Source organism: Dasypus novemcinctus, chromosome 17 (genome assembly GCF_030445035.2).
Source record: "Dasypus novemcinctus isolate mDasNov1 chromosome 17, mDasNov1.1.hap2, whole genome shotgun sequence".
NCBI lineage: Eukaryota > Metazoa > Chordata > Mammalia > Cingulata > Dasypodidae > Dasypus > Dasypus novemcinctus.
Genome location: NC_080689.1, coordinates 13,800,921 through 13,945,099, shown reverse-complemented (window position 1 = coordinate 13,945,099; position 144,179 = coordinate 13,800,921). Strand labels below are relative to the sequence as shown.

General features: G+C 38.3%; 1 protein-coding gene and 1 long non-coding RNA gene across 3 annotated transcripts; both read right to left on the bottom strand.

Annotated features, from left to right (window-relative positions):
* Nucleotides 1-65,715: 65,715 nt before the first annotated feature.
* Nucleotides 65,716-103,583, bottom strand: LOC101434890 (sulfotransferase 1C3-like). Of its 2 annotated transcripts, none has more exons than XM_004478410.5 (8): nucleotides 103,362-103,583; nucleotides 96,774-96,973; nucleotides 86,417-86,545; nucleotides 85,723-85,820; nucleotides 73,318-73,444; nucleotides 70,458-70,552; nucleotides 70,076-70,256; nucleotides 65,716-68,559 (listed from the first exon to the last, which is right to left on the bottom strand). In XM_004478410.5, exons 2-8 carry the CDS (start codon nucleotides 96,943-96,945, stop codon nucleotides 68,447-68,449), a joined length of 915 nt encoding a protein of 304 aa, XP_004478467.1. In that variant the 5' UTR covers nucleotides 96,946-96,973; nucleotides 103,362-103,583; the 3' UTR covers nucleotides 65,716-68,446. The 2 variants fall into 2 exon arrangements, with proteins under 2 accessions (XP_004478467.1, XP_004478468.1); XM_004478411.5 differs by lacking the exon at nucleotides 103,362-103,583 and adding an exon at nucleotides 102,317-103,355.
* Nucleotides 103,584-115,228: 11,645 nt separating this feature from the next.
* On the bottom strand, nucleotides 115,229-117,491 carry LOC131273853 (uncharacterized). Its single transcript, XR_009181020.2, has 2 exons — nucleotides 117,091-117,491; nucleotides 115,229-116,678 (listed from the first exon to the last, which is right to left on the bottom strand). It is a non-coding gene; the product is annotated as an uncharacterized lncRNA (long non-coding RNA).
* Nucleotides 117,492-144,179: the final 26,688 nt, after the last annotated feature.

Here is a 144,179-nt window from a genome sequence, read left to right as displayed (position 1 = left end):
TCCAAACTCCTCTTTGGCACTGTCTCCTTTTTCTGGAAGTACTCGTCATCAGGACTTTACTTGTTGTCTAGTTCTAGTCCTATTAAAGCTTCTACTCTTTCCTGGTCCAGTACGCTCATTTCCAAGCTATACCCCACTGATCTAACAAAGGATGAAGTTATGATAGTATTAAAATAATTCTTTTATTTATTTATTTATTTATTTATTTATTTTTTTAATTGATTTTGTAAAAATATTACATTAAAAAATATATATATGAGGTCCTATTCAACCCCACCACCCCCACCCCACCACTCCCCCCCCAGCAACATTCACTCCCATCATCATGACACATTCATTGCATTTGGTAAGTACATCTCTGGGCATCTCTGCACCTCATGGTCAATGGTCCACATCATGGCCCATACTCTCCCCCATTCCATCCCGTGGGCCCTGGGAGGATTTACAATGTCTGGTGATTGCCCCTGAAGCACGATCCAGGGCAAGTACAAGTCCCGAAGGTGCCTCCACATCTCATCTCTTCCTGCCATTCCCCATACCCATCAGCCACCATGTCCACTTTTCCCACTCCAATGCCACCTTTTCTCTGTGGACCTTGGATTGGTTGTGTCCGTTGCACCTTTCTGTCAAGAGGAGGCCCAGATTCCACATGGATACTGGATGCAATCCTCCTGCTTTCAGTTGTAGGCACTCTAGGCTCCATGGTGTGGTGGTTGTCCTTCTTCAACTCCATCTCAGCTGAGTGAGGTGAGTCCAATAAATCCGATTGTAGGAGCTGGAGTCTGTTGAGGCTCAGGGCCTGGCTATCATATTGTCAGTCCAGAGATTCAAATCCCCTAATTATATCTTAAACCCCAACACCAACTACAATTCCAGTAAAGTACCATGAAAGTCTGATGAAAAGAGATCCCATCTGAGTCCAGTTTCATCACGCAGAAACACCAGCTCCAAAGAAGGGCCATCTGACATGGCAGTGAACCCCATCTGCCATGACCACAGAACCCGTGGGTCTCTTTAGCCCTCCATGGAACCAATACCTGGGGATTGTATCTACTTTATCTGTCTCTTAGACTCTGCTCAGTTGTGCATAAGAGCAATCCTTCTGACAGCCTCCAGACTCTTTTTTAGAGACTCGTAGCCATATAAATTCATTTCTCCTTTCCTTTTCCCCCTTACATTAGGTCAAACAGCATTTTAAAGTCATGTTATTTTATGTAGACAGGGATATTCTGCTGCTCCACATTGCACCTTCAATTCAAGGTCATTTTCCAGTTGCATCATCAGTTGGTAGTTGCTGGTGATCCCTTGGTGCCAGGGAGGCTCAAACCCGGGTGTCATGTCCCATGCTGGGGGGAAGGCATTGCATTTACATGCTGAGTTTGGCTTCGAGACTGGCCACATTTGAGTAACATGAAGGCTGTCAGGAGGAAATTCCCAGGCACAGTGCTGCTTTAGGCCTTGTTCTTATTTCAGGCATATAGGCTCACAAGCATAGTCATTATGCCCTGTATAGCTCCTTGTCAGCCATATATCAAAAGTCTGTGTTCCTCAGACTGGAGTTTGGCTACCTAATGCTGGGTATTTGAAGCCATAAGATAAATATATTTCATCTTCATGAAATGCCAAGTTTAGTTTTTTGGTAAGTAATCTTTTTTAAACTCCATTTTTATATATTTATATAAATATACACATATTTATAGAATAGATATCTTTGTATTTTTCATTATGTATTTGTGGCTATGTTATAGAGTATCATAGCCACAATTATCATAGCCAAAACTCAATATATATTACATTTTGTGGTTGGTCTTGAAACTGAAAAGAGATTTTATATGGTAGTAGACATAGTTGCATTCTTTTCTGCCATTAGGTGTATGTTTATTATTGAGAAGTTTGCAAAAGACACTTAAACCCAATGGGGGACTCTAAATTTGAGAATTTATTTCTTGGTGGTATGTCTTTCTTTGGCATACAGAGGTTTTCATGACCTTAAAATCACAGGGGAGATATATTCTGCTTCTTTTGCATGTGATTAAACTCAACAGAAATGGGTTGGTCAATCAGATCCAATATAGCAGACAAACATGTACTAATATAACTATACATTGAATGCTTTAAATTCCTAACCACATTTATTTTATTTTTTAATAACCCTTTTTTTTATTACAGTTCATAGATCACATAGAAAGATACATTAAAAAAAGTAAGAGGTGACCATATAACCCATCCCCCACCCCCATCATTTTTGTAAATTGTATTTTTTTGAAGATACATAGGAGACTCCCATATATCCAATATCAAACACTTTCCCCCTTCCCCAGCAATGATCTTTTTACATATTCATGTTACATTTGCTACAGCCAATGTACAGATTTTAAAACAGCTTTCAAACATGATTTCTTTTGGGTTTACATTATGGTTTATACTTTAGGCTATACAAATTTCTAAATTGTTAGTTTCCTTATGTTTTACATTATGGTTTACATTTTAGTTTATAGACTTATATACATTTTTGTGTATGTTAACATGTCCTATATCCATCATTACATGATCTTGTGGAACACTTCCATTGCCCCATAGTTACCCTGCTTCCATCTATTCTTTATCTCTCTCCCCCTCCCCTCAGTGCCCACAGTGACATCCAATATTCACTACTTGAGGGATCAGATTTACAGATACTTGCAACAATGCTGAGGGCTTGACATACTAGACTGCCCTAACCCATTGGAAGCCACTGATTCTCTCGAGGGACACAGTTCTCTCTGTCTGAGAACATCAGGTCTCCCCAGGATGTGGGTACACCTTCACACTCATTGTATGGTCTCCACCCAATGATTTAACACACCATGACAAACTGAGCACTCACACAATCCCTAGCAGCATGCCCTTGTGCCAGGTGCCTCCCTTTAAGCACCTTAAACAGGTAATCTTTATTATATTTTCTAAAAAGTTTTCTCAACCTTATAGTTTCAACCATATACCTGATATTCTCCCATATTCAACTGTTTGCCCAGCCCTCCCCCCAATTCCTTGGACCATCTGACCCTTCCTTCCAACCCTAGCCCTCCCTCAAGCCCACAAAGCTCTACCCAATGGTATCCCTATGGCCCCATCTTATCCCTTCCCTGTACAAATACTTACCTCCAGCTTATCATAGACTTCACCCATGTAGGCGTCAGCTCACCACCTTCCTCTCTCCCCCCTCCCCAATTCTTTTAAGCCTATCTTCCAGTCTCTAGTTCTCTGAGACAGCTTGGTTTGCTCATTTCATATCAGAAAGGTCATGTAATATTTGTCCTTCAATGCCTGGCTTGCTTCACTCAACATAAGGTTTTCAAGATTCATCCATGTTATCACATGTGTTTGCACTGTATTCCTACTTATAGCTGAGTAGTATTCCATTGTATGTATAGACCACATTTTATTTATCCATTCATCTGTTGACGGGCATTTGGGTTGATTCTAACTTTTGGCAATAGTGACTAGTGCTGCTATGAACATTGGTGTGCATATATCTGTTTGTGTCCTTATTTTCAGTTCTTCTGGTTATATACCCAGCAGTGAAATTGCTGGGTCATATGGCAAATCTATAGCTAACTTTTTGAGAAACTGCCAAACTGTCCTCCAAAATGGTTGGATCCTTCTGCATTCCCACCAGCAGTGGATAAGAGTTCCCATTCCTCCACACCCTCTCCAGCACTTGTAGTCTTCTGTTTTTTTGATAGCTGCCAGTCTAATGGGAGTAAGATGGTATCTCATTATAGTTTTGATTTGCAATTCCCTAATAGCTAGTGATTTTGAGCATTTTTTAATGTGCTTTTTAGCCATTTGTATTTCTTCTTTGAGAAGCATCTGTTCAGGTCTTTTGCCCATTTTTTAAAGGAGTTGTTTGTCTTTTTTATTTTTGAGATATAGGAGTTCTTTATACATGCGAGATACAAGCTTCATATCAGATATATGGTTACCAAATATTTTCTCCCATTGGGTAGGCTCTCTTTTCACTTTCTTAACAAATTCCTTTGAGGTGCAAAAGGCTTTAATTTTGAGGAAGTCCCATTTATCTATTTGTTCTTTTGTTCCTTGTCCTTTGGGTGTGAAGTTCATGAAACCATTTCCTATTACAAGGTCCTGTAGATGCTTCCCTACATTATTTTCTAAGGTCTTTTTGGTCTTGGCTCTTATATTTAGGTCTTTCAGCCATCTTGAGTTGATTTTTGTTTAAGGTGTGAGATGGTAATCCTCTTTCCTTCTTTTGCATATGGATATCAAATTCTCTAGGCACCATTTGTTTAAGAGCCATTCTCTCCCAATTGAGTGGGTTTAATGGCCTTGTCAAATAGCACATGACTGTATGTATGAGGATCTGTATCAGAACTCTCAATTTGGTTCCATTGGTCAATGTGTCTATTCTTGTGCCAATACCAAGCTGTTTTCACTACTGTAGCTTTGTAACATGTTTTGAAGTCAGGTAGTGTGATTCCTCCAATTTCATTTTTCTTTTTTAATGTGTCTTTGGCTATTTCGGGCCTTTTTCCTTTCCAAATAAATTTCATAGTTAATTTTTCTAGTTCATTAAAAAATGCTGTGTTGATTTTTATTGGGAGTGCATTGAATCTGTAGATCAGTTTTGTCAGGATAGACATCTTAATAATATTTAGTCTTCCTATCCATGAACAGGAAATATTCTTCCATTTATTAAGGTCTTCTTTGATTTCCTTGAACAGTGTTGTGTAGTTTTCTGTGTATAAGTCTTTTACACCTTTAGTTAAATTTATTCCTAGGTATTTGATTTTTTTATTTACTATTGTAAATGGTATTTGTTTCTTGATTTCCTCCTCAGATTGCTTATCATCAGTGTACAGAAATGCTACTGGTTTTTGTGCATTGATCTTATATCCTGTGACTTTACTGAACTCACTTATATGTTCTAGAAGCTTTGTTGTAGATTTCTCAGCGCTTTCTATGTGTAGGAGCATGTCATCAGGAAATAGTGAAAGTTTGACTTCTTCCTTCCCTATTTGGATCCCTTTTATATCTGGTTCTTGCCTCAGTGCTTGAGCAAGTACTTCTAACACAATGTTAAATAGAAGCAGTGATAGCAGGCATCCTTGCCTTATTCCTGATCTTAGAGGGAAAGTTTTAGTATTTCACCATTGTAAATGATATTATTAGCTGTGGGATTTTCATATATATATACCCTTTATATATATATATATATACCCTTTTTCATGTTTAGAAAGTTTCCTTCTATTCCTATCTTTTGCAGTATTTTTATAAAGAAAGTGTACTGTATTTTATCAAATGCTTTTCTGCATCTATAGATATGATCATGTGATTTTTTCCCTTCAATTTGTTTATGTGGTATATTATTTTAATTGATTTTCTTATATTAAAATATCCTTGTATACCAGTAATGAAACCCACTTGGTCATGCTGTATAGTTCATTTAATGTGTTGTTGAATGTGATTAGCAAGTATTTTGTTGAGGATTTTCTTATCTCAGTTCATTAGAGAGATTGGTCTGTAATTTTCCTTTCTTGTGGTGTCTTTGTTTGGCTTTGGTACTAGGGTAATGTTGGCATCATGGAATGGGTTAGGCAACGTTCCTTCTATTTCAATTTTTTGGAAAAGTTTAAACAAGATTGGTGTTAGTTCTTTCCAGATGTTTGCTAGAATTCACATGTGAAACCATCTGGCCCAGGGTTCTTCTTAGTTGGTATGTTTTTAGTGACTCTATCTCTTTACTTGTGATTGGTTTGTTGAGAGCATCTATTTCTTCTTTTGTCAATGTACACTGCTTATGTGTTTCTAGGAATTTTTCCATTTCCTCTAAATTGTCTTTCTTGTTGGAATATAGATTTTCAAAGTACCCACTTATGATTGTCTTTATTTCAGTGGGGTCAGTGGTGATATCTCCTTTCTCATTTCTTATTTTGTGTATTTGCATCTTCTCTCTTTTTTTCTTTGTTTGTCTAGCTAAGGGTTTGTCAATTTTATTGATCTCAAAGAAATAGCTCTTTGTTTTATTTTTTTGAGTGCATTCTTATGTTCTATTTCATTTAGGTCTGCTCTGATCATTGTTCTTTCTTTCTTTCTTCTTTCTTTGGAGTTAGTTTCTTGTTTTTCAACTAATTCCTCCAATTGTTCAATTATTTCTTCAATTTTAGCTCTTCTTTTTTAAGGTATGAAGTTATGGCTATAAATTTCCCTCTCAATATCACTTTTGCTGCATCCCATAAGTTTTGTTATGTTGTGTTATCATTTTCATTAGTTTCAAGGTACTTATTGATATCTGTCGAGATTTTTTCCTTGACCCACTGTTTTTCTAAGAGTGTGTTGTTTAACTTCCATAGCTTGTTGCCAAATCTGGGTCTCTGGCCCTTGCAGATTTCCAGCTTTATTCCATTGTTGTCAGAGAAATTATTTTGTATGATTTCAATTTTTCTGAATTCATTGAGACTTTCTTTGGGGCCAACCATGTTGTCTATCTTGGAGAATGATCCATGTGCACTTGAGAAGAATGTATATCCTGCTATATTTGGGTATCCTGCTGTAATATTCTGTATATTTATGAAATCCAGATTATCTAACATATTGTTCAAAGTTTTTGTTTCTTTACTGATTCTCTTTTAAGATGTTCTGTCCAATGGTGACAGCGGTGTTTTAAAGTCCCCCACTATAATTGTCAATGCATCTATTCCTTCCCTTAGCTTTTGCGGTATTTGCCTCACATATGTGGAGGCACCCTTGTTAGGGCATAAATGTTTATGATTGTTCTTTCTTCTTGAAAGATTATCCCTTTCACTAATATGTAGTGTCCTTCTTAGTCTCTCACAATGTTTTGCCATAGAAGTCTATTTTGTCCACTATTAATATAGCTACTCCCTCCCTTTTTTTCTTAACCACATTTAAATGGAGAATGAAAGCTACCTGATGATATTCCACTTTCTAGACAGTTTGTAACTCTAGGATAAATCAAAATTGCTTTTCTTAATTGAGAATTAATGAGATTCTCCTTGGATTAAAAAAATGTATATATATATTTGGCTCTTTGACATTTAAGGGCCTTAGTATAAATTCAGGAAGTACTTTTTCTTCCTTTTTACCTCATCATCTTTCACTAGTTTACCACACTCTGTTTTCCAGTCACACATGACTATATATCATTAATTTTTATTACAATATGCTCTTTTTGTCCCCTAATCTTGAATCCCTACATATTCTTAACCATTTGGAAAAATACAAGTCTCAAATCAAAAGTCACTTTCTCTCATGGCATTCCTTAGTTTTCCCCAAAGGAATTAACTGTCTTTCATCTGCATGTTCCTTAGAACTTGTTCATATGCTGGCAGGACAGTGCAGTACATGAGCTCAGGAATTATACAAAGTAGGTTTTGAATCTTTGTGTGGTCACTTACTAGCTATTTGATATTGAGGAAGTTACAATATCTTTATAACCTGTTTCTTCATCATGAAATGGGGGATAATAATACCTACCATATAGCGTGGTTGTGAAGCTTAAATGAGATTTTATATATATATATATATATATGCTTATTCCAGCTCTTGACACATAATATATATTTGATAAGTATTATCTGCTCTTATTATCTTTATTTTATTTAATTTTTTATTTTTATATTGCAATATAGTTGAAAATGTGTTCTTTCAGTATCCTCCTCAGATTACAAACTGTGAGAGCAAGGACCAGTTTTTTTTCAATTTATCATAATCATTATCCAACATATAGTCAAACACTGGTTGGATAGTAGATATTCAGCAAATTTTACCAAATCAATCATTTAATAAATAATTCCATTACCTATTTACCATAGTTCTCTTCAACTTAGTTCCTTATGTTATTATAATAATTTTCTTAGCAACCACTGGTGATGTCACAAAGTACTATTTTGGTTTGATTTTTTTTTTTTATAGTAAATAAGACTATGATATTTCTTCCTCTGCTTTTATTCATGAAGACCATCTTGAAATTTTAGGGTTGCTATGAAACTGAAATGTAGTTTCCTTGGATTTAATTGAATAATTAAAAACACTTATAAATAAGAGTTCATGAAAAATCTACCTCACATGTGATTAAAATTTCACCTGGGAAATAAATGGTGAGATCAGGTTTACTCAGCAGTTAGAAAGAATTAGAGATTTATACAACTGTTAGAATGATTTGGAGAGAAAAGTTTTTTTAAGGGAATCCTGAGGCAAGCACAGGCAATTACCCCAGCTTTGGTAGCACCCAAGTGAGTGATTCTCAGGAGAAGCCCTGGAAACCAAGGGAAGCTAACCAAGGGAAGCTACTGTCAATAATTTGAGCTTTCTTTTCTTTTAAGAGTAATGAATTCTCCTTTTCCTCTGCTGCCCAAATACTGAGTGTGTGTGTATATATATATATCATTTTGGCCAAGGAATTCTGAGAAGTAAAATTATAGTTTTCTTCCCTGAAGTGCAGAAGCAAATGTGTTGCTAATTTGCTCCAGACAATCCACATTCAACACATATTTTCTAGGGTTAAAAAAGATGGAATTTGAAATAATAAATTATTTTGTGGAAGGTTGTAAGTCAGCATATTTCTAAGGTAAATATTGGATAAAAACATGGGAAATGTACCACTGAAAATGTCTGTCTAGTGGGTTACTATAAGCTATGAGTGGCCTAAGAGAAAACTGGATATAAGTTGCATTATCAAGTAGGTCCATTTGTTTTCCCATGAATGAATCAGCCTCTTCTTCCTTTCACTACTCTTCTAGGGGACCCTGTTGCTCCCAAGGCATAAGGCACGGCTGCTAGTCAGAGAATACTGTGCTGGCACATTGATTCAACATTGTGATGTTACTGACTTAAAGTGTTGCCCCTTAGGAAAATTCTCCACATTTGCATGACAAAGAGAAAATACTGTATATCTGAAACAAACAAATGCTTACTAGTATCATTTTGGGCATTTGGAGAGTAATATTTTGGTGGAGTAGAGGGTAATGAAACATCATCAATTTCTGACATTTTTCCTACTGATTCTTGAATTCATTCCTTCTCACTGCCACCAGCACCTCACCCCTTCATCCAATCAGCTTTAGTGCTGCTGAAACCGCTTAATTTGTCTAGATCCATCTAATCTCCTCCCATCCACTGTTCTATAAGCTTCTGCCAGAGAGAACTTTTCAATATGAAAATCTTACTGTCTCACCATGTGCTTAAAATAACTTTTCAGTATATTCCCAGTATTTCTGAGAAATGACAAACATCTTAACAAGGCCTAAAAATCCAAACAATCATTCCTCTAGCCTTGTTTGTCACCAGGCTTCCCTCACTGTTTGCTCTAGTCACTGGGATTTCTTTTAGACCCCGAGATCTGAACTAACTCCCGTTCACCACCAGGCTTTTGCAAAGGCTGCTTCTTGTTCCAGGCATACTGGTTCATTTCCCCCTAGCTCAAATGGGCCTTATATCATCTTATAGAGCCACATTCTTCTATTTTATAGAACATCTCACAGTTGAAACTTTAATTTATTTTTATGTTTATATTATTAAAACTTTCTCCTCCACTAGACTCTACACTCATGATAGGAAGATCTGAGTCCTTTTTATCCAGAAGCTATTTTTTTTAACTCCCTGCCAACCATGTGTCCCCTGTCAATAACATCCCACACCAGTATTCCTCCGCTGCCATTGTTGAACCTCTCTGTAATCCAAAACTTCCTGAAAAGTGAAGCCCAATATATTGCCAGGTTCCATTAATAGTAAAATGGAATATAGTGATGAGTTTAAAGGTTAGATATAGAATACATATTAATTTGGAAAAATTACGGTAAAAATAAATTGGGGTATCAAAAAATTAAAAAATGCAAAAGCTTTGTTTTTGATGTTTTGCCTTCCATCACTGCAATAAGTGTTGCCCTGTATGCAAATTGGCAAGGCAACTACTTCCGTCTTTTCCTCAGTATCTACGTCCTATCTTTTTCTTTTTTCTAATTATTAAGCTAATCTTCATGTGAGTTTTAGATCACAGTAATTCATATATACAATATACAGTACTCCCAGATATCCAACATAAAACCTTTTCCCTTTCACAACAATAATCTTTTTACATATGCATACTATATTTACTGGAACTGATGTACAGATATTGAGACAATAGCTTTCAAACAAAGTAACATTTGTGTTTACATTGTGGTTTATATTTTAGACTACACAATTTTCTAAATTTTTAGTTGTCTTATGTTTTACATTATGATTTACATTTTAGCCTATCAGCCCCTATATATTTTTGGTGTAATTTTACATGTCTTATATCCATCCTTGCGTACTCTTGTGAAACACTTCTATTAAAGTGTGTGGCTTATTATATGTTCCCAATAGGTATTTATGGAATAAATGAATAAATGGAAGTAAAAGGTGTGATTTTTCCAATCCTCTACTCCAATTTTATTTAAGGCTGGCCACTGACTCAGAACAGTCTACAATAAAAAAGAAAATGTCCAAATAGTTAATTGGCAGTTATGATCCAACTCACTGTTTAGAATTAATATAAAATATACAGTCTGATTCATTTGGGAGATATATTTTCCTTGAGGGTATTCATTGAGCTATTTGATATGTTGCATTTAGTCTTATGGGAAATTTAAATGCCTATAATGTGCTGAACATTGGTCACAGAATATAAAAGTCAATTTGACAGTACATTAAGTGCATGGTTTTTCCCTCCTCAGCTTGCCTCTTTTATTGGACCATTTATGGGCTATTATATGAGCCAATAAAAAGGAGATCATGTTTTGGTCTGTACTAACACAGAGAAATTACTTTATTTTACCTTTTTGCCACAATAGAAGAAAGAATATAGAACTAGGAAACACTTTACTGATAATATAGTACTCCCTCCTTAATTTACAAATGAGAAAGTTGATGGATTAAGTAATTAATTGATGTCACAGAGCTGGGAATTTAACTCAAAACTCCTAAAACACAGAAAATTCTTTAATTTTATTGAGTTGCTTCCACAGTATCTCTCAATTCATTCAATACATTGTTAAAAGAAGCTTAATTGTTTTATATTAAAAATAATGCTGGTGGTTTTGTTTTAGCCATGATGGAGTCAATAGGTATCAGACTTATCTTTCCACTCCAAACAAGTATAGCAAGATAAAATATATGAAACAACTGTATTTAGGTACAGGTTATCATTCTTGGGAGAAGGGAAGCTCATTAGCTAAGCTTCACATTTCCATGGGCTTTCTTGTTGTGGGATCTTTCCAAACCATATCAGAGGATAATGAAGCCCAGAGTACAGTGGCAATAATGAGTGGTGAAAACAGAATAAAGTCTGGAGCCACTGAGGCAGCTGGCATAGGAGGGGTGGGTATGAAAGGAGGTACTCCAGAAATCTGTGTAGGAGTTCCCAAGTCTTGGACAAATACTCATCAAAGCCTGGCAAAGAACAGCTACTAGAGAGCTGGACGCTGAACAGTTACTAGAGGTATGGCACAGTCTTGGAATTCTGGGAGACAGTGGAGACCTGACCAGATGAAGTGGAGAGATCTTGTAAATATCCAGACATTCAACTGAGACCTTGGTAAGGACAGCAAGCAGAGGTCCTTTAACCCTAGAGAGAGAGATACTCTGGGCATGCCTAATGAAGCTTCTAAATAGAATGAAGCTGATTGACCATTAATGAATAAAAGCAAACCTCAATATTCTTCCGAGGATGTTAACAATCCAGGCTTTCCACAGCATGATATCCACAATTTTCAGTGATCCATAAGAAATGAGTCAAGGGCCAGAGAACTACTTGGTAATCTTAGTTGTGTCACTGTAATATTTAATGAATTACATAACAAAAACCTGACTCTCTAAATCTAATGATTTAAGTATATATTTATAATTTTTTATAATAGTCCAATTCTATAATAAATGTATTTCCTTGTGGTCTTTAAACCAGCTTTATGAATTTGCCCAGAAAATAACCAGCCTCTCCTTTTTCCTTTATAATACCCTTCTTTCTTATTTTCCCCCATTCCTCAGGATAGAATTAAGGATATTCATATTCCTTACTGTATTTCTGTCCTAAGTTTTTACCCACTACTTGGCAAGAAGGTACTTTCAAGGACACTTTAAACTCGGCTTGTCGCCAACTAGCAATGCATCTGGAAAAAGATCTTGACCTAAAGGGGTAAATATTAAATACAAATGAGTTTTTATGGATAAGATACTTAAAAGTTTCGGGAGGGCATTCCAGAGGTTTTTTTTTTTTTTAAAGATTTATTTATTTATTTAATTTCCCCCCCTTCCCTGGTTGTCTGTTCTTGGTGTCTATTTGCTGCGTCTTGTTTCTTTTTATGCACTTCTCAGCAAGATCTTATAGACTTCCACAGTAAACAGTGCCTCAAGCAGTAGGGCTCCTGAGGGCTCTAGAGACATCTAGACACTATAAGCAGGGAAGATAAGTTCAGGAATTTGGGGCACCCTGTTAATGGGCCTTACTTTGGAATTTATGCTCCCCAGTATAACAGAATTAGACTCATTTATAATTCCTTATACTTGGCTCTAATGCCCCTTTCATTTGAATCTATAATTACCACTATACTGGTTAAATATATATCCCAGAGACTTAAGTCTTTGGTCTGTTCATGTGCTGGTTGAGTCCTGAATTTCAGCAGAGTTGCAAAATCATCTCTTTAGTTCATTAGACTCACCCAGGACAACTACCAAGGAGATGATGATGTACAATGCCCATCCCAAGGAACAGAGAGTGTCTCCAATTGCAAGCAAGATAGTTCCACCCTTCTGTCTCATGAGACCTAAGCTCCCTCTCAATTAGGTGTTCTCTCCAATACTGACATTCATGTATTGAAGTCTCCACCTACTATGGTAGAGCCATCTATTTCTCCCTTTGGCTTTGCCAGGGCATGCCTCATCTATCTTGAGGCACTGAGGTTAAGTGCAAAATGTTTAGGATAGTTATTTCTTCTTGTTAAATTGCCCCTTTTATTAATATATAATGACCTTCTTCATCCCTTAGAACAGTTTTGCATTTGAAATCTGTTTTGTCCAATATTAGTATCGCTACATCAGCACTTACTTGGTTACTATTTGTGTGGTATATCTTTTTCCAATGTTTCACTTTTAGCCTAGTTGTGTCCTTATGTCTGGGGTGAGTATCTTGTAGATAACAGATAGATGGCTCATATTTTTCTTATTCATCTTATCAGTCTGTGTCTTTTGATTGGGGAGTTCAAGCCATTAACATTCAATGTTATAATTGTAAAGGCATTACTTACTTCATCCTTTTTGATGTTTGCCTTTCTGTTGTCATATTGTACTATAGACTATCTGTTTACACTCTAATTTACCATTTCTAATAACTTTCATTTCTACACTCTCCTTTGAGTCTCTCGCCCTTGTTTTTTCCTTTCAGGCTGCAGCACTCCCTTTGGTATTTCTTCTAATTCTGGCCTTTTGGTAACATATTCTATCAGTTTTTGGATTTGTCTGTGAAGATTTTGAACTCCCTTCGTTTTTGAAGGACAGCTTTGCCTGATACAGAATTCTTGCCTGGCAGTTTTTCTCTTTCAATACTTTAAATACATCATATCACTTTCTTCTCTCCTCCATGGTTTCAGATGAGAGTTAGACACTTAATCTTATTGAGGTTCCTTTGTATGTGATCCTTGCTTTTCTCTTGCTGCTTTCAAAATTTCTTTATTTCTTATATTTGTCATTCTGAATAGTAGGTGTCTCAGGGTAGGTCTATTCATGTTTATTATGTTTGTTGTTTGTAGTCCTTCTTAGTTATTGATATTTACGTCTTTCATAAGGGTATGGAAGTTTTCAGTCATTATTTCCTCAAATATTCTTTCTGCCCCTTTTCCATTTTCTTCTCCTTCTGGGTAAAAAACAACATCAAAAACAATAGAGAAACAACAAAGAGTCAAAAGCTGCCCAAGCAATCTGTAACTCACAGTTTGTTGTTATGGCTTCTTCATTTTTCTGTTCTTTACTCTCCTGGGAGTCATGAAGCACTTTCTTGGTCTGCTGACCCCAAAGCAGATCCCTTGGGTAGCTTTTGGCTCTTTTTCTTCTGTTTTTGTGAGACAGCTGTGCCTTATCTGCCTAATCCAAGGCCATCTTCCCATAATCCCTTTTAAGTACTTTTGATCACAACACATAATAAGCATTGTAATTCTCTGCTTACTTCTCTTCGTCCTTCTATAGCTGACAGGCTCTTTAGGGCCTGAAGTTGATTTTTTTTTTTTTTTTTTTTTATCACTAGCATAGAAGCTGGCACATAATAGATCTTCAAGGACTATTTCTGAGTCCCTAATTTATGTTACATTTTTGGTGGTTCATTTGTTTCTGGTATCTACATGGTCTCTTCAGGGTCTTAGGTCCCTTGGCAAATGGATACTGTCTAATATGGGAGACCATACTGGTGTCTCGGATCAAAGGTCATCATCCATTCCTACCTCTCCCTTTGAAATTTCCAAAGATAGAAGATAGCTTTCTTAAGTCGTTATTTTCTTTGGGGATAGACAGACCTTTGTGCCAAGTGTTTCCTCATCTAGATGGCAGAGCACCACACCTTTTGTTCACTTCTATTGAATCTAATTTTTTTTTAACTTTATTTCAACTTCAAAAAAATAAAATAACAGACAAAAGGCAACTTAGCAAATTAGGGAAGCATTCATTTTTTAAAAATTCTGTCCAGGCCCATTTATCTTATTTAATCTTAAAAACAAATTCAATTGTTTCTCCAGCATTTCCAAAGATGCATAAATTGCACAGATTGATTAAATGACATGACCGAGATCTCTTTGTTAATGAAGAAAATGGAAAAAAAAGCTTGATCATATTCACATCTCATAAAACTAAATCCCATATTCTTTTTAAATTTTTAAAAATTTTTTTGCTTTTGCTACAAAAATATTTGAATCTTGTAAGGATTTGAACACCTAAGTCATGAAGATGGCCTGGGACTTGAGAAGGTAATTGTCTAGTCAATAGGTGCCTGGTACTTTAGAACTAGGGTCAGTTTTCCTGGCGGCTCCCAGTTCTGTGGTCTATTAGGTCATCACTGGTTTCAAGATATGGGTGCCCTAGTGCCTGCTATGTGATCATCAATGGCAATGCATTTGTTTGCTAATTGGGCCTTTGTTAATTAACTCTTCCTCCTAGACCCAGCAGTGAGAGATCTTAATTTACATTTGACAAGTGAATGTTGAATGTTCACTTAATTATAACACGAGTGCCATTTTAAGAGACCTTTTGAAAGATCCTCATTAATGTAGAAATTTCAGGAAGCAAAGTTCCAAGGAAGATACTTTAGCATTAGTTTTTGCCAAAATTTCCAGCTAGCCATCTTCCTGTGAGGAATTTGGACTAAAGGCTTTGGCCTTGCTTTTATTGCAGTTTCCAGCTTGCTAGCCTCCACAGTCATATGAGCCAATTCCTTAGAATAAACCTCAAGAGGAAGAGGAAGCCCAGAGGGGAAGCCTGATCCCATCAAGATGGCCTGCCATCTTCCTTTAACATGTGGCAGCTGTCTTTGGTGAGAGAGTAACTCCTATGGTGCTGAGTTGGACTTTCCACAGCCTAGGAACTGTAAGGTTTTACCCCAAATAAATACCCTTTATAAAAGCCAACATATTTCTAGTACTTTGCATTGGTACTCCTTTGTTAGACTAATACAGTGTGCATTTCTAAGTTTGTGTGAGAAGTATGAGTCAGATCCCTGGGAACCTGAAAATGAAAGACATCCAGTTCTGTTGATAACATACATTTTTGACATATATGTCAGCAAAACTGATATCTGAGGCCTTTTATCAGAAACATTTACAGTCATGCTTTATGGAGTTTGATGTTTCATATTGCTTTATGGTTTCAAAGTAGTTTTCCACATTTAGATCTTCTCTGACACAACTGTACAGCAGCCTAAATCTCCAAAGCCAGTTTGTAAAGACAAATCATTTCAAGGTGGGTAAATCCTGTTGTGTGATGACTTGTAAAGAAACATTGTGAAATCTTACAATATGTAGATATTTAAGATATGCACACATGATCAAATATTGTTAAAAATATTTAAATTTTCACTTAAGCAATGAGAGATTTATTTTTTCAATGACAATAGTTTTTGTATTTTCAGCCTTCTCTCTAAGATTACCAAAGAGTCATGTAATATATATCCAGAAATAAACCAGCCTTTTGTCCCTTTTGTTTTAGTGAAGCCACTCTGTGTATGAATTTTGCCATAATCATAACACAGGGTTCAGGCATTTCCCCAGAAATCTTTTCTGATTGCTCACTTGCCCTTTTCTTCAAATTTCCTTCCCTATCTCTTTGGTCCTTCAGCTTTGTAATTTAGTCCTAGGTCCCTTACCAGGCATTTGGTCTGGCTGCTTCATCTCAGTCCCCATCTTGGTCTTGACTCTTGACTCTGAACCGTTTTGATTATTGTTGGACCTATGGACCGAGTAGGAGACAACCTCTCCCAGGACCCCCACTGGCTGGGGCCCCCTGCCTCCTACCCCATGGCAGGAGATAAGATGCTGTATCTCAGGTTCTGGGTGGTCCCCTCCTGATTGACTCACTCCCTTGCAAGTGACAGGGCAGCAGGTGTGGTAAATGAGAAGGTGTATTTCCCCCCACGACTAAAAGCCCTCACAAGTTTGGTGGCAAAGGCAAGGGCAGAGCTCACAACGGTGACCCAGCATATCAGTCCACATGTGCTGCTACTGCTGTTCCTCAACCTTACCAGCCCTCCTCAATTCTACCCTCTCTTTTCACCTGATTGCCCAGCTTCCTGTTTCAGAATGAAGCTGTACAATAATACAGAGCTCAGGCTCTTGGTGGCACAGTGTTGCTGCTCATCTCAAACACAGGTTTCTGAGCAAGAGTGAGAAGTGGACTTTTCCTTACTTAAGCTCTGTGGAGATGGAGCAAATTGTTAGTGACTGGCCCTGATTCCCTTGGATCCCTATTACTAGCTCTCTGGGCTCATTGCTCAGCTTCTCTGTGCTTCCCTCTTAAAGGCCTGTGTTTGTACCTTTAGTGAACCACCCCTGGACTGCTGGAACAGTTTTACCCAGAGCCTCTGAGAGCACACATCTCTCTTGGAATTAGTATTTCCCTTGAGTATCCCACAAGAAATGACTGATACGTGTAGAAACATGAAAGCTCTGAGGCTTAATTTATCCTTGGGAGTCCCCTGAAAGATCAACCTTAGCCTGGGAGTTTTGCTTAAAATTGCTTGGCTTCTTCCCCTTCCTATCCCACTTCCCTGAACATTCCCTGATGATTCTCTCCTGGGGAATGTTTTTACATAAATCACTTACAGATAACTCCTCATCTCAGGGATGTCTTCTGGGAACCCATCTCCAAGTAGGGGATTCCACACATTTCATGAGAGCTGAGAGGAACATGGCCTTAGGAAGTCTTTGTGGTTGATTTCAGTTTCCTGGTTGACCAAAAGCAGGTTGGTAAACTGATGATCCACCAAATTCCAATTCCCTGGGACCTGAAGCTGAGGACCCAGTTTTAAGAATGCTCAAGGGAGGTGCTAGGAGATGTTTTGTCCTAGTTTCCTGGATCACAAACAAACAGGCTGCCTGGTAGGTACCTGAATTTACATTTGTGTGTGAAGGCTAACTATGGAATCCTCCTGTGAGAAATTAGCTTGGCCTGTCTCTCCCTATACAACTACTGTTCCCTAATACCCCTTACTGATACTGGTGCTGGTGAGGGATATTCTCCATTGCTTCAGAGCTTAGGGAGGCAGTTATGACTTCCTGATGAGGACCATGATGCACTCTGGAGTTTCAAGCATATTGGTGGACCACGCCTGACTTGTCAGTCCAGATTTTCCAGCTAAACTTAGGATCTAAGTCTGACATCTCTGAGTGGACACTACCAATGACTTCCCCTGGATTGGTAATACACAAGACCATAGAAATTCAGCTCTTCACTGGGGGCCACCAACAGCCTGAGTGCTTCTTGGTCCACATCTCCTTCTGTGTAGATTTTCTGTGTCTGCTATTGCCTGAAAAACCACACCACATAATTACCTTAGAGACCTTCTGCCCAAATGGCCTTCATTCACCATGTGTCCCTTGTATACCTACCTCTTGTTCTTAAAACCCTCACTGTGCTGCCATTTCCCTAAGGTCCCTCCCCATGTAGGAGTGAAGGAGAGCACCTGGGTTTCATTTTGCCTGGATGGGAGGATAAACTCACTCCATAAGCCTCAAGCCGAGGCAGGCCCTTTGTGGGTGCACCAGCTCAAATGTTTCGGCAATCTTGGGAAGCACAGCGGGAAGCTCTATGTCTAGATTTCTCGAACTTCAGTGTGATCCCTATAGACAGGGAATCTCTGGCATCCAATGCAGGAGCCTGAGTCTTCACAAATATCTATCTGCATATAAATCTGGGTATTGATAGAGAAGATCAAGAGACTCAGATTTAGTCAACTGAGGTGGGTTGTTGGGTAGGGTAGAAGGAAGACTGGATGCTTTTTGAACTTGTCTCAGATTCACTGATTGCATTTTCCTCATTCTTTCCTGGTTAAGGCACAAATTAGTAAACTCAGTGAAAATCATAAGAGGCAAACAGAAATTTACTGGAAGTGTTAAAGGCTTTGAATTCTGCTTTGCAAGATTTGAGGCAACTTGGTGTGGACACCTTTCCATAGGCTTTCCCAAGAGTCATTTGCCAATATAAGGCAACCCCAGGTCCTGAACAACTGGGTGTGTCCTTGAGAAATTTTGGCCCAGGGCATTTGTAGAGAGGCTGTGCTTAGAGGAGACAGGGGACTAGAGCAAGAACTCTTCCCTGTGTGGGATGGGGAATTTCCCAGAGGGCTACAAAGAATTTTATAAAAGGCAAAGGCCTTCTTTGACTTCTTTTTAACTTTGTTTATGATGAAGAATGGAAATTTACTTGATGCTTTTCATGAAAACAATTCAGAGTTGGTGAAGCGAAAGCAAAGGTGTGCTTGGGTGTAACTGAAATCCAAAGATTGACCAAAGAGTAGACTAGGAGAGGGAAATGGTCCTGAGGATGAGGAGAGCTGGGAACCTTTTACACAACCAGCCAAGTTGTGTGAAATCCTCAAGTGGCTGCCTATAACCTGGGGACAACTGAGGATCCCATGATTTTCTCAGACCCGCTGGAGAGTCTCCCCATTCCTACTGCCCCCCAATCTAGTGTTGATGTAAAGAGCTCTGAAAGGAGTATTGCCTCTCCTTTCTGCAGAGGGGTTCTGAAGAATCTAGTGAAAGGTAAGACATTAATAATCAGGACAATTCAGAAGATGCAGAGACTGATGAAGTTCCTTCTGATAGGAATAGGGCACCAGGGAAAGAAAGGATTCAAATTCATTCTGAGATCCTGAACTCAAAGAGGTTTGACCTCTGTGACTGCCTGGCTCTGCCTTGGGGCATGCTGTTATCTAGTCACAGCTGGGCTTAGGGGTTTTTTCACTTAAGAGAATTCATTTTAGGAGAAGAAATTTGATGATCAGATTCCTCTAATATAAACCTTAAAATTGCAAAGTCAAAGAATACAGAATAGATACCAAGAAAAGTTTAAGAATTTTTATTCCTATTCCTTAAATTCTTCTTTCTCGTTTATTTCCAACATTCCCCCAAATTAGAAATTGTTACACTCAAGTTAATATAGACTTAAATTTATGTCAGCTAGATGGTCCAAAGGTTATGGTTAACACCTTAACCATATTGTAAAACAAGGAAAGGGACAAAAAGACATAGATTTTGATGCAGAGTAGAAAATTAGATCTATACCCCTGAGGGCAGGCCCAGGCAAGAGATGCAGTAGGGTTGGGAAGAATGGGATGGGGAATTTGTACAATACCTAAGTGAAAAAATGGGACAGGAACTTTGGGAAAGAGACTGGCTCCAAAAGAATTGGATGTGCCTAAACCATATTGTTTCTAGAAAGGGAGTTGTGTGCTTGCCATCCAAGTTTTTCTTAGCCCCTGAAATGTGAACCAAAGACATTTGGTGTGGGTGTTCTCTGATAAATTTACATATTTTTAAATAAGTCTTCACTCAAATAAATATAGCTCAGCACTCCGTTTAAATACTTCACTGGATTGGTTGTTCTGTGGTGAATGATTTGCATGCTTAGCTTAGAAAATCAAAGAATGGAAGAATGAATATAGGGCTTACTTTATTCCTAGGTGGAGTAATATTTCAGTGTATTGATGTATTGCCTCAGGAAAGCACCACTCCCACAAAATATGCCTTCTTGACTGGTTGATCAATACCTCGGATTTCTTCCATTCATGATTTGAACTTCACAAGTTATGATTTCCGCAGAGCTTGTGTAACTGGTGGCAGGCACTTTTTTTAGATAGGTTTTAATAAAAAGGAGAAGAAAGAGCAAATGATTATAGGTATGGGTAATGAACCTGGCAATTCTGACAATTGTGCCATAAACTCTGTTTAATACCATTTTTTAAATGAGAGAAATTGTAGGTTTAAAAAGATCATGCAGAATATACAGGATCGCATATACCACTCTGCACACATAGTTTTCCTAATATTAACACTTTGTATTTGTATGGGACCTTTGCTACAATTTGTGAATGAATATTGATATAGGTGTACTACTACTATAGTCCATTGTTTACATTAGAGCTCTCTCTTTGTGTTGTACTGTGCTATATGTTTTAACAAAGTTTTATTCTAGTAACATATTTATAAATCTAAAGTTTCCCTTTTAACTACATTCAAATATAAAATTCAGTTGTGTTAATTACATTCATATTGTATCACTACCATCCATTACCCCAAATTACCATGACCCCAAACAGAAACTCTATACCAGTTAAGCACTAACTCCCCATCTCTACTCCCGCCTAACCCCATATAATGGTATTCTTGTTTCTGACTCTGTGAATTTGCTTATTCTAATTATCATATTAGTGAGATCATAAAATATTTGTCCTTTTGTGTCTGCTTATTTCACACAACAAAATGACTTCAAGGTTTATCCATGTTGTTGCACAGTTCAGAACTTTGTTTCTTCTTATATCTGAATAATATTCTAAGTTTTGTTTTTATATTCACCTGTTGCTTCCATCTTTTGGCAATTGTGAATAATGCCAATATGAACATCATCGTGCAAATATTAATTCAAGTTCCTGCTTTCAGTTCTTTTGGCAATATACCTACAAGTGGGATTGCCAGGTTGTAGGGTAATTCTATACCAAATTTTCTGAGAAACTCCTAAACTGTCTTTCCCAGTGGCTGCATTTTACATTCCCACCAACAATAAATGAATTTTCATATTTCTCCATATCTTTTCCAATACATATACTTTTTAAAAAAGATTTATTTTATTTATTTATACTCCCCCCCCCCCCCCGCATGCTTGCTGTCTGCTCTCTGTCCATTTGCTAAGCATTCTTCTGTTTTGGCTTGTCTTCCTTTGTTGTATCATCTTGCTGCACCAGCTCTCCGCAGGTGCAGGCCGTCAGCTCTCCACAGGCGCAAACCAGCTTGCCTACACAAGGAGGCCCTGGGAAGTGAACCCAGGGTCTCCCATATGGTAGAGGGGAGCCCATGGATTGAGCCACATCCGTTTCCCCAATACATACATTTAATATTATTTTACTTTTTTTTTTTTTAATTAATAGTAGTCATTCTAATGGGTTCGAAATGTTATCTCATTTCGCTAATGGCAAATGATGTTGAACATCTTTTCATGTACTTATTGGCCATTTGTATATCTTCTTTGCAGAAATGTCTATTCAAGTATTTTGCCTAGCATTTAATTGGGTTGTTTGTATTCTTGTTGTTAAGTTGTAAGATTACTTTATGTATTCTTGATAGTAAATCATTTTCAGATTATGGGATTTCTAATATTTTCTACCAATATTTTCACTGGTTGTCTTTTTACTTTCATGATAAAATCCTTTGAAGTCAAAAAGTTTTTAAGTCATGACATCACATTTATCTATTTTCTCATTTGTTGCTCATGTTTTTGGTGTAAAGTCTAAAAAACCATTGCCTAACATGTCCTGAAATTGTTTCTCTATGCTTTCTTCTATGTGTTTCATAGTTTTAGTTTTTTTTTTTGAGGTATTTGATCCATTTTGAGTTAATATTTGTATAACATTAAGGTAGGGGTCAACATTTTTTCCATATGGACATCCAATTTTCCAAGTACCATTTGTTGAAGAGGCTATTTATTCTCCTTGAGGCAATTTGGAATCTTTGTAAAACATTAATTAACCATCGATTTGAGGGTATATTTCTGAGTTGTCAATTTGATTCCATTGGTTGATATGTGTGTTTGTGCCAGTACTGAGATTTCTGATTACTGTAGCATTGTAATAAGTTTTAAAATCAGGAAATATGAGTCTTCCAACTTCATTCTTCTTTTTCAAGATGTGTTTGTCTATTTGGAGTCTCTTAACCTTCCATTTAAATTGGATGACTGGCTTATCCTTTTCTGTAAAGAAGGCTATGTGAATTTTGATTGGGATGGAGGTTTACCTGTAAATTTCTTTGGGTGGAATTGACATCTTAAAAATATTTAGAATTCTAATCCTTTAACTCCTCTGCTGGTTGACTTTGGCTGGGTGAGCTTTGTTCAAATTTGTGCTACAGGCTGTGACTGTACCAATCCTTCCTTGTCCCTTTCCTTGTTCATCCATGGGTGTCAGACCTCAGCATGCCTGTATGGATCTCCATAACTCCTTCATCTCTCTTCATTTTTCCTTTTGAAGACTTTTTCCTAAATAAATCTCTCTCATCTTCACCCTGCCTTGACCTCTCCTTCTGTGAGGATGTAATCTAAGATAACAACCTTCTTCAGGAGATACAGCCCATCATAATGCTTTGTTCTAAAACATTCTATTTTTCAGAAGTAATGTTTTTAAAGAATGGAGTATGTATAAATGTCTGCCAAGGCCATGATCTTCCCATGTTGCTTCTTTTATTTTTCTTTCCAGATCTTTGCTTATTCCCACTTAGACAGAGACTTTCTTTGACCATTCTGATCAAAATTGTGTTTTAAGACTTGTGTCTTATTACCTTTGAATTTTATTTCCAGAAGGAAGGTGGTAGCATCTGAACAGGCAGATGAGTCTTCAGAGTTCTACGAGAAGGCATTTTGTTAGCCAGATCCAAACATGGGAAATAAGAACACATCATTCAACTATACACATCACTTATCAGCTATGTGGATTCAATATTAATATCTTCTCAAACATCAGGAATTGTATTGACTAAGGAAGTGGCTCTTTGTCTAAAGTAATGGCTTCTGGTGTCTATATTTGCTTCATGATGCCTCTTTTGTTGTCTGTTCTGGTAGAGGAGAGATATAATGAATTATTGCATAATTATGGAAGCAATATTACTTCACTTCTAGGTTGAGGATTGGTGTGTGCTTATATGGATAGAAAAAAATGCTTTGGAAGGTTTGAGGTTGATGAAAACTATGACCCCCAAAAAAGACCACCTTTGGGTTTTTGGGTTTTTGTGTTCCTGCAATGGGAGGTAGAAGAAATGCAACTGCAGAAGGGATTTATCTCTATTTAGGGAAAGGTTTTTTTTTTTTTTTTTTACCAGAGCTTCAAATCCAGCAGCCCTGTCTAAGAAACTATAGTTTTTTCACCGTTCTTCTCAAGTCCAAGAACCATACCAGCTGCTAGTCATGTGGTGCCACTGTGCTCTGTGCTGTGATATACTTTAAAATTAAAAAACTCTGAGCCTTATGATAGTCTTTTTCAAATGTTTAAGTGATAGAATTGTGCTGTTAAGTATAAGGCTAAGGAAAAAAAAAATTAAGTAGGGAACAACTCAGAGAATAGAGTATACAAGTGCCCTTCCTTAGGACCCTACTCGGATAAATTTAATTCAACCAAGAGATGACTGGGAATATTTTATAAAAGAACTGCTGGTGAACTTTTCACATATTTAATAGTAGAACTAAAGTTAAGAAAGGTGAAGTCATGGGTAGAAGATTAATATGTAAACGTAATAGGTTCTGACAATGTAGAAAGAATGCAACCTAAAGATGAGAGAAGGGAAAGAGGAAAGGGAATGTAGAATGACAATACTGGCTATTTAAGGATAGTGGATTTCAAAAGTATCCTTTGAAAACTTACATCAGATAGTGGAAGGTTAAATAACCGAAGAGGATTAAGGGTCCTATGAAAGGTAATCTAACACAAACAACTACTAGAAAAAAACCGACAAACTTCCCTAAATACCAAAAAAAGAGGATGCATGAAATAGCTGAGGAAACACCATAAATATTACTTATTTCACATTGTAATTTCAATGTATGATAATATGACATTATTTTAACCAAATATATGTCATATCAATAATGTGAAATGGCTAACTCATATATTAAGATTTTTCTAAATTGGCACCTAAAATGAAATCTAACTATCTGCATCACATGAAAATTATACCTAAAAAACAGAGATACCAGAAGTATTAAAATAAAAGGGTAGAAAGATATTTAGGAGGCAAATGAAAGAAAGCAGGAGTGGTGATGCTATCAGATAAAGTAAACTTCAGCCCCAAAAGCTGTATAAGAGAGAAATAAGGAAATTCATAATGCTAAAGATCACATTATATCTATTAAAATATAATAATCATGGATATCTAGGTATCATATGACAGAGTAATCACTTACATTAAACAGAAAATACAGTAGATGTAAGGAGAAATGGAAGCACATTAAGAATAGGCTACTTTACAAAACACACTCAGTACAAGACATGTGAAGTGGACAAAAGAAACTTCTAAAAGATTTAAACAAACCAGATCTTTGAATAAAATAGAATACATCTTCTTCTCAAATACACAATGAACATTCGCAAAATTTGATCATGAGTTATTGTACAAATAAAACATCAGAGGGTTCCATGAAGTTGAAATGTTGTAAGCAATGATCTCATATCACAATGCCAAAAATTAGAAATTAAACACAAAACCCAGAATAAAAAAGACCTCCCACCTGGAATTTCTAAAAATCTATTATGTATTAAGGGAATGAAACTATTAAAATTCTGAATAATGAAGAAACATACAGAAAACAAATACATTAAAGCCATCATAGAAAAATATAAACCACAAATGAGAACAAATGAATTAAATTCTGAATTCAGGAAGCATTAGATAAAATTAACTACCCATTCATTATAAAACCTATGAGCAAACTAGGAATGGAAGGAAACTCCCTTAGCCTGATAAAGGGCATCCACAAGAAACCCAGAGGTAATATACATAATGGTGAAAGACTAAATGCTTTCTCACTAAGATCAGGAACAAGGCAAGAATGTCTGCTCTTATGATTTCTATTCAATATTGTACTGGAGGTTCTAGCCAGTGCAGTAAGGCAAGCAAAAGAAATAAAAGGCATCCACATTAGAAAGGATTGACACTGTCTTCATTCACAGACAACATGATTGTCTATGTAGGAAATCTGATAGTATGCAGAAAAAGTTACTTGAACTAATGAGCCAGGTTACAGGACACAAGGTGAAAACAGAAAACATAACTGTATTTATATAATTTAGAATCAAATAATTAAAATAGAAAAATACCATTCATAATAGCATAAATAAAAAAATACATAAAGTTAAATATGAGAACAAACCTCATGACCTATATAAAGAAAGCTCTAAATCATTGCTGAGAGAAATTAAAGAAAGCCTGTTCACTGGAGAGATAAATAGCATCAAAGATCAGAAAACTCAGTTTTGTTAGAATATTAATTCTCCGCAGATAGACCTATAGATTCAATGAAATCCCAGGTCAATTATCAGCATCCTTTTTTTTCTGTAGACATGGACATGGCGATTCTAGAATTTATACATAAATGCAAAGGAATTAGAAGAGCTAAAACAACTTTGAAAATAACAAATGTGGAGGACTTACACAATCTAATTTCAAAAGTTACTGTAAAGTCCTCAAAGAGTATAGTTGGCATAAAGATAGACCTACAGCTGAAAGGAATAGAATAGAGAATCCATGAATATACCTACATATATTGTTAATTGGTTTTTGATAAAAGGTCCAAAGCAGTTGAATGGGTGAAAAGATAATCTTTTCAATAAAAGGTGCTGGAAAAAGTGGTTCAATCAGTAATATATAATTTTGAAATTGGAAGCAGGTTTCATAATACATACTAGGTATTATTTTAGAAACAAAGAAACATGGAGCTTTGAGAGGTTTAATAACTTGTTCAAGGTCACCAAGATAAGAATCCAAATGGGCATTTGAACCTGGGTTGTCTTATAGTGATATTGTATATGTTTTAGCTTGATTCTCAGTTTAAAGAAAAGATAGGTTATAGAAAATAAAATATACATTAAATACTATAGAAAAACTATATTTAAAGACAGGTCTCTGTTAGTGGTTAGGACAATGATATAGAAATGTGGTTCTTATCACTGGATGCTACAGGTCAATCCTCCCTTCACCATGTTATATATTCATGGTCATGCTCAAGTGCCAATCAACACTAGAGTATGTGCTCTCTGATGCTACTGAATCATGTTTTAGGCCAGGAATTTGGGGGGCTTCTCCCTGGAAGAAGTGAGTGTTTTTGTGCTTTGGAAGTATTTTCAAAAACACTGGTAGTAGAAATAATTCTCTCAGATGCAAAATGACAGAGCATGGTGATTACAAACACATGGGTTTAGTTGGGTAAACTTACCAGAGCTGAGCGGTGGGGATAGAGCCCACTCAATGAAGGGGTGCTAGTCAAAGGTGTTTGCCCGTTGGCATTTCTGCACATCCCCATCATTTTGGATCATGTCGACAATCTCCTGTATCCAGGTTGTGCCTGGAAGCATTAGTTGCTCATAAGTCTACCCATTTATTGTTTATTTTGATACTGTTTAATTAATTAACTTATTCAGATAAATTCACATTGATTGAGGATTGAGCAAACTCAGCTCACTTGTCACCTTGCATGACCCCCAGAATGAATAGTGTTTTTCCTCTGAGCACTATTGGCTCTCTATGTTCATTGTCACTGCCTGAACGACAGTCCTGAATGACAAAACTCCAGACGTCTTTTCCTTTTGTGTTATTTTCAGGCCTTTGTAGCCAAATTGAATCCCACCTGATACAGAAAAGGAGTATGAATGGATATATGGTTAGCCAAAGAGGTTGACTGTGGCAGAGGGTGCTAATTGTCTATCGAATATCCATTTTCCTCTTTATTGATTTTGGGGGCTTGCAAACAAACCTAATGCTACCTAAGATATGATTTACATTTACAAGTAACTAGAAGATAAACCATAATTGGTAAGGACCACAAAGGGTGTACAAAGTACTAAAGGAGTTCAGAGGAGGAGGGCTGATTTACTGCTGAAGGGCTTAGGTAAGTTTCAGTTTAGGAGATAGTTATGCAACAAAGAGTTATAGCAAGGATAGAATGTCCACCTCCATAAAGGAGTTAGGGTATCTAAGTTTGGATCAGGGTCAGGATAGACACAGGCATATTTCATTTTGCAAAGTGTAAGCAGGGTTCCTAGGAGATTTGAGAGGTGGTGGGGAGGTAGAAGAATAAGGCTGGAGGCCCTTATCACTCATTGCATAATTTCCAAAGCGAGCCAAAACAAGATTTCTGCTCTGAGGAGGAATATAAATTTGAGTTCAGCTCTGGGCCTGAAAAGCCTCCAATCCAACTGACCCAGAAAAGAAGATTTTTGAGAAAGTGACAGTTGTCAACAGGCAGCTCCTTCTCTAGGTTATTAAGCAAACCCTGGCTAGCAAGTACCTACTAAGTGAGAATGGAATGAGTTTAAGGAATGAATTCTGAGCTGGAGAGGAAAGAACCCATTTCAATGGTCTTTCTAAATAACTGAAATGAACGGGCCCTTTAAAATTATCTTTTGGACTATGAATAGTGAGTGTTCTTTTCGTTGGGTCAAATTCCCACTGCAATGACCTTACGGCCTCTGGAACTCTTGCCCAAATTGGGTATGACTTAAAGTTCTTTATTTCATTTGTTCATATTGCTCGCTGTTATAAATACAGATAGTTCTGAGAGGATTATTAGTCATTATATTACAATTCTCCCCAGTTATGTTATTCTCTATTTCTCCACCTTTGTATAAAGCCTGGGTTACCTTTTCCTATTCTGTCCCTTGTTTTCTTAAGATTCTGGTCAAATAGCTCTTCCCCCTTTCACAGATTCTTCCCACTCTACCCACATAGGTTTTGATTTTTTTTTTCACTTACTCTTTTTTTTTTTTACCCTACTCCTCCCGCACCAACAACCTCCCCCATCATTGTGGCACACTCATCACATTCAGTGAACACGTTTTGGGGTACTGCTGTACTACAAAGATAGTAGTTTACCCTGTAGTTTGTACTCTCCCCCAGTACATTCAGTGAGTTATGGCAGGATATATTAGGTCCAGCATCTGACCCTGCAATAGCATTAAGGACAATTCAAAATCTCAAAAATGCCCCCATATCACATCTCTTCTACCCTCTCCTTGCCCTCAGCAACCCTGTGGCCACTTTCTCTACCTCGATCTAAAATTTCTATTATTCATCACAATAGTTTTATAGTAGAATATCGGTAAGTCCACTCTTGTCCATATTTTATTCCTCCATTCTGTGAACGCTGGGATGACAATGTCCCCTCCACCTCTAGATCAAGAATGGCCTTAGATTCCACATGGATGATGGATACAATTCCTCTGCTTACAGTTGTAGGCACTCTTGATTCCCTGGTGTGGTGGTTGACCATCTTCACCTCCCTGTTAGCTGACCTCCAGCTTGTCATAGACTTCACCCATGTAGGCATCAACTTGCAACCTTCCTCCCCCTCCCCTCCCCCCCCCCCCCCCCCCCGATTCCTTTAAGCCTATCTTCCAGTCTTTAGCCCTCTGAGACAGCTCGGTTTGCATGCTTCATATCAGAGAGGTCAGTCTTTTTTTGATCAAATTCTGCTAGCAATATTTAGGTTTTTGATCAAATTCTGCTACTGATATTTAGAATGGAGTGAAATCACTCAGCTCCACATGTACTTCTTCCAATGGGATAAGCTTTTCGTGGGCATGTATTGCGGTTGTTTTCATTAATGATTAGTAGATGAGGACAAAGAGTGACTGGTTTGACAAGATTTTAATGTGAGAACCTCTGGGCTGATTTTCAGCCCCTCAGTTTTTAAACACCTTTGCAAATCATTCAGTCTTTTGGGGATTTTTGCTTTCTGGACTTTTCTTTCTCTTGTAGGGACTTAAATAAAAGGGAAGAATTTGGTTCCAGAGGCTTTAGAGCCATTGAGAAAGCTTAATTTTCATTTTTTCAAGGGGACAGCTTGGTGAGACACCTTGAAAATAGTTTAATAAAAACATGGATTTTTAAAATTGGGAGGCCCACTCCAGGTATCATTGCTCTGCTAAGGTTGGTTTAATCTCTACCGCCACATTTGAAGACTCACCTGCCTTTGCACAGGTTGCAATGAGGAGATCATCTGGTTTTGCTTGGAAATTCCAGATTTAGTCCTAATTGTCATTTATGAGCTTGGTCATAAATATTCCATTCACTTCTTTTGTCTCTGGTTGCAGATCCTTTTCTTCCCAGGTGGAGATCTTTCATTCTCTCCAAAGACATTTTACCTTGTGAACTTGACAGCTGTTTAAAAGAGGGTGTATTTGTGTCATTTCTAATACTTAGACAGACACTCCTTTTTTCAGAAAAATTTCTCTGAGAATAATTAGGAGAGATATATATGAAAGAAATTCATTACTACTTCATAATGTTAATTTAGTGGGAGAAGTCAAAAGCATGGGAGCCTGGCACCTTTGAAATAGCTTTATTTCAGGAGATAGTGACAATAAAATAATAAACACATTTTTGATGGGACTAAATTCTACCATGAAAATAAAAATGGAAGCTGTGTTAGGCCAATAATGGCTGGTTTTCAATGAATTCGTCAGAGAAGGCCTGTCTGAGGTAGTGCCATTTAAGCTGAGATTGAAATGACAAGAGCAAGCTGCCTCTGTGGAGTCCAGGGGCGGAGGGCCAGTAAGGTCACAGCACCTTGTCAAGTTTGAGAAGGAAAAAGAAGGCCAGAATGGAATCAGCACTTCATAAATTAGTCGGATACAAGAAAGTGTTGAATGAAGATGGTGGGGTGGAGGATGGGAGGGGGTGGGGTTGACTCATTTACATCTGAGCTATCAGGGAATAAAGCTGGGAGAAGTTACAGAAATAAGTAAGGTTGAACTTAAACTCATTTATAAGTCACAAACTTGGGGTTCCCTGTTGACAGTGACCATTAAAAGGTTTTTGCATGGCTCTGGCTCTGGGTTCTAAGAAAAGTCTCCATGGATGTCTGAAGTGCTGTCTCTCACATCCTGCTCCAAATCTCTGGTGGAAGAGCCATATACTCCAGCAGCGGGTAACCTCAATTCCTTTGGAGGAACCCCTACTAGCTGGGCTACCATAACTGTTTCCTTTGTGAATAGCTTTGCTTCAGTCTCTTGAATATTGAAAATCAAATTTATTGTACAAGTGTAATAAAGTACATCAAAGCATAGCTATACTGTTTTTGTTGTAAGTTTAAGAATCATCCTGGCATATTTAGTAATGTCTCACTGTGTGGAAGAGAATTTGGCATATTGGAATGTCTAATATGAACCTTGCATTTATAAGTTAATTTATTATTGAGAAATGTATTTAGATTTGTGATTTTTTAAGTTTAGATAATTTTACTACATTTGAAAATTTTTACAGAAATTAACTCACCATATTCATAAGCTTAATTTACTTGATTTGTGAGATTTATTTAAGTTGGTAGGATTTTTCCCTTCTTGCTATTGTTTAGACACCTTTTGTTAGAAACAATAACAAATAATAAGAGTCTATTAAGTACAAATAAAAATATTTAGGTGAATTTTATTACATAATTTGGAGGGCTTTTTAAAGTAGAAATCACTCATGCATATTCTCTGATACTTTGTGACCTAGTAAGTGGCATGTAAGACAGAAGAAAGACTCTATATAGGGTGTCTGGAGATTTGGGTTCTTGTCTAGGTCTAGAGGTTTTCTTTCCTCATTTGTATTATTAGAATAGAAGATCAGACTGAGACTTTAAATCCTCTATTCTTTGGTAATTGCATATAGAGCAGCATTTTGCTTAGCTAAATGTCAAATAAAATAATGACTGCTTCATTTACAAAAGACTTTTGCTTTCTCTTCCTTCAATCTTAAAATTCAAAGTTATCAACCAATATGTGTACCTGTCTATAGGTCAGATTTCAGGACTTCCCCTGCACCTTTGCTAGCCTCCTGCCTTGGAAGTTCCTCTGGGAAGACAGGGTTTGCTGGACATTGTCATCCCCAGGTCTGTCCTTCTGCCTCCTCTGTCCCTGGTCTGCCTTCTGTCCCTGCTCCCTCTCTCTCCTGGTCCAAGTTCATGAGCCTTAAGTTCCTGTCCTTAATGTTAGTTGTTTTCAAACAACTACAGGTGCTTAGGGGCTGGCCTGGTTTGAGTCTTTTGTGGACCCCAGAAAATTATGTTCTTAAACTAACTCATTCCTATACATTTATACCTATTTTTATATGGTCTTTCCCCCAACTCCATTTCATTATTAATTTAGATGTTTAGATGTTTAAACTCTCACACTAGGTTTTTACAAGCTGAACCCTACAAATTATTTCTCCTGCAGAAGTATAACCACATTCCCAAACATTATAAATATGTGATTGAACCAACATTAATAAGCATCACCATTTTATCAATTACATAATGAAACAAATTATCATGTGTCCAGATATTAAGTTATACAGCTCAAAAGTCATTATACAATATTAGATGTCTGTTGAATTCATTAGCAGAAACATACTTCTTTTTCTGGCAAGAGTTTGGGATTAGAAGGAAAAGAAATCTCACTTGAAACAAAAATAATACCTGGTAGAACACCCAAGATGGTGGCAGACTAGGAAGCTCTAACAATCAGCTTGTCCTGCAGAGCAACTAATACTGTCAGGATCTTCTGGATCAACTGTTGGGAGACTGGAAGCCAGAAGAACCCGGTGCACTGTCTAGGGAAGAGGGGGAAGAGGAGACTGACCATTTGCAGTGAAGATTCCTGAGTAGATTCCTTCACCTTGCAGAAGTGGCTGCTCATCAACCACTGGTGAGTCGGCTGACTTGGGACCTACTCCACTGCTGGAAGTGGAAGAAGCTCCCTTTCTCAAAAGCAGGGGAGGTGGAGTGACCTGGCACCAGCTCCAGTTGTTGATTGGCAACTTCGGCTAGCTGAATTTCAGTCTTGAGCACAGCATAAGGTTAAACTTGCCCAAGTCACAAAGATGCCAGCTGCCTTGGCTGTCTCCATTCGCTGCAGAAATGGAAACAGGGATGATTGAAAAACACATCAGTCCCTGGGAAGGCTGGAATCAGATTCAGCATGCCCAGTCTGGAAAGTCACAGCCTAGGCCCCCACACCTAGTGGAAATGAACATTGGGGTCAGTTTGTACACTTTCTAGGGCAGAGTAAGCAGGTTTACCCTATCTTCCATAAAGGGCTGCTGCACACTTGGCTACAACTCACCCCTGGATGGAGAGGAAGCATGTACTCTCTCAAGCAGTACAGGCAGATTCACCTCCACTGACTTTAATGGACTGCAGCACTCTTGGTCCCGTAGCCCGCCAGAAGAAAAGGAAGCATGCAGCCTCTCTAGCGCAGTGCAGTCAGATACACCATGCCCACGTTAAAGGACTACAGCACCTGCATACCCAAGCTCCCCAGGAATGAGAGAAAGGCAAGTGGTCTGATCACTGTCTCTCAAGACTGTGCAGGCAGTGTCACTTCACCCGCCTGGGGCTTGTCCAGCACAAGGGGTGACAGGTGATCAGAGAAGTGAGATATCAGGGCCTCGGAGCTATGCAACAATTTTCATCCCAGGTAGGCTAGCAACCTCAGCCTCTACCATGCCCCTAGCAGGAGGTAAGTCAGCTGAGAATTAAAGGAACAAAAAACTTTAGGGCTTCAGTGAACAAGTGGAAAAGAGTGCTACCTTCTGGGTACCTTAGGAATGTGTAGGTTGGGGGAAATATCAAAGAGAAGCTTGGAAACCTTTAGGTCCTCCTTTCCAGAGCTCAATGGAATCAATGTACATCTCCTTCATAGGTCCCATTATCTATTTTGACCAGGAAACCAGAGCTAAGAAGGTTGTCTCAAGAGGGCGCTTTTTACCAAAATTAACCGTCCAGGTATAAGCAGCAAGAGAAAAGCAAAAGGAGTAATAAAAATATGCAGAGGAAATAAAAAACAAACAGAATAGACTAACATTCTTGGAGGGGGAATGGGAAGCTTTAGCAAAAGGCCAATCAATAAGAAACCCACAGGTTAAAAAGAGAAACTGATCACAGAATAAACATACAAAAATATCAGATGCCAAGACACCAGCAAAAAATACAAGCCATACTAAGAAATAGGTAGATATGGCCTAGCCAAAGGAACAAATCAAACTTTGAAGTAAAACACAGAATTTGACACAACTAATCACAGATACCCAAAGAAATCTACTTAATAAATTGAGTGAGATGGGTAAAGATATTAAAGATATTAAGAAGACACTGGTTGAACACAAAGAAAATTTGAAGATTTGCAAAAAATAATTGTTATTATGGGAATGAAAGACATATGGATGAGATTAAAAATATGTTAGAGGCATTCCATAGCAGATTTGAATTGGTTGAGGACAGAATAAATGAATTGGAGGACAGAGCATTTGAACTTGAAAAGACAGGCGAACAGAAAGAGAAAACAATGGAAAAAATGCAACAGGCTCTCAAGGAATTGAATGATGATGCAAAACACACAAACATATGCATTATAGGCATCCTAGAAGGAGAAGATAATGGAAAAGGGTCTGTGGCAGTTTGATGTAATTTAAGAATCCCCCAAAAAAGAGAATGATTATGTTTGTAAACTTATCTATTTCTCTGGGTGTGATATCCTTTGAATGCAATAGATTCAGCTGACATGTCTTGATTAAATTACCTGTTAATATTAGGGGTTTGATTCGACTGCATCAGGAGAGCATGACTCAGATTGAGTACCACCCCCTTGGTGGGCTTATATAAGTACACTCACTCCAGAAGATATGCAGGAAGATAGAGTTTCATAGACATGGAGAGGAGAGAATTTGGTCATTTGGGTCCTGCCAGGTGACAGAAGGGAGAAGGCTCATACAGTTTAAACTTCAGGAAGAAAGATAAGCGAATTGATGCTGATACTTTGCAGCCAAAGAGAACAGAACAGGTGAGAAGGCCCATGAGAGCAGGCAGATAGCCTGCCATCTTGCTTCAACATGTAGCAGCTGACTTTGGTGAGAAAGTATCTTTCGTGGTACCTTGGATTGTACTCTTTAGGGCCTTGCAACTGTAAGCTTTTACCCCAAATAAATACACTTTATAAAGGCCAACAGATTTCTGGAACTTTGCATCAGCACCCTTTTGGCTGACTAATACAGGGGCAGTAACAATGCTTGAGGAAATAAAGGCCAAAAATTTCCCAACCCTTAAGAAAGACAAAAATATCCCAGAAGGACAACACACCATAAACAGAATAAATCTGAAGAGATCTACTCCAAGACACCTCCTATTCAGAATGTCAAATGCCAGAGATAAAGAGAGAATTCTGAAAGCAAGAGAAAAGGAATTCATCAATATAGGGGATACTCAGTAAAACTAAGTACCAATTTCTCATCAGAAACCATGGAGGCAAGAAGGCAGTGCTATGATATACTAAAGGTTCTGAAAGACAAAAACTGCCAGCCGGTAATTCTTTATCCAGCAAAACTATCCTTCAAAACTGAGGGTGAGCTTAAAGCCTTCACAGATAAATAAAACTAAAAGAATATGTCACCAAGAGACTGGATTTACAAGAGTGTAGAAATGAGTATTATAAGAGTGACACAAAGTGTAAAAAGACAGATCATAATTAGATAAGAAAATGGAAAGCAAAAAGATATAATAGACAAAGTAAGTAATGTCTTTACAGTAATAAATGTTAATGAATTGAATGCCCCAATCAAAAGACACAGACTGAAAGAATAGATAAAACAAAAATATCCATCTATATGCTGTCTACAAGAGACCTAACTTACAAGTAAGGACACAAATAGGCTGAAATAAAAGGTTGGAAGAAAGATATTCCATGCAAACAGTAATCAAAAAAGAACTGGAGTAGCAATACTAATATCAAACAAAATGGACTTCAAAGGCAAAACTGCTGTAAGAGATAAAGAAGGGCATTATATACTAATAAAAGGAGCAATTCATCAAGAAGAAATAACAATACCTATTTATGCACCTAACAAGGGTGCCCCAAAATACATGAGGCAAACACTGGCAAAACTGAAGGGAGAAATAGACATCTACTATAATAGTTGGAGATTTCAATATCACACTGTCATCTTTGGATAGAACATCTGGACAAAGGATCAATCAAGAACAGAGAACTTGAACAATGTGATAAATGGACTAGATCTCACAGACATTGATAGAACATTGCACCCCAAAGCAGCAAGATATACATTCTTTTCAAGTGCTCATGGATCTTTCTCCAGGATAGAACATATGTTGGGCCACAAAACAAGTCTCAATAAATTTAAAAGAATTGCAATTATACAAAACACTATCTCTGATCTTAATGTTATAAAGCCGAGAATCAATATCAGGTGGAGAAAGGGAAAACTCACAAATATTTGGAGGTTAAACTATACATTCTTAATCTCTGGGTCAAAGAAGAAATCATAAGAGAAATAGGTAAATATCTCAAGATGAATGAAAATGAGAAAGCAACATGTCAAAACCTATGGGATGCTGTGAAGGCAGTGCTGAGAGGAAAAATTATAGCTCTGAGCATTTACATTAAAAAAGAAAAAGCTAAAATCAAAGACCTAACTGAACACCTGCAGGGACTATGAAAAGAACAGCAAACTAATCCCAAAGTAAGCAGAAGGAAAGATTAACAAGATCAACAAACCCTTAGAAAGGCTCTCAAAGAAAGAGAGGGAGAGTTCAAATAAATAAAATCAGAAATGAAGTTGGTGGGGGGCATTACTACTGACACCAACCGAGGCTGGAATCAGTGGAGCAGCCTAAGATGAAGCAACAAGGAAAGAGTAGAGATAAACAGTTTGCCTGATCTCCCACAGCTGAGCTCAGGGAGAATGCGAGCCTGGAGGAGAAAGTGGAGACTGGCTTCCATTTTGTATTGCCACATGGCAGGAATCCAGGATCACCAGCAGCCAAACTTTGGTGAGAGAGCATCTCTGATGATACTTTGATATGGACAGTTCACAGTGTTGGAAATGTAAACTTCCACCCTAATAAATTCCCGTTATAAAAGCCAACCCATTTCTGGTATTTGGCATTGGCAGCCTGTGGCAAACTAAGGCTATGTGTATTTTAGGTTACTATTTCTATTGTGCAAAGTTTTTGATCTTAGGAATTCTGGCTGTGAATTTGATGCATGACGATTGTGGTTAAAAACATTTGATTGGTCTACAGTAGATCATTTGTTTGTGACTATGTAAGTTGTAACAATGAATTGTTTTATGTGAGGTGTTATTGTTAAAAACAGGGACTGTTAACAGACACAGAAAATGAATCTGAGGAAGGCTATTTTAGGGAATGAAAAGACGAGTCTGGGACCTGGCAGAAAACCAAGGCTGTAAAACATGGAACTGTGGGAACCCTCCCTTAGGGAAGGACCCTATAAGATGGCTGCTGGAAGAACCTCATGAGAATTCCCCATTTGGAATGGGATTTCATTCGAGATCAAGGAAAAGTTCCGGGTATTCTCAAGAGGACTTGCCATTGGGCCCTGAAGAGAACTGATGGTAGGGTAAGCAGTCAAAACAGCAAACAGCTGGGACTTCTCCCCCTGAACATTAGCAAAGGCATAGGGTAATAATGGTTTAACAAGCAAGTGCGTAGACTAAAATTGCTCCGATTTTGTTCTTTCTTGTTATGCCTGGACCAACATGCAAGTATACCTGGAGACTTGTAATCTCTAATGGGGATTTATGATCTGTAATGGGGTTTTGTACTTTGTAAATCAACCCTTTTTAGCCTTTTTCCTCTCTACCCCGATAATTATGCGAGTACACCTGGAACCCATGATTTGTTATTTTCTTTCATTTCTCTTCTCTCCTTTTCTTAATAAACAACTGGCCTAACTAAACTGGCATGCATTTAATTTATTTATTTTTTTGTAACATAGCCAAGAACCTAGAGAAAATCTACCAACAAATCCTAAATTAGGATGGACATTAGCTGTGATTACGATGACATAAAGAAGGTCTATGGTTCTAGGTCTACAAAAGTGTGGGGTGAGGAATTAGAACAATATGAAAGGGGGCATTTGGCACGTGGACTCTGCCTAGTTATGGTAGAAAAATAGTTTGACTCCAAGCCTTAAAATACCCACAAGGAGTCTGTGCTCAGCTCATTCACACAATTAAGGAGCTCTCTGGACACTGAGCCTCCCCAGGGAAACTATCTCCCCTCCCCTGGAGCAGGAATATCAGAGTTTTCTATGTAGCAGAGTGATTGACTCTGGGCTGGGTCAGGCCCAAGTGGTGTAGCTACTTGAAAGGAGCTACTTCACCTTTGTATCAGCCATTAAAATTAAAATTCGGATCCTTTGGCCTGGTTTCCTCAAATTCTTTTAAGCGGAGTCCATGTTTGACTGCCTGAGCTTTGGCTTTGTTTTGAGGTGCCCCTGCCTGAAGTTGCTTAGGGGCTGTCCTTCACCTTGTTTCCAAGGCTGAGGACCAGAAACTAGCCTCTGTTTTTGAGGGTGGAAGTTATTTATACATTTATTCTTTACTGTGATTTGTTCAGGATCTCATTTTACAAAATGCCTTATTAATTTACTATTGTTTCTGGAAAGGAAAGTTCTATTAAAATTATTTTCCTTTGTAGAATAGTTTTTTTTTAAAATTAGGACTTATTTTTAAAATTTCTGAATTTAATTCAAATGTTTGCCACTGCCTTATAAAGTAAGGCAGTATTCATAGACAATTGTTCTGATCAGAAACCTTACAGAAGTTACTGAAAGAGGCACATTCAACAATTTCTTATTAATGAATGCTTTTGGCTTATCTAACCAAAAACTGAAATATTCTTTGTACATTTTCATCATATAGTATTGACAAGTTTAGTTGCCAACAAATAAAATACTTAAGGTATTTGTTTACCTTACCTTCTCACTACTGTTATGTTTATTTCAAATAATTTGTGAGAGACTGATTTATCTGTTTTTCCAGCTTAACATTACATTGAAGAGTATAACTTCTAAAAGTCCAGTAGTGATCTCATTTTATTTATGAGAGAAGGTGTGGGTTTATAGAAGAGTCCTTCATAAATTACAGGATTTCCATATACCACCCTATGATTAACACCTTGCATTGGTGTAGAATATTTGTTGCAATTGATGAGAGCATATTTTAATAACTGTACTTTAGCCCATGGTTTAATTTAGGGTTCACTCTGTAGTGTAGTCTCAGGGGATTTAAAAAAAATTATTCTAGTAACATATATATAATCTAACATTTCCCCTTTAATCACATTCAAATATGCATTTCAGTCCAGTTAATTACATTCACAATGTTGTGCTGCCATCACCAACATCTATTATTGAAATATTTTCATCTTTCCAAATAGGAACCTCCAGTGAAGGTGATCTTTAAATAAAAAATGACTTCATTAAAAAATAATTTTTCTCTACCCAAAATGTTCAAGTAAAATTGTGCTTCAGAAATATGTAGTATGTTTCAGGTACATTCAGGTCCACTATACATATTTTCTTTGGCATCCATAATTAGTTTAAGAAAAACAAAATTAATGGGTTACAATTTCTTGGCAGGATTGTTTTAATAGGGTCATAGAGACACAAACCTTAACCTAACGAAGTGACTCCAAAGGTGGGAAATCCAAGAAGGCCAATGGAGCAGGTAGTTTCCTAAATGGAATACAAGTTCTGAGTCCTTTTAGAAATTGTTCTAGGTTTGGATGGAATTCTAACATATTAAATAAGACTTATTTTCCCCGTGTTTGGAGAAATATGATTCTATAAACCATTTAGAGATAACCTCAAAGAAAAGAGAGTCTGGTCACTGATTGAGATGCCATTTCATTTGCCCTCACTCCCCCCAACATATCATGTGCTTTACCTGTATTGGATGATTTCCATTTCCTGAACCATCTTAGAGCTTCTATGGCTCCCTCTTTTGTTTACCTATACTTGTACTGCTGGTTAATCAATCTGTGACATTCTTCAAGAGACTCTAAAATACAACTTCACTGACCCTTTTTTAATGAGCATTAGTTTTTTATTGTATTTTTTTGAAGATACATAGATCACAAAAAATGTTACATTAAAAAATATTAGAGGTTCCCACATACCCCACCCTTCACCCTCCTCCTCCCACATCAACAACTTCTTTCATCATTGTGGCATATCCATTGCATTTGGTGAATACACCTTGGAGCACTGCTGCACTGCATGGATTATAGTTCACAATGTGGTTTACACTCTCCCCCAATACAATCAGTGGGTTATGGCAGGATATGTAATGTCCTGTAGCTATCCCTGCAATATCATTCAAGACAACTCCAAGTCCCCAAAATGCCCCCGCATCACAACTCTTCTTCCCTGTTCCTTGATCGTATGTCTTTTAATGCACAGCGAATCATCATGTTATATTTCGATTTCCACTTTTGACTTTACGTTCTTGAAGGGAAGGGATTACATCATTTATCTACTGTTTTAATCTGCCAAAAGTGTGCTGATGCAAAGTACCAGAAATCTGTTGGCTTTTATAAAGGCTATTTATTGGGGTAAAAACTTACAGTCACAGGCCTTGAAGAGTCCAACTCAAGGTTGCTTTCTCACCAAAGTCAGCTGCCACATGTTGAAGCAAGAAGACAGGCAATTTCTGCCCGGTTTCAGCCTTCCCTCTGGGTTTTCTCTATCAGTCTTGGCTTTCTTCCCAGGGTCAGCTGTAAGCTATCAGGCAAACAGCTCATCTTTCCCTGGGACTTCAGCTGTTTGAGCCTCCTCCTTTTTGTCACATGGCAGGATCAAAATGACAAAGTTCTCTCCTCTTCCCCTGTGTCCTCTTGAGTGAGTATTCATTGATATTGGCCCACCAAGGGGTCAGGGCTTCAAGCTGAGCCCTAAATTGATTTTTATCAGGTAAATTTAATCAAAGGACCCTCACTGAATTTAGTACAAAGGGTATCACAGCTAGAGGAATAGATTAGTTTACAAACCTAATCTTTTTTTTGGATTCATAAAATAATCTCAAACTGTCACATCTACCTTTAAAGAAATCAAATAGATGTAATCTGATTGGGGCATGTAGCACAGAATGTATAAGAGCTCATCCTATAAACTTGGAAAGCATATACTTACTACCTGTACATCTCTTTTACTCCAAGCCACACCTCTTTGTGGTGATTTATAAGTGGAATTTAGCAGAGCCTCTGACACCAGAAATATGACCTCTAGATTCTCCCAGAGGTAAAGACCACTGTAACTCACATGACCCTGAGCTAATACTTCAAATTGCTGTGCTAGAGAATGGGGAGCTGTAGTTTAGTGATGTGGTATAGGGGTATCATGGGGTACAGTGTTTAGTGCTGTGGTACAGGTGATGGATGTAGGATGACCGAATACCTGAAAGTAACTTGTTTCTCTCCCTGTTGCTAGGATACAAAGAAAAGAACTGTATGTAAATCAGCAGGTAATGAAATGATGCAACCCTCTCTTTGGGCCAAATTCCGCTTTTGGTGGTCAAGAATATCCTGTTGAAGCAATGAAGTATGAAAACCAGCTTCAACCAGTTGGCTGGACCTGCGCAGAAGCAGCCCCTTGCTGTCCTCACTTCAACTTGCTTAATTAATGTAGTAAAATTTCCACTCAGGGGTGGAGTTATCCGCCCCTTTCTTGATCATGCAATGTATGTGCAAGCATGATTTCCTGAACATGCTGATCATACAATTACATAACCAGCTATGTGTGTTCATCCATATGTATAAAAACTAATGCCAACCAACAATGCCCAAATCCCTGGAACCTATGAATATGTTGATTTCCATAGTGAAAGAGACTTTGCAGATGTGATGAAGTGAAGGATCTTCAGATGGGGAGATTATTCTGGATTATTCAAGTGGGACCAAGATAATCACAAGGATCTTTATAAGAGGGAAGAGGGGAGTCAGCATCTGAAAAGGTTGTAATGATAGAAACAGAGGTCAGAAAGAGAAGAACCTGAAGATGCTGTGCTATTGACCTTGAAGATGGAGGAAGGGATCATGAGCAAAGGAATGTGAGCAGTTTCTAGAAGTTAGTGAAAGGAAGGAAAAAGAATCTTTCTGTGAGTTCAAAGCTTTTGTGAATTCCAGAAAAGATCATGTTCTTGGAACAAATCCATTCTTATGGATGTGGGTCCCTTTAATTATATTAGATTCAGTTAAGGGACTTTTGATTAGATCACTTTTGATTGGACTACATCAGTGAGGCATGACTCAGGGTGGGTTTTGGCTCTCTCGATGGAATCATATATAAATTGAGAACTGAAAGCAGAAATACACAGAGAAAGACAGCTGCCATTTTACCCTGCCATGTGAGAAAGGACTCCAGGATTGCCTACAGCTGCAGAAAGACGAGAAACCCTGAGAGGTTGAAAGGGAGGCCAGGGACTAGAATCAGCAGAGTAGCCTGAGCTGAAGCAATGAGGAGAGGGTAGACATGAACCATATACCTGATTGCCCAGAGCTGAGCCCAGGAATAAAGGGAGCCTGGCGGAGAAAGCAGAGATCAGCCACCACTTTATTTTTCCACATAGCAGGAGTCTAGGATACCCCAAAGCTGACCTCTGTTGAGAAAGCATCTCTGATGATACCTTAATTTGAACATTTTCACAACCTCAGAACTGTAAGCTTTTGCCCTAATAAATTCCCTTTATAAAAGCCAACCAGTTTCTGCTTTTTGCTCCCAGCAGTTTTAGCCAATTAAAAGACTCTCCTAGAACCTCTAGAAGGAAGGAAGCCCAGATAAAACCTTGATTTTAGGACTTGTGACCTTCAGAGGTATTAGATTATAAATTTGAGTTGTTTTAGCCACCAAGTTTGTGGTAATTTGTTACAGTAGCTGCAGAAAACAACACAAATGGTGATCCCATAGAAAAAACAGAAACTAGGGGCTCACATTAGAGCAAATTCCACCAGGAACAGCATCCAGTTGGAGGCAGAGTTTTGTCAGAGCATGTCAAGGGAAGCAAAGTCTTCTGTAAAACCAATTGATAACAACTTAAAAGCAAGTTCACAATCTCTTATTTAGAAATTCCGAAATTCCAAAAGCTTTGAAGTTACTATATATATATATATATATATTGGTAAATCATTTGATGGCAAACCTGACCTGTACTCATTTGGTAACACAATCTGACCAGAATTGACATGAAGTATTGATAGTCCAAGTATCCTACTACTGTGAATTTTGATATACTTTCACAGGAGGTGCTGTTCCAGACCCCATGGGTGGCATTGCATAATATACGGCATGTTCATCCTATTACCTTTCTTAAGTCAATATATTCTGAATTCTGAAACTCATCTGGACTCAAGGATTTCAGATAAGGGATTGTGGACTGAACTGAAAGAGTGCACATGAAACATCTTCATAAGAGAGGTTGGGAACAGAGATAGAGGCGCTGCAGCAATTGGAAGACTTCCCCGGAGAGGGCCAGGAACAGCAGGAGCTGTGAGATTCCACAGACAGGATGCGGGCCAGACCTGCCCAGAGAGTGTCTCCTTCGGCCATTGTCAGATCCCGCGTGGGGAGCAAGTGGTGATCATTATACTCTGGCTTCTGGCTCAGCAGTATGTGTACTAAATGTCCATAGTTCTTCATACAGAGTGGATTCAGTTTTTCTCAACAAGTTCTTTATGTGATTTCATTAAACTTCATTTAAAAATATTCCTCTTCCAATGTGAAAACTTGTGCCAGATGGCTGCTATCTAACTATTGGAATCTAGATTCTGGCGCCCAGAGTGGACAGAAACAGATTGTCAGTTTCCCCTTCACAACTTACTGAATTCAGTCTGCACAAGGTCAATTTATCTGTATGACTAGACTATATTATCCAATTCGAAGTGTCTGGATATAGAAAGAGAAATAACTCCCAGTCCTAGGTAACATCTCTTGAGGAAAGGAAATTCAGGCAGAAGGACATGAATAATATTTTAATATGAGATTTAAAAGTTGTGTTAGCATCAGGATAAATATCTTTGTGCTCTCCATTCCTCTTTGTAATGTGGGATATAGAAAAATTAGATTGAGAGCCATGGGAGATTAATTTGAGTTATAAATCTTATATTTGTTTTCACTTGCTTTTTTCCCTCACTGGACAAAGTAAGTTTTGTTGGTTTATGCATTATATTTTTAATTTTTAATTATAAATCAAGGCAAATATTCTAAAAGAACAGCAAGAAGCATAACAGACACCTATGCATGTGTCAGGGTTTAAAGAGCTGTTGACATTTTGCCATATTTGGTTGTTGTTCTTAGATTTCTTTAGGACAATATCTGGACTTTTATTTTTACCTCTTTTGGAACTTGTACTTCTTGATTTTGAAGACCCATGAGTTTCATAGGTCCTGCAATGTTTTCAATTCTTCTACTGTCTTTCTCCCATTCCATTCTCTCTGTTCTTTCCTTCTGGAACTCCACCTACCTCTATGCTTAATCTTTTCACACTGTCTTCTTATCTCTTAGTTTCTCCTGTAGGTTTTCCTTCACTTCGCTGATTTCTTCAACTTTCCTTTTACTTTATGAATTCTGTTTCAGCTGTATTTTATCTGCTATTTAGCTCTTTTTAAAGTTTCAATTGTTATTATTTACTTGTAGATACTTTATTTGATTTCTTATAAATATGCCAGTTTATTTTATATAGTTTATAATTTCTTCCTTTACATATTTTAGATCAGGGATTCTTAACCATTTTTGAACCAAAGAGTCCTTTGCCAGACAGGTGAAAACCGCAGACTCCTTACTAAGTCTACTCTATACTGTGTATTTCCAACACATCCCCATAAGAATAATGATTTTTTGAATTTCAATTCAAGCTCATGGACCCTGATTAAGAACCCCTGTTTTAGATGTATTTATTTTATATTCTCTATCTAACATTTCCAATATCAAATCTTTTCAGGTTTGATTCTGCTGCCATAAGCTTTTAATACCTCTTGTTTAAAGCACCTTGAATCCCAATGTGTTTTGTAATTTTTTGTTGTGCACTTATGACCAATAACACTTTATATATGGGAATTATTTGAGCTCTAAGTTGCTTCTACTATACCTTGTGACTACTTTTTACAAGTCAGCTGATCCTTACAGAAAAATGCCAACTAATAAATATATAAGGAATATAGAATTTAAAATATCACCAATGGATGCTTAAAAACCATTGGATGAAATATTAGGAGAATCTGGTTATTTACATACTCTCAAAGTATCACCCCAGAGATTAAAAAGGGAAAAATGTTCCTTTCTAATGAAGAGATTCCTAGGTGATCTCCTTAACTACATATTCTAAACTAGCATTCCTGATAGTAGGACAAACTGAATTTATCAACATGACCTGCATGGTACCCTTTGTAAAATGTTTAACCTGAATTTAATTATGAAGAAATAATCTGACATATCCAGAATATGAGGTATTTTATAAGACAACTGGCCTAGATTCTTTAAAACAAAATAAAATTGTTTGGGGGTGTTGAGATTGTTCTTGATTAGAAGAGACATAACGAAATGCAATGCATGACATTTTTTAAAAAATTATTTATTATTATTATTTTTAATTACATTAAAAAAAAATGAGGTCCCATTCAACCCCACCGCCCCCACCCCCCACTCCCCCCACAGCAACACTCTCTCCCATCATCATGACACATCCATTGCACCTGGTAAGTTCACCTCTGAGCATCACTGCACCCCATAGTCAATGGTCCCCATCATAGCCCAGACTCTCTCACGTTCCATCCAGTGGGCCCTGGGGGGATCTACAGTGTCCCGTAATTGTCCATGAAGCACTATCCAGGACAACTCCATGTCCTGAAAACACCTCCACATCTCATCTCTTCCTCCCGTTCCCCACACCCAGCAGCCCCCATGGCTACCGTTCCCACACCCATTTCACATTTTCTCTGTGGACATTGGATTGGTTGTGTCCATTGCACACCTATGTCAAGTGAGGGCTTAGATTCCACATGGGTACTGGATGCACTCCTTCTGCTTCTAGTTGTAGACACTCTGGGCTCCATGTTGTGGTGGTTGACCTTCTTCAACTCCATGTTAGCTGAGTGGAGTAAGTCCAATAAATCAAAGTGTAGGAGCTGAAGTCTGTTGAGGCTCTGGGCCTGGGTGTCATATTATCAGTCCAGAGATTCAAATCCCCTACATATATCTTAAACCCAGCACCAACTACAATTCCAATAAAGTAGCATGCAAGTCTTGTGAAAAGAGATTCCCTCTGAGTCCAATTCCATCACGCAGAAAAACCAGCTCCAAAGAAGGGCCATCTGTCATGGCAGTGAACCCCTTCTGCCATGACCATAGAACCCGTGGGTCTCTTTATCCCTCAAAAGAACCAATACCTGGGGTTGTATCTACCTTATCTGTCTCTTAGACTCTGTTCAGTTGTACATAGGGGTATTCCTTCCGACAACCTCCAGACTCTTTTTTAGAGACTCACAGCCTTATAATCTCATTTCTCCTTTCCATTTCCCCCTTATATTAGGTCAAACCGCTTCCCGAAGTCATGTTATTATATGTAGACAGGTATATTCTGCTGTTCCACATTGAATCTTTAATTCAAGGTCATTTTCTAGTTGCTTCTTCAGCTGGTATGTGGTAGTGATCCCTCGGTGCCAGGGAGGCTCATCCCCGGGTGTTGTGTCCCACGCTGGGGGGAATGCATCGCATCTATACACTGAGTTTGGCTGTGAGAGTGGCCACATTTGAGTAACATGAAGGCTGTCAGGAGGAAACCCCCAGGCACAATGCTACTCTAGGCCTTGTTCTTATTGCAGGTGTATAGGCTCAAAAGTGTAGCCATTAGTATCAAGAGCCCACTGTTGGGCCCTCCTTCCTTCCTGGTTCTTGCCGTTGCACCTGGAGGACTGCCGCTGCTCTCCCAGGGCCCACAACAGTGACCCCCCGGCCAGGAGCCCAGTACCCCCCCAGCTGTTGTTTTTAATTGTTTCCACTATGAGTATATATAGACATTACCATATACCCTGGGCATATGCCCTGTATAACTCCCTGTCAACCATATATATCCTGTCAATAACATCCCATATCAGTATTCCTCCGCTGCCATTGTTGAACCACTCTGTGATCCAAAACTTCCCGTAAAGTGAATCCCAACATAATGTCAGCTTCAGAAGAGTCTTAGATCACCAAAATTCATATATACAATATACAGTATTTCCCCAGATCCACCATAAAACCTTTTCCCTTTCACAGCAATAATCTTTTAACTTATTCATATCATATTTCCTGAAACTGATGTACAGATTCTGAAACTATAGTTTTCAAACAAGGTGACATTTGTGCTTACTATGTGGTCCATACTTTAGGTTGTACAGTTTTCTAAGTTTTTTAGTTATCCTATGTTTTGTCTTATGGTTTTCATTATTAGTTTGTCATCCCCTATATGTTTTTGGTGTAATATTAGCTGTTTTATATTCATCCTCGTGTACTCTCACATAACTCCTCTTTTGCCCCCTTATTTACCTTTGTTCCATCCATTGCACATCCATTTTCCCCTCCCCTTAGGGCCCACAACGCCTGCCAATCTAATGCCCTGGGAGCCGTCCTTTCTCACGAGAGATACAGTTCTCTCTATTCAACGGCATTAGTCTTCCCCAGGATATGGGTCCACCCCACCCAATGGTAGAACCCACCTTGGCAAAATGAGCCTTCAGCTATTCCCTCCGGAGTCCGTCCCGCATCAGACCATACCCCCTGAGTGTCCTAACCAGGTAACCCTCCTACTTATACTTTGATATGTTTTACTCAACATTTAGTTCTCAACGAACTTCTGACACTCTCCCATGTTCGTATGTTGCCCCTCCCTCCCACCTATTTCTTGGACCATATTACCTCTCTTCCCATCCCCAGCCCCCCTCAAACCCAGAAAACCCCACCTGAAGGTAACCCCTTGCCCCCATTTTGTCCCTTCTTTGTGCTCATACTTACTGCCAGCTCATCACAGATTCCACCCCTGCAGACATTAACTCACATCCTTCCTCCACCCCCCGATTTCCTGTAAGCCACTTTTCCAGACTCTAGCTCTCTGAGGCAGTTAACTTATTTCAAATCATTGAGGTCATATAGTATTTGTCCTTCAATGCCTGGGTTGCTTCACTCAACATAAGATTCTCAAGGTTCATCCATGTTATCACGTGCGATTGTAGTGTATTGGTTCTTACAGCTGAGTAGTATTCCATTGTGTGTATATACCACATTTTATTGATCCACTCATCTGTTGATGGACATTTGGATTGATTCCAACTTTTGGCGATAGTGAACAATGCTGCTATGAACATTGGTGTACATATATCGGTTTGTGTCCTTGTTTTCAGATCTGATGGGTATATACCCAGCAGTGGTATTGCTGGGTCATATGGCAAATCTATGGATAATTTTTTGAGAAACCACCAAACTGTCCTCCAGAATGGTTGGATCCTTCTGCATTCCCACCAGCAATGGATGAGTGTTCCCCTTTCTTCACATCCTCTCCAGCATTTGTAGTCTACTGTTTTTTTCATGGCTGCCAATCTTATGGGAGTAAGATGGTATCTCATTGTAGTTTTGATTTGCATTTCCCTGATAGCTAGAGATTTGGAGCATTTTTTCATGTGCTTTTTAGCCATTTGTATTTCTTCTTTGGAGAAGTGTCTGTTTAAATCTTTTTCCCATTTTTTAAATGGGTTGTTTATCTTTTTGTTTTCGAGATATATGAGTTCTTTATATATGCAAGTTATAAGTTTCTTATCAGATATATGGTTGCCAAATATTTTCTCCCATTGTGTGGGTTCCCTTTTTACTTTCTTGACAAACTCCTTTGAGGTGCAGAAGGCTTTAATTTTGAGGTAGTCCCATTTATCTATTTGTCCTTTTGCTGCTCGTGCTTTTGGTGTGATATTCATGAAGCCATTTCCTATTACAAGGTCCTGTAGATGTTTCCCTACACTGCTTTCTAAGGTCTTTATGGTCTTGGCTCTTATATTTAGGTCTTTGATCCATCTTGAGTTGATCTTTGTATAAGGTGTGAGATGGTAATCCTCTTTCATTCTTTTACATATGGCTATCCAGTTCTCCAGGCACCATTTGTTGAATAGGCCATTCTCTCCCAGTTGAGAGGGTTTGGTGGCTTTATCAAATATTATATGGCTATATACATGAGGTTCTATATCTGAACTTTCAATTCGATTCCATTGGTCTGTGTGTCTCTCCTTATGCCAGTACCATGCTGTTTTCACTACTGTAGCTTTGTAGTATGTTTTGAAGTCAGGAAGTGTGATTCCTCCTATTTCGTTTTTCTTTTTCAATATGTCTTTGGCTATTCGGGGCCTCTTTCTATTCCAAATAAATTTCATAGTTAGTTTTTCTAGTTCCTTAAAGAAGGCTGTGTTGATTTTTATTGGGATTGCATTGAATGTGTAGATCAGTTTTGGTAGGATAGACATCTTAATAATATTCAGTCTTCCTATCCATGAACAGGGAATATTCTTCCATTTATTTAGGTCTTCTTTGATTTCCTTGAACAATCTTGTATAGTTCTCAATGTATAAGTTTTTTACCTCTTTAGTTAAATTTATTCCTAAGTATTTGATTTTTTTATTTACTACTGTGAATGGTATTTGTTTCTTGATTTCCTCCTGATCTTGCTCATTATTGGTGTACAGAAATGCTACTGATTTTTGCGCATTGATCTTATAACCTGCGACTTTGCTAAACTCATTTATGTGTCCTAGGAGCTTTGTTGTAGATCTCTCAGGGTTTTCTATATATAGGATCATGTCATCTGCAAATAATGAAATTTTGACTTTTTCCCTTCCAATTTGAATGCCTTTTATATCTGATTCTTGTCTCAGTGCTCGAGCAAGTACTTCCAAGACAATGTTAAATAGGAGCGGAGACAATGGGCATCCTTGTCTTGTTCCTGCGTTTAGAGGGAAGGATTTCAGGACTTCGCCATTGTAAGCAATGTTGGCTTTAGGTTTTTCATATATACTCTTTATCATGTTCAAAAAGTTTCCTTGTATTCAGATCTTTTGGAGTGTTTTTATCAGGAAGGGGTGCTGTATTTTGTCAAATGCCTTTTCTGCATCTATAGATATAATCATGTGGTTTTTTTCTCTCAATCTGTTTATATGGTGTATTACATTGATTGATTTTCTTATGTTGAACCATCCTTGCATACCTGGAATAAATCCCACTTGGTCATGGTGTATAATTCGTTTAATGTGTTGTTGAATACGATTAGCAAGTATTTTGTTAAGTATTTTTGCGTCTAGGTTCATTAGAGAAATTGGTCTGTAATTTTCCTTTCTTGTGGTGTCTTTGTTTGGCTTTGGTACTAGGGTAATGTTGGCATCATAGAAGGAATTAGGCAGTGTTCCTTCTGTTTCGATTTTTTGGAATAGTTTCAACAGGATTGGTGTTAGTTCTTTCCGGAATGTTTTGTAGAATTCACCTGTGAAGCCGTCTGGCCCTGGGCTTTTCTTAGTTGGGAGATTTTTAATGACTGATTCTATCTCTTTGCTTGTGATTGGTTTGTTAAGATCATCAATTTCTTCTTTCGTCAGTATGGGCTGCTTATGTGTTTCCAGGAATTTGTCCATTTCCTCTAAATTGTCATTTTTGTTGGAATATAGTTTTTCAAAGTATCCTCTTATGATAGTCTTTATTTCTGTGGGGTCAGTGGTGATATTGCCTTTCTCATTTCTTATTTTGTGTATTTGCATCTTTTCTCTTTTTTTCTTTGTTAGTCTCGCTAAAGGTTTGTCAATTTTGTTGATCTTCTCAAAAAACCAGCTCTTGGTCTTGTTTATTTTTTCAAGTGCTTTCTTATTTTCTATTTCATTTAGTTCTGCTCTTATCTTTGTTATTTCCTTCCTTCTTCTTCCTGTTGGATTACTTTGTTGTTGTTTTTCTAATTCCGTCAAAAGTTCAGTTAGTTCTCCAATTTTTGCTCTTTCTTCTTTTTTGATATATGAATTTATGGCTATAAATTTCCCTCTCAGTACCGCTTTTGCTGCATCCCATAAATTTTGGTATGTTGTGTTATCATTATCATTTGTTTCGAGGTAGTCATTGATTTCTTTTGAGATTTCCTCTTTGACCCACTGTTTTTCCAAGAGTGTGCTGTTTAATTTCCAAATCGTTGTGTGAAGTCTGGGTCTCTGTCCCTTGCAAATTTCCAGCTTCACTCCACTGTGGTCAGAGATATTGTTTTGTATGATTTCGATCTTTCTGAATTCATTAAGCCTTTCTTTGTGGCCTAGCATATGGTCAGTCTTGGAGAATGTTCCATGTGCGCTTGAGAAAAATGTATATCCTGCTGTGTTTGGGTGTAATGATCTATATATGTCTATTAGATCCAGCTCTTCTAATATACTGTTCAAATGTTTTGTTTCTTTAGTGATTCTCTTTTGAGATGTTCTGTCAAGAGTTGATAGTGGTGTATTAAAATCCCCCACTATAATTGTAGATGCATCTATTCTTTCACTTAGTTTTTCCAGCATTTGCCTCACATATTTAGAGGCGCCCTTGTTAGGAGCATAAATATTTATGATTGTTCGATCTTCTTGACAGATTGTCCCTTTCACTAAAATATAGTATCCTTCTTTGTCTCTCACAATTGTTTCGCATTTAAAGTCTATTTTGTCTGATATTAATATAGCTACTCCTGCCTTTTTTTGGTTGTTGTTTGCTTGTATGATTGTTTTCCAGCCATTCACTTTCAACCACCATGAGTCTCTGGGTCTAAGATGTGTCTCTTGTAGGCAGCATATAGATGGGTCATATTTCCTTATCCAGTGTCCCAGTCTGAATCTTTTGATAGGTGAGTTTAATCCGTTGACATTCAGTGTTATTACGTTTAGAGAGTTATTTATGGTAGCCATATTTTGGTTGGATTTGTGTTTGTTATATTTTGTTTGTATTATTTTATTTTCCCCTTCTATTTTTGTCTTTCTTGTTGCTTTTACACTCTCCTCCATCTCTGACTGTCCTGTTTTTTCCTTTCTTCCTGCAGAACTCCCTTAAGAATTTCTTGAAGGGGAGGTTTCTTGTTGATATACTCTTTCAGTTTCTGTTTATCTGTGAATATTTTGAACTCTCCATCATTTTTGAATGCTAGTTTAGCTGGATAGAGTATTCTTGGTTGGAAATTTTTTTCCTTTAGTACCTTGACTATATCATACCACTGCCTTCTTGCCTCCATCGTTTCAGATGAGAAATCAGCACTTAATCTTATGGAGCTTCCCTTGTATGTGATGGTTTTCTTTTCTCTTGCTGCTTTTAGAATTTTTTCTTTGTCTTGAGCATTGGATAATTTGACAAGTATATGTCTTGGGGTGGGCCTGCTGGGGTTTATGACCAGTGGAGTGCGCTGTGCTTCTTGGATATGTACATCTGTCTCTTTCAGTAGATTTGGGAAGTTTTCAGCCATTATTTCCTGCAACACTCCTTCTGACCCCTTTCCCTTCTCTTCTCCTTCTGGAATGCCTATAATACGTATGTTTGAGCGTTTTGCGTTATCATTCAGGTCCCTAAGTCCTATCTGGATTTTTTCTACCTTTCTATTGACCACTTCTACTATCTGTTTGATTTCCAATGCACTGTCTTCCACATCACTGATTCTCTGCTCTGCCTCTTCTAGTCTGCTGATATTTGCTGCAAGTGTATTTTTGATTTCTTGAATTGTGGTGTTCATTTCCATCATATCTGTTATTTTTTTGCGCATGTCTGCAATTCCCCCTCCAAGTGTTGTCTTCATGCTGTTAACCTCTTTCATTACTTCATCAAATTTGTCGGTGATAAATGTTCTGAGATCTTTCATTGCTTGTGCGAAGTCCTGCCCCCCTTCCTGATTTTCAGTTTGTTGATTGGATTCAGCCATGTTTTCCTGATTACTGGTTTGGTTTGTAGATTTTTGTTGCTGTCTTGTCAACATTTTTTCTTGATGGGTTTAATCAGTTCCTTAGCTTCTTTGTCTAGTCTTGGAGATTAATTAGCTGTTGTTTTTGCGTAAGTGTTATATCTTCTCTTTGTCACTTTGTTCTTCTTATTCCAATTTCTTATTGCTAGTTAAGCTTACTTTAAAGGAAAGTATTAGTGCTGGGGAAAGGCAATTGTGTAAGGAAGGAAAAAGTGTGAAGTAGTATTGGTGATATATGTTAACAAAGCAACAATATGAGTTCTGGGAGGATGGAGGTTAGATCATGTAAATTGTGTAGAGTTATAGTAGTAGGAAAGTACCTATAATGAGGTAGATGACTGAATATGGGAGGAATGTGGTACATACTAAGAGGCTATTGTTTTCGTGAGAGAGGGAAAGAGAAAAGAAAGGTAATAGTTTCAGGGATGAATACCAGATGGAAAACTAAACAAAGGTATTAGAAATTAAGAGTTAGACACTTTGTCGATCAAAGAAAGGGAGATGGAATATAGGAGAGATAGCAGATGGTGGAGGATATCAAGTTGTAGGGGAAAAGGGATAGTGTAGATAGGTTCAATCTATTCACAGAGAAATGAGGCAGTGGAGGGTGAGGAAACCCAGCAAATGTGAGGTATTTCCTGTAGGACCTATTGTATTGTTAAGGTAAAATAGTATAAGAAGAATATTAGGGACAAGAAAGAGAGGATTAAACAACAACAACAACAAGAACAAGAAATAAAAAATAAAAAGAAAACAAAAAACAAAGAACAGAAACCCCTCCGCCAGGCTCGGCTGGGCTCGGCTGGGCTCGGCTGGGCTCGGCTGGGCTCGGCTGGGCTCCAGTCCCCCGCCCGCCGCCCACCGCGGCTCGGCTGGGCTTGGCTGGGCTCGGCTGGGCTCGGGAACCCTGCTCGCTGCCCGCTGCGGCTCAGCTGGGCTCAGCTGGGCTCGGCCGGGCTCGGCTCCCCCGCCCGCCTCGGCTGGGCTCGGCTGGGCTCGGCCGGGCTCGGCTTTCCCGCCCGCCACCCGCCGCGGCGCAGCGCTGCGCGGCCAGGCTCGGCCGGGCTCAGCCGAGCTCGTCTGGGCTCGGCTCCCTCGCCCGCCGCAGCTCGGCTGGGCTCGGCCGGGCTCGGCTTCCCCACCCACCACCCACCGCCCACCGTGGCGCAGCGCGGCTCGGCTCTCCCGCCCGCCGTGGCACTGCTAGGCTCGGCTGGGCTCATCTCCCTCGCCCGCTGCCCGCCGCGGCACAGTGCGGCTCGGCTCTCCCGCCCGCCGCCCGCCGCTGCGCAGCTGGGCTCGGCTGGGCTCGGCTCTCCCGCCCGCCACCTGCTGAAGCGCGGCTGGGCTCGGCTGGGCTCGGCTCTCCCACCCGCCGCCCGCCGCCGCGCGGCTGGGCTCAGGTGGGCTCGGTTCCCCTGCCCGCCGCCCGCCGCGGCGCAGCGCGGCTCGGCTCTCCCGCCTGCCGCCCGCCGTGGTGTGGCTCGGATCCCCCGCCCGCTGCCCATGGCGGCCCAGCTAGGCTACCCTGGCCGCCGCCCGCCGGGGCTCGGCGCGGTGCTAGCTGCCTCGGCTCCACCTACCCAAGGAGGGAATCCTCCACACGTAGCTGGGATCTCTGTGTATATTTCACAGACGGATCCTCTCTGTTACCTTCCCTCCAAATCGATGTCCAGACACCTCCGGACCAGGAAAAATCCCGAAACAGCCCGTTCCCAAAGAGTCTCCGACGCCACCCAGCTGATTCCCCCCAGGAGCTAGTAACCGGGAAGTTCACTCAGCCACCATCTTGCCTCCTCCAATGCATGACATTTAACAGGATACCGAATTGAAAAAAAACACAAAACTCCAAACTTTAAATAAAGATATTCTCGGAACAGTTGGGGAAATTTGAGTGTATTGTAGACTGTGTTTCCTAAAATTAGGATTAGGAAGGAGAATGTCCTTGTTCTGAGGAGATACAGGCTGAAGTATGTCACAATGCTTGCAACTACATGAAGATGGTTCAGCAAAATAGTGTGTATTTTTGGTGTACATATGTCTGAATATACGCACATATACCATGAATCTATATGAGAAGAGGGAGAGAGACAGAACAAATGCAGCAAAATTTTATCAGAGGGTGAATCTTGGAGAATGTTTATAGGTATTTTTGGTACTTTTTTTTCAACTTTTATGTAATCTGAAAACTTTCAAAACGAGAAGATAAAAAAGCCTCATTTCTTTCTCAGACTACCTATACATTGGTAAGAAGGGTGGCCAGATTTTCTTCCTCTTCCTTCCCAATACCCATACCAGGACAAGAGAGTTTTCTTGCAGTGTCCCTTCTCAAGGTGGATCCTTGTCCCCTCGAGTTGAGTTCTACCTATATTTACAGGTTTCTTATCAGACTCCCCATCTTGTGCAGTGCAGGCTTTGTTTCCTGGCCCCCAGGCCCCTTTTAGCAATCAGAAGAGAGTTCATGGTCAGACCACTGCATGCACAACCCCACCCCTCCCGCCCCCACATAGCTTCAAGACTTTCACTAACTTTCCACTTTGGAATTTCCTTACAGTTTTGCACTAAAAAAGATAAATTTTAAAAATATTTTATCTAGTTTTTTTTTTGAAAAGCTAGCCTGTACAACTAGAGGCTTGTTCAGGGTGTTTACGACTCCATACACATAACTCTTTTTGTCTATGTCTCATGTTTTAAAATATTAATGGCTATATATTCATATCCTATTGAATTGCTGGGAAGTCTTAATACGCTGTTTGTTCTTTCTGCTGATTCTTACTCATAATAGATGGTTTCTGAATGGGGCTTTAATTTTGGGTAGTGTGTTCATTTTCTAGTGTATATATTTCATTATTTAAAGTAGCCTGGTTGAGGGCTTGTCTCCCCAGAGAAGTTTTTGGATATGTACCTGCTGTAGCACAGCGGCATTACTAACTTGTGATTGATTTTTATGTTAATTTATTGTCTTGGGGGTTTCTAGGAAAGTGGATTGTATATTTGCACTGTTATTCAGGTCCATATTTGCAGTTTCTGAGGATATTTCTTTTCCATCCACAGTTCAGGATGGTAACAGTCAAGCTTCTTTACTCTCTCCCTTTGTGAGGGGCCAGTTTTTTGTAGAGCCCTTTGGAGAATCCAACTTTTTATTAGAAAATGTTCAATTCCAACTCCTCTCAAGGGCCTAGGATTTTGTCTGTTGTCCTTGCTTAGGTGGAAAAACAGAAGCTTATCCGCTCATGAGGCAGTATTTCCCCCTCCACCCAGTGCAGCAGTAAGGCTGGTGCCAAGACTCTGGGTTTTTGTCCCTTTTTTCCTTGCACCTTTGAAAGATCCTTTTTACTGCTCATCTTCCTCCCTCCCTCCCTCCCTCCCTCCTTCCTTCCTTCCCTCCCTCCCTTTCGTTCTTTCCTTCTTTCTTTCCTTTCTCAGCTCCACATTTAAAAGAATCTTTGTTTTATTTATCTACATTGTTTTTAGTGTATGTATTGAGAAGACTTTTATGAAATTTGGTCTGTTATGTTAGCGGAACCAGAAGTTCCTTAATTTATTATTTTTGCCTAAGTGAAAAACCTATTTCTTTTATAAATTGGCAGGAAGGACCTCTCTAGATATATGTTTTATGCTTTTTAAAGTTCTTACACTGACTCCAAAAATAAATAACATTTGCCTAAAGAACAAATTCCTACTTAAAAGATAATCTGAACACAATAAATTTAGTTAAAAATAATTGCGATATTTTTGGCGTGATTTTTCCATAAACCTACAAATTTTCTTATAAACTAAACAATTTCAATAGAATAGAACAACAGTGAAACCAAAACAAACTTTCCTCTGGAAATCTATAAACACCCTCGTTTCAGCTTTTGGATTGCATTAAAAGCAATGGTGTGGTGGCTAAGAGGGCACTTTTGAAGTGAGTCATGGAAATGCTTTCTGAGAAGGCAGAGTTTAGACCTGGAGAGTGAGAAGGAGCCAAGTTAGTAAAGAGACTTGACTAGGGAGAGGAAACTGTGGGTTCTAAGACCCTGAGGCAGAGATGAGCTTGGCTGCCTGCAGAACCAATAGAATAGTATCAGGAGAAAGTGCCAGGGGATGACATCGGAAAGGGAAAAAATAATAAACTAAGATTTACTAAAAAGCTAATATATATTGGGTCCAAATTGAAGTGCTTTACTTGTATTATTGTACAAGTAATACAAGTAAGGAGGCTTGGTGGACTTTGGGAGTGGGGAAGAATTTGGGCTTTATTTTAAATCAAGAGGGATCCTTTGAAGAATCTAGAACTCTTTCTTAAAATTAGGGGTCTGATTGACATTTGACAGCACACTGGTTGCAGTTGGGGAATGGATTTTAGGGGACAGAATGGCTGTGGTGAGTCAGTTTAAAAACATATCTGTAGCTAAATAATTGCTCACTGGATTTATTCTACCTTGGAGTAACCTTTTATTCAACCTTTGCATAAACTTAAAAGGACATTCAGTTTATAGAAAGTTTCTGCATTTAAAGTTTCGGCATTGGTTATGGGAGCATATGCTTGACTAGCATTATTATAGATCCGTGTTGTCCACAGGGAAAGAATCAGATACAAATCTCAGCTCTCTTACCTGTGGGCCCCTTTTCAGTTAAAACACCTGCTAGTGCATATTTAGTTACCACTTGGATATCTGCAGGGATCATTTTTTTCTCTTCACAATAAAAACATTTTCAGGAAAGCCAAACTCACTGCTCAGTTACTTGGGGGGATTTATATCTTTTTATTATTGGTGGAAATGAGCTCAATCGTATGCAAACACAAAAGGATTAAAGAATTGTTTACCTGCTTATGAGGAGGGAGAACACATTTAGGAGCCTGTGAACAGATAGATGAAGCAGCTGTGGAGAGTGGGGCTTGGTGCAGCTACCCAATAACTTCCTTCTTCCTTATGTCATGAAGAGGAAATGCAATTGAATGAAATTCTCAGAAAGGATTAGGACTATAATTTTAGGTAGATCCATATTAGAAAAAAACAAAACAAAACAAAAGAAAAAGAACTTACCCAAGGGAGAAAGAGTAAACCTTTCTGAGAGATGGAGTCCCACCCTCAGGAAATTTGGGATCATTTGATTTCCTTCATGGATTTTTAATAAGAATATTCTTGAGATCAGGGCCTGCATGTTATCTTTGTGTCCCCAGTACCTGTTATTTTTACTAGCTTGGATCTTTTGAAAATCAGCGAAAGGAGATGGCAGTTGATATGAGAGAAGAACTCTGTGGGGAGGGTCCCAGAGATGTTGGAAAGTGACTTTGGATTTTAGAATGGGTGCAAGTTCTCTAAGGGGAGACTCTTGATGCCCAAGCCAGAGCAGGCTGGGTCAAAACAAAACACATGGTTCTCTGACTCCAGAGTTGAATTAGAAGCAAATTGTTCTTGGCCATTTGGATACTCCTCATGATGTGAAGACTTTTAAGAGCTATACAGTTAAGGCTTCCAGACAACCTCCGAGCTCTCTCTTCTAATCAGAGCAGAACAATGAGTACAGTGAGTTTCCCTAGGTAGATTTGAGAGTTTTTTAACCTCAGCTCTCAGCTGCTCTTGGCAGGTGCAGCAGGAAACTAGACAGCTCAAAACAGAGTTGAGAAATAAGCTCAGTCAAATTTCTTACAGGTCAAGGGAAAATAAGTTTCAGTGTAAACCTTAGCAACATACTCTTTACCTCTGCCTGGACCTCACCCTCATCTAGGTTCTAGCTAAGACTGACTCCTTCTTCAAGTCTCAGCTAAAGTTTCCATTTCTTTGGTAGCTTTCCTTGACTGGTATTCCTCTGATCCAGGCTGTTTTGTGCCCTTTTCCTTGGGTGATCATATAACATATCATCTGACAGAGTGAAAGGGGCTATTTGTATTAATTTCCACAGACAGTGGATGTAAACTTGTTCTCTCCTGGGCAAGGTGGGATGTTTGCTCATCCCATCCTCCTCTGTGCTCCCATGAAACTTTGTGATTCCATCACAGGTGTGGAAGTCAGTGGCTCTCTTAATGGACATTCACCCTACCCCAATAAGGCCATAAGCTGCTCGAGAGTAGGGGCTATGCCTGTTGCCTCTGTGTTCCCAGACACTGGAGCAGCAGCTGGCACATTCTAGGCACATAAGAAATGTTTGCTGAATGGATTAATGTATTTATGTAAGAACTTAATGACATGGTAGACTTAAAACAGTAACAATGTTTATTGGATTTTTAAAAAATCCCGAAAGTATAGAGAGAAAACAAAAGTGGACGTAATTCTATGGTCTGAATAAACTTGCTAACATTGATTGAAAAATGAAAGAAAAATTTAAAAAGTACAAAGGTGTAATATGGAAAGTCAAATCTATTCCCCCTCTTAGTTCTTCTCTCTAGAGGTAAAACAACTGTCACAGTTTCTAGTGCCTCTTTTCATTAGAAAGTTATGTATATCTGTCTACCTACCTATCTACCTATCTCTATCTCTATCTTTCTCTATTTCTCTGTCACCTATCTATCTCTATCTACCTATCATTTAGTTATCAGTCTATCCATCCATCCATCTCTATCCAACTCTATCCATCTATTAACATTTATCTATTTTGTTTACCAAAAGGAAGTCACCCTAAACACACAGATCTTTAGCTTGCTTTTTAAAAAAATGTAATATAGCTCATAGATCTTTCCATATCACTGCTCACAGATATTCTCTCCTCCTCTTAAACTTTTGCAGGTTTTCTCTCTATTCCATTCCGTGGATGCATCATAATTTATTTAACCAGTCCTCTAAACTCTAAAGGATATCCTTGGATGTGATTTTTTTTTTTTAATATAGGACTAGATTGGTCTGTACTGTGAATTCTAGTGTGATTATGGGGCAAGGGAATGTACTTTAAAATTTTTTGATAGATACAGCCAAATTGTCCTCTAAAAAAAGGTGGCCACTATTTATACTTTCACGAGTGTGTGTGGGTGCCTATTTTCTACACCCTTTACAGGACTGGGCCTTGACCAACTCAATTATTTTTGTCAATCTACTAGGAGAAACTTACCTTGTTTTGTATAGATGTCATTTAAATTTAAGAAAGTATAATATCCTTTTGTGAATTTGTTGGCTTTCTTTTGTATTTTTCTTTTATCCACCTGATCATTTTTTTCTGTTGGTTTGTTTTCTTTTCCCTATTATTGTATATGACCTGTTTGTAAAGAAATGAAGTTGACTATTTGTTTTCACATTTTTGCACTTATTGTTTCCCCAGTTTATTATTTGACTTTTAAATTTGTTTATGGCAAGGGTTCTTAACTAGGGGTCCGTGAGCTTGAATTGAAATTAAAAAAAAAAAAAACATGATTCTTGTGGGGACGTGATGTTGTGGGTGTGGTATATTTATTAAGTAATACACCACATAGTGAGGACTTAGTAAGGGGCCCATGATTTCCACCTGACTCGCAAAGTCGTCCATGGAACAGAAAAAGTTAAGAGCCCCTTGTTAACAGTATTTATCTTCTGAAATGAAAAATATAAATTGTTATGTGTTCAAATTCACCAATATTTTCCTTTAAGTTTTCTGGGTCTGGGTTCTGCTTTGCAAGGGATTCTTTATTCTGAGATTAATTTAAATTGTCCTTTCTTCTTCAAATTTTTTATTTCTTGTCACATTTAATTTCTTGATTAATTAGGAATTAATTTTGATGGGAAAACTGAGGTGAAGCTCCAGCTTTATTTTGTCATCTATTAGCCAGTAGTTTCAATATATTTTATTGAATAATTCATCTTTTCCCCACTGATTTGAAATGCTACTTTTATCATAAGTGAAATTCCCACATGAGTTTGGATTTCTCTCTTTTGCTCCAAAGATCTATTTATTCTCCATGGTAAACTTAATTTTCATGTATCATCACAATGTGTTTGTTCTATTAGATGAAAGCCTATTTCTTCTTCTATACTCTTCTTTTCCAGCATTTCCCCAGCTATTCTCATATGTTTATTGAAAAAGGATTGCTTTATCAAATTAAAAGAAAATTAAGTAATGGAAAAAATAAGGAAAAGAATAAAAAAAGGAAAGGTAAATGATTGACAAATTTTCACTATGGAGCTGTTCTATCCAAAGTACGGTATTTTTTTTTTTTAACTTTTTAAAAATTTATTGAAATGCATCAAAAAGTATAGTAGTTGTGACCTTAGAAAACAAACATATATAACATCAAACATATATAAAATCTCACCCTGCCACCAATAACTTGTATTGTTTTTAAACATTTTTAACTAATGATTAAAGAGCCTTGTCAAAATATTACTACTAAACAAGTATTTTTCTCCTAATCAATCTGATTGTTATTATCTTTATGTTATTTACATATGAACATATATAAACAATTAAGTGTTCATATATAAACAATTAAGTGTATTGTAAAAGTTTTGAACTTACAAAGCAAACATGCATAACATCATACAGGGGCCCCATACTTCAACCCTCCACCAACTCCTTGCATTGTCATGAGACAGCTGTTACAAACTATGAAAGAACACTGTCAAAATCTTACTACTAATCATAATTCTTATTTTACATTGGGTGTGTTTTTCCCCCAACCCACCCTATTATTATTTTTTAAATATATATTTTTTATGACAGAAGTTGTACACTTATAAATCAATCATGCACATGTGCAGAATTATCCAACAACACCCCTCCATCAACACACCACAATGTGGTGTTTCATTTGCTACAGAAAAAATAATATCATCTGATTATTGCCTTGTCCATAGTGTACATTTTACTCACATTTTCCATACTGCCTCAGTATCAACACAGTACATCTTTCGAATGGATGCAAGAATATTATATTATTATTGCTAACCACAGTCCATAGGTCACTCCAGCTGTATTTTTCCCATCCTTCTCCATGTTCCCAGCACCCTGCAGTAGTGATATACATTTGTTCTAGCTCACAAAGGACACACTTGCATCTGTACCATGAACCACAATTCTCACCTACCTCTTGATTTACTGTGCTACTCAGTTCCTAGATTATTTTCAAGCATTCTGTCAATTGGCATTTACTTAACTAGACTACCATTTTCAGTCATATCCCCATTTATAAACTAGCTGTTACTCACCGTGTTACCATCCACTCTATACATTTCCACGATTTTACAATAAAGCTAATTAAAACTTCTACACACATGAAATATCAGTAGTTCACTCAGTCCTTCTCTTGTCTCCATTAAGAATCCACCACCTACTACCAGGTCCTGAAGATATTTTCCAATAATTTCTTCTAGAAGTTTTATGGTTCTTGCTTTTATTTTTAGTCTTTGATCCATTTTGAGTTAATTTTTGGATAAGGTATGAGATATGGGTTCTCTTTCCTTCTTTCAGCTATGGATGTCCAATTCTTTCAGCACCATTTGTTGAATGGATTGTTCTACCCAAACTGTGTGAGTTTGACAGGCTAGTTAAAAATCAGATGATCATACATGTGAGGGTCTGTTTCTGAACCATAAATTTGGTTCCATTGGTCTATGTTTCTGTCTTTAGGCCAGTACCATGCCGGTTTTACCACTATAGGTAGGTATTATGATTTAAAGTCTGGAGATGAGAGTTCACTTTTCTTTTTGTGATGTTTCTGGCTATTCAGAACTCCTTACCCTTCCAAATAAATTGAATGATCATGTTTTCAATTTTCTCTTTAATGCTGGTGGAATTTTTATTGGGATTGCATTAAATCTCTATATCAATTTGAGTGGAATTGACATCTTGATGATATTTAGTCTTCCAATTGATGAGCATGGAATGTTCTTCCAGTTAGGGCTTTTTAAATTTGTTTTAACATTGAGTTTCAGTATTCCGAATGCAAGGGCTTTACATCATTGGTTAAGTTTATTCCTGACTATTTGAGTTTTATCTGTCATATTTTATTTTCACCACTCTTTTGACACTTTCAGTTACTTTTATTGATATAATCTTCATTTCTAGGCTCTCTTCCAGGCCTCTCTCTCCTCCCTTTTCTTTACAGGTTCTAGTATACCCTTTATTATTTCCTGAAGATCTGTTCTCTTGCTTAGAAATTCTCTCAGTTTCTGTTTATCTGTGAATATTCTTATCTTACCCTCATTTTGAAAGACAGTATTGCTGGATATAAGATTCTTGGCTGGAAGTTTTTCTCTTGTAGTATCTTAAATATATCAGACCACTATCTTCTTGCCTCCATGGTTTCTGGTGAGAAATCAGCACTTAATCTTATTGTCTATCCCTTATATGTTATGCATTGCTTTTCTCTTGCTGCTCTCAGAATTCTCTTTTTGTCTTTGACCTTTCACATTCTGATGGGTATGTGTCTTGGAGTTGGTCTATTTGGATTTTTTTCTGATGGGAGTACATTGTGCTTCTTGGACAGGGATATCTATGTCCTTCAATAGGGTTGGGGAATTTTCTACCATTATTTCTTCAGATATTCCTTATGCCCTTTTTCCCTTTTCTTCTCCTTCAGGGAAACCCATAACTTGTATGTTTGTATGCCTTTTGATTTCATTTAGTTCCCTGAGTCCTTGCTCAATTTTTTCCATTCCTTTCTTCATCTGTTCTTTTGTATGTTCACTTTCTGAGACCATTTCTTCAAGCTCACCAATCCTTTCTTCTGCCTCCTCAAATCTGCTATTATATGATTCCAATGTTTTTTTTAAAAATTCCATTGATTGTACCTTTCGTTCCCATAAGATCTGCTATTTTTCTATGTATGCTTTCAAATTCTTCTTTGTGCTCATCCAATGTCTCCTTAATATCCTTAATCTCTTTAGCTATCTCATTGAATTTATTAAGGAGATTTGTTTGAACATCTATAATTAGTTGTCTCAACTCCTTTATGTCATCTGGTGGCTTATGTTGTTCCTTTACTGGGCCATAGCTTCCTGTTTCTTAGTGTGGATTATAATTTTTTGTTGATGTCTTCATATCTGGCTTACTAGAGTATTTTTTCTGGGTGTAGTTTTTCTCTTTAGTTTAGGGCTTCCTATCATTTTTCCCTTGCTGGTTATGCAGTAGGAGCCAAGCATGTAGTTGGTGCTATGAGCTGTGGAGGCTCAAGCTGCCCTCATTGCACCAAGGATCAATGAATCTTCTTCCAACTCTATCCTTTGCCAAGGGTAGGGACAGAGTCACAGCTCTGTGGAATAATCCATGTACAGGCCTAGACTGCAGTTGCCCAGAGAGACTGATGAGCATCACATCCCTTTCTGCCCTGCCTGATGCAGGGATGGAGCTGCAGGAATGGGTAACAATGCATGCTGTGTCGGTCCAAGATGACTGCAGTTGCTCTGGTGGACTTCTGCTTTTCAATATATTCTAGCCAAAGTTACCTGCAGTTACCTGTGAAGGCTGGTGTAGGACTCCTCAGCCTCCTCGCCACCAGAGGCGGGGCTGAAGCCTTGGCTAGGGCTGCAGGCTGATCTGTGTGAAAGAAACTGGTTCCTGCTGACACGGAGAGTTTCAGTCAGCCTGGCTTCTCCTCAGGCTGGGGGTGGAGTCAGAATGGTGGCTACTAGCCTCTTTATGGCCTGGGCTGGTTCTCATGCCAGCTGGTTCCAGGGTTATCGGTTAGCTAGCCAAGCCTCCCAATAAGTAGCCAAAATTGGCAGTCAACTGTCTCCTCCTCCCCTGTTTCTGGGAAATGGAACTTCCAATTCCCATCACAGAGCAGCTCCCAGGGCAGCTTGTGCTGCCAGAGTAGGATAATCACTGGCCCCCATGGCTTGGCCGGTAATTTCCTGGAGAGGCTGGCACAGGTCCCCACAGCTTCCTCCCTGCCTAGGCTAGAACTGCACTATGATTTGGATGGCAAGAAGCTGGTCCCCACCAGCACTGGGATCCTCAGTCCTCCCTGTTTCCCCTCGTGCCAGGCATGGAGTTAAGATGGCAGCTCCCAGCCTCTTTCTGACCTGAACAGGCCCAAACCTTAGCTGTTCTCAGGATTATACTGTAGCCTGCTGAATTTACTCATCATAGCTGAAATTGGTGCCCAACTGACTCTTCCTCCCACATTTTAGGGAAGTAGAGCTTTCAATTCCAGCTGAGGAACAGCTCCTGAGGTGGCTTGTGCCTCCAGTGGAGGATGGACACCGGCCTCTGGGGCATGAAGTGCTCTACTTATGAGTCTTCTCTGCAGATGGGCAGTCTCCTCCTTCCACTCCTCCAAGGATGTTGCAGGATGCCCTTCTGGCCTCCTGGAGCCCCCAAACAGGTCTTTCAGCTGGCTCCAGAGTGCTCTGGGTGCTTGCTAACTGCTCTGTAGCAGGAATTGACTCTAGGAACTCCTTTCTCTGCCGCCATCTTGCTGGTTCTCAGCACAGTATTTTTAAAAAATTTCTTAAGTCTTTTTAAATATCCAGAGATCTTTAATGCAAAATGTAATAGCAATGAAAATTTATACACTAAAGAACATTGCATTAAAATATAAGCATTGCTGGTTTAACAGAACTTCTGTAGAATTTATCACATCTTTCTCTGAATTTGAGAAATCATAAAGGTAAAAATAAATGAGGGTGATTTTGGGGATTGAATCATGTCCTCAACAAAGCCACATTTAAGTCCTAACTTCTTGTCCTATGAGTGTGGACCCATTTGTGAATAGGACTATTGAAGGTTTATTAGTTACGGCATGGAACCATTTGGGAGTAAGGTCTTCAAAGATCCTCTTTAGATGGGGCTGAATGGAAGTAGGGTGAGTCTTACTTCATAGGACTGAAGCCCGTAAGCAGAGGAAATATGGATGAAGTCAGTCAGTCAGTAGAGGCTAGAATTCTGAAGAAGCCAGACAATGAAGCAAATTTGCATGTGACATTGGCAGAGATGCAAGCCTGTGGAGACCGTGAGGCATGCATTCCTGTAGCTTTAGCCAACCTGTTTCGTGTTATTTGTCATAGCAACCCTGGCAAACTAAGATAGGTATAGAGCAGGGAGTAAACTCAAATACTGCAAGGACAGGCTGTTATTGAGTGGGAGGATGTATAGTAAACTGGAGCATCCTCAGGGATTCAAATTCAAGAAATATTTCCTAAGAATAAAAACAGATTTATTATATTTTTTCCTTAGTGTGTGAATAAGACATATTTGTTGACTCACGAATTGAGTATATGGAGATATAAGGTAGAAATGGTTACCACTTGAAATATTGCTATCTAAAGAAGACTACCAATAATATATTGATGACCATCCTTTTGTACATCTCCTTATCTCTACATGCATTCAAACATAAATATTCTGTCTAAAGTTATAATGTAAATATACCGATGTATATTTGTATTTGCATATATACATATAATTATTTTTATATAGATGGTATTATATCATAGAGTGTTATTAGTGTAATTGCCCCGGCCAGCAGGGCATGGGACGGGGGCTCGTGGTCTGCGTGGAGGAGAATGATGAGACAGGAGACGCGAGGAATGACAGCGAGACAGGGTGAGGATCAAGCTGCAAATTTTATTGAGGGGAACAAAGCATATATACTCTTGGGAAGGGGAGGGGTAATAGGCGGGGGTGGAAGTTAGGGATTGGTTATGGTTGCTACTGACGTGTAGGGTGGGTTTCAGTTTCCCCGCCTTGCGCCTGCGCACTGCCTTATCAGTCTGGGCAGTGGCGGGAAGACGGAGAACAAAGGTCTGAAGGGGAAGAAGAATAAGGAAGTGACAGGGCAGATTTGGATTCTGCCATGTTGTGGGACCTGGCATATTGTGAGGAGCTAATTATAGTTTGCTCAAATGAGAGGGTTGGCTCTTCTCTGGCAGCCGTGCTACTGACTCTCGCTGAGGTCGGCATACATTCTTTTTATCGCTCCCAACAATAGAGAACTTTTATATTTTTACCCTTTAAAAATTTGATGCTGTGTGTGTGCTTGCTTTCTTCCTCTCTCAATCTCTACTTCCTCTTCACAGCCCTTTAATTAACTAATAACCTGATATATGGCCTCTTTCGTGCTTAAACAGTTTTATGTAAAGTATATATATACATATTTATTATTTACTTTGTAAAAATTATATTACATTTTATACACTAGTCTGCATTTCTTAACAAATCCCTAGTACATCTTGCTGAGTTTGTTTGTTTTAATGGCTGAATACCAGTCTATGATGAGCATGCATGGGGAATTAAAACTTTCTTGGGTGTCTTAGTGATCCTCTATTAAAAAAACTAGCCTCCTGAGACTTCTTCCATAATGAGAATTAGATCTGTAGCTATTTGTCTAGTTAATTGGACTAATTCAAAAGAATAAAAGGATAATAAAACGTCTCTTATCTCTTCCACTGGTTACAGCCTGTACAGGTTCCCGGATTAAGCCCCAGGGTGCCAGGAGGACTGGAGCATCTGTCTTCCTGGGTATTTACATTTCAGGGATGATGAGCCCCAGAACTTGGAGACATTTCTAGGTCATGAAAGCTGAGATGTATGGGACTATTTGGCTCCTAGAGAGATTTTGTTTAAGATTTAAGCTTTTGTTTTATTGTTATTTACAGAAAGGAGAAGGACAGATTTCTTCTTTCCCTTTATAATCAGGAAAACAAGACTTTTTCTTTCCTTCCTTAGCTATGGGGCATCCTGCTACTAGTTTAGGAGGTTTTCCCATCTGGCTTTCATCAGGCCACCCCAGCGGTAAGGTCTAGTGGAAGCAGGGAGAGTAGTGAACACATGTTATAATTATGGGAAGGGAATTAAAAAATCTGTCTCTGATCCAGAACACCTTGTTCACATTCAGGACTTGTGCATTCACAAGTCCTCCTCCCTCTGCAGGGCCACTTCCCGACTGATTTGGACTCCCTATCCTCATTTTCTCTTCCTCTCAACAGCAGGTCCTAGGGACCTAGCTGCTTAGTTGTCTTATACACTTTATATGTCACTATTCACTTTATAACTTCAAGTTTCATTTCCCTCTCAAAATCTGCTAGAGAAGAAGATGCGTTCTCCCCATTTCCCTTTTGCTTCGGCATAAAAATTTAACACTGCTTTACTAATACAGAGACTCAGGTGGCACAGTGATCACAAACACAGGGACTTAGCTGGTTCTTTGCATTATGATCTCTGTATATTGTTTCTGATTACCTTTTGAGACAGTACCTGAAAAGTTTTTTTTGAGTCCCTATAATTTTATTTTGAAATTTGAAACTTTTAATTCCTGTCTTCTCATGCTTTCCTTGTACTTTTAGGGGAAAAGCTTCTTTCTAAAAGAGGTGAACTATGGGTGCCCCCTTGTCTCCAGTGGGCTGGTTGCCTTTCTGAGACCCTCAACCCAAACGTCATCCACTCCTGGTACTAAGCCTCATGGGCCCATTCTCAAGGAAGACAGTTTTACTTGGTCATATAAACAGTCAGCTCTTAAATGGAGCATAGCTAAATCACTAAATTCATAATAAATCTGAGATATTTACTGTTAGCGTGACACAAAGGAAACTCATTATGAAGAGAAATGGCAATGCATGGTCACATGCTTTCATCCCAAATCTCAGTTTACAGATAAGATAAATTAAATGGTGATTATTTATATTATGGACAGACTTTTCAGGGGTAGTCACTGCATGATTTTCTGAATTGGAACTCATGCACTTAAAAACTAGATGCAAATAAAACTTTATAAAAGTGAGCTTCCTTTCCCATTGATTTACTTTTTATTTCAGAGGCATTTTATTTACATGTACTTATATACGTAGGCAATTTGTGTGATTCTGAAAACTATGTATCAACTCTTTTTTATTGCAAGCTAATATTTTTATATGTAAATACCACCTGTAGGGAGCTTAGTGGTAAAAGCACCATGCATATGTATTGCCTTTTCTCTTAACAATGAGCTTTATAACACCTGCTGCTTATTTGTTGTGAAGTCCAGGTTAGATTACATACGTGATTGCAGCATACAAATAGTTTGTTCTTACTATATCTATTGTGCACAGTAAAAGCCACCCATATTTTAAAGAATTCCTATGATCCCAGCCACTGCTCTCTGCTTTTCTTATTTACTGGAGAAACAGCTTTATAAACATTTAAAATTACATTTTAGTACTATAGCAGACAAGTAGGCCCCTGGGAGAGAGATTGATTGATTATAAACTTTAGATTCAGTCTGAATCTCCCTGCCCAGTATAATAAAGGCAGGGTATTTGGCATTTTCTCTGTGTCCCCACCCCACCCCCCTCATTTTCCCCTCATATCTCTGTGCAGAAGGTCAGAGTGGTCCCTGCCATCTTCTTCTTATAATGCTCATCAAATTTCTCATTCATGGTCACAGTAAAATGGTTCTTCCAATCTCCAGGCATCCCTTGAAGGACAAGAAAGAAATTCATGTGATGGACCATCACTTAGCCTGACCTTCCGACCACAGAGCACACTGTACCTGGATCTCATGCTCCCTGCTTCAAATTTCAGATAGTTGCCCCACTTGGGCTGTATTTTTTATAATTCCTGCCTATTCTTGGGCCATTATGCCACCTAACACCAAGTCCACAACTGGTTCCTGTGCCATTTTCACAGGGGCGGTGAAATGTTTACAAGGTGGCAGTTAACTGACTTGAGTAAATGTTTCTTGTGGGTGAAATTACATAAAAGACACTTCATTCCTCACAAGTGGCATTTATGTAATAGTGATCTGAAAACACTTGTACCTTGGCTGTCTAACAACACAGGATTAATTAATCAACTAATTATGCTTTACCTTATATTTCCTCTAACGCTTTATTTACAGTGCACTTTATTTCATCCCCCACCCTCTTTACAGCAGATTAACCTAAAGTGCTTGGTAATGTAGAATTCTATGTTCTAACCCTGAACTAAATGAATCAGACTCTTCAGGAATGGGGTCTGAGATTCTGGGTTTTTAAAGGCTTTCAGGTGATTCTGAGTCAATCAAGTGAAGCAGTATTTGGGACGCACTAGTGTAGTACCCACTTCACTCTATTATAATTAACTTTATGCATTTATTTTTCTATCTAGATGTCAATTTCTTGAGGACAGAAATAATGTCTCATTCATCTAATAATTCGTTCACTCACTCAACAGGCATTTACTGAGTTCCTGTCATGTATGAGGTACTGTGCTAGGTACTAGTGGAACATAGCCCAACATGATACTCTTTTCTGAGCAATCCATGGTTTCATGTAGAGACAATGAAAATAAATAAATGCTAAATAATTAAGTGATGAAGCAGATCTCTGAACATATAGTGATGAAGCAGAGGAGAAAGTGAAAAAGGCTGCTCAGAAGCCATAAGAGACTGCAGAGAGAAGACCATGCATAAGTTGGGTTTTCATATTTGCATAGTACTGTGGTTCTCAAAGTGACCAGCAGCATCAGCACCACCTGGGAACTTGCTAGAAAGGTAAATTCTCTAGCCCATACAGACCTTCTGAATGAGAACCTCCAGAGCAGGGTTTCTTAATCTTTTTTGTTCCACAGATCCCTGTGCTAGTCCAGTGAAAACCATAGACCTCTCAGTCCTCATTGTTGTGTATAAAAATATATCACACCTGCACCAACACCATCCCACAAGAATAATGTGTTTTGAATGTAAATGAAAACTCATACACCCCTTGTTAAGAATCCCTGCTCTGGAGGTAGGGCCCTGCAACCTGTGTTTTAGCAAGTCCTCAAGGTGATTCTGTTTACATCCGCGTTTAAGAACCATAGGCACGGGATTTCACCAAGCAGGCAAGGAGAAGGGAGTAGAGCATCTCAATCTGACTGAAGTACATCGCTTCTTCCTCAAAATTAAGTTCAAAATTATTTTGACTTAGATTACAGAACACATTTTAGAATTAAATAAAAGAGATGTTACCAACCTTTCCTCAAGAATTTTGAGATGGTGTGATCATATATGTAGGAAGGTATAGAAGTGTGGTTGGCCATGGGATTTTCCTTCATTACATCAAATGAGGTATGGTAGACGATCTTATTTATAGTTTCCTCTGGCAAAGTTTTCTCCAAGAATTCCAACACCTTGTGGATTGTGCATTTTGGATTCTGACCATAGAGGTAAATGTCATTATTATAAAGAAGGGAAAGAAAGAGAAGCTTGTCATATTTAAAAGAAAGTTTATTGTCTAGGATGTGATTGTCAGCAATCTTTGCTGGGTTCTGACCCAACAACACTTCAGTACCATTTATCTTTAAAATTTATTAAAAATCCTAGTAACATATATACAACTTAAAGTTTCCCCTCACCTTTTTTATATCTTCATAGAAGACATAGAGGATACGGTGCTTGTCCTTTGCATCCCACCATCCTTTCACGTGGTCATACCAGGAGCCATAAGCCACTGCAGGAGTTAAGAACGCCATTACTGTTCAATACAAGGGCCAAACCCAAAGCATTCAAATAAGTTATCATGCATTCAAAATAGTCTTCCTTAGCTGTTATTTGGCTGTAGCCATCTCTACAGGTTAAAAAAACAGATTTATAATATGTATTGAGTATACATGACTTTGCCCACATATACCATTTCTTGGGACTCACTTTAAGCCTGTAGGTGATTAAGTAACTCACCTGTTCCTGGTTCAATTACTGACTCAGGTAGCTTAGTCTTAGGGCTAGAGCCCTCCTGCTGGTCTCACCTCACAGCTGTGCTCTGCATCTTGCCAGTGCCTATAAGAATGGTATCCTCAGAGAGGTACCACTGAGGAGGACTTCTAATTTCCACTTAAGGGCTTTTTCTACCTGGTAAAGGAAGGCTGATAGTCTCTGAAGCAGGTGGTAAAGAAATGCATGGGAACCTGAATTAGCCAGTATCATATTTTCAATTCATTCTAGTGCTATTTCAGTGTCCCTGATAGACTAGAACAGATTTTAGTTCTGGTCAGTAATTACAGAAACAGTAGTAATTATTACTGAATGTTTACTCATTGCATAAAGTGGACATGAAATTTGTCCAGAGGCCGGAAAGTCCACAGAACAAATAGGCAGGTGGGTAAAATTTGCAGAGATATTTTTTTTTTCAGTTGACTTTAACCCTGTTAACATAGGGCTTGAGACTATGTTATTTTTTCAACTCAGAAAACCTGCACTCCCCCCTTGAGTTGGACACTTGCTTAGCTCTGTAATAAACCTTCCTTTCACTCTTGAAATAATAAAATAAAGTAGGACTGAGTCATAACAAAAGCCTTGGTTCCTTCTCCTTCCCATGCTTCCTCCTACCATGCTTCCTCTTAAAAATTTTCTACACAAATATTGTGAAATCCATTCAGTTGGAATTTTATCTGGATCTGTGATTTTCCTTATAGTCACCTCTCTCTCCTTTTTCATCTATTTACTTCTAGAGAAGTTTCTCTGACAGTTACCTCCCTTGAACACCATGCTTGACAGACTTTTTTACCCTGAATAATAGTAGAATTTTTTAAAATCCCAGGGCATGAAATAATATTCAGATTTGATGGATTTTTAATTGACTTTTCCAAGGATTCCTGTTTTTATTTAAATTGTGTTGAAGATATCATTTCATTTTGATCTTTTTTGGGTTTCTGAAGAGAATATGAATGCTGGTCAGGATTGGTTATAATAAATTCATGAGGGCAATGTAGAATACATTTTTTTATTTGGGAATTTAATTAAATTTAATTAAGTAAATAGGTTATCAGTAGGGATTCTGATTTTTTGGAATGTATATTTTGTCTCTGCCCTCTCCATTTGCTCTTGGAATGGGAAGAGCTATTTTGGGTCCTCTAGTCCTAATTCCTACTTGGTGTCAACCTTTTTTTGCCTTAAACACTGACAGATGTTTGCCCAGGGACAGTCATACTGCTCAAGAACATCACAAAGCAGTTTCATTATGGAAGCTCTAATTATTTGAAAGATAGTCATTATATGGGACAGACACTATGAAACTTTCATCCATTTGTCTGAATTCTTCCCACTGCACCTACAATGAAATATTGTAACCTTGTTTCTACATTAAAACTTTCCACCCTCCAGCAATCCCCATAAACCTCCAGTCTTTTCTTCTGTCTAAACATGGCTGTTTCCTTGGTTAATTCTTTTCCTGTTAAGGTTCTGAGATCCTTACTAGTCTGATTTGACTCCAGGTCAATTCTGGTCAATTGCTTTCTTGAAATATGTGGCCCTAAAGTGCTCACTGCTGTACTAAGCTGTCCAGATGTGATCTCGTTAGTGTTGAGGACAAGGGACCCTAAGTATTAGTCTGAATTTGAAGAGTCTGCTAGGGACGATTGAAATTGCTTTAGTTGAACAGCTGTACATAAATACCAGTTGTAAACCTCAGAGGATGCCTTTGGCATTGTGTTCAATGGGAATGGTACCTTCTGTGGTTGTGCAGAACATAACTTTTATGTCTATACACAGTAGCTCCTGCAGCTTGATAATATGATTGGACCAAACCAACAAAAAGTCACCTCATTACCTCCCCACGGCCTGAGGTTTTCCTGTATGAAATATGTCTCCTCTTATTATTTTTTTGGATAAATTGTATGCTTTATTAATATGTATCAATAAATATGTAACAAAAAAAAACACACATGCAGAGAACACCAACATATAACTCCCAGATACCCAGATCCACCAATTTTAATATTTTACATTGCCGTATCATTCTATCTATCCCTTTATTAATCCATCTATTTATCTATGAATTGATCAGTCAATGATCAATGTATCCTATATAGCTGAGAGTAGGATGTATACTTAATACTTAATACTTGAATGGTTAATACAGCTATTTGTATTTCCTCAGAATGAGGATATTCGCTCAGGTAAGTATCTTAAGAATGGTGATAAAAGAAATCCTCTTATTATTCTTGAAATTGAGTTTGAAAGCTCAAATCCAGGACTTCAGGAATTTTCCCTTCCCCCACTTGCACTTATCACACATGTATATGACCTCATTTACATTTGAATCCAATTTTGGAAAGACTCTCTTCTACCCAGCTTCCTAAGTCCTGTGGGGTAAGACAAGACCTGGTCCCTCAGAGTGGCATTTGTTACCACACTCTACCAGAATTCTAAATGCTCTTCTTATTGTTATTAATAGAACCTCCTGAAAGATAGAGTACCAAAATACCAGTTTGTACTCACGTTTCCCAGACATGAAATCCTCACAAAATTCCTCCCAGCTTTGAGGGTCAGGCAATATTGAGGCCATCCTATGAAAGTGGTAGTAAGATACAAGGCAATCCTTGGCATTTCTGGCAACACAGATAACCTAAAATCAAGGAGAGGGCAGGAATCCAGAGAAAGAAAAATAAAACAGATAAAAAAGTATTGCAGAAGAGTTTTCCAATACAATGAAAACTTCATTATAAGTATGTAGTATTTTATAAATTTTACTGGTCAAACTGAGCCCCTTCTTTGACCTTTTACTCTGTTGGACCTGGGAGATACAAAGATAAATGGGAGTGCTTATGCTGTTAGAGTGGTCATAACTTATATAGGAAGATGAATATAATTAGGACAATCCTAAAATCTACCCAACTGACCAAGGTAAAAACTTGACCAAGGTAAATAATGATTGAAATATGATCTAATCTGCTAAGTGGTCATAATATGAAGAAGAGATAAAGCATTCCTGGGCATTGAAGAAAGGTACCATGAAACAACGAGTCTCAACTTCATCTTGATGGGTGAGTAGAAATTTTCCAGTTTCAAAATTGAGGTAAATGAGGGATTGAGAAAGCCTATTCACTCATATGCTGTCTTATTTGACTCCCATAAATGTTAGGGTTAGGTAGTGAGAGGAGTAGTATCTTCCTTTAATCAATAAAGTACTGAGAGAGAATTCGAGTGATTTTCCCACTAATACATAGTGGGATCAGGTCTGGAAAAGAAAAGTCAGGACACTGAGACCAATGCAAGTATAATGCATTGATATACCTATGAAACTTTTACTGAGGATTATATATAAATACTTGGATTACTCTTGACTTCTCTCTGTGAATCCAGGAAAAAGGTAGAAAGTAGCATGGCAATCTACTGGTTGAGAACTGATGATCATCAATTCAACTAATATTTAGTAAGCCCTTACTATGTGCCACACATTTTTGAGAACATAAAATTGGATGACCTAGTCTGTTCTTTCAGAAATCTCACAATATATCAGAGAAGCAAGAAAAGAGAAAATCACAATACAGTGTTAAATACAATGATGGGACAAACATATCACACTTATGCCTGTGTGTATACACAAAACATATCCAGCCATGTGTTGTCAGGGGAAGTTTCTCAAAGTAGGTGTTCTAAAGAATAACAAGGATATTAGCCAGATAAAGATGGGTGGGGAAGAGAATTTTTGAGTCATTTGGAATAGCATGTGAAATGGCTCAGTGTGTGAGAAAGCTATGTGTGTTCAAGGACCTGACAGATTTTCAGGATGACTGTTATACGAATGGGGGAGCATGAAGAAATTGGGCTGGACCTGAAGCAAAGTCCAGAGTCCAAGGTCTTGAAAAGTCATACAGAGAATTTGGACTTCATCATTAATCTATCTTTATAAATATTTAAAGTAGAGAAGTGCCTTAGTCAGATCTGTGTTTTAGAAAGATGAAAGGCAGGCAGAGAAATTGTAAGGCAAGAGGAGTGGATTCAGGTGGTTGTGATGTGTGCTGGACAGATTAGAAAGATGTTATGGAATTAATTGGACTTTGTGAGAGATCAAATATGAGGGCAAAATAGTTAATGATGTCAAGTTTTTACCTTGGTCATTTGGGTGGATAATGCAAGTATGGAAGCCTAGAGAAAAGCAGATCCTACACATTTTTTTTTTCTCTCTATTTTTTAAAATGTTACATTAAAAATGAGGCTCCCATTTACCCCCAAACCCCTCACCCAACTCCTCCCACTTCAACAGCCTCTTTGATCATTGTGGGACATGCATTGCATTTGGTGAATACATTTTGGAGCACTGCTGCAACACATGGACACTGGTCTACCTTGTAGTTTATACTCTCCTCCAGTCCACCCAGTGGGCCATGGCAGGACACACAACATCCAGCATCTGTTCCTGCAGTACCACCCAGGACAACTCCAAGTCCTGAAAATGCCCCCACATCACATCTCTTCTTCCCTCTCCCTACCCTCAGCAGCTACCATGGCCAATTTCTCCACATCAATGCTACAATTTCTTCCATTACTAATCACAATAGATCCATAGTAGAATATCAGTAAGTCCACTCTAATCCATACTCAATTCCTCCATACTATGGAGCCTGGCATAGTTATGTCCACTCCACCTCTATATAGAGAGGGGCTTAGATTCCACATGGATGATGGATGTAATTCTCCTGCTTGCAATTGTAGGCACTTTTGACTGCCTGGTGTGCTGCTTGATCTTCTTCACCTCCATCTTAGGTGGCCGGGGTAAGTCCAATAGACCAGAGGATAGTAGTTGCAAGTATGCTGAGGCTCAGGGCCTGGGTGTCACATGGACAGTCCAGAGATTCAGGTCTCCTGAGTATACATCAACTCCAGCTCCAACCCCAAATTGGTTAAAAGTAACAGAAGAGGCATGTGTAGAAAGGTCACATCTGAGTCCAACTCCATCACACTCAGGAACACAAAACCCAAAGTAGGGCCAACTGACATGGCACTGAACTCCAGAGCCATCTGCCATGAACATAGGACCTGTGGGTCTATGAAGCCCTCAGGAGAACCAGTACCTGGGATTGTATCTACTTTGGCTGTGTCTGGGACCCTGCTGAGGTGTGCATAATGTGACCCCTCTGATGACCTTCTGACTCATTTTTGGAGACTCATAGCCATATAAACTCATTTGTCCTGTCCATTTTCCCCTTTATTCAAGATCAAAAGGCAGTTTTTAATACCTGATATTACATGTAGGATGAGATATTCTGCTGATCTGAGTTGACCCTTTTATTCAAAACCTTTTTCTAGTTACATCATCAGCTGATGCTTTGTCGAAATCCCTCAGCACCAGGAAGGCTCATCCCTGGGAGTCATGTCCCATGCTGGGGGGAAGGTAATGCATTTACATGCTGAATTTGGCTTAGAGAGTGGTCACATTTGAGCAACATGGAGATTCTCAGGAGATAACTCTTAGGCATCCTGCAGCTCTCAGCCTAGTTCATATTTCAGGCACACAGGCTCATAAGCTTTGTCATCAGTATCAAGGGCTCATTGTTGGATCATCTGACTTTATTGGTCCTTGCCATTGCACTTGGGGGATTGTTGCTGTTCCATTGGGGAATGTGATAGAGCTCTCCTGGCTAGGAACTCAGCACTCCTTCACTAGTTGCTTTTAAATGAAACCACTATGAAAATATCCAAACATTTTTATGTACCCTGTATACATGCCCTGGAGAACTCCTATGTGCCCCCTATCAATAACACCCCACACCAGTGTTCCCCCCCCTGCCATATTTGAACCTCTCTGTGGTCCAAAACTTCTTCAAAAATGAAGCTTAATATATTGCAATGTTCCATTAATAGTAAAATGGAATATAGTGATGGGTTTAAAGGTTAGATATAGAATGCATACTAGTTTAGAAAAATTAAATAAAGTAAAAATAAATTGGGATATCAAAAAATGAAAAAATGAAAATATTTGTTTTTGATGTTTTGCCTTTCACCACTGCAATAAGTGTTGCCCTGTATGTACAGTGACAAGGCAATTTCTTCCATGTCTTCCTTAGTGTCTACATCCTTTCTTTTTCTTTTTCTTTTTCTAATTACTAAGTTTGTCTTGACAAAAGTTTTAGATCACAGTAATTCATATATACGATACACGATACTCCCACATATCCAACATCAAACACTTTATCCCCTCCCCAGCAATGATCTTTTTACATGTTCATATTATATTTGCTGCCACTGATGTACAGATATTGAAACAATAGCTTTCAAATATGGTTTCATTTGGGTTTACATTATGGTTTATATTTTAGACTATACAATTTTCTAAATTTTTAGTTATTTTATACATTATGGTTTACATTTTAGCCTACAGACTTTTATACATTTTTGGTGTAATTTAACATGTCATATATCCATCATTGCATGATCTTGTGGAACACTTCCATTGCCCCTCAGTTACACTGATTTCATCTATTCAATACCTCTTTCCCCCTCCCCTCAGGGCCCATAGTGACAATCAAACTTCGTTACTTGAAAGACCATATTCAGACATACTTGCAACAATGTTGAGGGCTTGACATGCTCAACTGCCCTAAACCATTTGAGCCACCAATTTTCTTGAAAGATACAATTCCCTCTATTTGAGAACATCAGTCCTCCCCAGGATGTGTGTATACTTTCACTCTCATCCATGGGTCTCCATCCAATGATGTAACCCACTATGACAAAATGAGCACTCACTCACTCCCTAGAAGCCTGCCTTGTGTCAAATGCACCCCCTTAAGCATCGTAAATAGGTAACCTTCCTTATTATTTTTCTAAAGAGTTTTCTCAACATTATAGTTTCAACCACATACCTGACAATCCCCTATGTTCAAATGTTCCCCCACCTTCCCCCCAAATTCTTGGACCATCTGACCCACCCTCCCATCTCTAGCCCCCCTCAAGTCCACAAACCCCACCCAAAATTATCCCTATGCCCCCATTTTAACCCTTCCCTGTACAAATACTTACCTACAGCTTATCATAGATTTCACCCATGTAGGTGTGAGCTCTCAACCTTCCTCTACCCCGCAACTTCCTTTAAGCCTATGATCCAGTCTTTAACTCTCTGAGACAGCTTGGTTTACTTATTTCATATCAGAGAGGTCATGTAGTATTTGTCTTTCAATGCCTGGTTTGCCTCACTCAAAATAAGGTCCTCAAGATTCATCCATGTTATCACATGTGTTTGTATTGTATTCATTCTTATAGCTGAGTAAGTATCCCATTGTATTTATATACCGCATTTCATTTATCCATTCATCTGTTGATGGGCATTTGGGTTGTTTCCAACTTTTGTCAATAGTGAATAGTGCTGCTATGAACATTGGTGTGCATATATTGTTTTGTGTCCTTGTTTTCAATTCTGCTGGGTATATAACCAGTAATTGAATTGTTGGGACAAATGCAAATCTATAGCTAGTTTTTTGAGAAACCACCGAACTGTCCCCCAGAATGGCCGGATCCTTCTACATTCCCACCAGCAGTGGATGAGTGTCCCCATTCCTCCACATCCTCTCCAGCATTTTAGTCTTCTGTTTTTTTGAGAGCAGCCGGTCTTAAGGGAGAAAGATAGTATCTCATTGTAGTTTTGCTTTGCATTTCCCTAAAAGCTAGTGATTTTGAACAATTTTTCATGTGCCTTTTAGCCATTTATATTTCTTCTTTGGAGAAGTGTCTGTTCAAATCTTTTTCCCATTTTTCAAATGGGTTGTTTGGCCTTTTATTTTTGAGATATAGGAGTTTTTTATATATGCAGGATATAAGTCTCCTATTGGATATATGGTTACCAAATATTTTCATCCATTGTATAAGCTCTCTTTTCATTTTCTTCACAAACTCCTTTGAGGTGCAAAAGGCTTTAAATTTGAGGAAGTCCCATTTATCTATTTGTTCTTTTGCTGCTCATGCTTTGGGTGTGAAGTTCATGAAGCCTTTTCCTATTACAAGGTCCTATAGATGCTTCCATCCTTTGCTTTCCAAGGTGTTTATGGTCTTGGTTCTTATATTTAGGTCTTTGATCCATCTTGAGTTGATTTTTGTATAAGGGGTGAATTGGTAATCTCTTTCATTCTTTTACATATGGATATCCAGTTCTCCAGGCACCATTTGTTGAAGAGGCCATTCTCTTCCATTTGAGTGGGTTTCGTGGCCTTGTCAAATATCATATGTCTCTATACATGAGGATCTATATCAGAACTCTCAATTCACTTCCATTGGTCAGTGTGTCTATCCTTGTGCCAATACAATGCCGTTTTCATTACTGTAGCTTTGTAATATGTTTTGAAGTCAGGCATTGTGGTTCCTCCAATTTCATTTTTCTCTTTCAATATGTCTTTGGCTATTTGGGGACTCTTTCCTTTCCAAATAAATTTCATAGCTAGTTTTTCTAGCTCAGTCAATAATACTGTGTTGATTTTTATTGGGATTGCTTTGAATCTGTAGATCAGTTTTGGTAGGATAGACATCTTAATAATATTTAGTCTTCCTATCCATGAACAGGAAATAGTCTTCCATTTATTTAAGTCTTTGTTTGATTTCCTTGAACAGTGTTGTGTAGTTTTCTATGAATAAGCCTTTTACATCTGTAGTTAAATTTATTCCTAGGGATTTGATTTTTTTAATTTTCTATTGTAAACAGTGTTCATTTCTTGATTTCCTCCTGAGATTGCTCATTATTGGTGTACAGAAATGCTACTGATTTTTGCACAGTGATCTTATAATCTGCAACTTTACTGAACTCCTTTATAAGTTCTAGAAGCTTTGTTGTAGACTTCTCAGGGTTTCTATGTATAGGATCATGTCATCTGCAAATAGTGAAATTTTGACTTCTTCATTTTAATTTGGTAGCCTTTTATATCTGGTTCTTGCCTAAGTGTTTGAGCAACTACTTCTAAGACAATGTTAAATACAAGGGGCAATAGTGGGCATCCTATTCTTGTTCCTGATATTTGAGGGAAAGATTTTAGGATTTCACCATTGTAAATGACATTAGCTGTGGGCTTTTCATATATACCCTTTATCATGTTCAGAAAGTTTCCTTGTATTCCAAACTTTTGGAGTGTTTTTATCAAGAAAGGGTGCTATATTTTGTCAAATGCTTTTTCTGCTTCTATAGATATGATCGTATGATTGTTTTCCTTCAATCTGTTTATATGGTATATTGCATTAATTGATTTTCTTATGTTGAACCATCTTTGTATACCCAGAATAAATCCCTCTTGGTCATGGCGTATAATTCATTTCATGTGTTGTTGAATATGATTAGCAAGTATTTTGTTGAGTATTTTCATGTCTAGTTTCATTAGAGAGATTGGTCTGTAATTTTCCTTTCTTGTAGAGTCTTTGTTTGGCTTTGGTACTAGGGTGATGTTGGCATCATAGAATGAATAAGGCAATGTTCCTTCCATTTCAATTTTTTGGAAGAGTTTAAGCAAGATTGGTGTTATTTCTTTCTGGAATGTTTGGTAGAATTCACCTGTGAGCCATCTGGTCCATGGTTTTTCTTAGTTGGGAGGTTTCTCTCTCTCTCTCTCTTTATTTTTTAAAAAAATGTTACATTTAAAAAATATAAGATGTCCCCACATACCTCCACCCCCTCACCCCACTTGTCCCTAATCAACAACCTATTTCATTGTCATGGGACATTTATTGCATCTGGTGAATACATTTTTTTCTTAAAGATTTATTTATTCATTTATTTCTCTCCCCTTCTCCCCTCCCCCCCGTCCCCGTTGTCTGTTCTCTGTGCCTATTTGCTGTGTCTTCTTTGTCCGCTTCTGTTGTTGTCAGTGGTACAGGAATCTGTGTTTCTTTTTGTTGTGTCATCTTATTGTGTCAGTTCTCCGTGTGTGCGGTGCCATTCCCAGGCAGGCTGCACTTTCTTTCACACTGGGCAGCTCTCCTTACAGGGCACACTACTTGCACGTGGGGCTCCCCTACACAGGGGACAACCTGTGTGGCATGGCACTCCTTATGCGCATCAGCACTGCACATGGGCCAGCTTCACATGGGTCAAGGAGGCCCAGGGTTTGAACCGTGGATGTCCCATGTGGTAGATGGACGCCCTAACTGCTGGGCCAAGTCCGATGCCCTGGTGAATACATTTTGGAGCACTGCTGCACCACATGGTAATGGTTTACATTGTCTTTTATACTCTCCCCCATTCCACCTAGTGGGCCATGGCAGACATACAGTATCCAGTGTCTGTCCCTATAGTAGGGAGGTTTTTAATGACTGATTCTATCTCTTTACTTGTTATTGGTTTGTTGAGATTGTCAGTTTCTTCTTTTGTCAATATAGGCTGCTTATGTGTTTCTAGGAATTTGTCCATTTCCTCTAAATTGTCCTTCTTGTTGGAATATAGTTTTCCAAAGTATCCTCTTATGTTAGTATTTATTTCTGTGGGGTCAGTGGCGATATCTCCTTTCTCATTTCTTATTTTGTGTAGTCACATCTTTTCTCTTTTTTTCTTCATTAGTCTAGCTAATGGTTTGTCCGTATTATTGATCTTCTCACAGAACCAGCTCTTGGTTTTATTTATTTTTCCAAGTGTATTCTTATTTTCTATTTCATTTAGCTCTGCTCTGATCTTTGTTATTTCTTTCTTTCTTATTCCTTTGTGGTTACTTTGTTGTTTTTTTACTAATTCCTCGAAGTGTGCAGGGAGCTCTTCAATTTTGGCTCTTTCTTCTTTTTTGATGTATGAATTTATGGCTATAAATTTCCCTCTCAGTACTGCTTTTGCTGCATTCCATAAGTTTTGAAATGCTGTGTTATCATTTTCATTAGTTTCAAGATAGTTATTTATTTATTTTGAGATTTCCTCCTTAACCCATTGTTTTTCTAAGACTGTGTTGTTTAACTTCCATATCTTGTTGCCAAATCTGGGTCTCTGGCCCTTGCAGATTTCCAGCTTCATTCCACTGTGGTCAGAGAAATTATTTTGTATGATATCAGTCTTTCTGAATTCATTGCATCTTTTTCTGTGACTATCATGTGGTCTATCTTGTAGAATGATCCATATGCAATTTAGAACAATGTATATCCTGCTGTATTTGGGTGTAATTATCTGTATGAGTCTATTCAGTCCAGCTCCGCTAATATATTTTTCAAAGTTTTTGTTTCTTTATTGATTCTCTTTTGAGATGTCTGTCTAATAGTGAGAGTGGTGTGTTAAAGTTCTTGACTATAATTCTCATTGCATCTATTCCTTCACTTAGTTTTTCCAGTGTTTGCCTCATGTATTTGGAGGTGCCCTTGTTAGGAGCATAAATGTTTATGATTGTTCTTTCTTCTTGAAAGATTGTCCCTTTCACTAATATGTAGAGTCCATCTTTGTCTCTCACAATAGTTTTGCATTTAAAGTCTATTCTGTCTGGTATTAATATAGCTACTCCTGCCCTTTTTTTGGTTATTGTTTGCTTGTAAGAATGTTTTCTAGCCATTCACTTTCTACCTCAATGAATCTCTGGGTCTAAGATGTGTTTCTTGTAGACAGCATATAGATGTGTCATATTTCCTTACACAATCTTCTACTCTGAGTCTCTTGATAGATGAGTTTAATTCATTGACATTCAGTATTATTACTTTCAAGGAATTACTTATATTAGCCATTTTTCTTTGGATTTGTGTTTGTCATATTTTGTTTGTTTGTTTGTTTTCTATTTTTGTCTTTTTAGTTGCTCTTACACTCTCCTCCAACCCTGTCTCTCCTATTTATTTCTTTCTTCCTGCAGAACTCCCTTTAATATTTCTTGAAAGGCAGGATTCTTGTTGGCATACTCTCTTAGTTTCTGTTTATCTGTGAATATTTTGAACTCTCCATCATTTTTGAATGCCAGCTTAGCTGGATAGAATATTCTTGGTTGGAATTTTTTTCTTTCTTACCTTGACTATGTCATAGCACTGCCTTCTTGCCTCCATGGTTTCAGATGAGAAATCAGCACTTAATCTTACGGACCCTCCTTTGTATGTGATGATTCTTTCTTCTCTTTCTGCTTTTAGTATTTTCTCTTTGTCTTGAGCATTGGATAATTTATGGTGTTTGGGGTGCATTGTTCTTCCTGGACATGTACATCCATCTCCCTCAATAAATTTGGGAATCTTTCAGCCATTATTTCCTCCAACACCCCTTCTGTCCCTTTATCCTTTTCTCCTTCTGGGATTCTTATAATGTGTATGTTTGCATGTTTTGCATTGTCATTCAGGTCCATAAGTCCTTGCTGGATTTTTTCTATCTTTTTTCGATCAGTTCTACTATCTGTTCAATTTCAGATGTACTGTCTTCCACATCACTAATTCTTTCCTCCGCCTCTTAGAATCTGCTGTTATTTGCTGAGAGTGTATTTTTGATTTCTTGAATTGTGCTGTTCATCACCATCATATCCATTATCTTTTTGTGTGTGATTGCAATTTCTTCTGTATTCTCTACAAGTGTTTTCTTCATATTCTTAATCTTTTCCTTCACTTCATCACATTGGTCCCTAATATATGTTTTGAGAGCTTTAGTTACTTGTTCAATGTTCTGCTCCTCTTCCTGGTCTTTAGTTTGTTCATTGGATTGGACCATGTTTTCCTGATTATTGGTTTGGTTTGTAGCTTTGGTGGTGTCTGGTCATCATTTTATCTTGATGTGTTTAATCTGTTCCTTAGCTTCTTTGTCTAGTTTTGGGGTTTAATTAGTTGTTGTTTTTGCATGCATGTTAAATCTTCTCTTTGTCACTTTGTTCTTATTATTCTATTCCCTTGTTGTTGGCTAAGTTCACTTGAAGGAAAATATTAGGGTCAGAGAAAGCAAAATGAGTAAGAGAAGAAAATGTGTAATAATATTATTAATAGTAAATATTAACAAAGGAACCATGTGAGATCTAGGAGAATGGATATTATACTCATGTATGCTGTGTAGTGTTATAACAGTAAGTAAAGTAGAGTACCTATAATGAGATAGTTAACTGAATTTGGGGAGGAATATTGTATGGATTAAAAGGCCAGTGTGTTCAGGAGAGAGGGAAAGAGAAAAAAAAAGGACAATAATGTAAAGGGTGAATAAAAGACAGAAAACAGAACAAAGATATTAGAAATAAAATGTCTGAAAAATTGGGAGCCAAACAAAGAGAGGTGGCATGTAAGAGAAACAATAAATGATGGAGGATAGAAAGATATAGAGGAAAGGGGATAGTGTTAGTGGGAAAATCAGTACACATAGGAACTAGGAAATGGAGGATAAGGAAATACAGCAAGTGTGACGCACCCCCTGCAGCAACTAATATAAAAAATAAAAATAAAAAAGATGAGAAAGAAAGAAAAAAGTGGGGGAAGGAAGAAAAAGAAAAGATAATTTAAAAAAAAGGGCCTTGGGGGTATAGAGAAAGGAAAAACAAGAAGACAATCCAGCAAAAAAGTCCATACAAAGTCAAGCAAGGAATCTTCTTTGCAGTTAAATGAAATGCTTAGGAATCTGATGATCCCCCTTTCTCCCTTCCTCACTTCCCTCTCTCTCAGGGCAGTAGGAAAGCTGCACGAGGGGTCCAGTAGGAGATTCAAGTGGGTCCTTGGTGAACCAGCTCAGCACAGAAAGCAATGACTTTTTCCAGAGAGAGAGCAACTATAACTCACCAGGAACTCCAAATATGCTATTGGAAGCTTGAAAGCAGGTCCTATAGTCCATCTCCCTTAGGTATGCTACAGGAGGACTAGTTGATTTTCTGATTCCACCTTCTCCCAGACCAAGTTTCCTATCACAAGGCATTTAGGTAAATTGGGTTTTCTCAGCAGATTTGCCTCTCCTTTCTTCCCAGGCTCTCCCCAAGCCAGCTGGCATGCTCCTCCATGCTCAGAAAAAAAGGGGGGGGAACCAAAAAATTGAACACGCACTTGTTTGGCCCCACTGCACCTCTCACCAAATCTCTCGCACTCATAGTCAGTCCAAAACTGGAGGGCTAGGGTATTTCTGGACCTCAGGGAGTGCTGACTTTGGGAAAGGGAAGTCTGGGATAGTGCACACTCAAGGTATGTGGGTCTGTGGAACATAGGCTATGAGGGCTTAGGGGATACCGCCCTGGGGACCACGCATCTGGGGAACATGGTCCTTGGGAACTCTGACACACAACTGACAATTTTCAGGGAACACTGCAGCCACCAGCCCTAGTGTGGAGGGTCCTACCTCCCCGCAGTTTCTGATTTCTGTGCTAGAAACCTGCAATTCTACCTTTAGCAAGCACTACTTCTGTCATGGTCTCTCCAAATTGATATCCAGACACCTCCTGACTTGCAAGCCCCCAAAACAACCTGTTCTGGCAAGATTCCAACCCTGCTCAGCTGCTTCTTTGCAGGAGAGATTATGAGGTGCGCTCACTCAGATTCCATCTTGCCCTGCCTCTCCCTACACATTTATTTTTGAGGCCATTAGAATATCCTCTAATAATTTAGCATAGCTAAGAAAAACTTTATTTTATTTTATTTTATTTTTCATTTAGACAGTTCCTACCTGTTTAATAGTTTTTCTGGTAGAGGGACTGATTCCTGAACCTTCCTCCTCTACCATCAATAAGGTTTTTTAAAAACTTGTGTTTACACAGGAACATATTCTTTCTTCCTTCTACCCCAGCTAAACTTCATACACACTTATTTGCTACATAATAGACCATGTTTTGAAAACTTTGACCAAGGAATTAGGATTAAAGGAAAGAGAATATTAGGAAACATAGATGTCCAAAGATTCCACCTTATGCAATCCTTTATTTTAAGTACTTAAAGTCTAAGAAAAATAACATATGTCCCATTGAGAGATATTTTCTGTTACATAATTTATATCACAATCTTAGAGTAGTTTGAAAAGCCAGTTCTTTTTACCTTGCACTTTTGTTTCCAGATAGATGGTGGTATTAGGTGTGAAGGAAGGTGAGTTTTTAATATTCGTGGTGAAGGCATTTCAATAGCTATATCCACATCTAGAAAAACAATTTACATTTTTCATTTTTGTTGTCATTCTTGAGAAATCCTCAAATTTTTATTTGTCAACAGAGTATACAGAGTAGACTGTATATTCATATGAAATTGTAAAACACTACATCCTTTCTATTCTTCTTGTAAGCCTTTTCCTTTTTTTTTTTTTTTTTGGCTCTTTGGACTTTCAGGAAAGGTCTTCAGCTCCCTTAATTAATTTTTGAATGTCCATAATTTGTTATGAAATCTATTCCTCCTTCCCCACCTTCCACTGCTCTTCTTTCTTATCCTCGTTTTTCTTCAGAAATCATTCCCATATTTTACAGTAGCTTAATACTGATTTCTATTCCTTCCATGATCCAAACACAGAAGGTAGGAAAAAAAAAAAGGAGCTTATTTGTCATTGGATCATTGGGAAGGAGAAAGAAGATAAGTAGAAAGAGTGCCTTGTTGGGAAGCTAGATATCACCAGCTAAAAATATTTGACTTCTTGGCCCATGCACAGCAGCCTTGAGTAACAGAGAGTCTAACTCTTTCTTCCACTGCATCTTCTTTCCAAGTCAATGCAAGATAACAAATAATGTTATTGAATATTACTCACCATGTTTTTCCTTATGGGGAAATGATACTTCAAGAAAAGGGTATCTGTCTAAAGAGTTGGCTCGTTTACACTTTGCCACATCTCCATCATTTTGAATCATGTCTAAAATTTCCTGCATCCATGTTGTACCTGAAAACATTAGAAGCAATTCTTTAATTTTAAATGGTCTTTCATTTTAAGTAAATGACTACATAGTTTGAAGAAAGACAGCAAGCAATAGGAGAACACTTTGAAATTAGATTAATATTGTGGAGGCAAAAAGGAAAACTTTTCTTGTATTACCCCTCCCTGTTGATATAACATCATTAGAGAATTGCTTTGTGGTAGGAATTGGAGCAATTTTTCCAACTTTCATCTTGAAAAATATTAAACACACAGAAAACTAGGAAAATAGCATAATGAGCACTCAAAACATTTACAAATTTAAAAAATAATTTTGCTAAATTTGCTCTATCTAATCAATTGACTGATTGGTCAGTTGATCTAGTATTTATTTAGCTATTTTCTATATCTAGTTTTACTCTACCAATTGAGAGTAATTTGCTGATGTCATGGCATTTCATGCCTAAATACTCTAGCATGCATCTCCTCCAAATGACATTTTCCTATTATGTTTGCCATATGCCTCTTGTCACATCTGATTTGTAATAATTTCTTTTTTAAAAAAAGCAAATACATTATATTTAGTTATGTTGTATTTTCAGTACGAGCTCATAAAAGTATCTGTTTGAAAGGATGTCATAAGATATTTTTTATTGCCACTATAAAATTTGTTTTATATCTATCTTTCTGTCAGTACCATGCTGTTTTGACAACCATAGTTTGTAGTAAGTTTTCTTTTCTTTTTTAAAATATTTTTTATTTTTATTTTTTAATGATACTTAGTTTACACAAATAAAAAAATAGGGGGTTCTCATATGCCCTGCTCCCTGCACCTCCCCCATTTTCCCACAGTAACATCCTTAATTAATGTGGTACATAAATTACAATTGATGAAAACACTTTGGAGCATTGTTACTAAGTATGCATTATAATTTACATAGTAGTTTACACTCTCTCCTGCACAATCTAGCAGACCATGGCAATACATGCAATAGCCTATATTCGTCATTGCAATGTCATTCAGTACAGCCCCAAGTCTTGAAAATGCACCCATTATTACACCTGTTTTTTCCTGACTGCCCTCAGAACTTCCTGTGGCCACTGCCTCCACATCACTGATATAATTTCTTCTATTGCTTGAATCACAATAAGTTTATAGTAGAATACCAGTAAGTCTACTTTAGTCCATAGTTCATCCCCAATCCGGAGGATTCTGGGATGGTACTGCCCACTCTATTTCTAATTGAGAGGGGGCTGTGATCCCATAGGGCAGATGGATGGGATTCGCTTGCTTGCAGTTGCAGACCCTCTCAGTTCCTTAGGATGGTCATTGTCCATCATCATCTCCCTGTTAGTTGTCCTGGGTGAGTCCAATGAACTAGAGAGAAGGTCTTGCAACTCTGTTGAGATTCAGGGCACAGTTGGCACATGGACAGCCCAAAGATTTTAGTCTCTTGGACATATACCTATCAACTCTACTAGTAATTATAGGCTCTAATAGAAGGGTCAGAAGAACCATGTTTAGGGAAACCACAACTGAGTCCAACTCTGTCACACTGGGGAGCATAAATTCCAAAGTAGGGCCCACTGGCAGAACACCAAATTCCTTTAACTATCTGCCCAGCTATAGTGTCTGGATGTCTCCAGAGCCCTCAGGAGCCCTCTATTTGGGGTAGTATTCGCTTTGGCAATCAAAGAGATCCTGACTGAGAAGTGCATAAGGGTAACCTCTGAAATGACCTCCCTACTCACTTTGAAGTCTCTTAGCCATATAAACTTGTCTATACCTTTTCCCCCTTTTGGTCAAGGTCTTTTTCCAGTTGCATTGCTAGTTAGTGCTTGGTAGTAATCCCTCAGCACCAGGGAGTCTCATCTCCGGGAGTCATGTCCAACACTGGGGGAAGGCAACACATCCATAGGCTGAGTTCAGCTCAGAGAGAGGTCACATTTGTGCAACAATTGTTAATTTTCTAGTCTAACTTTTCAACTTCTCATATTTATTAGGTCTATCTTATGTAAAGAAGAACTTTCTTAAGCTGGTAACAAAGTATAATTGCTTTGAGTTTTTCCTTATTTAGCCATTTTCAGAATAAGGCGATGAATAATAGTCATCCTTAATAGTGATAAACACATTTTTTTCTTTTTATTTCTTTTACCATCACTCCAAACTCCAGACTCACGGGTTTTTCAAAATCAGCTTTGTTGCAGTATAAATTGCTTAGAATAGACTGGACTTGTTTAAAATGAAAAACTTGAATTTAAACATAAATATATAAAATCACAGTTGAAACACAGAACCTTGTGTCCAATAGCAAGGAATCATCCCCCTCTTGATCTCTTGCCTCAGGCAATTGCTGATCTACTTCCTGTCACTATAAATTAGTTTTGCACATTCTAGAATTGCACATGAATGGAACCATACTCATTTATGACTGACTTTTACTCACCATAATGTTTTTGAGATTCATCTATATTGTGTGCTTCTATAGTTCCTTCTTTTTATTGCTAAGACTGCTAATTTTATGGATATAATATGATTTGTTCATTCATATGTCAATGGATGTTTGGATTGTTTCTATTTTGGGGCTATTTTAAATAAAGCTTCTATGATCATTTATATACAAGCTTGTGGGTGAACATAGGTTTTTCTGTTTCTTGAATAAACCTAGAAGTGGAATTGCTGGGTTATATGCTAAGTGTATGTTTATTTAACTTTATAAGAAACTGCCAACTACTTATCAGAGTAGCTGTAGCATTTAACATTGCCATCAGCAGTACATGGGAGTTCCATTTGCTCCATCTCCTCACCAATACTTAGTATTTTCAGTCTTCCAGTCTTTTTAATGGGTGTGCAGTGGCATTTTATTGAAGTTTAATTTGCATTTTCTCATGATGAATAATATTGCGTATCTTTTTCAGTGTTTATTGGTTTTTAGTATATCTTGGTGAGATATTTTCACACTTTTTGCTTATTTTTAACAAAAGCTGTTTTCTTAGAGTTGTAAGAGTTTTTACGTGTTTTTGTTAGATATATGTATTGTATGTATTGTGAATATATTCTTACAGTCAGTGTGTTGTTTTATGTTTTCCTAATGAGATCTTTAGAAGAAAAGTTTTAATTTTGACAAAGTCAAATTTAGCAACTTATTTCTTTTATGGTTAATGTTTTCTGTGTTTTATCTAAAAAAGTGTTGCCTAATGTAAGGTTTAAAGATTTTCTTCTGTATATGCTTCGAGAGTTTTATAGAATTAGTCTTGAACTCTGATCCATTTCATTTTCTTTTTCTGTGCATGTTATGAGGTAAGACTCAATCATCTATCTGTATGCATTAATTTGATTGTTCAAATGGAATAGAAAGTCTTGAAATCAACCTACTTTTCAACCCTACTTTGTTCAAATGAAATAGAAAGTCTTGAAATCAACCTACTTTTCAACCCTATTTTTCTTAATCAAAAATATTTTGGCTATTATAGGATAATTGCATTTTCATATAACTTAGAATCGATTTGTCAGTTTGTGATTGGAATTACATTGATACAAATCAATTTCAGAAAAACTGATATCTTAACAATATTGAGTCTTTTAATCCAGGGAAATAGTATGCTTCTCCATTATTTAGGCCTTTAAAAATGTCTCCAGTAGTTTTCAGCATACAATCTTACATGCCTTTTGCTAGATTTATTCATAAGAATTTTATATTTTTGATGCTGTAGCAGTTTGACATTATTTATGAATTCCAAAAATAGTTTTTGGAGTGTGTTTGTAAGCTGGTCTGTCAGAGGTATCACTTTTAATTGACTAAATTATGATTAGGAATTTGATTGGGCCACAGCAGTAGGGTGTTGAGTCCCCTCTACCCCCTTGGTGGGCAGGGACTCACACAGAAAAGACATGGCAAAGGACAGATTAGGGAGTTTTTGAGGTGGAGCCTAGGAAGTAAGCAAACAGAGGAGCAGAGCAGCTGAGCCCATAGTGAAGCAAGCCCTGGGAAGAGAGGAACCAGGAAGCCTGAATGTTTCCAAATGTTGGCAGCCATCTTGCTCCAACAAGTGGCAATAGGCTTTGGTGAGAGAAGTAACTTACACTTTATGGCCTGGTAACTGTAAACTTTCACCCCAAATAAATAACCTTTATAAAAGCCAACAGATTTCACATGTTTTGCATCAGCACCCCTTTGGCTCACTAATACATATGCTATTTATTATGAATGACATTTGAAATTTTAATATTCTAATTTTTTTGCTAGAATATTGAAATACAATAGATTTTTGCATATTGACTGTATCCTGTGACCTTGCTAAATTTAGTTATTAGGTATATCAGTTATCAGTTATATTCCTTAGTATTTTCCATATACATCATCATGCTATCTATAAAAAAATAGTTTCACTTTTTTTCCAATCTGTGGGCCTTTTATTTATTTTGCTTGCCTTATTGCACTAGCTGGACCCTCCATTAAATACTGAATAGAAGTGGCAGGAATCAGCACCCTTATCTTGTTTCTGATCTTAAAAGGAAAGCATTCAGTCCTTCACCATTAAATGATTTTACCCGTGGATTTTTCATAGATGCCCTTATCAGGCAGAGGAAGTTTCCAATTTGGATTTAATTTTCTCTAATTTTTGAGCTACTTAGATTGGAAGCTTAAATTGTTTATTTTAGATCTTTCATATATCTACACATATGTAAATATGCATACACACATATAAAATAAAAATTAAGCAAAACATTTCTCTTTAAGCATGGCTTAGCTGCATCTCAAATTTTTGATATGCTGTTTTTCATTGTCATTTGACTCACAGCATTTTTTAATTTCTCTTAGAGCCATATGCTATTTAGAATAGTGTTCTTTAATTTCTAAATGTTTGTGGTTTTCCAGATATTTTTTCACTATTGCTCTCTAATTTAATTTCATTTGCTCAAAGGGCATATTCTGTATAATTTCAATACTTTTAGAATTATTTGAAAGCTTGTTTTAAATCCCATCTTATGGTCTATATTTTTAGTATCCCATGTTCATGTGAAAAGAATGTGGGTTCTAGTGCTATTGTCTAGTGTTCTAAAAATACCAACTAATCTAAGTTAGTTGATAATATTATTCAAGTCTTCTCTATCTTTACTGATTTCTTGTTTACTTTTTCTATGAATTACTGAGTGAAGAGTAATGAAATCTTTAATTATAATTGTAGATTTATTTATTTCTTCATTCATTCTCACTGTTTTTGCTTTAAGCATTTGAAGATCTGTTATTGGGTACATACACATTTCTCTTTATCTCTGGTAATAATACTAGTTGTGATATTATATAGTCATTCTAGCTTATTTACAATTATTATTTTTATGGTATATATTTTTCTATCCTTTACTTTCAGCCTATTATGTCTTTATATTTAAAGTAAATTTTAATAAGAGTTTAGGAAATTTATATTTATGATAATTATCTGGATAATTGGTCTTCAGTGTACTATTTTGCTATTTGTTTTCTATTTTCTTATCTTTGTTCCTTTGTTTTTCTTTCCCTGATCCATTTTGGATTAATTGGTTGCTCTGTATAATTCCATTTGGGTTATTGGCAATACCTCTTTATTTTCTAGCAGGTGCTCTAGGATTTACAATATACATCTTAATTTTATCATAGTCTATGTTGAAGTAACAATATATTCTTTCATATCTGTAAGAAACTTAACAGTATACCTTGATTTCCCCTTCCCCACTCCTTAATTTTTGCTTTAAAAGTTCAATTATCATTTTAAAAAATTGTCTGTTACATTTTATTACACATGACCATTTCTAACATTCTTTTTTCCTTTGTGTCATATATCTAAGATTTCATTTAGTATGAAAGTTTTCATACTGAAAAACTTCCTCAAACATTACCTTAAAGTGCAGTTCTGCTTGCAACATATATTCTCAGCTTTTGGTTGCCTGAAAAAGTCTTTATTTGGCCTTCATTTTTAGAGGATATTTTGCTAGTAAATATAATTCTTGATTGAAAATTTTTATTAATTTTTCTTTTTAAAGATGTTATTTATTGTCTTCTTGTTTGCATTGTTTAAGGCTAGAGGTCTGTGGTTATTTTTTACTTTTCCTCCCCAAAAGCAGTATCTTCATTTTATGGCTGCTTTTAAGATTTTCTCATTAATTTTCAGCAATTTTACTGTTGTAAAGTGTGATGTTTGTGTTCATTTCCTTCTTACCATTCATTGAGCTTCTCGGATCTGGAGGTTTATATTTTCAACAAATTTGGTAAAATTTTGGCTATCATTTAAAAAATGCTTTTTGTTTCTCCTTTACCTTCTAGAAATCCAACTTAACTGCATGTCCCAGAGGTCACTTTTTTCATTCTTTTTTTTCTCTCTGTGTTTCAGTACAGAGAATATCTATCGCTGTATCTTTGCTATCTTTTCTTCTGCAATGTAAAAACTGTTCTTAGTCCCATCCAGTCAATTTTTCATTTTAGATATTGTGAGTTTTAGCTGTTGAAGGTCTGGTTCTTTTTACTATCTCTCATTTCTCTCATTAGATTCATATTTTCCTCTTAAACATTTGGAATATATTTATATATTTCAGCTGTTTTAACATCCATGTCTATTAATGCCATCTTTATAATTTCTGGATCTGTTCCTATTGACTGATATATATATATTTTTGCTTTTGAGTTAGAGGCATCTTTGACTGACTTGTATCTTGGTTAATGATAGTAATTTCCTGCTGTTTGACATTTTGAGTAATTTTGAATGCTGGACATTGAAAATGTTAGGCTATTAAGTGTTAATTTTTTTTTTTTTTTGCTTTCTTTTAGGGATTAGGAGCAGTGAGCAGTTAGTCAGTTAAGGTACTTATGGATTGACCTTATCCTTGTAGAGCTACTTCGTTATGGTGCATCTAGTATTGCCTTTACTCTAGGGCAATTTGACCCTATTACTAAGCCATAACCTTCTAGGGTTTCTACTGAATATCCAGGGTATTCACTGAGACCCTTCCATTCTACTGTGCATCAGTTGTCTACTGATACTATAAGAAATAACCACAGACTATTGGTTTCAAACAGTATCTGGGTATCCTACAGTTTCATTAGGTGATAATTCTGGTAAGGGATGGTTGGATTCTCTGCCTAGGGTCTCACTTCTTATTTTTTAGTAAATAACAAAGGACATTTATAAAATACTTTAGAATTTACAACTGCTTTCATGTACCTTATTGATTAGACCATTGTAACATGTGCATCTACCCATTAGACTTAGCCTAGCACAGTATGAGAATTATATAATTAAACTTTACACAGGTAAGAGCCTTACATGGATAGCAATATAGAGATATTTGCCTCACCTTTATCTGGTTTGTGGTGGAAAATCAAATTACTTCTCAAACACTTATAATTGAGGAGAGCAGTTTGTTTCACCCCTGAATATCACTTCCTTTTTGATGTCTCACTGATTCTTCTTTAAGACCTCATTTCCTCTGTCACTTTTCCTTCCTAGAGCCAAGAAGCAATTTGGCTCAAAGATATGGTTTTTCAAGAGTTAAACTACATTGAGACTCCTCCCCCATAAGCCCACTTTTTACTCACAAAGTATAGGCTAAGGACCTTTTCATCTGGGGTTCAAGGTCCTCTTCCAGACTCACTGGTTGCCAAAAGAACTAAGTTACTTGTGGTTGTAGAACTGAGGTACCCATTTACGTGCTTAGTGGCTCTCTTCATTTTCAAGCCAACAATCATGTATTGAATGTTTCTTATGCTTTGAATCTCTCTGACTTTCTCATCTTCCATGTCTCTTGGATACCTCTTCTGCTTTTAAGGGCTCGTGTGATTTCATTGGGCCCTCTCAGATAATCTCCGCATCTTAAGGGCAGCTGATTGGAAACTGTAATAATATTTTTGAAGTCCTTTCAATATCATTTAGGACAACTTCAAGTCGCAGAAATGCCCCCCACATAACATCCCTTCTTTCCTCTCTCTTCGCTCAGTATCTACTGTGGACACTTTGGCCATATCAATGCTATAGTTTCTTCCATTACTAGTCACAATAGTTCTATAGTAGAATACCAGTAAATCCACTCTAATCCATATTTTATTCCTCGATCCTGTGGACCCTGGGATAGTGATGTACACTTCACCTCTATATTGAGAGGGGGCTTAGATCCTCCATGGTTGATGGATGTGATTTTCCTGCTTGGAGTTGTATGCACTCTCAGTTCCCTGGTGTGGTGGTTGACCATCTTCACATCCCTATTAGCTGACCTAGGTAAGTCCAAAGAACTAGAGAGCAGGACTTACAGCTCTTCTGAGGCTCAGGGCCCAACAAAGCACATGGATAGCACAGAGATTCAAGTCTCCTGGGCATACACCAACCCCAGCGCCAACCACGGGTTCAGTAAAAGTGACAGAAGAGGCATGTGTAGAAAGGTCACATCTGAGTCCAACTCCATCACACTCAGGAACACAAATTCCAAAGTAGAGCCCACTGACAAGGCACTGAACTCCGGAGCCAACTACCATGACTGTAGAACCTATGTGTCTCCTTAGCCCTCAGGAACACCAGTACCTGGGGTTGTAGCTACTTTGGCTGTCTCTGGGATCCTGCTTGCAGGGACAGATGCTGGACATGGTATATCCTGCCACAACCCACTGAATGTACTGGAGGAGAGTGTAACCTACAATGTAAACTATAATCCATGTGGTGCAGCAGTGCTCCAAAATGTATTCACCAAATATAATGAATGTGCTACAACGATGAAAGAGGTTGTTGATGTGGGAGAAGTGGGGTGGGATGGGGTGTGGAGTATGTGGGAACCTCTTGTATTTTTTAATGTAACTTTTTTTGTCATGTATCTTCAAAAAAATACAGTAAAAATAAATAAATGCTAAAAAAAAAGTCCCTTTAGGCGTGCCACCTAAGATAACCATGGGTATGACACCAGAGGACTAAGGTCATTAGGGCCAACCACAGGCTGGTTGTGGCATAAAAGTCTCTCAGCTCTATGTGATCCCTGGGAATTATGGGAATTATTTGGCTGACAGTTTCCCATTAGTTTCATGCCTGACATCATGGAATTTCTCCCTATACTAGCGTAGTTTACTATTTGCAAAAGCCTCGAGGTGTCAGCTGTGCATATATCTGGAGTGCTTTCTTGATGTAGTTTTCTTCTCTAAGGTACTCTGCCTTGCCAATTCCAGCCATCTTAGCCTCCCAGAATCCCTTTGTTTGGCTTTTTAACTTAGTGATTCTGTCATGCTTTGCTTATGTTCTCCCTTCTTGCATCGTGGTTCAGAAAGTATCTCCAGACTGAGGTGGGCACAAATTTTGTCCAATATCTAATAAAAGTTGTTTCATATATTTTGTCCAGCTTTCTACCTGTTTTTTGTTTGAGAAAAAGTCCAGTCTAATCCCTTCATGATGACCAGCCAGTAGGTATTTAATTTTTTTATGAAACAGTTATAAACATTGTTCTTTTGGATCCTCAAACTGTCCCAGACTTGGCCAATGTGATCTCCGTTAAGCTGATTCTTATGTTTATTCTGACATACTCTCATTAGTTTTTGAACATTATTTGCTTTTTAGAAAACTAGTCTCACTTTTAAATTTCCTGTCCAGGACAGGGAACAGGTATTCTTCAAAATCTTTAGTTCTCTTTGGTGAGGAACTGTATTTGAAACCCACATTGTGGGCATTAGGTATGCTCATTGCTGACTGGGATGTATTTGTTTCTAGAACTTTTAAGAGGACAGAGTTAGAAATTTAGGTCATTTATAATCAAGGTTAAATCTTTTGTTTATTTGCATGAGCCTTAATTAGGGTAGAATAGAAAGTTCTTAGTTGACATCTTTCAAGAACTTTGCGGAATTTGACAGTCAGTGTTTGAATAGCTGGGATGATGGCACAATAGCTCGAGCATGGCATACTTTAGGGGTAAGGGTGCCCTGGCAGAAGGTTCACATTGAAAGAAACACTAAACTTAATTCAAACTTGTTCACCTTATACTTTATCTAGTTGTATTGGTTCTCAAATGAAGGCATTATCATCCCCATACCCAAGGCATTTAGAAATGAGTTTCTGGTGATGAATAGGGAGTGTTATAGGTATTTTGCACCCTCGGGACCAAAGATGCTAAATGTACTGCCATGCTAGTTTCAGGCCTGCAAAATTAAGAGTTGTCCCACCCAAAATACCAAGCATTCTTCATTGATCAGTACACTGTACCTGATAGTTTCATTTCCAATCTTGGAACAGTTTTATGTTTTAATACACTTACCTGACTTTGGGTAAGTTGCCAGAATTAGATCATCAGGCTTGGCTTGGAAATTATAGATTTTATTCCACATTTCTTTTGATACTATTGGCAGAGGGACCCCATCAACGTCCAGTATATTCATTAGTAATGATTTCTTTTCTGGAATCTGAGCTTTCTCTGAATTCTGTGCCATTGGGAATTTGAGTCTGATATAGTCAACCCTATATAAAATAAAATATTTCATGATTCACAGTAAGGGTTATCATCTTAATTACTGCTAATTAATTGGAATAATATAAATAAAAGCTAACATATATAAAATATTAACAAGATACTTTATATACTTATTTCATTTACTTTTCACAACAACCAGATAAAATAGACTATTATTATTTCTGTTTTTAAATGAGGTAGTTTGAGATCTTGATAAATTAAGTAATTTGATAAACATTATTAAACAACTAGTAATTGTTGGAACTGAGATTTAAACCCAAATAATCTTTTCCTAATCCATGTTACCTCTTGAATTACTAGCTAAAATAATACTTATTTATCATAGTTATATACTGCTTCATAATTTTCAAAATGTTATATTGTATAATTATTGTATAGTTAAAAATGTGACTGATCATGAAGAAAAATCAAAGCAGTGGTTTTGAGGGACATTCTAGGGTTGAATTTCTTGTTGTAGTTTCTATAGTGAATCTTCAAAAACTAGGCCTTTCCAGTGGTCATAGTTCAAAATATGAAAGGAAGTACACAACGAGTTCACACTAATGTTTCCATTTCAAGTCTAGAATTACAGGGCTTTGCATAACCACCTTGATCTTATAGTTGTATCACCTTAATCTCATGCCAAAAGGTATGAATCTTGATAACTCTAGCATAATCCTCATTTGCTTTCTGCAGCAGTGCACAAACTCAGAATACAATACTAGTTCTACTGCCAATAATATAACTGAAAATAGTTTGACTTTACAAGACATTTATTTAATATTCAAGACTTAATTTCTTCCTCTTGTTATTCTGCCTCCTTAAAAACCTCATGTGTGATGACTTACAGTTGAGTTATACCAAAATACCAAGGAACAGATAATCTTAATTTTATAAACGTTGTTCCAATAAGTTGAAAAAATAGCGCAAGGCAAATAAACTTTGCTCCAAAATCAGTTCATTTATAAACACAGACATAGTAATACTAAATCAAATTTTAGTCAACTAATTCAATAAAAGTAAATGATTACATAAAGTGAGAAGAAGATCATGAAAATGGAAGCACTATGTATTAGCAAAACTTGAAGCTGGAATGGGATGGGATCAGAGAAGTTTTGCTGAAGGAAGTGATATTTGGAGTGAAACTTGAAGAATGAATATGTTTTATCTAGATGGGGGAGGAGAAGAGGAAAAAGTTTCCACTAAAGAAATGTAGCTAGTGCTCATGGAAATAAAGCAGTTCAGTTTGGCTGCAGTGTTGTCTGGATAGAGGTCCAAGAGGAGCCTGATAGAACAATTTCAAGAACTAGCTTGATAAAATTATCAAATGTCAAAAAGAAAAACTCCTATGTTAATTCTGCCAGGAAAAGCCAGTCCTTTTTTTCCTTTTTTTTTTTTTTCCGGTGGTATTGTTATATCACTATATCTTTTTTTAATTTAAAAATGTATTATTTATATTAATGTTACAGGTTACTCAGCAGCTACAATAACAGTAAATCTACTTTGGTCCATGGGTATATCCCCCTCCCCCCAACTCATATTCGTTCATTCTTCAGTCTTGAGGGGTTTTGGACAATGTCTTCTCTGACTATTTAGGGCTGAAAAGGGATATATTATGGGGCAGAGAAATGGAATTGTTTCCTTTGCAGTTGAAGATACTTCTTGTTCTGGGGGTAGGGGTGGTCCATCCCCATCATTTTGTTGGTTATCCAGAACAGGCCTGAAGAATTGGAGAATAGGAATTGACTGTATATGTGCTAAATTTCAAGACTCAACCAGCATATGAACAATCTGAAGACTTTTAGTCTCTGTAACAGGTAAACTGAAAATTATCAGTTCAGATAAAAGGAGTAGAGGAATCATGATTAGGGAATTTATAAATGTGTATGCCTATGTTATATTGAGGATATAGATTTATATATATTCCCAGATAGGGCTTGCTGAGGGGGTGTTGATTTCATGAGATCATGTGGCTTGCCTATGGTGTCTGGCCCTCCCTAGGGGAAATCCTGCTACTTTCTCAAATAACATGGAGAAGCAAGTTTTAAAAAAAATTTATTATCTTTTTTAAAAAAAGATACATGGATTATACAAAATGTTACATTAAAAAATATAAGAGGTTCCCATATACCCCACTCCCCACACCTCCCACTCCTCCTGCATCAACAACTTCCTTCATTAATGTGGTATCTTCATTACATTTGATGAGTACATTTTGGAGCATTGCTACACAGCATGGATTATAGTTGACATTGCAGTTTACACTCTCTCCCAGCCCATTCAGTGGGTTATAACAGAACATGCAGTGTCCTGCATCTGTCCTTGCTATTTCATTGAGGGCAACTCCAAGTCCCTAAAATGCCCCAAAATCACACTTCTTTTTCCCTCTGCCTGCCTTCAGCAACTCCCGTGGCCACTGATTTCTATAGTAGAATACCAGTAAATCCACTCTAATCAATATTTTATTCCTCCATCCTGAGGATACTGGGATGGAGATGTCTGCTCCACCTCTAAACTGAGAGGAAGCTTAGATCCCACATGGCTGATGGATGGAATTCTCCAACTTGCAGCTGTAGACTCTCTTGGTTCCCTGGTGTGGTGGGTGACCATCCTTACCTCCCTGTTAGCTGACCTGGGTAAGTCCAATAAACTGGAGAATAGGTATTGCAACTCTGCTAAGGCTCAGGGCCCAGCTGGCACATGGACAAGCCAGAGATTCAAGTCTCCTGAGCATACACCAACCCCAGCACCAACCACAGGTTCAGTAAAAGTGACAGAAGAGGCATGCATAGAGAGGTCACATCTGAGTCCCACTCCATCACACTCAGGAGCCCAAATTCTAAAGCAGGGCCCACAGGCAAGGTACTGAACTCTAGAGCCATCTGTCATGACTGTAGGTCTGGGGTGTCTCTGTAGCCCTCAGAAACACCACTGCCTGGAGTTGTATCTACTTTGTATCTACTACTGAGATCCTGCTGAGGTGTGCGTAAGCATGACCCCTCTGACGATCTCCCAACTCATTTTGAAGTCTCGTGGCCATATAAACGCATTTGTCTTTACTATATCCTCCTTTTTTTCAAGGTATTTTTCTAGTTGCATCATCGGCTGGTGCTTGGTAGTAATCCCTCTGCACTAGAAAGATTCATCCCCAGGAGTCACGTCCTATGCTGGAGGGAAGGCAATGCATTTACATGCTGAGTTTGACTTAGAGAGTGGCCACATTTGAGTAACATGGAGGCTCTTAGGATCTAGACCTAGTTGAAATTTCAAACACATAGGTTCATAAGCATAGTCATCAGTATCAAGGGCCCATCATTGGACGTTCCTTTTTCACTGGTCTTTGCCCTTGTACTTGGGGGATTGTTGCTGCTCCATTGGGGAGTGTGACAGAGTTTCCCGGAATGGGAACTCAGCACTCCTTCAGTTGTCGTGTTAAACTCTAGCCCCTATGTCAATACCCAACAAACATCGGAACATATCTATATATGCTATATGCATGCCCTGAAGAACTTCCTGCCACGCATGCATCCCCCATCAATGGCACCCATATCAGTGTTCTTCCCCTGCCATAGTTGAAACTCCTTTATGATCCAAATCGCCCTCAAAAATGAAGTCTAATATATTGCCAGATTCAATTAATAGGAAAATGAAATAGGTTAAAAGATTAGAAATAGAATATATAATAATTTAGAAAAAATGAAAATAAAGTTAAAAAAATTGATGTTTTAAAAAAATGAAAAATATCATCAGAAAAAATTTTCAACATTTTGCCTTCATCTCTGTAATAACTATTGCCCTCTATGTGAAGCAAGTCTTTTATGAGGAGGAAAAATTAGGCTGGTCTTAGATTTTCAATACCTAATTGCAGAAGACAGTGGAGCAATGTCTACAAAATGTTAAAAGAAAAAGTATAGCTGAAGAATTTTACATACAGCTTCATTGTATTTCAAATACAAACGAAACAGACAAAATGATTAAGCTTATAAAAATTTGGGAAATTCATCCTCTGGCCTTTCTTGAAAAACCAACAAAACTATTTGATGAGGAAATCCAGTAAGTCAGAGATGGATCATCTTAAAATTAGGTATGGTGACTCCATGGTGAAAAGACAAAGGTTGATGAGCATTAGTCCATTTAAATAGAGATTCAAGGCTGAATCACTAAGAATTATGATTAAAAGGCTAAAATTACATACAATTGTAAAAGCAATAATTTAGCCAAAAAATTATAACAACAAAAATGAATGTCTAATTTAAAAGAAACATCACTCAAACTATTTAATGTTTCCTATAATCTTGTTTCTTAACTTTACTGGGTTCCTTGAGGATAATTATTGTTCATGGTGATGAACTTTTACTCAAAGTCCAGCAATTCCTCTCATTTCAGTTTAATATTATATATATAGTAAGTTTTATAAAAATCCTATCCTCACTACTTTGATCTTTTTATCTATGAATTTACCTAGAATTTTCTAATGACGTGCTCTTGGCCATTCTCTTAGCCCCACTAGTATCACTGTTTGATAGAGTTGATCTGACTCTCCTTATTGAAACCAGTTTTAATTAGATTCTTGGACAAAATTCTCTTCTGCTTTTATGCTTACCCCTCTACCATACTTTCTTAGTTTCTTTGCTGAGCTTTCTTCCTGACCTTCAAACATTTAAGTGCCTAGGTGCTCAATACTAAATATCTTCTATCTTCTGAAATCCACATTCTTATACCCAATTGCCTACTTGGAAATCTATTTGAATGTGCAATAGGCATGTCAGGACCTTCCCCTGTCTGGCCTGTCCCAAGCCAGTTTGATGTCCTTCCCTCCAGGAGGCTTCACAGGAAGATTTTATATAGAACAGAGCTGACGTCTTGGTTGTTTATTTTAATATATACAAAGCACGTGACATTGAAAGTTGTTTCCAAATTATGAAATAGCCATTCAGAAAAAATGCATTCCAAAATTAACATGCAGCTATGCTTTTTTGCCATTTTCTCTAACCTGATATTTGCTTCACATGGATTTTCTAATTCTACTTCAGAAGGGGATGTTATAATTCACAGTCATACTATCTCTTGATGGGAGCCTTCAGATGGTCTCTGAAACCATTCTTGATTATTGTCAGGTGTCCCAACCTGCCCTAATGAATATCCCTACTATCATTAAACTTTTTTCTTCAAATCAGGCTATTTTGCTTACTAACATTATTAACAACACAAAAGCATTAACTTATTAAATGTATAATTGGTATTAAGCTCTTCACTGAAATTTTTATATTTAATTCTTACAATAACTATATGAAATTACTGCCCATTTCTCAAATAAGGAATCTGAGATTTAGAACATTGAAGCCATTCACCTGATAAGTGATAAAGCTGAGATTTCAATCCTGGTCCGTCTGCCTTGTGAGATTTAACTCTAAATGTCTATGCAGGATTCCCCTTGTAGAAGAGTGAAGGCCACCTTCCTGCTGGTAGCTTCTCTATTCTGCTTGGCACAGCCCAATGACGTTATGAAACGTGACTGTTTTAGTTTGCCAAAGGGCTGCCCATGCAAATTACCAGAAATGGACCTTTATAAAGGGGATTTATTTGGGGTAAAAGCTTACAGTTCCAAGGCCATGAGGTACTTTCTCACCATAGTCAACAACTACTGTTGATTCTGTTGTGGCATGTGGCAAAGCGAGTTGACCGCCGATCACTGTTGAGGTCTCAGCCTACCTTTGCAGACTCACCTTCTCCTCCTGAGCTGCTCTGTGGGCCCAGTGCCCTGGGGCTTTGTGCTTAACCAATCCTCTAGTCCTCTTACACATGGCAGGATTAAACATGATGGCTTCCTTTTCCTGTGTATGTGTCTCTCTGTGTTTCTGTTTATATCAGACCCAGCAAGGGGACAGAGACCCAACCTGAATCCTGCATCACTTACATAGTTCATTCAAAAGCCCTGAAATGATCTTATCAAGCAATCTAATCAAAGGACCCTCAAATGAATTTAATGCCAAGAGTCTCACACCCTCGGGAATAGAAGCGTTTACAAAGATGATGTTCTTTTGGGGATTCATAAAATAACCTCAAACTGCTACACTGACCATCCTTTAGCATCTCCTTTCAGCTCATTAAAACAATCACCTCAGTAATGTTAAATTTCTTTAAAGGTATTTCCTTAGTGAAAAAGACCCAAGACCTGATGAAGGCATTCAAGGCATTCCCGATGATGCCTCATGTGGTTTTTTACTCTAGGTAAAATTAAAGCATTTTACTTAGAGCCCTCAAGTGCTGAAGTCTGCAAACCCTAAGTGTTAATTTTTTTTTTTTTTTTTAGTGACTAAATGTGCCTTATTTTCCCAAGCCCTTTTGTTCATCAAGGTACCAGAGCGAGATTTTTCAAAAGCTGACAATGCCTACCTGATGAATTCCAGAGCCAGAAGAAGGAGCACACTGATGTTCACCAAAATTGGTTTGTGAAAACTCAGAACCAAGTCCTGGAGGCACTAAGCACAGCAACGCCAAACTTGATTGGGGTCTAAGTTTAGAACCAAAAAGTCTGACTTGGGCTAGATATGTTTGGAGGGTTGGTAGGTGAGGAACAAGTAAGGAATGTTCCTGAATGACTTCCTAGGACTTATAAAGCCAGAGGGTGCAGAGGGTGGGTGGTGCGTCTGCCTAGTTTTTCTCAGGTGGCTTTTGAAAACAACCATAGAGTATGAAGGAGGAGGTCTAACAGGGGTGAAAAAAAGTCAATAACCCATTCAGGGGTGAATAAAAGTCAATAACCCATTCATCATCACAGTAATGACCTTTGATGGAGGCTTCAAATTCTGGCTCCCAGTTCCTGGACTTTTGTACCATTACTTCAGCCCATCCTCATGACCCCTGTCTCTATCTCTCTTTTCCAAATGTCCTGCTACCTCACCTGTAAACATCCTCTATCATAGGAATTGGTTGAGGAGAAAGTCCAGTTCAGGGAATCACAAAGCATGTAGCAAAACCATAAATCTCTTTTTAAAAAAAAGAGCTTTAAAAAAGAAAAGAAAGTACACACATAAGTCTCCCATTTCCCAAATTGTATGCATTTTATTTTTTCAGAGAAAGAATATTGGAAATAATGGGCAGGAATGTTTTTACACAAACTATGGCTGATAACTGGATAGAGAGGATAAAACATGGCCTTCAGAGCTTCTAGCTTTGTATCTGCTCACCTGATCCTTAATTAAATTTCATTTTCTTCAGTTTATCTAATTGCTGATTTTACTTTTTCTTTATACGTAGTACTACCCAGTATTCCATATTAAAAATTGATATTTACAGAACTCATTGTTAAAATTCAATTTGATTCCATCTGTCAGGTCTCCACTTTGCAAGACTCCAAGATACTACTGTCAAACTACAATTTTAGTCATACTTTTGGAACAAAGTCATGGGTTCTTTATCTTAAACCCTAGAATATTTTTTCCCTGCTATTTCTGCCTGTCCTCTAGCTGGGTTTTTGTTGTTGTTATTGTTTTAAATTCATTATTTATTTCACCCCCTTCGGCTTGTTTACTGTCTGTTCTCTATGTCCATTCGCTGAGTGTTCTTCTGTGTCTGCTTGTCTCCCTTTGTTAGGTCATCTTGCTGCGCTAGCTCTCAGCTCTGCATGGCACCGGCCAGCTTGCCTTCAAAAGGACACCCTGGGATGCGAACCCAGGGCCTCCCATATGGTAGATGGGAGCCTAATCAATTGAGCCACAGCCACTTCCCTCTAGCTATTTTCCTGAAAGAGATGAGAGCCACATGTCTTCTAGTCTACCATCTTCCTGGAAGTCCTCACAACTTTTGGCTTTTGAGGAAAAAAGGAGTGTCAAGTCTATGTAATATTTCATTTGTGTTAATATTTTGTTTATTTTAAAGGGACTTTAAGCAATTTGATGAAATTATTAACAATTGTATTCTAGTATTAGTGAGCATGGTATTATAGTAACCTGTGCCCTTTATTTTTAAAAACTTCTCCTTGATCTCACTTGAATTACCAGTAGGAAAATCCCTGAAGTAGAGATTTTTGCCTCCTTTCAAATTTTATGTAAATTTAATTTATGAAGAAACCGCTTTAAATTATTTTACCTTCAGAGTTCCCTTTTAAGTTGAATATATTCCTTAACACTAAGTCCTGTTTGTAAAGCTTGCTCTGGGATGATCTGAGTGTGTACTGACCTGGGTGGATGCCAAATGGGGAACTCATGTGTGCAGGTGGAGGCTGTTTTGCATGTTATGTGGAAGTCCTCTGGGTGATGAGCTGCAGAGCAGATAGCCAGAGCATCAGTAATGCCTGGAAGGACAGCTTTGGTAGATCAAAGGCTGGAGAGGAGTGGGGAAGGGGGGAGAATGAGGGCAGCAGAGGGGCCCAGGGTTTACCTAACCCATGCTCCTGCGAGGGTCCCTGGACAAGGCTGAAAGAGGAGTACATGTGCCTTTATTGTGACCAAGAGAGGATGGTTGTGCTTTCCTGTGGATACTGGGGATTGGCAGTTTCAAGCTATATGGTGTAAAAGACAGAAGTAGCAAGGATCCTTGCTAAGTGAGGACGCTTAGGGCAGCTTCTTATCATTCAAACCATGTGGAGATGAATGTCTTACAAGAGAATTATGCAGTGTGAAAGGGCAGAAAGGTAAGGGCTGTTCTGAAGATTAGAGGCAGGAGCCATTTGGAGAAGCTAGAGGTGGCTCTTCTCACCCAAACCATACAGAGGTGCAGGCCTGGCTAATTGCAGTTAGGCCCAGGGTAGGGCTAACTGGGGTGGTCACTCAAAGGGAAACTTAGGACTAAGCCAGGTAGGATGACGAGCCACCGAATATAATTTCTCTTATGTCATTACAATCCATCCTGTGGTGTTCCAACATTGTTTATAAAGAAGTTTATGGCCTGAGTAGTCAAGATATTTAGGGACATATTTAAGCTGTTCGTTACAGTTCAAATGCTTAGACTAAGTAATCGCACCATAATCATAGTTAATACTAGTATTGTGACTAGTAATTGGAAGGCCTGGCAGAACCAATAACCCTAGATAGTGGGACTTAGCTATGCATAAAGGGCCTGGGTAGACTTGTAGGTAGTGAGGGTGTGGGAGGAATTACACATTTTCACAAAGACTTTCAAGATATTATTAACAGCTTGTCTCTGTCATTGCATTTTTTAAAAATTATATTGGACTTGCCCTGAGTTGTTGATGTACATGCAACAGGCCACAGCAGTCATAGCACAGATATCTCTTCCTTAGCCAACAGATAACCCAATGTTGGTCTATTTTCAAAGACCGTTTGAGCTTGGGGGCTGTGCTGTGGTTGCATGAGGCCCAATGTCTGTTGTACCAGTTGTGTATGCCGAGCTATCATGGCTGACCACTGTTGATTGGCCTGGAGGGTATTTTTTTTTTTTTTTCATTTTAAGATTGTGACTTGTAGTTCAGCAGCCTTTAAGGTACAGCTCACTCGCAGGCATTTGGCAACCTCTGCCAGGTATAATTCCGAATCTAAATCCCAGGGCAGCAAGCAGTGCTGCAAGTCCTTTATTGAACACCTGTGGTGAATTTGTCTGGAAGGGAGTTCTCTCCAGTCGCAAAATTGTGGGCTGGTGAAGTGATTGCTGGGGGCCAAGCCCAGGGTGGGTATCCCTCCAAAGTAGCAATCCATAAAGGATGGGGAATTTTGCCATGGGCTTTTAAATACCATTGGGCATCTCTAGTAATGATATCTCTGTAAGTTTTGTAAAACGGTTGTCATTGCAGTGCTCCATGAATTTTAGGGGGTTGTCTAGGACACACCTAGCAAGGCCTTTGGCTGTGTGTTCCCACATGGCCCCCAGGACATGAAAAGATGTTCAACATCATTAGCTATTAGGGAAATGCTAATCAAAACCACACTGAGATATTTCACACCCACTAGAATGGCTATGGCCAAGACCAGTAAAGAGGAATGGTGCAACAATGAGCCATTGATACTGATGACTATGCTTATGAGTCTGTGTGCCTGAAATATGAACTAGACCAAGAGCTGAAGGGTGCCCAAGAGTTACCTCCTGAGAGCCTCCATGTTGCTTAAATGTGGTCACTCTCTAAGCCAAACTCAGCATGTAAATGCATTACCTTCCCCCAAGTATGGAACATGACTCCCAAGGATGAACCTCCCTGGCGCTGAGGGATTACTACAAAGCACCAGCGGATGATGTAACCAGAAAAAGACTTTGAATAAAAGGGTCAACTCAGACCAGCAGAATATCTCATCCTACATGTAATATCAGGTGTTAAAAACAGCTTTTTGACATTGAATAAAAGGGGGAAATGGAAAGGACAAATAAATTTATATGGCTATGAGTTTCCAAAAGAGTCAGGAGGTCTTCAGAAGTGTCATTCTTATGCAAGCCTCAGCAGGGTCCCAGAGACAGCCAAAGTAGATACAAGCCCACGTACTGGTTCTCCTGAAGGCTACAGAGACCCACAGGTTCTATGGTCATAGCAGATGGCTCTGGAGTTCAGTGCCATGTCAGTCGGCCCTACTTTGGAGTTTGTGTTCCTAGGTGTGATGGAGTTGGACTCAGATGTGACCTTTCTACATATGCCTCTTCTGTTACTTTTACCAAACCTGTTGTTGGCACTGGAGTTGGTGTATACTCAGGAGACCTGAATCTCTGGACTGTCCATGTGACAGCTGGGCCCTGAGCCTCAGCATACTTGCAACTCCTACCCTCTGGTCTATTGGACTTACCCTGGCCAGCTAAGAGGGAGGTGAAGAAGGTCAGCTACCACACCAGGGAGCCAAGCAGGAGAATTGCATCCAACATCCATGTGGAATCTATGTCGTTCTCAATATAGAGGTAGACATAACCATGCCAGGTCCACAGTATGGAGGAACAGAGTATGGATTAGAGTGGACTTACTGATATTCTACTATGGAACTGCTGTGATTAGTAATGGAAGAAATTGTAGCATTAATGTAGAGAAAGGCCACAGAAGCTGCTGAGGGTAGGGAAAGGGAAGAAGAGATATGATGTGGGGGCATTTTCAGGACTTAGAGTTGTCCTGGGTAGTACTGCAGGAACAGATGCTGGACATTGTATGTCCTGCCATGGCCCACTGGGTGGACTGGGGGAGAGTGTAAACTACAATGTAAAACATTATGCATGTGTTGCAGCAGTGCTCCAAAATGTATTCACCAAATGCAATGAATGTGCCACGATGATGAAAGAAGTTGTTGATGTGGGAGTAGTGGGGTGAAGGGATTGAGGGATATATGGGGACCTCATATTTTTTAAATGTAAATTTAAAACAATAGAGAAAAAAAACAAAAAAAAACAAAATAAAAATACAAGAGATTACAAGTTTTGGAGAGGATGTGGTGGCTTAACAACACTCATTCATTCCTGGGGGGTAAGTAAAATGGTGCAGTCTCTGTGGAAGACAGTTTGGCAGTTATTCAGAAAGTTAGGAATAGAATTTCCCTGTGATCCAGCAATACCTCTATATATATATTTTTTAAAGATTTATTTATTTATTTAATTTCCCCCCCTCCCCTGGTTGTCTGTTCTTGGTGTCTATTTGCTGCATCTTGTTTCTTTGTCCGCTTCTGTTGTCGTCAGCGGCACGGGAAGTGTGGGCGGCGCCATTCCTGGGCAGGCTGCACTTTCTTTTCACGCTGGGCGGCTTTCCTCACGGGTGCACTCCTTGCGTGTGGGGCTCCCCTACGCGGGGGACAGCCTTGTGTGGCACGGCACTCCTTGCGCGCATCAGCACTGCGCATGGCCAGCTCCACACGGGTCAAGGAGGCCCGGGGTTTGAACCGCGGACCTCCCATATGGTAGACGGACGCCCTAACCACTGGGCCAAAGTCCGTTTCCCAATACCTCTATATTTGAAAATTTGAAAGCAGGGACTTGAACAGATATTTGCACACTGATATTCACAGTGGCATTATCCACAATTACTAAAAGAAGGAAGTGACCCAAATGTTCATTAACTGATGAACAGGTAAATAAAATGTGGTATATGTGTACAGTAGAACAGTATTCAGCTCTAAAAAGGAATGCATTTCTGATTCGTGTGACAACATGGATGAACCTTGAAGACATCACAAGTCAGACTCAAAAGGAAAAATATTATATGATCTCACTGATATGAAATAATTTGATTAAGCAAATGCATAGTCAGAATCTAGAATATAGGTTACAGGGACTATGGAGGAGGTAGGGAATGGGATGTTAATGTTTAAATTCCAAAGTTTCTATTTGGGTTGATGATATTGTTTTGGTGATAGATGGTGGTGATGGTAGCACAACATTGTGAATGTAATTAACAGTATATATGTGAATGTGATTAAAAGGAGAAATTTTAGGTCATATGTATGATACCAGAATAAACATTTTTAAAAATGTAGGATTGTGCAACACAAACTGTGAATCCTATTGTAAACAATGGACTATAGTTAATAGCACAATTATAAAATTGTTCTTTCATGATTGGAACAAATGTGCACTAATGCCCCATGTTAATAATAGGGGGTATATGGGAACTCTGTATTTTATGCATGATTTTTTTGTACACCTACAACTTCTCTAATTGAAATTTTTTTTACTAAAAGATAAAAGGAGATATACCTATTTCACTATTTCTATTTCAGGAGGTCCCTTCCTTCCTTTACATTATCAGGCTTTTTACCCTGGGTAGGGGGCAGCCTCTCTTCCTTTAAAATGTAGTGGTATCTTGGTGGCTGTGGATAAACCTAACACAGAGGCCAGGAGGGTCCAAGTGCTATGTCCTTGGCAATGCTGACTATTGGCCTCATCTCCTGGGGAGGGTACTAATAAATCAGACCCTGTGTTGAATACCCTTAGCAACAAGTCAGCCACCATTTCTTCCTCCTGCTGAACAGTCTTTAAGAATGGTTTTGAACTTCTAATCTGGTAAAATTTCTGGTTTTGTTTCTGTAGGCCCAGGGCTCCTGTCCTGTCCAATCCCCTTCTCCCTCTGCCCTCCCTTCCCCCTCTTACTGCAGGTGCACATTTCCTGCTCCCTCCCTAAACATTCCCATCATAGAAAAGTAGCAGCCCACATCTGAGGGACACAAATGGAACTACAAAGCCCATATAAGTTCTCTCACCCTAACCTTAAAACTGCAAAGCCAGTGTAAACTGTCCAAACTAGCCCTTTGTAGTCCAGCCCCAGGACTCTCTTCCCGCACCCTTGCTGCTGCTGTCCATTTCTAACGCAGCCCCTTGTTAAGCTCATTAAAGGCTTTGTTTAAACTAACCTCTGCTCCCCATTTGCTTTCTATGATGCCTAGCCTCCCTTCCTCAGCTTCCCTCCGAATCTAAGTTTCAGTATTCTCCCTGTTTGGGGTTTGTTTGACCTCGTAGGTCATTGCCAGAAAATTTTGGGTGAGTCCCTGTGCTCCGTGTAATAACAGCCACTCTTCTCTCCAGGGTGTCCCCATTGATCTCAGAGGGGTTAGGGTCCACAGCCAAGGATTGGTCCCCCCAGAGCCCATGGGGCTAGGGGATGATAAGCAGCAGCAGTGAAGACAGCAGCAGCATAAGGGTGGCAGATCCTGGTGTCCCTTTCGCCAGCAGGGCCATGTTATCCCCGTGAGGACTATGCCCCTTTCTACGTGCTCTGCCAGGGAAGACCTTCCTAACCCTGAACCTGGGGATGGTGTCATACCCTTGGACAAGGTCTGCCAACACAGCTCAGACAAGGCGACCAGCGGAGGTCCCCATCTCAAAACAAGGCCATGCTTGGGTCTCCATTGACTTGGCAGATGCAGACCCACCAGTCCTTATCCTGGGTGGCCTAAGACACCTAGGAGGAAACGGCCTAAGAGGAAACGGCCTCTCCTGTATTTTATATGAGCCTCTGTATCTTCTCAGATCAAGAGCTAATACCTTCATACCAAGTTTGCACTGGTCTCGCCCAGTCCTGTTCTCCTTTTCTGAGGAGTGATAAGGACACATTGTCCTCTCCCTTGCCTTATGAAGGCAGGTAGCTGAATGAAACCATCTCCAGGGAGCCAGCCCATGTTTCTCTGCAGGTCCCCGGGCTTTTAATGGATCCGCAATTTGGGGAGAGTAACTGAGGCAATACCCAGCAGACCCAAGTGAAGCAGCACAAAGCAGCACCAACAAAGCAGCCAGCAGTGGAGCCACTTGGGACAGCATATTAGTAAACAAGAGCAGCAGAAAGGCAATCCCCTCTGGCTGCTATCAGTCAGTACATCAAATCACTCTGTTCATTGTGTCAATCATTTGTGTGAAGTTCTTTGGGTGATGAGATGCAAACACAGATAGCAAGGCATGACAGGATAGCTTCAGTAAATCAAAGGTGCTGGAGAAGGAGAGAGGAGAATGAGGACAGCAGAGGGGCCTGGGACTGGCTTACCTAACCTACTCTCCAGCAAAGATACCTGGAGGAAGGGTGGAAGAGGGCACATGTGGTCCTGGACACTTGCCTTTATTGTGACCAAGAGGGGAGGGTCAGGCTTTCCAGTAGATTCTGGGAGTTGGTAGTTTAATCTATATGGTGTGAAAAGCAGCAGCAGCAAGGGCCACTTGGAAACCCTCAGGGCAGCTCCTCATCAGCCAAGCCCTGTGGAGATACATGCCTTGCCAGTTAATTATGCAGAAGAGCAAGGGGCCATTTGGAGAAGAAATAGCTAGGAGCTTTAGGAGAAGCTAGGGGTAGCTGATATAATCCAAAGCATACAGAGGTGCAGGCCTTGCTAGTTGTGGCTATGCCTAGGGCAGGGTTAACTGGGGAGGTCCCTCAAAAGGGACACATATGACAAAGCCAAGAAGAATGATGAGGCACCAGTATAATTTATTTTAGGCCATTGCAGAGGCCCAGCTGACAATCTTTCTTCCTTCCACAGGCTGTCAATAGAATAGGGTTTGGGGATGATACCAGCTATAAACCCCATTGATTTAGATTCCAGAATATTCTTCTCAGCACCTCATGATTTTGAGTTCCTGGGACTACTGCCTGGCTTTTATACATCACCAATGACAACATGAGTCTAGAGATCCAATGTAAGGCTATCAAAACTCAGTATTTTGCATGTTATTGTGGCTGCCAATGATATATATCCATAACCAAAGCCTGCCCAAAGTGCTCTAAGTTCTAAGTGACATTTGGCTTCTTAAGAAGTCCACAGTTACCTTCTCATGATCTCACAGATGTTGTGCCCTGTGCACTCTGTCCTTAAGACTTCGTGCTTAGAACCAGTCACGATCTGTTTTAAGGGCATTGCAAAGGTTTTACTAAAGGCTGCAAATCTTTATTTCTATCCTTTCATATATTACCTGCTTAGTTGTTAATAGGTTACTCAGGTTAACCCTTTTGACACAGAGGCTTTGAGCTTCCAAATGCTGAGATAGTTCTTAATAACTTATTGGACAGAATGGTAAAAATGTAATGCACTTACATGTGCTACAATAAATGTTAAGCTCTTCATACCTGTTCTGTATCTTTTCATTAAGAAGTGAATTTTTGCATGTCTGTTTGCTCAAGGTGGAAACAACTTTCCCCTGTGGAATGTAACTGTTAACCTCTTCCCAAAGGAAAAAGATCAAGATTATGTGTTTGTACACTTGATTTTTTTGGGGGGGGGAGGGGTGGATACAAATGCTTTTGTTTTAGTTCTTTTTTAGGTTTTTTAAAAATAGATTTTTAAGTTTTAAAAGATACATAGATCATACAAAATGTTACATTAAAATATATAAGAGGTTTGTATATATGAATTACTGTGATCTAAAACTCTTGTGGAGATAAGCTTAATAATTAGAAAAAAGAAAAGAAAAAGATAGGATGTAGAATTTTTCCAAATTAATATGTATTCTATATCTAACCTTTAAACTCATTGCTATATTCCATTTTACTATTAAGGGAACCTGGCAATACATTGGGCTTCACTTTTCAGGAAGTTTTGTATCACAGAGAGGTTCAACAATGGCAGTGGAGGAATACTGGTGTGGGATATTATTGACAGGGGACACATGGTTGGCAGGGAGTTCTACAGGGCATATATCCAGGGTACATAAAAATGTTTGGATATTTTCATAGTGGAAACAATTAAAAACAAAAACTGAGGGACTGCTGAGGTCCTAGCCAGGGGAGCTCTATCACAGTCCCTAAAGGAACAGCAACAATCCTCCAAGTGCGACGGCAAAGACCAAAAAGAATGAAGGTCCAACAATGAGCCCCTGATACTAATGACAATGCTTGTGAGCCTGTGCACCTGAAATAAGAACAAGGCCTAGAGCAGCAGTGTGCCTAAGAGTTACCTCCTGAGAGCCTCTGTGTTGCTCAAATGTGGCCAGTCTCGAAGCCAAACTCAGCATGTAAATTCGTTGCCTTCCCCCCAGCATGGGACACGACTCCCAGCGCCAAGGGATTACTACCAAGTACCAGCTGATGATGTAACTAGAAAATGACCTTGAATAAAAGGGTCAACTCAGACCAGCAGAATATCTCTGTCTACATATAATAACAGGAGTTAAAAATGCTCTTTGACCTAAATCAAGGGGGAAATGGAAAGAACAAATGAGTTTATATGGCTATGAATCTCTAAAAAAGAGCCAGGAAGTTATCAGAGGGGTTGCCCTTATGCACACCTGAGCAGAGTCCCAGAGGCAGATAAAGTAGGTACAACCCCAGGTATTGGTTCTTCTGAGGCCTACAGAGACCCACAGGTTTTATGGTCATGGCAGATGGAATTTAGTGCCATGCCAGTTGGCCCTTCTTTGGAGTTGGTGTTTCTGTGTGATGGAGCTGGACTCAGATGTGATCCCTTTTCACAAGTCTTTCCTCTTACTTTACCAGAATTGTTGTTGGTGCTGGGGTTTAATATATACCCAGGGGATCTGAGTCTCTGGACTGACCATATGCTAGCCAGGCCCTGAGCCTTAACAGACTTCAGCTCCTACACTCTGGTTTATTGGACTTACCCCACCCAGCTAACATGGAGTTGAAGATGGTCAACCACCACACCATGGAGCCAAGAGTGCCTACAACTGAAAGCAGGAGGATTGCACCCAGCATCCATGTGGAATCCAAGCCCCCTCTTGTCATAGATGGGGAATGGACACAACCAATCCAAGGTCCACAGGATGGAGGAATAGAATATTGGTTAGAGTGGACTTACTGATATTCTATTCATGAACTATTGTGATTGGTAAATGAAGAAAATATGGCATTGGTGTGGAGAAAGTGGCCATGGTGGCTGCTGGGTGTGGGGAATGGGAGGAAGAGATGAGATGTGGAGGTGTTTTCGGGACTTGGAGTTGTCCTGGGTGGTGCTGCAGGGACAATTACCGGACATTGTAGGTCCTCCCATGGTCCACTGGATGGAACATGGGAGAATGTGGGCTACAATGTGGACCATTGACCATGAGGTGCAGCGATGCTCAGAGACATCTCTATGATGTCTCATGATGATGGAGGAGAATGTTGCTATGGGGGGAGTAGTGGGGTGAGGGGGCTGGGGGGTATATGGGGACCTCATATTTTTTGAATGTAATATTAAAAAAAATGAAAAAAAATCTGAACCAATAAAAAAATGTGTGTGTATATATATATATATATATATATATATATATATATATATATATATGAGGATCCCATATACCCCCATTCCCTGCTCCTCCCACGTCACCAAATTCTTTCATCAGTGTGGCACATTCATTGCATTTGATGAATATATTTTGGAGCACTGCTACACAGCATGGATTATGGTTTACATTAGAGTTTACACTCTCTCCCAGGCCATTCAGCGGGTTATGGTAGGACATATGATGTCCTGTATCTGTCCCTGCAATACCATTCAGGACAAATCCAAGTCCCAAAAATGCAGCCATATCACACCTCTTCTTCCCTCTCCCTACCCTCAGCAACTCCCATGGCCACTGTCTCCACATCAATGATACAGTTTTGTCCATTGCTAGAGTCACAATAATTCTATAATAGAATACCAGCAAGTCTACTCTAATCCATATTTCATTCCTCCATCCTGAGGACCCTGGGATGGCGATGCCCACTCTGCCCCCAACTAGAGAGGAGGCTTAGACCCCACAAGGCTGATGGATGGAATGCTCCAGCTTGCAGTTGTAGACCCTCTTGGTTCCCTGGTGTGGTGGTTGAAAATTCCCACCTCCCTGTTAGCCAATATGTGCCAAGAACCAGCTCAGCTTACCTTTGACTCAAAGGGAAGGCGACACCGATGCAGAACTTAACAATTAAAAGGACAGAAAGAGAGACACAAGAGAGGAAATAAAGATAGGACCAGGGGGCTCCCAGCTTCTGAAGCTGAGAGCCCAACCCTAGTTTCCATCTCATATTTATTGGACGCTACTAAGCAGTTGTTCCCTATCAGAACTGCAACATCTACAGTGGGGAACAGGTGCAACATTTACAATAATAGGGAACAGGTCATACAAAGTTTAAATGCAATTTAAACTATTTTCCCACATTTCCCCCTTTTTGTTTTTGCTGAGTAATAAATACAACTCAGGAGGTTTCTTGTATTAATCCCTGGAGGGTTTGTAGGGTGCATCTGAGGACAACATACAAAACAAACAGGAATAAATACTTAATATACTTCCTAGAAGACCCCTCCCTAACTCGTAATCCATAGCATAAGGTTCAGGGATCGTAATCCACCTGCAATTCCTGTCACAGTTATGCTGATGCCTGCTGTTTGGGCTTGTAATTGAGAAATAACCAAGCCCAAACTGTCTCTATGGCTATGCAAATGACGTGTCACTGATTCCTAAGGAATATCACTGCTAATATATACACATAGGGGGGTCACGCAAAAACTAGATATATTCCAATAAACGTCTGCTAGACAATGCCTTTCAAATGCTTTATAACATCTAGCTCATGGCTGGGAAGCCCCGAACCAGCAGCCAATACCAGAGTCTTAATTAAAAATAAGTGCAGAGGACCCTCTCCCAGGGTGGGACTTCACCTGACCAGAGATTGTCCCTTTTAATGAGCTCATATCAATGAAATTGATACTATACAGGCCAACTTGCAAGTACTGAGTCAATTCCTGAGAAAGTGGCCAGAATTCCCAGGAAGGACCACAATAATCCCCAGGACGTACCCTATAAATTCTTATTTAAAATATGTCCAGTGTGCCCACTGTTCTAGTTCTCATCACTGCTCCTGAAATATGACAAGTGCTGACTTATAAGGTATTGGTTTACTGATTAACAAAGCTTCCTGCATGATATTTTCACTTTTAGGTTTGAACAATACTCATTAAATTTTTTCTCAATATATTCGGTCCCAGGATTGTTCAAATTTAAAACAAGAGATTTACATATACATTCAACAAGTTACATTTATATATCACTACAGTTCATCAAACCACTTAAGTACACAATATGTTGCATTAAAGTTCTGATTAGTATTGAAGCATTTTATACATAATCCATAACTGCAGATTATACAACAATAAACAATAAGACTTCCAACTAGCAGACATGAATAGATTTTCATTTTTCATGAGCTTAACATTCCCAACCAGCGAGGCTATATCGGCCAGTACTTGATAAAAAATGACCTCCTTTTCCCCAGGTTGTGTAGTTTAAGGCATAGGCAGTGACAAATTGTTACTCCCCCACTTTGGGCTGTGGGGCAGTTGCAAGTCCATCACGTATTCAATGCCTTCGTCGGTCCTGCTCTTAGCATCTTCACTGGACCTGGGGACACAAATCAGTTTTGAATTTAAACTTAGTCCATCATTGTGAGGACTCATTTTCCAGGCAGAAAACAATAGCTGGCCTGTTACAAGAGTCCCAGTGCAGTTTCCACAGCAGTGAAAGGACACCTTGCCCCTTCCAAGAATAGGAGGGGGCTGATGTTACAGTCATTGAAGTGAGCATTAAGGACACTCATGGGTGATGTCCACAAGCTGTTGGTGAATAACAGGTAGCTGGAATCGCTGGGCTAGGCACCACAAGGTCTGGTATTCATGATGTTTGCCTTTCTAGTGGAACTACTCTGCTTCCTCTCAAGTCTCAATTGTATGGCTCTGGATCTTCATGAAGGCATCTGCCTCAACAGTCCTGAGAGGGTGTTAGAAGAGTGGGCAGGGAGGTGATAGACAGTTACCTGTCACTGCTGGCAGGCATCCCAGATGTTCTTCCACAGATCTCTCGCCCAAAGAGGGTGATTCACAACAGTCCATTGTTTTTGTCTTGCTTTTAGTATTTACAATCCACCCCTAGGATAGGGATGGCAGTCTTCAAAGTGACCAGACCCTATTGGGTTAAGTCCTTGACTTTCAACAGGTTTCCTATGCTGCACACAACTGCTTTTTTATATTGTACTTTTGTCACCTTCCCACAATTATAACTAAAACCCAAAGGGCACTCAATTAGAATGTTGCCTTGCCACAAACTCCACCCAAAGCAAATATTAGTGCTGGTCACATCCAATACACAAGCTAAGTCAATATCTACCTTTTCTCTCTTTTTCTTTATTTTTTAAAGCAGCCTGCTGGATGTCCCATGAAGGACCTTTTCCAATTAACACATCTAAGTGAGAGATGAAAGATTTTTAGTATTCCAACAATGTTACAAACGCCATTAACATGAGCAAACATTGTACTTTATCAAATACAGCAGAGAGTATAGTTTTGTCTTACCCAAACAACATTTAAAAATTTAATAGAGCAGCAGGGACCTTGTAGCCTGTCCCAGTTGTTTGCCTATTTTAGGTGCTTAAGATAAGATAATATTGTCTCTGATGCTTCTTTTAATTTTGGAAAAAGGCATTACTGATCATCAGTAGGGTTTCCACCAGAGATTTCTTCTATGCCGCCAGATTCTTTGGCAGCAGGCCAGGGAAGATGGTTGGGCTATGAACAACACAGCCTTGGGAAAGCACTACTAAAGTTCATTGTTGGCTTTTCTACAGGTCAGAGAATGTGGGCTGGTTTTCAGGACCTGACTTGTGAAAGCAGTTTTGAATATCATGTTCCTTTAGAAGTGATGACTTGTTTCTTTTTAGAAAACCAAGGAAATGATAAGGTTAAAGTACCAGAAGCTATTTTGATAAAACAGACTTTCTTTGTATATTGATTATTTAGGAGAAATACTCTTTGAATACTTGAGAAACTGTCACATTAACAGAAAAAAGAAAAACATTTTAACTTTGCATACCAAAATGATTTTGGAAACCATTTCCAATCAAACCTTTTACAACATACAATTACCATTAACACTAAACAAACCTGTTAAAATAATGATTCAGTTTGGTTATATGCAAATATAATTTTTATTTCAAATACCTAGTAGCATGCAGTACTAGAAACAGTCTTCTAGAAACAAGTTGGCAAGGGAGGTTAGTTGCCAACATGTTCTCCTGTTATAAAATTACTTTTTATTATGTTCAGTTCAGGTTTTGTTTATTAATGACTTCTTGGATTTAGCCATTTAGACACTTTAATTCAAACAATGCTTCCACAAATTTCTTACAATTATTTATAACCATACTATAATTATATTAGTTTAAGACAAATTTCACCTTCACAGCACATATTCCCTTAACTAAAGTTACCACAATACTTTCTACACCTTGCCACATGCCTCCAAGTCCCATCCTGCATATGTTCATTCTAATTTTATGAAAACCAGCCATCTTATCTTAGGACAAAACACATTTTTTTTAACAAACTTATTAAATTTCAGTCAGAACTCCACAAACACTTTAATTCAGGCAAAACTATACTTTATGAAGAGACAATTTTTTATTATTGTAGAGATCTTAACATTTAAACTTATGTATTAATATAAATGTTTATTTAATTTTTGGACATTTGAATAGAGCTCTTAGAAATTTTTATTTATAAATTTATATTACTATCTGTAGGTATCAAAATATACACTGACATTGAACAAATACACAAACAAAACAATTACAACACACCAACAGAAACATACAGTTTACAATTTGACTGATAGTTCTTATATTTTTGGTATAGCTGTGTTTAAGCTACCCATTATTTTTCATCAGATTTTACTGCTTTTAAGATTTCTTCTGGAATCTGTGCCTGTAACAGGCAAGCTTGTCCTTGGAAACACCTTTATTAGTAATCAACAACCAGTTAGGATAACTTGAGCAGCATAAATGCAGTTAAGCTCTTATTTAGCAGTTTAGACAGGGGTAACACACATTTTTTGGATTTCTCTTTAAGACTACACTGAGACTTGAAGTTTAGGAGTAAGCTATTGATTCAAAACTGAAAATTCCTTTTAACACCTTGATAAAAATTTTGTACTAATTTCATTAATTTGGCTAAATAGGCCCAATCAGAATTATCATGGAAACAAAAGAGAACACCAGTGTTGCCATGTTTTCCTCTTCTGCCAGTGGCTCAATTCTATCAGCGCCCAGAGCCACATTATCATGTAGGCAGCAGGAGTTTCTGCCAGAATATTTTCCTTATCTTAGTTAACACTTTAACTGAGAGTTTTCTTACAAGCATGATTTCACTAACAAGGATCTTATTCAGCACTTTTGCCTTTGTGGGATGTTGTATTCATGAGTTAACCTTTTTTTGCACAAGGAGCTCAACATGATTTCCCTCCACTCTAGCCTGTAAGATTTCCTTTTGTAAAGAGGATAATTTAGGCTGGGTATTTACAGGCACCTGTGCAATGGGTGGAGAAAGAGAAGGTATATCAGCTTCCTCAAAATTATGGAAGCCCCTTGAACATATAATTTTTTAAAATTCCTTACCAACTCGTTCCCAGTCAGTTAATTCTAACCTCCCCAAGGTTGAGAACCTTGAACAGAATTTTTCAATAATCTGTAAGAGTTCTAAAATAGTAGGCTCACTTTGGCTTCTCGCACCCTGAGTTGTTTCAAGAGACAGACATACGGGTGAACTGTCTCTGTTTCCCAACATAACCCTGTGAAAATACCGGAGAGTGTCCTTACTTACTGAGGACTTCGAAGGCCTTCTAAACCTCTTGGGGCTCTGTGCCTTTACAACAAATTTATTTCACTTGAAGTGATCCTTCGTCCCTTAGAATCTCTGTTCAGGTACCATTTACTGAGAACCAGCTCAGTAATAGGTTGACTCAAAGGAAAGTCAACACAGAACTTAAGAAATAAAAGGACAGAAAGAGAGACACAAGAGAGGAAATAAAGATGGGACCAGAGGACTCTCAGCTCCTGAAGCTGAGAGCCCCGACCCTAGTTTCCATCTCATATTTATTGGAAACTACCAAGCAGCTGTTCCTTATCAGAACTGCAACATCTACAATAGAAAACAGGTGCAACATTTACAATAATAGGGAACGGGTCTAACGAAGTTCAAATGCAGTTTAAACTATTTTCCAACAAATGTGGGTCAGTCCAATGAACCAGAGTAGGTGCTTCTTTTATAATCTTTTTCCCACCAGAGCAAGTCTTTAATTTTATATCTAAAATGAGCCCTTTTGTTATAGTTATTTATAATATATTTGAACTTAGACCTGGATTAGCTTGGAAAGGCTTAGCTTTATATTTTTTATTAGAAAAGTTGTGAGTTAACAAAACAAAAATGCATAAAATACAGGATTTGTATACACTACCTCACCATCAATACCTCTTTTTCTTGTGGAACTTTTGTTATTGTTAATGATAACACTTGTTTTTGTAATTGAACTATTTTTTAACAGTAGTTTCCTTCGTTACAATTGATGGAAGATTATTAAAATAGTTCTATCTATGCCCATTTCTTACATTAATTGTATTTTCCCCATATACCACCCTATTATTACCACCTTGTATTAGTGTCATATATTTTCCAAAATTCATGAAAAAACATTTTTCTACTTGTACTATTAACTATAGGCCATCATCTATAATAGGGTTCTCTGTGTTCTACAACCCTTTGTTTTGTCTTTTAATTTGTATTCTAATAATACATACATATATCCTAAAGTTTCCTCTTTTAACTACATTCACCTAAACAGTTCAGTGTTATTGATTACAGTCACAATAATGTGCTACCATCACCACCAACCATTTCCAAACCTTTACCATTAGCTTTAAGTAGAAATTGTGTATATGTTAAGCATCAACTCCCCATTCTCTAACCCCAATCTATCTCCTGGTAAACTATATTCTAGATTCTAACTCTACGAGTTTGTTTATTAGAATTATTTCTTCATAGTGAAATAATACAGTATTTGTCCCTTTGTGACTTGCTTATTTCACTCTAAATAATGTCCTCAAGATTTCTCCATATTGTTGCATGCATCAGGATTTCATTCTTTTTTACAGTGAATAATATTCCATCATATGTTTATACCATATTTTGTTTATCCATTCATTGGTTGATGGACACTTAGATTGCTTCCCCCTTTTGGCAATTGTGAATAATGCTGTTATGAACATCAGGGTGCAAATATCTGTTCAAGTCCCTGCTTTCAGTTCTTTTGAGTATAAACCTAGAAGACAGATTGCTGGGTCATATGTTAATTTTGTATTTTGTTTCCTGAGGAAGTGCCAAACTGTCTTCTACAGTGGCTGCACCATTTTACATTCCTACCAACAATGAACAAATGTTCTTATTTCTCATATCCTCTCCAAAACTTGCAGTTTTTTGTTTGTTTGTTTTTAATAGTGGATTTAATAGTGGATTTCAAAGTGATATCTCATTTTGTTTTTGATTTTCATTTCCCTGATACCTAGTAATGTTGAGCATCCTTTCATGTGTTTTTTAAGTTATTTGTGTTCCTTATTTGGAGAAATGTCTAATCAAGTCTTTTGCCCATTTTTAAATTGGGTTGTATTTTTATTGTTGAATTGAAGGATTTCTTTATATATTCTGGATTTTAAACTCTTATTGGATATGTGGTTTCCAAATATTTTCTCCGTTTGAATAGGTTGTCTTTTCACTTTCTTTTTTTTTTTTTTTTAAAGATTTATTTATTTATTTAATTTCCCCCCCTCCCCTGGTTGTCTGTTCTTGGTGTCTATTTGCTGCGTCTTGTTTCTTTGTCCGCTTCTGTTGTCGTCAGCGGCACGGGAAGTGTGGGCGGTGCCATTCCTGGGCAGGCTGCTCTTTCTTTTCACGCTGGGCGGCTCTCCTCACGAGCGCACTGCTTGTGTGTGGGGCTCCCCTACGCGGGGAACACCCTTGCGTGGCACGGCACTCCTTGCGCGCATCAGCACTGCGCATGGCCAGCTCCACATGGGTCAAGGAGGCCCGGGGTTTGAACCGCGGACCTCCCATATGGTAGACGGACGCCCTAACCACTGGGCCAAAGTCCGTTTCCCTCACTTTCTTGATAAAGTCCTTTGGTGCACAAAAGCCTTAAATTTGAGGTAGTCCCATTTTTTTTTTTCTTTCATTGCTTATGCTTTGAGAGTAAAGTCTAAGAAACTATTGTCTACCACTAGATATTGAAGATAACTCCCTACGTTTACTTCTAGGAGTTTTATAGTCCTGGTTCTTTTATTTAGGTCTTTGATCCATTTTGAGTTAATTTTTTAAAAATATGGTGTGAGATAGAGATGCTCTTGCATTATTTTGCATGTGATATCCAGTTCTCCCACCACCATTTGTCAGACTCTTCTCTCCTTGTGTAGTGGACTTGGCAGCCAAGAATCAATTGTCCATAGATGTGTGAGGGTCTATTTCTGAACCCTCAATTCAATTCTGTTGGTCAATATATCTGTCATTATGCCAGTACCATGTGTTTTGGCCACTGTAGCTTTGTAATATGTTTTAATGTCAGGAAGCATAGGTCCTCCAACTTCATTCTTCTTTTTCAGGATGTTTTTGGCTATTTGGGGCCTCTTATCCTTCCAAATAAATTTGCTAATTGACTTTTCCATTTCTGCAAACTAAGCTGTTGTAATTTCAATTGGGATTTCATTGAATCTGTAAGTCAACTTGGGAGGAATTGACATCTTACTGATATTTAGTCTTTCAATCCATGAACATGGAATGTCTTTCCATTTATTTAGGTCTTCTTTTAACAATGTTTTGTAGTTTTATCTGTTCAAGTTCTTTACACTCTTGGTTAAATTTCTTCCTAGATATTTGGTTTTTTGAGTTGCTATTATAAGTGGAATTTTTTCTTGATTTCCTCCTCAGATTACTCATTACTAGTTATATAAATAGTCCTAATTTTGTATGTTGATTTTTATATTCTGCCACTTTGATGAACTCATTTATTAGTTCTGGTAGCTTTGTTATGCTTTTTTGAGTCTTTCTATATATTGGATCATGTCATCTGCAAACTATAAATGTTTTACTTCTCATTTCCAATTTGGATGCCTTTTATTTATTTTTTCTTGCCTAATTCTTCTGACTAGAACTTCTGGCACAATGTGAATAAGAATGGTGACGGTGAACATACTTGTCTTGTTCCAGATATTAGAAAGAAAGGTTTCAGTCTTTCACCATTTAGTATGATGTTAGCCGTGGGTTTTCTTATATATATCTTTTATCACATTGAGGCAGTTCCTTCTATTTCTGTTTTTCTAAGTGTTTTTTAATCAAGAAAGGGTGCTGGATTTTGTCAAATGCCTTTTCTGGATGCAGAAAATCAATGATGATTGAGAAGATCAATGTTCTTTGCCTTCATATTGTTATTGTAATGCATTACATTAATTGGTTTTCTTGTGTTGTACCACCTTTGCACATCTGGGATAAAACTCACTTGATCATGGTATATAATTATTTTAATGTGCTGTTGGATAAGATTTGCAAGTATTTTTGTTGAATATATTTGCATGTATATTCATTCATAAGAGAGATGGTGCTGTAATTTTCTTGTAATATCTTTATCTGATTTTGGTATGAGGGTGATGTTGACCTCATAGAATGAGTTAGGTATTGTTCCCTCCTCTTCAATTTTTTTGGAAGAGTTTCAGCAGAATGGGTATGAATTTTTATTGGAATGACTGGTAGCTTTCACCTGTGAACCATCTGGTTCTCAGTTTTTTATTGTTAGGTGGTTATTGTTGACTGATTCAATCTCTTTACTTTTAATAGGTCTATTGAGGCCTTCTGTTTCTTAAAAAATCAGTTTAAATTGTAGTTTAGGTTCATTTGTTGTAATAACTTTATTTTTATTTTTAAAGTAAAACCTTAAAATAAGACTAAGGGCTAATTCCTTTTGCTTTCTTCTAATTTCAAGAAAACCTAAATAATCTTTTTATACAAATTGAATTGATTAGCAGTATAAGCATATAGAGAATTATTTAACACGTGATTGGTGGATAAAATCAATACCCTAAGATGTATATGGTTTAAAACTTTAAATGAATATAAGGTTTTCTACAATTAATAATTCAACTAATGTAGTTCCTTATAATAAAGATATTCTATTAAAGAAATTTTTCATAGCAATAAATAGCAAGCATACTGGGAAGCAGATGTTCCTCAAGCAAATGGGCTCCCATCTACCATATAGGAGTTCCAGGGCTCACTATCTGGGAAAAGTAAGCTAGCCACATGGTGAGCTGGCCTGAGCGGTGAGCTGGCCCATGCAGAGTGCTGCTCCATGCAGAAGTGCTGCACTGTGCAAGAGTGCTGACCCTCATGGAGTGCTGGCCCATGCAGAGCTGGCACAGCAAAATGACACAATAAAAACAGACACAGAGGAGAGACAATAAGAGACACAGCAGACCAAGGAGCTGAAACGTTGCAAGAGAATGAGCACCTCTCTCCCACTCTGGAAGGTGCCAGTATCGGTCCCCAGAGTGACCTAATGAGAATACAAGCAGACAGAAGAATGCACAGTGAATGGACACAGAGAGCAGTCAATGGGGCAGAAATAAATCTTTAAAATAAAACAAAACAAAATAAACAAAAAACACAAGCATACTGGGGGACTTTCAGGGAAGATGGCAGAGTAGGGAGCTCCAGAACTTAGGGGCTCTGGAGGCCAGGGGAACACTGTACAGTATCCAGGGAAGAGTAGGAGGAAGAGAGGGCTAAACGACAGTGAGTAGCTCTCTTCTGTGGTGACTCCTGGTGCCCATCCTCCACTCTTGTGGGGGGCTGCCTTGCAGTCTAGTCCTTTGCTAGCTGCTGTTGACAGAAAGGAACATAACAGTCCTCTTCTCCAAGAAAAGGGGTAAGCACAGCTGAGCACTGATCACAGCTTTTGATTAGTGAATTTGAGTCATTGGGTTCTGACTCTGAGCTACTGTTTCAGCCTGCCCTGGACAAAACCCACCTCAAACAGGAGGCAATGGAGATTAAAAGACAGTGCCTCCCCAGAGCAGTGGGAAATAGTTTGTTCAAGGGTGGAATCTGCTGGACTGGCCAGGAAGTCATAGCTTTGGGAAGCTGTCAAAATCTTTCCGATTCCTCCCACCCCAGAGCACTTTGGAGGTGCTCTGTGTCCCCTTCATGGATCTCTGGCCCTGTTTTGGTTGGGATATACTGACTTGGGAAGGTCCTTTCTTCATTTTTCACAACACTTGTTTTGTGCTGACTTAAAAAGGGCTTTTAAGGTAGACAAAGGGAAATAAATCTTATCTTAAAGGCAGTGAACACTGATGCATTTATTAGCTTTTGAGAACTACTAATTTATTACATTTCTAATCCAAATTCAGTTTTGAAAACTTGGTTTATTTTTTGTGGACTCCTAAAGCTTTAAAAAATCATGTGAAGTTTTGGAGAAATAATTTATTATTCTCTCAGTTAATTCTGGTCAATCAAATAAATTATATTTTCAATATTAATTGTATTCAAGCATGTGCCAATGTGTTATGAGCTTATAGTTTTGCTTTTGTTAGCATATTAATTTATGATTAGAATCTTCAGAAATCTATATATAATTGACAAGTAGGCCATTTTATATAGACTTTCCTCCTAGTTCCAGTGGCATAATTATCAACATCATGTGCAAAGCTGTTTCTTTTCAAAATGTCAGTTCAGGCAATTTTTAGTCATTAGAAATTCACTTAGAATATGTTGCAACTTTAAGTACATTTCTCCTAGGATATTTATTAATTGAACTTTTAAAACATTCTGTATCTCTATCATGCCAAATAATAAATATAGTTTCCCATATTATTTTCATAAGAAGATTCAGATTTGTTTTCATATCAATTACTTTATTTTGCCTTCAAATAATGGGAAACACTTCACAGTGTAATTGAATTTTAGAAAAAGAGTATCTGTAGTGATTTTTTCCATGGGACACATTTGTTAGAAAAGAGGGTGCTTTTCGACACATTTGATAAAACTGGAATTCTTGTCATTTGTGTTACTCTTCCCAAAGCTTACTCTTCATCCTGTCTTCTAATTATTACCATGATCTAATAGGCCACACTTTGGTTAAAAAAAAATCTCTAACAAAAAAAGACAAAAAGCAAACATGGGTATGATATTGGACTTGTATAAATTTTAACTTTTTAATGAACTCAAAGGAGTTCAACAACTTTTGGACAAACAGTGGAGAAAAAACAAGCAAACATTTCCTGGTATCACAAAGAACAGTTTTTTTGTGTGTGATCTGGTTTATCTTCTTCAGGACATATCATGCCATCTCTGCATGACAGTGTTTGAGTGCACTCAGTTTTGTTAATTTTGGATTTAGTACTGTATAATTCTTTTGGTAAATGATGAACTATTATATATCTCAGCTATTCTTCAAGGGAAAGTGCTCTTGGGTGCATAGTTGAAAATAGCCTTGAGCTGCCACTCCTTTTGAGTCTATGGTGGTATATATGCCAAAGTCATATTTTCCCCCCACTTATTTCAATCAATAACTGAGTATGGCAGAGGACAACCTGCAGTATCCCTACCTAAGACAGGACTACCCCAATAGGCAATGCTGTTCAGTTTATCCCATCATCATGGTCATGACTGTCTCAGAAGTTCATGTAGTTTGAGGGTCACCCTACTCAAATCTTCCTTCCCTCTTTTCTTTTATATGTCAGACCCTCTCTGTGATCAAAAGACAAATGACCCAATTTAAAAACGGGCAAAAGCCTTGAATAGACAATTGGCCAATGAAGAAATACAAATGGCAAAAACCACATGAAAAAATGTTCAATATCACTAGTGATTAGGAAAGTGCAAATCAAAACTATACTGAGATATCATTTCACACCTATTAGAATGGCCATATATTATATTAAAAAGTCAGAAATTACAAGTGTTGGAGAGGATGTGGAGAGAGAGTAACACTTATTCACTGTTGGTAGGAATGTAGAAAGTTACAGTCACTGTGGGGGACTGTTTGACAGTTCCTAAGGAAGTTAAATATAGACTTGCCAGGGGACCCAGCAATACCATTGCTAGGTATATAACCACAACTGAGAGCAGAGACGTGAGCAGATATCTTCACACTGATGTTCATAGTGGCATTACTCACAATTGCCAAAGATAGAAACAACCTAGGTGTCCATCAACTGATGAATGGATAAACAAATTGTGGTGTATGTTTTTTGATTGTAGAGTTGTAGCATCTCTTAATACATAATGGATATTAAGCCCATATTGGGTATGTAATTTCCAAATATTTTCTCCCATTGGGTCAGCTGCCTTTTTCACCCTTTTGAAATAGTCCTCTGAGGTGCAAAAGTGTCTAATTTTGAGGAGGTCCCATTTATCTGTTTTTACTTTTGTTGCTTATGCTTTGGATGTAAGGTTTAAGAAACTACTGTCTATCACAAGATCTCAAAGATGTTTTTTCCTACATTTTCTTGTAGGATTTTTATGGTCGTCACTTTTATATTTAGGCCCTTGATTCATTTTGAGTTAATTTTTGTATAAGGTGTGAGATAGGGGTCCTCTTCCTTTCTTTTGTATATGGATATCCAGTTCTCCCACCAACATTTGTTGAATAGAATGTTCAGGCCCAGCTGGGAGGGCTTCACAGCCTTGTAAAAAATCACTTGGCCTTAGATGTGAGGGTCTATATTTGTGTTCTTTATTTGATTCCATTGGTCAATCTGTCTATTTTTATGTCAGTACCATGCTGTTTTTACCGCTCTAGCTAAGTAATATGCTTTAAAGTCTGGAAGTTAGAATCCTTCAACTTTGATCTTTTTAAAGATACATTGGGCTATTTGGGACTCCTTACCCTTCCAAATATATTTGATAGTTGGCTTTTCCATTTTTGCAAAAATTCTATTGGGATTTTTATTGTGATTGTATCAAATGTACAAATCAGTTTGAGTAGAATTGACATCTTAACAAAAATTCATCTTCTAGCCCATTAACATGGAATATCCTTCATTTATTCAATTCTTCTTTGGTTTCTTTTTGCAATGTTTTATAGTTGTATGAGTACAAGTCCTTTATGTCCTTGGTAAAGTTTATTCCTACATATTTGATTCTTTTAGTCACTGGTACAAATGGAATTTTTTTTTACTGGTTTCCTCCTCAAATTGCCTAACAGTAGTGTATACAAATGCTATTGATTTTTGTGTATTAATCTTTTATCCTGCCACTTTGCTGAACTTGTCTATTAATTGTAGGAGCTTTGTTGTAGAGTTTTCAGGAATTTTTTAGATATAGGATTATATCATCAGTGAATAGTGGAAATTTTATATCTTCCTTTTCTATTTGGGTGCTTTTTATTTCTTTATCTAGTCTAATTGATCTAACCAGAACTTCTAACACAATATTGAGTAACAGTGGTGACAGTGGGCATCCTTGTCTTGTTCTAGATCTCAGGGGAGACACTTTCAGTCTTTCACCATTAAGTACAATGCTAGCTGTAGGGTTTTCATAAATGCACTTTACCATATTGTGAAAGCTTCCTTTTATTCCTATATTTTAGAGTGCTTTTATCAAGAAAGAGGGAACAAATGTGGTCCTGTCTTTGAGTGGCAGCATCCCACATACAAGACCCTGGGTTCAATCCCTGAACCTGGCACCTCAAAAAAAAAGAAAAGAAAATGTGTTGTATTTTGTCAAATGTCTTTTCTGCATCATTTGAGATGATCATATGATTTTTCTTCTTTAATTTATTAATGTGGCTTATTATACTAATTGCTTTTCTTGTGTTGAACCACCTTTGCGTGCCTGGGAAAAATCTACTTGATCATAGTGCATAATTCTTTCCATGTGCTTTTGGATTTGGTTTGCAAGTATTTTGTTGAGGATTTTTGCATGTATATTCACTAGAAATATTTGTCTGTAATTTTCTTTTTTTGTAGTATCACTATCTATTTTTGGTATTATGGTGATTTGGCCTTCATAGTATGGACTTGGTAGCATTCTTTCCTGTTTAATTTTTTGGAAGAGCTTGAGCAAAATCGGGATTAGGTTGTCTTTTAACAATTATTAGAATTCACCTGTGAAGCTATCTGGTCCTGGGCTTTTCATCTTTGAGATGTTTTTGATGACTGTTTTAAAATTTTTACTTGTGATTTGTTTCTTGAGGTATTTTATTTCTTCTAGGGTCAGTGTTGGTGGTTTGTGTGTTTCTAGGAATTTGTTCATCTTGTCTACATTTTCTAAATTTTTGGCATAAAGTTGTTCATAGTATCCTCTTATTATCTCTCTTATTTCTGTGGAGTCAGTGGTAATATCCCCCTCTTTTTTCTGACTTTATTTATTTGTGTCTTCTCTCCTTTTTTCTTTGTCAGTCTAGCTAAGGGTTTGTCGATCTTCTCAAAGAACCAACTTTTGGTTTTGTTGATTCTCTCTATTGTTTTATTTTTCTTGATTTCATTTATTTCTGCTCTGTTTATACTATTTCTTTCCTTCGGCTTGGTTTGGGATTAATTTGTTTTTTTGTTTGTTTGTTTTTGTTTTTCATTCTAATTCCTCCAGCTGTACAGTTAGGTTTTTTATTTTAACTCTTTCTTATTTTTAATATAAGCATTGAGGGCTATAAATTTCCCTCTCAGCACTGCCTTTCTGTGTTCCATAGGTTTTTGATATGTTGTGTTCTCATTTTCATTCATCTTAAGATATTTACTGAATTCCCTTTCAATTTCTTCTTTGACCCGCTGATTATTTAAGAGTGTGTTACTTAAATTTTGATATATTGATGAATTTTCCTTTTTTTATCCATTTCTGATTTCCAACTTCATTCTGTTATGATCAGAGAAAGTGTATTGCATAATTTCAATCTTTAAAATTTATTGTGACCTGTCTTTGTGAGGAAGAAATGAGGAAGCTAAGAAAAGGGATTATGTGGAATAGCTGCATATGTAAGGTCAGAAGAGCAACCAGAAGAGTATGACCTGCATGAGAGCCTAGAAGACACACTTGACCAAGGTCATCAGGAATACACTGGTGAGAGGAGAGCAGTATCATAAGAAGTTTAGTAATGGCTCCTCTGCAGGTCAGGGTTGACAGCAAAGAAGCCATCATAAAGCTGGGCTCATTAACATTCTTGGAGCTAATGGGGCCCCAGGATAGTGGCAAAAGTGGCAGTGCATAGCTCCCATAAACCAGGAGGCTGCAATTACTGAAACTAATTGTAATGTCAAAGGGGGAGCAGAGGGGATTGATTCAAATAGATTTGTGGAGATGATTAATAGACCATGGTTTCCCGAGTGGCAACTAGGTGGGATGCCATCTAGGTGTTAAAACATCTACAACAAGAGAACAGAAGAGCAGGAGCCTGAGGAGGGGGGGTCATGGTATTGGTTCCCAAATAAAGCCATGAATCCTTGCACAGTGCCAATACCTGAGAAAATTTTTATATTTTGAAAACAATGGTCTCCTAGGAGGAAGGTATCTGCAACACTGCAGTATAGTATGTACACGGCATATATACCAGTTCTTCCTCAAAGGGTCTTCAGCCCTCAGGGCACTTAGAACCATTTATTAAGTACTTGGCTGACTGTACATTGGGAAAAGGAGACTATACCTAGAATAGAGGTCAGGAAAATATAGTGGGTAGGCCAAATGCAGGCAGCAACTTAATTTTGTAAACAGAGTTTTATTGTAACACAACTATATCCAATCTTTTCCATACTGTCTGTGGGTGTTTTCACACAATAATTGCAGAGCTCAGTAGTTGCAATCTAAATATTATTTGCAGAAAAGGCTGCAAAGCTTAAATAATCTTTGCAGAAAGTTTGCTGACCCCTAACAGATATTTGGAGGATTGACAGACACAGGGTCTGAGCTGTTATTGACACCTGAAAATCCAAGGTATCATCATAGCCCTCTGTTAGGGAGTTTATGGGAGTCGGGTGGTAACTAGAGTTCTGGCTAAATTCCAGTTGAATTCTGTACATCCATCCTTTGGTCATTTTCCTGGTCACTGCATGTATAATTGTGATTGACATACTTGGCCACTAGAGTAACTCCCACTTTGGGTCCTTACTGATGCCTCGCTCTCCCCTACCTAGGCAGCAAGTAAAAAACAATACTACATCTTTGTGGGGGTGAGGGTGCATGGCAGAGGTTAATGCCAGTTTTCAGGACCTTAGGCTTGTATGGGTGATGGTCCTTATCTTTCCATGCAGTTCTTCAATGTGGCCTCTGCAGAAATGGAATAGATCCTAGAGAATGATTGTAGACTACCATAAACTGAAAATGTTCTTTGCTATTTGGATCAGTAAAGGGGCCTTACTTGTTCATATGTATACAGTTTGCATTCATGTGAAAAGAATGCCAAAATTTTGTTAAAGTTTTGTCCCAAGTTTATGTTAACACTCCATGTCTCTGTCATATTATAAACCAAAGATATCTGGTACATTTGTACATAATGGAGAATATCATGTTGATCCATTCCATGGATAACATCATGTTGATCAGGCAAGATAGAGAAGAAGTCACTGGAGTCTAGGAAAAACACATGGACTCCAGAGGGCAAGGAGATAAACCCTAAGAAGATTCAGTGACCTGCCACTTCCATAGAATTTTTAGGGGTTCTGTAGTTAGGGGAATGCTGGACTATCCCCTACAGGTAAGACACACAGTTGTGTCCTACATCTTCTACCACAAAGAAGGAATCATGGGACCTGGAAGTCCTCTTTGGGTTCTGGATGCAACATATTCCTCACAAGAAATATTGTTCTGGCCCCTGTACTGGGTGACATGGAATGCTGCCAGCTTATAGCAGGTCCTGGAGCAGGAAAGGGCTCTGCAGCAGGTTCATGCTGTGGGGCTAGCTGCCCTGCGATTTGGTCCATAAAATCTAGAAAACTCTATGGTTTGGGAAGTGTCATTAGTGAGCAAAGATGCAGTGTTGAGTTTATGGCAAGCCCCAGTGCGAGAAGCACAACATTGGGTTCTGAGCAAGACCAGAGTTGGTGCAGAGGGGATACTCCACCTGCTAAGCAACACTTGCTTTCCTCTACCCTGCCTGTTACATTTCCCCTTTTTGTCTTCAAGTTGCCCATCCCTCACCCACCAACTAATAGAATAGATGCCTAAGGACACATTTCAAGAACACCTGGCTTACCCCCGGCGCATTATTTGTAGGTATAAAGTCAGGAGTCCAAACCAGAGCCAACTACTATGTAAATGTAAAGAGGACCTCTATTATCAGCCTACAAGAATAGTGCCCCTCCCCTCCATACTGAGAAAAAAAGGGAGAGGAAACCTCTTTCCTCATCCCTGATATTCTGCTAAATTATCTTCCTTTTCACTTTTTGCACTGATTCAGCTCATTAGCAACTGATTTATGGCAATATTTTTGTGATAGTCTTTTTTTTCTTTCCTCCCCTAGTTTGCGCTCAACATTTAAAATACAGTCATTAAAATACAGTTGATCCTCATTATTCATGGTAGGTATGTTCTATAAAGTTGTTGCAGATACTAAATTAGTGAATACTGAGTCATTGTACCTATGGGGAAATACACAGTTAATTTCCTGTGCTTTGGTCATAACATTTTTGCCAACCCATCAATACATAATTTTATGTGTATATCTATTTAAAGACACCTGATTCAATATAATGTTGATTCCCTAATATTGAGCTCATGGCTAACAGCACTTTAACTCATACCTGAACAAAGTTTTTATAACACACATATCTTCTCCATAAGGCACATCACTGCCTTCATCTTACAAACACTAGACGAACTTCGGCACTGTGCTTGAGGGCCATTTTAAATAGTGAAAGAACTGTTAAAAAAAAAAAAACACAAAAACATGAAATATATTGCAAAAAGTGCACTGTATAGTATGAGAGCTGAACCAGGAAGTCGGCATCTTGCCTTGTTTGACCACACTAGGAATGTGTGGACCAGGCAATTAAATATTTCACTGATCTGTACATATTTGAATGACTGTGAATATGCCTCTGTATTGATTTGGGGGTTACACATAAATTTTAGCAAGTAGGCAAATTCACACATATGAAATCTGTGAATATGAATACTGACTATGGATTGTATGTACTATTCACTCATTCTCTCTGCCCCAGACCTTCAGGCGCTCTGTTGCCTATACGTAAAGTCTGCAGAAACATTCAAGTCTCAAGTCTGGTCACCATCTTCTATTCCAACATTATCTCTGAGTACACAAGTTTAAGCCACCTGGACTAACTGCAAAATCTTGTGTGCTTCTGCTGTTCTGTTGTTTTTTCTGTTTCCAGTGTACTTCCCTCCCACTTTTACCTATGGAATTGAGGAACATCTCATTTGCTAACTCAATCCTGATCCTGCCTGTCTGTCACTCTTTCTCTGTGCTCCTTATTGGGTCTGTCACTTTGTGATGTTCACACATTTTTCAGGTTACCTGAAAAAAAATTTTTTTTTTTAAAGAGACACCTCTCTTCCTGATTTGGAAAGTTCTTTTAGGCAACAGCTTCCATGATGCTTTGTCCAAACAGGGGCTCCTAGGTTTATTTAGCAAAGAGTAACATCGATACCTACTTGGGAAGAATTGACATATTGTCAGCAGTATTCTGACCTATGAGCAAAATACAACTCTCTTTTATTTAGGTCTTCTTTAATTTCTCTCCACAATATTTGTAATTTTCAGGGTAATGGTCTTGCACATCCTTTATAAGTTTTATTTCTGAGTGTAGTCGCCTATAGTATCCTAAGGAGATCCAGATTCTAATACCTGAAACCTGTGAATGTTGCTTTATGTGGCAAAATGAACTGTACAGATATGATGATATTTGGATCTTGATATAGGGAGATTATCTGGATAGGCCTTCAGTGCAATCACAAGTGTCTCTAGAGGGAGGCAGAGGAAGGTTTGATGATAGGTAGAAGAGGAAGAAAATGTAAACAGATAGAGATTTGAAAGTGCTATGCTGCTATTTTTGTAGATGGGGAATGGGACCACAAGCCAAGGAATGCATGTAATGTAGCTCAAGAAGCTGGAAAAGACAAGGAAATATATTCTCCTCTGAAGTCTCCAGAGGAACTGTGACCCTGCTGACAGCTTGATTTGGGGGCAGTGAAACCTTCTATATCTTCTAAGGTCCAGATCTGTAAGAGAATAAATTTGCTTATTTGAAGCTATTAAGTTTGAGGCAATTTATTATTAGCTTGCCATAGGAAACTCATATATGAAGTGTTTCTTATTTGATGCCATTGTAAATGTTTCCATTTCTGATTGTTTCTTGCTAGTATATAATCTTGTTTCCTACAAATCAGATAAACACATGATTAGTTCTAATAGCTTTTTTTTTAGGCTCTTTTGAAATTTCTTCATAGACAATTATATTGTCTGTGGGATAAAGATAGTTGTACTTCCTTTCTAATTTGCATGCATTAATTTCTTTTTCCTTTTAAAGATTTATTTATTTATTTATTTCTCTCCCCTTCCCCGCCACCCCAGTTGTCTGTTCTCTGTGTCTATTTGCTGCGTCTTCTTTGTCCGCTTCTGTTGGCAGCAGCACGGGAATCTGTGTTTCTTTTTGTTGCATCATCTTGTTATTTCAGCTCTCCGTGTGTGCAGCACCATTCCTGGGCAGGCTGCACTTTCTTTCGTGCTGGGCGGCTCTACTTACGGGGTGTACTCCTTGTGCATGGGGCTCCCCTACGTGGGGGACACCCCTGCCGGGCACAGCGCTCCTTGTGCGCATCAGCACTGCGCATGGGCCAGCTCCACATGGGTCAAAGAGGCCTGGTGTTTGAACCAGGGACCTCCCATGTGGTAGACGGATACCCTAACCACTGGGCCAAGTCTGCTGCCCCATTAATTTCTTTTTCTTACCTGAGTGTACTAACTGGAACCTCCAGTCACTGCTAAATAGAACTGGTAAGAGCAGATATTCTGCCTTTTTCCTGATTTTAGGTTTTAGGGTAAAGCCTTTTATCATTAAGATGCATTTCATTGTAGTTTTTTGCAGATGTCCTTTGTCAGGTTCCATTCCACAATGGTTGAGTTTTTATCATGAATTTCTGTTATATTATGTTAAATGTTTTTCTGTGTTTGCTGAGAAGATCATATGGTCTTCTCTTTTAATTTGTTGCCATGTTGAATTATAGTGATTCTTTTTTATTTATTTATTTATTTATTTTTGAGATACTGGGACTGGGGATTGAACCCGGGACCTCATATGCAAGAGGCCAGCACTCAATCACATCAGTTCACCTGTGTTGGCTCCTTCATCTGTTTGCTTGTTCTTTGTTCAATTTTTTAGGAGTCACCAGGAACTGAACCCATGACCTCCCATGTGGGGAGCAGGCACGCAACAGCTTGAGCCACATCTATCCCAATAGTGATTCATTTTTGAATGTTAAACTAATTTCATTCTTAGGATAAATTCCACATGGCATGATATATTGTTCTTTTTGTATGTTGTTGGATTCACTATCAATATTGAATACAATGTTGGTATATTAGTATCAGAATAAGTGTATTTCAGAAAAAAGAACAATTTCCAAAGATAAAGAATATCATTTAATAACAATAAATGGGTCAATTCATCAAAGGATTTTAAAAATAAAAAGTGTTCATGCATCTAATAACAGAGGTTCAAATGCATGAAAGAAAAACAAATAGAATTTCTAGGAGAAATGGACAATTATAGTTAGAGACTTCAAAATCCCTTTTAGAGACACAGACTTGGCCCAATGGATAGGGTGTCTACCTACCACATGGGAGGTCTGCGGTTCAAACCCTGGGCCTCCTTGACCTGTGTGGAGCTGGCCCATGTGCTGTGCTGATGCATGGAAGGAGCGCCCTGCCACGTAGGGGTGTTCCCTGTGTAGGGGAGCCCCACACGCAAGGAGTGCACCCCATAAGGAGAGCTGCCCAGCACGAAAGAAAGTACAGCCTGCCCAAGAATGGTGCCACACACACAGAGAGCTGACAAAACAAGATGACATAACAAGATGATGCAACAAAAAGAAACACAGATTCCCAGTGCTGCTGATAAGGATAGAAGCAGTCACAGAAGAACACAGAGAGCAGACAATGGGGGGGGGGGGGGAGGGGAGAAATAAATAAATAAATAAATCTTTAAAAAATCCCTTTCAAGATAATTAATAGAAGGAAGTAGAGAGAAATCAGTAAGTATATAGAAGTTGTGAGCAAAACTGTCTACCAACTTAATATATGCTAAAATTGTGTCTAGAATTTTCCATCTAGATTCATAAGGCATATTGGTCTGAAATTTTCTTTCCTTGTAATGTCTTTGGTATTGAAATTAGGGTAATACTGTCCTCAGAGAATGATTTGGGAAGCATTCTCACCATTCAAGTTTTCTGGAAGAGTTTATGTAGAATTGTATGACTTTTTTCTTATGTGATAGAATTAACCAATGATACCATCTGGGCCTGGAATTTTCTTTGTGGGAGGATTTTTAACTATAAATTCAATTTCTTTAATAGGTATTATTTATTTCTTCTCAAGTAAGTTTTCGTAATGTGTGTCTTTCAAGGAATTTGTCCATTTCATCTAAATTATTTAATTTACTGGCATAAAGTTGTTCATAATATTCCCTTACTATTCTATAATACTATTTGAAAAATTTTCAATGATGTCACATTTCTCATTTCTGATATTGGTAATTTTGGCTCCTCTCGCTCTCTTTTCTATCCTAATCAATCTGGCTAGCATTTTCAATTTTACTGATTTTCTTTAAAAATCAGTTTTTAGTTTTATGGATTTTCTTTATTGTTTTTCTGTTTCCTATTTCACTTATTTCCACTCTGGCCTTTATTATTTCCTTTGAGTTTCATTTTCTCTTCTTCTTTCTAGTGTCTTAAGGTAGAAAATAAAGTCATTGATTTGAAAAGTTTCTTTTTTAAAATGTTGGCATTTGGTGCTGTAAAGTTCTGTCTAAATATTGCTTTAGCAGTCTCTCTCAAATTTTGATGTGTTGCATCTTCATTTTTGTTCTGTTCAAAAGACTTTTGCATTACCGTTTTGATTTTTTTTCTTGGACCCATGGGTTATTTAGAGCAGATTGTTTAGTTTTTAAATATTTGGTGGGATTTTCCAGAGATCATTTTCTTATTGATTTCTAATTTAATCCCACTGTGCTCAAACAACATACTTTGTGTGACTTGCATCTTTTGAAATTTATTGAAACTTGTTTTATGGTCCAGTATATAGTATATCTTGATAAAAGTCCTGTGTACACTTGAAATGAATGTGTAATTTGCTGTTGTTGGGTGGAGGGTTATATAAATGCCAATTAATGATATATAAATGTAACTACAGATTGTTTCCTGAATCTCAGGAATCACTGTCCTTTATTGCCTGATGTCCAGTGTCTTGAAAACTATTGATTCATGAATTTCATCTTTTAAAAAAAATTGTTTCATTTTAGATGGTGAATCTCTGTTATTCCATCTTTAGAACCAGAAGTACAGGGACCTAATATGAATATAAAACTCCAGATGTAGTCTGATAATTTGGGGTTATGTGGGGTGGAAATTACAATGGTTACTACTCTCAAATTCTATACGCATTTATAATCAATTGCATCAGCTTTTTAAATAGACATGTCCAACTGTTGGCCTAGTTCACTACTTTCTCTCCTTAGAGGTTTCTGCAAATGAACCAGTGCTCACCTATCTTTATTTTGGAGAGTACTTTCCCATCAGCTGAATTGTTTGTTACTTATCTCCTGTTTCTTTTTAAAGTAGTTTTGTATAAACATTGCTTGCCTTTTTGTATTTCTATGGATGGAGCCTGTGTTGTACTACAAGATGCCTGGTTCAAAGGCGCCCTCTTCTGTCAGCAAATTATTGTTGCTTTACTGGGTAACTTATTTGGAATGAGGAGTGAGAACGGTGGGGGGTGGGGGATTTATACATTCTTCTATTTTCCTTCACTGTGAATTTTTCAAATGGTACCATTCCCTTCCCTTTTATGCTGCTCCCCAAAGAGTTGCCTTTCCAAATCTACTTTCTCAAGTTCCATGCACAATTCTTTTTAGTTCCTTTTCTATTGTCTGCTTTGATCTTCCAGTACTGTTTTTCAGTATTTTGGCACTTAGGATGTATTTTCTCTTTTATCAAGTGATTTTAGATAGATTCTTAGACCTATCACTAGTGCTTTATTTCAAATGTAATGTTTTCCATACTGCCAGAGATCGCTTATTGTGATCTGAAGCTTATTTTTCTACTTACAGATAATTTGGAATTGCAAGGTTCTCTGTCCTTGCAACTCAAGGTTCTCAATAGCTATAGTGAGGGTGTAGATCCTGTGTGATTTTTATGTGTTCTTATTTATTTGTCCACTTATCCATTTCTTTATTATTTTTGTAGAGGTGCTAGGAGATTTGAATTTATTCAGCTACCCATACCTCAGTCTCACCCTTATTTTTACAGTGGATTTGTATGTGTGTCTGAGTAGGTGTGGATGTGAAGGTACAAAAAGGCCATATTCTTACTGTTGTTTTACTTACATTTGATCTTATTTGCTTTGGACCCTGTTTCTAGCTTGTTAAGATGTTTCTAAGTCTTTTTCTTTAAAGATTTATTTATTTAATTATTTCTCCCCCACCCCCGTTGTCTGTTCTCTGTGTCTATTTGCTGCATTTTCTTTGTCCGCTTCTGTTGTTGTCAACAGCACAGGAATCTGTGTTTCTTTTTGTTGCGTCATCTTGTTATTTCAGCTCTCCGTGTGGGCGGCACCATTCCTGGGCAGGCTGCACTTTCTTTTGCACTGGGCGGCTCTCCTTACGGGGCGCACTCCTTGCGCGTGGGGCTCCCCTACGTGGGGGACACCCCAGCATGGAAGGGCACTCCTTGTGCGCATCAGCACTGCGCATGGGCCAGCTCCACATGAGTCAAGGAAGCCTGGGGTTTGAACAGCAGACCTCCCATGTGGCAGACGGATGCCCTAACCACTGGGCCAAGTCCGCTGCCTCTAAGTCTTAATGCTATGATTTCTTAGCTTCCATTCCTACTTTCTGTGCTTCACAGATTTGATCAACTTCTCTTGTTTCCCTCACCTGATTTTTGCTTACCCCCACGTGAGCTGCCAGTTTGGGGTCTTTGATGATCTCTTCATTGAATTCTTGCTCTTTGGAAGCTTAGTGCTTCTGAAAGGCTGGGGCCAGTATTCTAGGACTGTAGAGTTACACACTTTATTTACTATATTGTGATAAAAAGGTAAATCGACTAAGATGATGAAATAATTTAAAAATTATGTGAACTTAATAAATACATGAAAAATGATGCAATTAGAAGAAAAAATTGAGGTATTTATCATTATATTAGGGGATTTCATCACCTCTAATGGAGAACAAGGTATGACCACTTGTTTGCCAGATAAAAAGACTAATATAAAGCAATTATAGTTAGGGCATAGTCTTGGCACAGGGATAGACATAGATATCTTTGAGAAAAATGACAGTCACAGAAACACAGACACACATACAGGAATCTTGAATTGTGATGGAGCTGACATTATAGATAAGTAAGGAAAACAGAAATAATTTAATAAATGTTTTTGAGATGCTTGACTAACTATATAAAAATTAAATTGGATTTCTTCTTCTCATCATACACAAAATCAATTCCCTATGAATCAAAAACATTTACAAAATTTAAGAATTTTTAAAAAGAAAATATAAGAGAATACAGTCTTGGAGAAGGGAAGGCTCTTTAAAACAGGACTTTAATGAAAAATAAAAAAAATTGATAAGTTCAACTTAAAAATAAAACTAGGGAATTTTGCTTATCAAAGAAACTATAAAGGATATGGAAAAAAGCCACAAACTAGAAGAAGATATATGTCACATAGCCAATAAGGTATTGAATATTGGGAACACAAAAAGAAGGACAACAAACTTAAATAAAAAGACAAAGTAGTGCAAAAGAATAATGGGCAAATGTTATGAACAGATACTTAACAGAAGAAAAAATTTGAATGGAGAGTAACATATTTAAAGATGTTCAGTTTCATTAGTAAAAGGAAAAAGCAAATTAAAAACCCAATAGGATACTATATTTGTGGAGAAATGACCAGAGGTTAAAATGTTTTCATGACACAGTTGAGGGTACAGACCTTAGAACATCAGGTCCTTTCAGAACAGAACACTGTCCTGAACAACTCGTAACTGTTCGCAGAAAGAAACATTTAAACCTTACCCAGCATACATAGGAAAAATGTGGACGTGATTGCTCTGGCAAAGGGGGGGAATGGAAAGGACAAATGAGTTTATATGGCTATGAGTCTCCAAAAAAGAGCCGGGAGGTCATCAGAGGGCTCACCCTTATGCACACCTCAGCAGAGTCCCAGAGACAGCTAAAGTAGATACAACCCCAGGTATTGGTTCTTCTGAACGCTACAGAGAGTCACAGGTTCTATGGTCATGGCAGATGGACTTCAGTGCCATGTCAGTTGGCCCTACTTTGGAGTTTGTGGTCCTGAGGGTGATGGAGTTGGACTCAGGTGTGATCTTTGTTCACAAGCCTCTCCTGTCACTGTTAGCGGACCTGTGGTTGGCGCTAGGGTTTAGTGTATACTTGGGGGACCTGAATCTCTCGACTGTCCATGTGACAGCCAGGCCCTGAGCTTCAACAGACTTGCAACTCCTACCCTCCGGTTTATTGGACTTACCCCAGCCAGATAACAGGGAGGTAAAGAAGGTCAACCACTACATCAGGGAGCCAAGAGTGCCTACAACTGCAAACAGGAGAATTACATCCATCGTCTAAGTGGAGTCGAGGCACCCTCTCAATAGAGGGGTAGAGTGGACATAACCATCCCAGGGTCCACAGAATGGAGGAATAGAGTATGGATTAGAGTGGACTTACTGATACTCTATTCTGGAACTAATGGGATTAATAATGGAAGTAAATGTAACACTGAGATGGAGAAAGTGGACATGGTAGCTGCTGAGGGTGGGAATGGGAAGAAGAGATGTGATGTGGGGGCATTTTCAGGACTTGAAGGTGTCCTGGGTGGTACTGCAGGGACAGTTACTGGACATTGTATGTTCTCCCATGGCCCACTGGGTGGACTGGGGGAGAGTGTAAACTGTAATGTGGACCATTGACCATGTGGTGCAGCAGAGCTCAGAGATGTATTCACCAAGTGCAAAGAATGTCCCATGATGATGAAAAAGGTTGTGATTATGGGAGGAGTGGGGTAAGGGGGTGGGCGGTATATGGGGACCTCATATTTTTTTAATGTAACATTAAAAGTAAATAAATTAATTAAAAAATAAATAAAAATAAAAAACAGAAAAGTTGGGAAGTGGATTTGGCTCCTCAGATAGAGAGCATCCGTCTACCACATTGGAGGTCTAGAGTTGAAACCTAGGGCCTCCTGACCCATGTAGTGAGCTGGCCCATGCACAGTGCTGATGCTTTGCAAGGAGTCCATTGACACTCAGGAATGTCCCCCATGTAGGGGAGCCCCACATGCAAGGAGTGCACCCCGTAAGGAGAGCCACCCAGCGCGAAAATAGTGCCCCCTGCCTAGGAGTGGTGCCACACCCATGGAGAGTTGATGCAGAAAGATGATGCAACAAAAAGAGACACAGATTCCTGCTGCTGCTGACAAGAATAAAAGCAGACACAGAAGAACACACACCGAATGGACACCGAGAGCAGACAATGGGGGGGGGGGGGAGAGAAATAAATTTAAAAAAGGAAAAGTAACTATAGTCCCATCCCTGAGATATTCAATAAATAGGATGTGGAAGCTTGGGTCGAGGCTCTTAGTCCTTGAGCCTCTAAGTCCCCTGTTCCTATCTTTTCCTACTTCTTGTGTTTCTTTCTTAAGTTCTGCCATGCCTCCTATTCTAGCTGTTCTTATGTTGAGCTGATCTCACCAATATTACAGCCTTTATATTGGCAATAATGAAGCAGTTCCAAGAGTTGGTGAGAATGGGAATCAATGGAAACACTTATTCACTTGTGATGGGACTAAAAATCAGTAAGAAATACTTTGGAAAACAGTTCAATCTTCTCATGTAGAGTTGATGTGTCTCCCCTGTGATATAAGAACTCCACATCCAAGTATCAAACTTAGAAAACTCTTTCACAAGTCACCAGGAAACATGTGCAAGAACACTCACAGCCGTGATTTTTATAATATAAAAGTAACATTTTCCCTATTAACAGAACAATGAATAAATACAACGCAGCATATTCATACAGTACATGAAAAACAAACAGATTACTGCTACAAACTTGAATATAGATGTATTTCTATAGATGATACAATTTGTAGAAAAAGCAAGTCCCTATGAATACTTGGAGTACAAAACTAGTTTTCAAAAATAAACATAAAGCAAACTAATGAAAAAACAAGGATATTATGAACAAGAATCAGGGAGATACAAAGTGTTAACAGAATGCCTTCATGGTACTATTAATATTTTACTTCTTAACTTAGTGGTGAGTATACAGCTATTCGTTTTGTTATTCTTTTTACCTTATTGATATGTGTATGTTTCAAACTTTACTGGTCTATAGCCAATTGCACAAGCTTTCTTAATAGACATGTCAAACTCTTGTCTCAACTCACTACTTCCCACTCTCCCAATTGTATAAAATATTTCACCAAAAAATATCACCCAAGAATTATATGTCAGAATGGATCTACACATATGAAAGAAACAGAACTACTCAAGCATGTAGGAATTCAGGGCAAATAATAAGCCATGAGCCCTTATCAAAAATGATGGAAGTCAGTCATCCAAAGAAGAGCCATCATAAAACCCTGAGTCACAGTGAAGCTGGTGGTGTACATGGAGTCCATTTCTTTTTTCTTTTTTCTTTTTTTTCTTTTTATGCTGTCCCAGATGAGTCCATTTAAATATAGAACTAATGTTAAGCTGAAATTATGGTCACAAGATAGAGTGCAAATAATTTAATTAATATAATGCAAAAATATTATTATGATGAAATAGTGAGAGATGGCCATGGGAAGATAGGGAATGAATAAGTAATTTAATTTTGTCACACATAAGAGGATGCCATCAACAGATTCATTGAGTTTGAAATATGTAGTGGAATAATGAAATATTTTTATTTAAGCATGGCACATATAAAAATATTCTAATTTGGAGATAAAAGATGATAACACCAGATCTTGAGGATTTCATATTGTCGTGTCAATGAAAGAAATCATGATAGATTGTTAGAGATCATAAATATGATGGAAGTTTACCAAGTGATATGGGAATACATGAAAAGCATTTAAACCAAATGTGAAGTCAGCATCTGGAAGAACAATTACTTAGCTAAGACTTAGGGAATGAACAGGAGTAATCCAGGAGCAGAGAAGAGAGATGGGGGCCAGGCAGAGAGCATTACAAGTAGTGGGAGTGTAACACCCACACATACGGAAGGTCAGTGGTGTTGAAGGCAGGGAGGGGAGTGCATAGAGAAAACATAAGTTTGGGGTGTATTGAGTTAGAGGGGCATAAAGGAGGCATAAGAACTTTCCAGTAGAAGCTATATGCTTTCCGAAACCTTGTGCTTTAGGAAGTTGTGGGATTGGATGAGACTACTGGGGGGCTTTGTGAGTGAGCAAGAAAAAGGGCTTAAGGAGAAGCAGCTAGAGGAACAGCAACTCAGCTAGACTTTCTGAACTGGGAGTCTATGAAAAAATTAGGCCCTAAAGTCTTATTAAACACAGGTTGCTGGGCCCCATTCCCAGAGTTTCTGATTCAGTGGGTCTGGGTAGGACCCAAAAATTTGCATTTCTAACAATTTCCAGTTGAAGCAACTGTTTTAGGAACCACAATTTGAGAACCACAGCCCTAAGGCATCCCTTATTTGTAATGAATTAACTTTTCTTCTGTGCACAGAGAAAAATACCAATTGCATAGCATCCAGAGAGAATTGGGAAAATAATCCCTTATTTTCTATGTTCCATGGCTCAGTTAAGAAACCCCAGTAGGGATAGGCTGGTTGGCTGAAAAGATAAGGTAAG

Excerpts from the sequence above, each read along its gene's own strand:
- LOC101434890 (XM_004478410.5), bottom strand. The coding sequence starts at position 96,945 with ATGGCACAGAATTCAGAGAAAGCTCAGATTCCAGAAAAGAAATCATTA. Across the intron at positions 86,546-96,773 it reads GGCAACTTACCCAAAGTCAG|GTACAACATGGATGCAGGAA; the intron begins GTAAGTGTATTA and ends TAATGTTTTCAG. Across the intron at positions 85,821-86,416 it reads TCCCCATAAGGAAAAACATG|ATGTGGATATAGCTATTGAA; the intron begins GTGAGTAATATT and ends TTGTTTTTCTAG.